This window comes from Xiphophorus couchianus, chromosome 4 (assembly GCF_001444195.1).
Source record: "Xiphophorus couchianus chromosome 4, X_couchianus-1.0, whole genome shotgun sequence".
Classification (NCBI taxonomy): Eukaryota; Metazoa; Chordata; class Actinopteri; order Cyprinodontiformes; family Poeciliidae; genus Xiphophorus; species Xiphophorus couchianus.
In genome coordinates this window covers 32212413-32356591 of record NC_040231.1, presented here as the reverse complement: position 1 = coordinate 32356591, position 144179 = coordinate 32212413, and the positions used below count along the sequence as shown (strand labels likewise).

The window sequence follows — 144179 nt, the reverse complement described above, 5'->3', positions numbered from 1 at the left end:
AAAGCCTCAGGCCTAAGAGGGTTTATTGATATCGATGTTGGGAGAATATCGCCTATTTTCGCTGGGGGATCAATCAGGCCGTCACCACTTGCTTTACGATCGGCAGACTCTCTGCTTGTGGGTTCATGGGGTGTGTGTGCGTGTGTGTGTGCGTGTGTGTGTGCGTGTGTGTGTGCGTGTGTGGCTTTGTGTGAATGACTGCTGGTCTTTATGTGTGCTTCCAAATCTGTACACGAGTTAGACACAGAAGGAGATGTAGTTTTCTAAATAAATTTAGGAGTTTGGATATTAATAAAGAATAGATATGATTTTCTATGGTCTATTCTACACAAAGTCTTACATTGTCAACATCAAGGATCAACAAATGTGAAGAAATTGGAGCAAAAATTAGGGTGGGGTTGTACTAAAAGAAGCTGAAGGGCACAGTTTCAGTAATCAGGGTTGGCCCTGCTGATGAAACCTTTCTTGAATTTTAAGAATGCATCTCCTCATAATTAGACTCAAACTGTAAGTGATGCACTTCTCAGTGCAAACACATTATGTTCAGATCAATTAAAAGCAAACATTCAGTATTTAGTCCATCTAAAGTATGCATTGACACATGCTAACATCATGGTACAAAGGATAAAAAGAGAGTTCAAAGAAGTTCTCAAATGCGAGGAGACAAGTAAAAACCAGATCAAAGTTGATGAGGTAGATGAGAACTTCACAGACCTGAGAGGTGAAATAGCAGGACCACCTGGTATCTGGTGACAAAATAAAGATAGGCCTTTATTTTGACCTAATGGCCTATCTCTCAGAGAGGTTTAATTAATTCACAGCAGAGCATTATGGGAGCGACACACAATGCCATCTTTAAAAGGCTGGAAATACGTGACAGAGGAAAAACAACACAGCCTTCAGTTACATTTGGCTTGAGTGCAACCTGTGGCCGTCTATTGGCAAATTGTGCCCACCTGTGTAAATCTCCACCCACAACAAGAAGTCAACAAGAACACCAACAATAAGATTCAACAGGGAGCAACCAGCAATAGAGAGAAGTCAATTTCCTGTGAGTGGACAACAAAAGTAGAACATTTTCAACTTGCTCATGTTGCTTAGGCCTCGTTTGCACTTTTATGTGTACAAGCTCAGAATTTCACATATACCAATTGTACCAGTTGCTTGGCTGGGTGAGGACAAATGATTGTCACCTCACAAGTTCCATAGGAAATGAATGGAAAAGGATATTTCCAATTTAATGATTAAAACAAAATAAATTCCTTTAAACCTTCCTGAATATAAAAACCGGGAAAACTGAAAATCTTCAGACATGTTTGGTTTGAGAAAAAAAAATGCATACAGTGGCAGTTTTTGATATGGGCTGTTGCCCAGGGCGGCAACAAAAAGGGTTTGAGGCACCCAAGAACTGCAAAATAAAATATATCTTATCTGTCAGTTCTCCCATAAACAAGCTTGCTGCTATATATATATATATATATATATATATATATATATATATATACGGAGTAGATAACATCTTTAGCAGGAAGGCAGACCTATTAAAATTTGTATGAGCGCATATATTCACAGAGCACTGCCCCCTGACACCAGTTAGAGCGACAATGACTGTTGGCTGTTGCTTTTCCTGCCAGCTGGAGGGTGCTGATGGAGTCTGATTGTGTGTGCATTTTGTGCGAGAGCGTCTGCGATAAAGAGAGAGAGTGAGAGTCTAAGGGAGTAGAGATGGGGGGAGGTCATTTCATAGGAGTAGACAAGGGAATGGAGGAGAGGATGGTTGCACACCTGGCATCTGCCACAGATGGGCATAATCATCCCCCTTGCTAACCACACCCAACGAGCCCCCTCAATAAACACACACACACACACACACACCCACACACCCATGCCTCTGTGTGTTTGGGATAATCATACACACACATATCCCCACTGTCAACTTATACACTCTGATTTGAACAGCAGTCATGCCACACTCTGAATTGGTCCAGCTGACAAAACCAATTACCATCCAGTAGAGTTAGAAATTGTCATGTTTGTTTGGAATCTAAATGAAATGAAATATTTTTTATAGATTGTAAAAGATTGTTTTTGTGTGACATGTTGTATGTCTTAAGTTAAGCTAATTATCTTAACAAGTCATGCAAGTATGGCTTTGAGACTTGGTGAAAAGCTTATAGCTTAATGTAAAAAGACAGTGACAGATTTGCACAGTTAAAATACAATTATTTTAGACAGATATCAGCAAATCAATTATCAGACATTTCTGGCAGCAGTAAACACAAATCAAAAAGCAAATGAACATGATTGACTCATGTTACTCTCTGTAACAATCTTCCCTTTGTGTAGATGCAAACACTGATATTACAACATTTCAAGTTTTTGCTTTTGTTGGAAAGATCTTAAACATTAGCATTTGCTAGTTTTGTGTTTTCAGTAATTGACAGACTTATGAGATGCTGGAGAGGCTGCAGCCATCTTGAAAATTTACTCTGACTATTTATTTGTTAAGCAAGACACTTTTTTGCAAAACAATATAAATAACAAAACAGAACCCATTAGAAATAGGCACTGTTAAGCCAGATAAGGGATTTTTATACATCAAGTAATACCCTGATTCTTGTCCATTTGAAAACTGACTCCATTGATTTAAAACCAACTGAAATGCATCCATTCATTCAGTTAGGAGGCTGGGCATTAGCTGAGTGTTCATTACAAATGTTTGCAAAACTTTGTCAATATTCTGCTAGTGCCAAAAATACAATTTTGCAATTATGTTGTTCCCATTAAGTAAGAACTTATATTTTGATCTTGTGATGAGTCATTAAAAATTATGCTCTGCCATGATCCTCCTACTGCTTCCTGTCTTCTTCTTCCTTGTTTTAACCAGCATTACAATCAGGTTGTCGATCACATGACTTGTGTGATGCAATAATAGTGTATATAGTTCTCTGTGGTACAATAAACAGTCAGATTGGTAACGGTATTGTCATAAGGCAATAGTCCAAAATCCATGAAGTTGTAATCAGAATCAGTTAACAGGAGACAGTAGAGAGACTTGTTGTAAGTCTTTGAGCATAGAGAAAAACAACATTGTTGTAAGCTAGTTGAGCTAAATGCAGCTACCCTGGATGCCAAGTCCAACATTTAGCTTTCTACGAAAGTACACTTAAACAGGGAATAACAGAGTGTAGGGTTGGTAATCCATTTTGCATAGGTGCAATGAATAAACTGATCAAGCATGTACTGTACTGGCTAGGATGAATGCGAGATAAAGCAAAAAGTTTATTTTTTTTCTTCCTTTGCACTCGTTAAGTCTGACAAAAATAACCTCAGAAATGAAAGCAAAAACATCAAAGGGCAATAAATAACTACAAACTGTTTAATGGTTTATTTATCAAAAGAGAAAAAAAGAGTGTTCTAGAGGAAGTTTGGCAGGCTTGAGAAGGAGCATATGTGATCTCACACCCGCCCCTTCCTATCCTCCTCTTTCCCTCTCCCCTCGACCACCCTGGAGAGCAGGAGCCCGCCCTTTCCAGGCAACAAAAGCGGGACATGGCCTGGAGGCTTTGATGTTTATTTTAGCAAGCCCCTCTCCTGCTGCTTGCCCCTCTTTTGTGTCTGTCCAGGTACAACAAGCTTCCCATCGCAACACACAATCCCCCCGCCTTGCTACTGAAAAACAGGCGGTGGCGGTGGTGGTAGAGGCGGGGTTAAATGTGAGTCTTTGAGCTTGACCGAGGTCAGGGAATGTCCTGTACTCAAACCCTTAACCCTTCCATACCTTAACCCCACCTTCTCCCATCTGGAGGAGCAAGCTCCTCTCCTGATCCTCTTCATCTCATAGCCTCCTCTCTCATGTGCGCAGCCTCATGTAGATATGATGTGTCTCTCCTTGCATTTGAGCCTTAAGGAAGTAGTACACAGGAGCGCATGGAAGGTGGGGAGTCTGGACATAGTTTTGAAAGACTCTAGGTTTGGAGGGGGTGGAGGAGGTTGTGGACGGGGAGCGGTGGAGGAAGGGGGGTAAGTTCCCTTTCACTGTCTGCCAATCCATCAAGGCTCAGCCTACTGCTGTGCGGTCCGACAAGCAGCGCAGAAAAGAACAAGGCCCGGCAACAGAGCCCCCTTTCTATGGCTATCACTCATCTCCCTGCAGACTCTGAACTCTGCACGACCTTTTCCACAATCTCTTCACCAACTTCCACTCCTTAGCACCTTAGCTTGTCTTAAAGCAGCATGCACACTATTGCTTTGGTTGTAAAGCCAACACATATGGGGATGAAGTAGAAGAATTGTTGTATGCACTGCTCCATCTCAGAAAATACATGTGCACACATGAATCCAACCTCTCCCCAGACATCAGATTGTCAGATAGCCACAAGGAAGCATCAAGTCTGAGGAGCTCCAAACACGGATCTGCACAGATGCAGTGAAAAGGTTCAGTTAGAGGACATCTTTATATCAGCAGGCCAGACACATTTTTTTGTCGTTCTCACAGATTTGACATGTCTGAATTTAGCTAAAAGCTGACTGACTCTTGCCGGGGGATTTTTCATGTATTCCCACAGTCTTTCTCTTGCTCAGTTGTTTAATTCAGAAGACAGATTTTGGTGGAGTTGTCAGGATTACACTTTGTGGTTGTGTAGGTGGTAATTAAAGAAGCAAATATCCAAACAGAAAGTGTCTTGTAGGTTCACAACTTTGTCAAAGAAGGATTTAAATGTCTTTACTTTTTGTCAACTTTTTTTCCCCTGTTTGTTGAAAGCCATGCTGATTTCTCACCCCTTTGTAACATTGCTTTCTGCCTGTGTGTCTGTGTCTCCGCTGGTGGTTTCCTATGTGTCTCTGTGCTTAGAAACAGAAGGTCAGTATTAACAGAGCTCTTCTGACCTGACTAGGATTCCTGGTTTGAGACTTTTTATCTAATGTCTTGAAGAGTGAAAGGAAGGTTCTAGTTTCAAACATCTGGGGTTCCTCTAACTCTCCATGACAGTAGGTTAGGATTCTACACTATTTGCTGATTGGTCAAAATTTACACATGAACATTCTACACTTATCTTTAAAATAATTATTTCGCTAAACAATTGTATTTTAGTTTTTGACTATTTAATTCAGCCATTAAAATCTGCTAAGGACTGATTTTTTATTGTTGTAAAAATTTATCAAATGCAATATTTACCTCATTAAAATATAGTCATCCATGAGCTAAGAAAAATGCAACCAAACCCGATAATAAAAAACCTCTCAATGTTGAATTTCTGAATGAATCACACACAGTGTTTTCTTTTTTTTTTTTTTTACTTTATAACAGCTACGTCACAGCCAAACGCTTGTGATCGGACAAAGTTTGAAATCTCAACCGAGTCCACGCCTCCAGGGAGCAGGGCTGGTTTTTTACCAAGTTTATAAAACCCTGAGAGCAAAAATGTCTACAAAATTAAATCACCCGCTGTCATTAACATTTATTTATTATATCTGAATCAAAGTGAATTAAATTATGAGTTTTATATACAAGACAAGGCATTTCAGATACTAAATTAACTATGTGTCACTTTCTACCATTCTTTTGATCTCCTACAAAAAATGGTTAATAGGAATGAATGGGAAAGGACACTAAGAAAGTTGATTACATACATGATTCTATATTAAAGACAACTCAATTACTGTGTTGATGATCAATGAACCAGCTATGGTAAGCAGAACATACATTGGGTTTGAATGAGACCAGTAGTAACCAGTAGGCAATCTGTGCTCAACTTGGAGATGTAAAAGAAAGGTTGCAGATTCGGCTACAGTAGAACTGTTCAATATGAATACAGCAGAAACATGTGATTAACCTGGGTTTTAAGGAAGCTAAAAGAAACTGACCAAGTGGTCAACTTGTTAGGAGGTGAGTAATTAAAGCAAGGGTAGATGACTAAGGAAATACTTGACAGAAAAGAACTGAAACTGGCAATGCAACTGACTGTGAACCCGGACAAATTACAATTCCTAAAAAAAATAAAATAAATGCAGGCATGGTACCAGCATCAGCCACAAATACAGTAAAGGGATGTAATACTGCTGTAAAACACAGCTTACATCTTTGTGTTAGTCCGCTGACTCTAAAAACATATTTAGTGCAGTTAAAGAACTGAAGAGTGGAATACCATTTAATGAATCATTCATGCATCAAGAAACACGTCCAGGCTGCACATTTACAAACCTCAGATTGTAACTGATGATGTTTGGTCAAAAAGTCACATCTGACCTAAAACAACTTTTTATGTGTATTTCAGCCAGAAGACAGATGTACCAGTCAGTGTGGCGACTGAAGAGATGGATAACTTAGTAACATCTGGGCCTGTGACAGTAAAAGAGGGATTTAGTGTTTGCTCCCCCAAGGCAGAGGGAAGCTGTGTGTCCATTAAACACTTTATTACAGAGCCAGCAGCCTCATGTTAACTCACTTAGGCCAGTGTGCAGGAACCACTGCTCAGTACTTTGACTGTCTGTCAGATTACCTGCCAAGCACTACACCATGCTGAATACAACGGCTATGCCTTACACACGCTGTTCAGCTTGCTCCGTCTTATTGAGTTCTTTTTCGTCATAATCATTAAAGTTGCCTGCACTAGGTTGTGCAGGACAAAAACAAACGTTCAACACTGGGTATTTTTCCGTAGTAGAACATAAAACACATACAGCTTTGTGTGTTTAACATTGTCTTGTATAATCACTCCTATTTGTAATAAACATCTTGTGTTAGTAGAAAGCATTTTTAATAACAGTATTGTAATTGGAACTGTTAGATGCTCCGATTCATCTTAAACTTGAACTTTAGGAGTATTTTTTCTTTTTTTTGTTACTAATTTACAGATAATATTATGTGTACCCACTGTACATCTGACTTGAGTGAATGCTGCAAGTCAATGTCTCGATGCAATGTGATGGGTTCTGTCAAAGCTCCTGTGTGTGTGTAATTTGTTTTCCTTAGACAGCAAACTTTTAAAACCAAATTCAGGGATCAGCAAAGCTTAAGATACTGTTTGACAACTAGGATTAATTGGAATACATTTGTGACTGAACTGAACTGAAATGATTTGTTTTTAAGAAGTGTCTTGAGAGGACATGTGTTTTGAAATTGTGGTATACAAATGAACAGAACTGAACATAATTGAATTTGGTGATTTTGGAATAGAGCCAGCTTTTCTGCACAAATATCAGAGCAAACTCCTAGATCTTTCCAATCAGAGGCTTAAATTTTGGTCAGCATAGTCTTTCAGCATTGAAGATCAAAAGTTATCAAAAGCTTTTCGCTGCATTAAAGAATGCAGACATTTTTTGCCATGTGGATATGTTAGTCTCTAATTCGCACATTTACGATCCCATTAGCTCTATACTGCATGTGAATGATCTTATTAGGATGTGATTAAGATCATGTTGGACATTGAATCAATGGCGTCGCCTAGAATATTGGAAACAGCAAAATCTCCTTGACGCATTATCAGATCCATACTAAATATTGTGAGTTTCCTCTTTGACAACTGTTTAACACATTGGTTAGTAAATTGAGGAGATCACTTTAGCCCCACCCACTGAGAAAAAGGTCTCAGTTTTCTGTGGTGAGTAAACTTTCTAACCTTTTGTCATAGTAAATCATTCCAACTGACATTTTCAAAATACTAAAAAGGTCTTCATTGATCCTTCATGAAGCTTCACCTAAGGTTGAATTTTCATCAAACTTGGAACGCTTTGACCAGAGGCGACATTACTCTGACTCAAAGTAATATCGAGCCTCACTCTTTGCACTGCCTTGTGGCAACATGCACAAATGATCGTAAGGCTTGTTGAAAACATTGAGGAATGTCCATGGTTGTGATACACTCTGGAGCGACACTGATCTGTGCGGATCGTTAGCTGCTATAATCATTTTTTATTATTTATTGGATTATTGTGTATTTAGCCCGCAAAATAAACTATTAGGTTACTTGAGATCCCTTTTGTTTGTGTATTGTTTATGGTTATTGAAGCTGCACGATCTTCATTACCATCCAATTACCAAAAGCAGACATGCAAACATTGAGAGGCCCAAAAAAAAATATGGAAAAATATTAGCCACTGACGTGGTTCCTGTGATAATATGTAACTCCAGCCAGAATCTGTTTTACATCGTATTTTTTTGTCCAACATGTGGATAGATCCTGTCTTTTAGAGCATGTTGTGGGTTTGTGAGCCATCCTTACTGTCAGTGTGGGCTGACGTGCTAGATACACTGAATATGGAATCTGCTTGTCTGCCGTGCGCTGAGGCTGTCTTTGACAGTGTAGCGCTGTCTGTGTCACACTCTAACAGACAGCCAAATAACCCCTTGGCAGTGTAAACAAAGAGAGATTACACCCTGGTGAGTGGAGGGAGTCTGCTTATGTGCTCCCACCATTGAGGGGATAAACTGACGATGGGTGGTTGCAGCAGAAAGTGAGAGAGATAAAGCAGAAAAATTGAGAGAAAGGCAGTGATGAGGGTAGACTGAGCATCAAAGATGGAGGACAATAGTTCAGAAGTACACACTGCACCAGTGGGTCTCATTGAGTCATTTTGAGGGATGATCAGGAATTACACATTGAACGTTATAGGAATATGGTGAATATTTATTCAATTGTGTCATAAATAACCGGTTAAGAATTCTAAGAATGTGACTTGATTTGTTACAACATAATATCTTATGTATAATATAATATATAATATGTATTTTTATATACTGTCATGTTTGGTATTGTAGCAATTATAATGACACATTTGAATGAAAGACAGGGTTTTCCCCAGTCTATTATTAGCCTGGTGGGCCTCCAGACTTCACCTGCCCACCCCTCCTGCCCCACCAGGCTAAACGTTGCTTGTGGTGTCGACTGTAACACACCAACCAGCTCTATAGGGCCAGGCTGACAGCAGTAAGCTTCGTCTAGCTCCATGAAGCCCAGGCAACAAAAACAAACAGCCGTTTATTAAAAGCTCAAAAGTCACAACAGGGAAAAGCTTAGTCCCTACCAGCACCACATTCATTATATTTCACTGTCTGTATTTCCCATGCAGCAGAGAGGTGCAGTACTGTGGTGCTAGCTTGTCATTCAAGGCCAGTCCAGTGTTGTATGGGGCCTTAGAAGAATTTGATTTTGGGGCCCCTCTTCCTGCTCAGAAGATCAGCACCAATAACAATGATTCAATACAGATTTAGTGGAATCTGGGAATACATCTTCAATTTTAATTTATCCCTGCTGACTTTAATTGTGACTAGAATGACACAGTGTTTTAGATCCACTGGCTGATTGCTTAATTGGGATTTAACAAAAGAACAAAAAAATGTATCTTTATTTTAACTGTCTGTTTTTGATTGTTGTTTTAAGACTCTATAATTATGTGTAAGTATTGTCAACAATGTCTTCCAGTAATTTATAATTATCCAGTAAGATTTTTACATTTCCTGCCAATTTAACATCTTTCAATCCAAAAAACACAGCGGGCCATTGTTTGGACCGCCCTGGTGCCCACATCATCGCCCTCAGCATGTTTTCTGGAGGAAACTCTGAAAAGAATATTTTTGTACATCCAATGCTTATAAAAAAGGAAATAAAATGTATGTTAAGGTAGAATATGGTAATTGGCCTGTACTTCTATAGTCCTTTATCAAGTCCATAGTATTAGTCCCAAAGCACTTTACACTACATTCACACGCCGATGTGGCAAGTTACTGGATAGTAGCCACAGCTGCCCTGGGCAGTCTGACTGAGGCGAGGTTTCCATGCACCGGGGTCACCAGCAGTTAAGGCAGGTAAAGTGTTTTTCCCAAGGACACAACAATACAGGTGGGCAGATCAGAAATTAAACTGGCAGCCCACCAATTACGCAGCAAATTCCTATCACATCACCAACAATCGTCCCAGTCGTTTGAAAAAAAAAAAAATTCTGTGATTTTTATTTATTTTTATTTTTTATAAAAATACCTGTACATTATCTATTTGTTGTTTGGTAGAGCTCTGCATATTGCTACATGAGAAACAACCAATCTGCTATCCAGGATGATCATAAGTAATTTTGGACTGAGGTATATGTATATGTTATCTGTGCTGCATATTGTTACCATAATGGTAGCAATTTCCACTAAAATGTCTCATTTTAGGCAAAGTAAGGATTGAACCTTAGGATGAAACTCCAGCACTTTGTATTCAATAACATATTGTAGTCTCATAAATGTATTCAATAATATATTGTTGTCTCATAAATGGATGACATTGATAGTTATCACTCCTCCCCCATGTGTGGGAACATTAAGAAATAAGAAAATAACCTAAATTAACGCAGCATTTCTTATTCTAGTCTACTAACCATATTTCTAGATTAGTCATAATTTCTCCTACTGTATCACTGTATCACTGTATCACGTTACCATGACTCCAGCTTACTTTTTTCAAAAAAATAATAATTAATATTTTTCACAACCAGCCGTGACGATGGAAACGGGAATCATGCAAAAGCCAACATACTAGTAGAACATTACTTACATGTTGACCCTGCCATCCTGTTCCTATCAGAAGCTTTCTGTATCAACAGAAAGTAGTTGCTCTACATCTCCCCTTGTCAGAGGCTATCAGTGTCAACACCCCCCATCTCAGTTAATAGCTCTGTCAGCTCAGTGACATCGCTGGGTTCAACCACATCATGACACTGGACGTCAGAGCTGTCGCCCATTAGTGAACATGGTTTGCTTTCGATGTCAGCAACCGTGACATGCCCGACTCGTTCCCTCGCACACCGACATGATATCATATTAATCAAGAGGTCAAGGAATTTTGTCGATGGAATCGCAGCCGTTTGAAATTTTCTTGTGAAATTTTCACATTACCTGCATTTAGCAGAGGCTCAGTGAGGTCAGAAGAAGCTCTAACAAATAGAGGAAGAGTCAGCAGCAGGATGATTAATTACCAAACAATTTATATTAATGTTCATTGGAAGACCTCCACTTAGTGTGTAATTAATTCCAATTAAAGGAGTTGCTATGGTTATGTAAGGGGAAAAACTAACAATGTAATCAAGCTAATTAAAGAGGGGTGGTCTGGAACCCTGCCGTTATCACAAACCGCTGATGCCTGAAAAGCGAGGCTGATCTGTGTACTTATGCACAAAAACATGATGTAAAACAGCTTCCTCAGCAACACATAGCAGCAACTTTTCCTTCTTATTCTGAGTTCATGAAATAACAGAACAGTTGAAGCAAACTTAATGCATTCTCAGGTGCAATGACTTTGTACATAATGTTAGACACAAACTTTAAAATGTAGTGAATTGATGACATTCTTTTCATCACTTGGGTTTATTTCTCTCCTTGTGTCAGTTTAAAATTCCTAGGGAAAATAAGCAAATTTAATAAACTGGACACACCATAAATCCTTCAAGGTTAACAGAAACACCATTTTACATGTTTTCATCTGATTGTCAAGCAGATTTTATTGTGAATTAGCCATTTTTCTATCTACAGGTTTGGAGCGAGTTAACCAGGCTATGTGTTGACATTTAATCAAATATTGACGCTACACATGGCCGTTATAAACAACATGTAGAATGGACCACATATCTCAGAAAAATGGAGAGTGTCTGTGCCTCCAAACTGGAGGTTTTGAAATTTCTCTGAGTTTTGTACCTCTGGTAAGGCACAGACAGACTCACCAGTGGACGGGAATGTTTGCTACATCAGAACGGATTTTGCAAATGTGTGTCCATCTCGCCTTTAGTGCATTGTCTTTTTCAGCAAAGCCAAAGACCACCTCAAGAGAGTGTAAGCATTTTTCTAGATCAGGGGTGGGCAATCCTGGTCCTCGAGGGCCGGTGTCCTGCAACTCTTGCAAGTCTCCCTGGTCCAACACACTTGAATCCAGCAGCTGAATCACCTCCCAAGTGCAGTCAGGTTCTCCAGAGTCCTGCTAATGACCTCATTATTTGACTCAGGTGTGTTGAAGTGGAGATGCATCTAAAAGTTGCAGGAGTCCGGCCCTCGAGGCCTGGAGTTGCCCACCCCTGTTCTAGATAGTAATTTAATTTTAAAAATGTTTTTTTATTTTTCAAATTTTGCCAGTCCCATTAACTGTTTCTAATGCAATACTTCAAGATATGCATAAAAACATTGATGTGAACATGGCTACAATGAGCTTAGCTGTTGCTGTGTGGATGTCTCCAAACCTAATGATCACCAATGTAATCCTCACAAACGGTGTTTCACAACAGAAATGACATACTCAGTCAAGAGGAGCCATGTTGTGTTGTTTCATCCAGCTGAGCATATTTGTAACTTCCCATGTGCGATGTGAGTGGTGCTAGCCAGGTGTCAAGAGGCATGTTCATGTTTCACCAGATGTGGGGTAAATATGTGGAGTATTGTTCTCTCTGTGTCACTTCAAAAAGGCCCTGAAATTAACACTCACAAGGTCGAACTACATAGAGTTGTATGAGAAATGTACTTCCGCTAGATTATTCTTCTGCTACAAAATGTTAAAGATCAGCAGATTGTCTCCAGATGCAAATGTTAACACACAGAGAGAAAAAAAAACAACAAATTCTTAGATAAGACTCCATGCGCCAATCAAGCTTCAGTCGATTTACTCACTGTGACAGGCCAGTGTCTGTCAAATGCCACGACTGTCGCATTGCTGTCACCTGACGTCTGATGGTGTTAAGTGTCACACAGCAGCTTTGACTTGTCACACTCCATCTGCAGCCTGTTACTCCACCATGGCCCACTTTCAATCAAGCCCGTCAGTCAAAGTTTGCCCACCACCAAGCTGTCTTTTTTTCTCCCCTGTTCATCAACCACCATTTTAATTTGTCCGTAATTCATCTTTTACCGGAGCCTTCTCAGGGGACCTTCTTCAACACAGTCTCACACTAACACTGAGGCAACGTGATGGTTTGCTACCAGGTAGATCCCAGTGATTGCTGACGTCCCATGACTGACACTGCTCAGTTGTGACATGTCCCAATAAACCTTGATCTCATTGATGGAATGATGAAAATGGATAGGAGGAAAACTCAACATCATTCTTTTTTTTTTTTCCTCTAGCTTTTGCTCTCTCCTAGCGTCTCATTTTTAATATAACTTTGCATGTCAAAACGTCAATTCACCACCAAGGGGATGTGACAAGCTCCGGGGCCTGGGGGAGAGGGCTCTGAATTGAGGGTCCTGGTTCAAATTGATTGTGATTTTACTCCAAATCAGTCAAAGTGTTTAGCTTTAATGTGAGCTGATCAGAAAGCCACTTGGAGCACGACAGAATGTGGAGAGAGAGACCATGACTGGGTTGTTAGTCCTGTCATTCTCCTATCACTGTCAATCAATAGTGGTCAGACATACAGAAATGGATATTTCTATTTCTTTTATGTTCAGAAATACATTCATTATAGAAAACAAAAATCCAAAATCTGCTGCTACACTGTAAAAAAATATGTCTCTAATTTATGGGAAAATACCATTAGGAGTGGTTGCCAGAACTTTACTGTATAAATGCGGTAAAATACACAGAACTAGGTTGTTGTTCAAGAAAAATCATGTTGCAGAACATTAACAGTTGGTTTACAATTGTCCATCCCAGGAAGCCAGTGGTAAAACACTTTGCTTGCCTGAATTAAAGTATGAATTTATTAAGCTAAGTTGCTGGGTTTTGCTTTAACATCTTCTCCATGTACAAATGTTTCTGTTTGTGATTCAACTATGCCTATGTTTCTGATTGGGGTTCCTGATCAAGGCATTTTGTTATCAACACATCCCACTCCTGTTCCTTATCGCTGGCATGCTGTCAGTAATTTTACATCAGTGATACAAAAACGCTGCAAGGTCACAACAGTGACATGCCAACCAGACTGTCTTCTAAAACGTTTTTTTATATATATTACAAAAAGGTGAGCAGCTCAGGAGGAACTGGCAACACTTATTATTCCGGTAACTATAATTCTATTCACAGCTACATTTGATACAATGAACTGAATTTAACATTTACGATTCAAAAAGTTCCCAAAATAGAACTTTTGTTCTTTTTTTGAAAGTATGTGTACCTAATGTGAAACAAAACAAGAAGCTAAAAATCAATATGAACATAGAGTTCCTTTACTGCATCTACTGAAGTTTGAAACATAGACATGGCATTGATGTTGATGAATTTCACACACTTTTATGTTGGCAGGTGGTGAGCAATATACATCAGTGATACATATACATACATAAAAACATCATTTTTAGAGTACTCAATCTTTAAACATTTGGATTTGGGAGTGGGGTGAAGTCTTCATCAGCATGTGGCAAAATAACACAAATTTCCTCCTCTCAAACACTTGCAGTAATGCACCAGTTAACACAATGTCAGTCAGTCATCTTTTATATGACTGTATGTCCAGGAAACATCCCTAATTTTGTTGTGAGAAAGTGGTCTGAAAATGCACTTTCATTGGTGCCTTTGGTTTGTGCAAAGAAACTAAAATTTCCCAATTTAGAAAAAAATGAATTTCCTCACCAGACCTTGATTTTACAATCCAACATAGCTGCCAAGAGTGCAAAGAAATAGCTTTGATAAGAAACACTTTGTTTATGCTTTTGTATCTCATTAAGCACACATTGTACTGTATAACGTCTGTTACTGAACATGTTGCTACAGTGTTTGAAAGTGTAGAATGCTGAGAAACAACTTTGTCACTGAACATAATAACTAGAAAATCCAGCTGATTCTGTAACTTGTAACTGGTACACAGTTAAGTTTGGTGTCCCACCATTCCAAGACCACTGGAGGATGGGCACAGTTGAGGTTAACATATCTTAAGTTACATATCAGTTTTTCCAACAGGACTTTGCAGGTACCAGAGGCTGGCTCATTGATCAGGCAGTTACTGTGTCAGATCGATGCAGCAAACCAACTTTAACTGAATCTCAGACAGATTCTGTGAAGTGTTGTCAAGAGGAAGATGAGGATAACCACACCTAGCAAAACAGATGACCTGAAGGCTGCTGGGCTTCCATTACACCCCAGCTGGCTCATCTCCTCCATACCACTCTGCATTGATGCAGTAAGTCATACACCAAATAAGTATTGAGTACATTGAAATGAAAATACTTTTCATAGTCTGACACTTTTATTTAAAATGTCGTTTTGTAATTGTAATATTGTAATTGTCTCAGGTGCTGGATTTTAGAATTTCATTATTTCTCAGACAGTTTTCCATTTATCTTTTCACTAAGTCTGCCACCATGCTAAGCCCTCGTCTGCATTTTAGTCCTTCTTCCAATTTGCAAAACTTCATAATCATCAAAGAAATCAACAAACACATAATAGCAGCTATCAACAAACAAGATGGTAGTAGAGTGATAACTTGGTTTTGCACTCAGAAGAACCTGGTCATTTAGCAATCAAAGAGTTGACCAACTCGAATTTAAGAGCTTCTGTCCAACTTCTGAAGACTGGCCTAAACTGGGTCAGAACAGTGATCCCACAGACCGCAGCCAAACTACAAGAGAGGTTGAAACAAAACCAAGAAAAAAATAAGAGAGAGAGAAAAGCATTGAGTCTTACAGCTAGGTGTGCTTTTTTATGACTGTGCTGTTTTATTCAATCAGAGTAAATTTGGTTATTTAATGAGATGCTATATGTAAACCTAATGCTATCATATGCTTTACTTTACTGTGCAGTTTTTGCGTTTCGAGCCTCTAAAACACGGCTTTCACTCCAGAAGTTGTTGTCTAACAAAGCTTAAGTGGGCTTTTAAGCACTCAGTTAATCTCCCTGTGCTGATGACTGCTCATTTGAAAGAACTTGATGGCCTTGATCTCTGTGAGTGGATGGGAAGTGACAGCATCAAAGCCATGAACAGAGCCAGTCAAACTTCACAGCTCCTCCTGTCAGAAAGAAAATCCCACTTGGAGGGTGGGAGGCAAAGAAAGGGAGAGGGAGAAAAGGAGAGCGAAAGATGGAGATAAAGAAGTTTGGAAGAACTCCACTCAGTTCAGGCCAACACTGTTCCATTACCATGGATCACGTCTTGTAATTTGTCAAAACGAAGTAGAAAACTGCATCTTGCATTGCTATCATGCCACATCACATATACATGCAGAGATACGGTCACATAATATGTTGTTCCTGATTCCAGTGCGAGCCCTGTTGTGATTTTATGGACTTTAAAAGGCTGGAGAGGGGATCAGAGACCTGTTTCCCATGAGGTCAGCGTTTTCCTGCATTGCCAGAGTGGCGTTTTAAGGCACCTTGTAATGTGTATGGAGACAGGACCTAATAGACTGATACACAGGTTTTGACATGCTATTTGAGCGTGCAGGCCTGCTGTAATTGGCCACGTCATCATGCATTAAATGAACAATATATAGAGTAGTGCCCTGAGACGAATGTCTTGGCCAGATCCGTCAGCCATCAGTGCAAAGTGCATGTGACAGTCCGCTCTGAGGGGGAGGAAGAGGGCGGTCAGGAGAGGTGGGGGGAAATACTTTAAAAAAGTATTACTGTGACGGACACTGCTCTCACTGTACGAAGCCATCCAGCTATCAGGGGCGAATTTACACAGTTACATAGTACCAGGTTACTGTGAGGAGTCCACAACTTCAGTCAGTTCAATATCTACATGTCTTTTCCCCCCCAGGTACTATAGTCAGTCAAGTGCAAGTTCAGATTTTAGAATTAGTCCTAAATTGATCACACACTTCAAGACTAGAACAAAATTAAATATTGAACTAATTTCCTTTCATTTTTCATCTTTTTTCTAAGGATTTTATCTGGCAGTAGTGGCCTTTATTGATCAGGAGTTAGGCAGGAAGTACAGAAGAGAGAGAAGGGAAGACATGCAGCAAATGGTGAATCTAACCCAGAACAACCACGTTGAGGACCACAGCCACAAGGTACACACTACTGAACCACCATGTACCCCATTCTTTATCTTTATGGTATTCCTCTACAACAAAGTGTTTTAAATTTGAAAGTTTTTAAATTTTCAAAGTAGTGCTGCCCATCGATTTTTTTTTTTTAATCAGATTAATCACACTCTAGCCCTGTAATTAATCACAATTAATCGCCATACTTAACTTTGTAAGCATTTTTTTGAAAATGCACATTCAAAAAAATGCTTGTCTCAAACCAAACATCTCAGTTTTCCAGGTTTTCAAATTCAAGAAATTTGAAAACCTGGAAGTTTAGAAATGTTAATTATAAAATGGTTTTGCTTGACTGAAAGTATAATAAGTAACTACATAGTACCTTGACTTCCATCGCTATGTTTTGGGTTTTTTTCTCTTAAGAATTTTTTGGCACTAGTGGATTTTATTTGACAGGAAAGGGGAAAAGACACGAGTAAGGGATTCGAACTCGGGACGGTCGCATCATGGTGTCCTGTCTATGGGGTGCTTGCTCTATTCAAGGTGTGTTTTTAAAGCAAAATTTGCCGCTGAGCACAGCAGTCTGTCTAACCAGGTGGTCATCAGCCCAGTTGCCCCACAGTGGACTGTACTCTCACTATTTCTCTTCACTTGTTCCACATCAGACTTCCAGCCCAATTCAGAGTCCCGTCATTTACAGAAATAGTCTGATGACTCTACAGTCATCGGATGTATCAGAAACGGACAAGAAGCTGAGGACAAAGATCAGCTGGATGCTTTTTGTGGCATGGTATGGAACCAGTCACATAGATTTGAAAGGAAACAGGAGTGAATGAGCTCTTTTCCATCTTGGGAAGTGGAAGTGTTTGAGGAATATAAATACCTGTGCAGTCCCAGGTTGATTGTGTCCTCTACCAACCGTTTTGCCTGGTAAGCAAATTGCAGGAGATTCTGCAAGAGGGCTGTGATTTTTTTAGAGGCTTCAACATCAGTTCCTGAAATGTCTTTATGGCCTGCAGATGGCAGGGAAAATCTGAAGCACCATGTTAAATATTAATATAGACAAAAGAAAATCTAAACTCTGATCAATGTATCTGACACCTTGTAAAACCTGTGGCATGAAGAATTTAACAAATATAAGGTCAAAGTAACAAGGTGTGTAATGTGAGTTTATGTTGTAAATAAATGTTACAAACTTCTTTTTAGCAATTATAATCACTCAAATCTGTAAGATTTCTGTTTCACAGAACAACTTTAATTCTATCCCCCTTATTGGTTCCTCAGAACCAACATTGCATTTTAAGTGAACCTTACATCCTACTTTCTAGTGCTGAAGTTTATTTATTCCATCAATAGAGAAAAAGTCCAATTTGCTTTAGGAATTAGATTTGAACTTGACCACAGATGTGCAAACTGTGCGTTGCAGTTATCAAAGTTGAAATAATTAAACCGATCTTACCTTGGGTGTTGTCACAGGGAGATAAGTTAAGTTTTGAGGGAATTCAAACTGACCCTGAACTATTGCAAAGATGTGATCATAGATACAACAAAATGACATACAATTAATTATTATTCATAGAAATAATAGATAATACAAACAAACAAGTGCATCCATGCTCATTCAAATGTGGGGGTGTGTGTGGACGTGTGCAGGAGTGTGTTAGTGTGATGGAAACACTGGCTCCTCTAATCTTTAAATTACCTCTGAAAAAGAGAGTGCTGACCTTTACACAGAAGTTATATAAAGTTCAATTTAACAAGCTTCTCCCCTCTATGATTTATTAACCTGAAATGTGAAGTGGAGCCCATTGCTTTACTTATCTTCTTGGAGTGCTGAAAAAAAAAGGAAACTAGTGAGGTATCACCAATATATTCACCCCCTCTACTCTGATTTACCTAAAGAAAAACCAATGTAGCCTTCTTTGGTTTGATTTAATCTCAGAATAGATCCTGTTTTGCACCTCAGAGAATAATACTCAACAAACTACATGAAAGACCAAGCAAAGCTGCAGACGAATGGGATAGAGATCTGAGGAAGTTTAAAGCAGGATTAGGTAATACAAAAAAAGGTTAGTAAACCAAATCCAGAGCGTTAACCATCATAGAGTTCTATTTAATCCATTAATAAAATATAAACCCTATACATCTACATTTACATGGATGCAAGTAATAAGAATTTGAGTAAAATTTGAGTAAAAAATGCACCAGGTAAAATTAGAATATTCTGGTTGGATTTTAGTTCAATGAGAATGAAATTTAAATCCAAATGAGACAGATTGGTAATCCAAATGGTGAGCATGTGTCATGCCAACATGTCAATGTGATGTCAGTGTCCTTCAGTGGCTAGACGCTGTCAAGGAAGACAAACTGCTCTAAGGCTGATCTTTAAATAAACTTTGAAGGTTTATTTTCTGCAACTTTCTCATGCAGTAGCACAGTGACACCTACAGCATATGTTGTTAGTCTGTAGCTTAATTAGGGAGTGCATTTGACTGCTAATAGAACATGACATGGGTCAATTCAGAAAACACAGAATAGACTCATTACTGTTTGTTTTTTACACTCAGCACAGATGCAAGCATAGTTTCTTCTTCTGTGTTTCTTTTTTTTAAGTGGACGGTATAATGTAAAATCAACTTTGTTGAGCTTGGTTCCATGATGTTATAATGTTATAATGTCCCTCACCAACCTTTGAGAAATCCTTGAGTCTCCCGTGTAGGCCTGTCGCGATAAACGGTAAATCAATTAATCGTACGATAAATTAAAACTATCGACGTCATTTTAATTATCGGCATTATCGTCTCTTCCGCCCTTTTTCTCTTTCTGTTAATGACACCCAATGAAAAAAGGCTCAACTCCGGTGCTCTCCACTGACTCCTCCCTTCCTCATTTTACTTAGTGTAAAGCCCAGCTCACACGAGCTGTGGCCGACTGTCCGCCCATTTTCAAAACCTGACAGACCACACATTAGCCGACAGAAATCCTAGGTATAACGGTTCGATCGGGTTCGGTCCTGCCGTGTGGTGTCCAACAATGGGCACAAAATAATGGCTACAAGTTCACTTAACTAATTTTAAAACCAGGCATTAATCAATGCTTTACTACAATCTACCTGCAATGCATGTAGCTAGTGTCAGCGTAAAGTCCTGACCAAATGAACATCATTATAACCTGTTTACGTCACGTTAACGAAGAACAGCTGAAAAGTTACCAGGTTTATCAACTGCAGTAGCAATTTCGCTCCAACTCCTCCTCTTGTCATTTCTGTATTCTTTGCACAAAATGTTGAATAAACATTAATGTTGTTTCCACATATCATCTCCAATGTCCGCTGGACTTCAGGTTGCGCCGTGTCAGCTGTTTGGGATTCCCCAACGTAATTTCCCCTCAGAAAACACAAGGAGAATCCGCGCTTTCTGATTGGCTACCTGTCACATTCAACAGGCTGCGTTAAGATCCCAGTCGGGGAAAACCCCTGATTTAGATCGGAGCGGCAACGACGATCTACCATAACACACCACACAATCTTAGAAAGACCAACGTGCTAAGATTGTTGTAAGGGGAAAAATAGGAGCAAAAAATCATGTAGCGTGAATTATTGCATCAGGTAGTCGTGGATGTGCTCATCTTCTCTATTTAAATCTAATTATTACTGAAAAATCATGGGCAACATAATATACAGACTTCATAATCTGCAGTCTTTTGGATGAATGTAGCATTTATTTCCACTTTAGCTTTATGTTGTTTAGTTTTTTTTTTCAAGTGAGTTTTTTGTTAATGGAGACTGAGAATCCATTTTATTTTTGTTTTTGGTTGTTTTGTTTATTTTGTTTATCAGTTCCAGTGTTTAGTGTTCTTTTGAAATTAAAGTGTATCTATCTTTGGCAGGAAATCACATGCATTATTACGTCATTTCCATTAAATCAGTGTAAAAAGGTCTTCAAACAATATTATTGTTTATCGCAATAATTTTTGAGACAATTAATCGTTGAGCAAAATTTGCTATCGTGACAGGCCTACTCCCGTGGCAACCATCCTTGTGTGCCTACATGCTAGCTCTCACAAAGCTCAACCTGTTTCCACAAAGCTCCTCCTACAGCACTCAACCCCTCCAGACTAGCAGCAGCAGCATTTAACTCCTGGTGGAATTGCAGGTCTGCTGAGTTCATCATACAAATTACTCCTCCGTCCAACACTCCTAGGATCGGTTGTAAGCAGCATAATGGAGAAACGTTGTTGTCATGCTGTGCTGTGTCAGAAAGAGCAGGAGCTCCTTAAGGAAATTTAGGCCAATTTCAAGTCATCAAATTGAGAAATCAAACTTCTTTTAAGCCATGTTCTACATATACAGCATTATTTCCATAATGACTTAAGGAAAAGTAGCTACTTAACTGAGTTATAAAATGCCTGGAAAATACATAACACCATAATAGATGGGATAGATCAGTCTGTGTCATTTCGGACAAAGTAAACTCCTCTGAGGTATCGGCGGGTTTAAGTGACTTTGAACTTCAGAATTTTCTGGTAACAAAATAAATAAAGTAGTCTGACGTAGTCTGACGCTGCTTCATTCTCTCGCTTTTCTGGCTCTTTTGCTGAGGGAAAGGAACGCCTATCACTCTTCTCCCCGAGTTCAAAAGAGGAGGTTTATTTTCATTCAGCGCGGAGATAGGAGGAGCACATGTAGAATCCGGTTAGAGGGATCCAGTCAGACCTAAAAGACAATAGGTAAACAATTGAGATGAGAGGCCGAACGACAGCGCAAGAGAGACAAAGATGGAGCAAGATGAGAAGGGAGGAGGGTGGATGTTCAGAGAGCAGCCAGGCTCTGTGTTTGAAGCAGGAAGCTGGCGAGACAACAGAGGCAGCATTATTCCACAGACAAAGAGTGAAGGCAACAATAGGAGTCATGCTGAGAACAGGCCCGCAGTACACCGAGCCTCACACACAGGATTAAAGCAAGCACACGCTTAAAGATCCACCTCATAAAAGGAACGGGAGGGAATGTGTCTGACTCACAGACACCAACAGAGAAAACACCAAATGCTGCTTGGTTCCAAAATTCAGGGTTTTTTTTATTGTTTTTGATGAAGATATTTTGTGAAAACCGTTGTGTTCGCTTCCCTTTCAGAGCAACTTCCTCCAAACGTCTTTGTTATTTCTGAAAGATTATCCCAGCGTTACAACACATGGACTGGGAGTTTGGCAGTGAGGAACTTCTGTTCTGAATCATCTGTTTTGTCATGAGGAGGTGATTTTTTAACATTTTTTTAATATTTACTTCTGTTTCCATCTTCGGCCCCCTCTGTGCGCCTGGGCTCTGGAATCTCTTCCCCAGCGCTCCACGTTCACCAGCGTCGGGGTAAATTTACACGGAGGAGCCGTTTGCATATCAAACAGCTGCGATGCAGGTCTCACATCATCTTTCATTGATTTACAGGGAGATGTAGGTTGCAGTGACAGGGCGCAGTGAGTGTCCCCTTTACCTCCATCTGCCCTCTGTGGGCATATCTTAAACCATCAGCTGAAAGCTGAATGACTGAATGATACGACGGTGCTTACTTGGCGCCATATTCTGTTTGTGCAGTAGGGATTGTGTGTGAACACGCCCAGCAGATCTAAACTACACACACAAACACACATATGACAATGCTGCTGGTCTGCCGTGATCCTGACATGGTGCAGGGTGGCTGGTAATAAGGGTATTTGTCACGCAGCATCTCCCCATGACAGCATGGTGTGACTGGGTTCCACACAACCATCCTACAAATATGAACTTATCATTTAATTACACGTTGAGGGAGGGGCTAGGCAGGGACGGGGTGAGCTGATTGCCTTGTCAAGATGCACGCTGGTTAAGAGAAGAGCGATCTTGGCGACGACCTCGGCGTCCTGACAAGGTTCAACCCCACATCTGGAATTATCTTGCTCTCATCAGCTTTGTGTTTCCAGAATCATTTTTGTTTAGTTTTCTTTAGTTGTAGTCTGTGTTTGTACACTCATAGTAGAAGGTTCTGTCCAGCATTCTGAAAAAACTATTATTTGGCTGAATTTTGTCCAGAACCATAAAATCCTGACTCAAACACGGTATCAGGAAGTGATGTGGATTCCTTTTCATCTCCTGTGCATGACCCAACAGTTCCTGGTGAAACGGGTTCTTTCAGTACAACGTCCAACCTGGCATGAGCTGAGCCTTCACAAATGGAGACATGATGTTTTGAAGAGCACAACTTCTTCTCACTTTCAACTTTGAATTTTCTCTAGAGGTATTACAGGAGTCTGTGAATAATTGGATATTCATTTTTTACGTCCTTTTTTCCCCTTTCGTCTATACAATTATCCAGTAGCACTGCCTTGCAGCAAGAAGGTCTTGGGTTTGAATCCCAACCTGGGATTTTTCTGCATGGAGTTTTCAGGATGTTTTTGTGAATGTTTGGGTTCTTTCCGAGTCCGGCTTCCTCCCACCGTTCAGAAACTTGACCGTTAGGTTAACTAGCGCCTCTATATTGCCCCTAGTGTGTTTGTGCATGGTTGTTTGTCCTTTGTGTTGCTCTGTGATGAACTGGTGATCTGTCGATGCTTTACCCCATCTTCTTACAATGACTGTAGACGACAGATGTAACTTATGTGTATATTATATCAGTTCTAAAGCAATGGGTACCTTAATTATGTTACCGGTGAACTCCTTGGACATTCCCTCAATGGCCACTTTATTAGGTACACTTTGAACACCTTGGAACTTAGTTGGATCATATTTTGCCTTCAGATTTGCCTTAGTTCTTCACATAGATTCAGTTAGGTGTTTGGAACATTCCTCAGAGGTTTTTTTTCTTCCATTTTTTGGTTAATTTTTGCCTTGATTGCATCACACAGTTTATGCATAATTGTCAGCTGCACATCCATGATATTAGTCTCCTGTTCCACCACATCCCAACTCTGCTCTTCTGGACTGAGATTGGATGACAAAAGAGGCCATTGAGGACCAAATAACTCATTGTCATGTCAGATTAACCTGCTGGAAGTGAGCGTCAAAATCTGGGAATGGATTTGTGAAGGCTGGTGTTTAAAAGATGCTCAAAGACCCAAAGTTTGTCAAAAGATATTCCCCACACTATCACAGCATGACCACTTTCAGCTGACAGCACAAAGCATGGAGTCTGTTATTTCAAGTTGTTTCTCCCAAATCCTAAACATCCAATCTGAATGTTGAAGCTTAAATCTAGACCTATTGGACCAGACAACATTCTCCCAATCTCTAATTGTTGTGATTTGGTGAAGGTTTGATGTGTTGTTTTTGAGTTCACAAATGAAGTTCCACATACCATGTTTGTACTGTAGCTAGTGATATTATGAAGCTCTAACCAGTCTCCAAATTCTACTTTTATGACAACAAGATATTACCAGTCACAGAGCTGCCTCTCAAAATTCTCAGTTTTTGACCATTTTTTCGTAATCTCATGGGCCACTTACCAAGTATTTTGAAAGACAAACTCACTATCACTTTTTTCTATCATTATTATTTCCAATAATCAAATCTCTTTTTTCCCCAACCTACCATGACTGTGATAAACCTTGCAATATGCTGCACGTACCATATGCACAATTCCACGCCGGCGTTGCATTCTGATGTGACAACCGTGGAGGAGTAATTGATTACATTAATAGCTAATTGCTGGTTCATAATTGGATCTGACTCAATTAAAACCTCTGGGTGATAGTAATGAAACAGGGCGCTGCAGCTGAGTGGGTAAAGGTGCAACCGCGCCTTCCGCTGTGCCACAGGCAGAGGAAAAATAGAGGGAGAAAGGAATAGCAGGCTCTTGATACACCTGCAATGCTAAATCATAAGTGGTTCACTAGATAGAGGCCAGCCAGGGAATGCTTTGTGCTGTTTTTGCAGTTCCTCAATGCAGATTTATATCTTTTGCATTGGGAAAGGTTGTAATATTTCACTGGGTGTGCGGCGGTGGGAGTGCACACGGGAGGATTCAGAGTGGGGGCAGTGGAAATATGGTATCAGCATATATTGTAATTTCATTTTGATAAGGCTATGCTTATGGGCTGGTATGGCTCATCTTGAGCAGAGTGGAGCGACTGTTATTTTACATATTCCCCGAGCCCAGGGACACTGAAGTGCCATCATTAGTAGGGCTGCGCTAAAAGTGGATAGGATCTGTAAATTAGGACAGGTGCTCCGGCTAGCATTGCTAACACAACACGCTGGAAGGCCGCGATAACATGAGCAGTCAGTTTACGTCCTGGAATGCAGATTGGACGTGCGCTGATGTTTGTCTCTGTAGGTGTGTTTGGTTGAGTCTGTATGCAAATAAGCACATATTAATATTCCTACTCAAGAACGTTTCCTATTCTGTGTGTGTGATTGTGTGTCCGAGCGTTTTGGTGTATTGCTGGTGTGTGTTGGGTTTTTTTTGTGTGTATCTTTGGCTCTGTCTGTAGGGTTGTGTGTATGTGGTTGTGTGTATGTGGGGTACGCTCCCTTTCGCCGCCACCACGTCAGAATTTCCACTCAAACCCGGCTGATCGGGTCGAGGCTCGTCAGCCTGTCACAGAGGCGGGCGTTTCATTAGGGCTGCTGCTCTGTGTCCGTCCGCCCCGCCGAGCACAAGAGCTCAAACACATGCACAAATTAAATCGACATCCAAACTCGCTCCCATACACAAAGTAATTTAAATGATATTCATTAGAGCGATGACAAGTCCTGATGAGCCTTTCAGTGCTACAGAAAGGCATGAGGAGAGAGACAGAGAGAAGAGATGGAGGAGTCTCCCTCAGCCCCGTCAGCCTTATGTCAACTTTGTTTTACAAAGAGGTAAATCGCCCATCAGCACACCTAAAAAACAACAACAAAAAACAACTTTGTAATATACAGGAATGTAAACAACTTTCTTTCACATCTTATAAAAAAAGAAATATCAAGCGTTCCGCATGGTCGAGCTGAACTGCAGTTCAAATCAGTTCTCATTAGCTGTGTTTCCATTAACTATAGAATTGCACAAATTGAAATTCTGAAAATAAATATTCTTAATGAAAACGGACCAATTTAAAAAGAAAACTCACATACTTCGATAGAAAGTTTTTGCAACGGGAATACAAAGATTACTATCAGCCTTTTTCACATAACAATAGAGACTTTTTTCAAAGGTGAAGCAGTACTTGCTCCACACTGACGGCTGATGTTGATGTAAGGAAACATCACCACTATTCTCTCATCTTCAAATACTTATTTTTATTTTAAGGCTCGAGATAATTAATGCAGGTCTCTTCTCTCAGCCTTTAATTAACCCCTTCAGGATTGAAATTATGCTTAAAACTTGCTATTGCTGCCAAGCCTAAAATTCCCTGTCCTGCTCTTTTATATTGACAAGATTCCTATCCTCAATTACCAACTGTTTTTTTATTTGTGTGTGTGTGTGTGAGAGAGAGAAAGAGAGTGTCTCTGCTTGGCTTGATTAACACAAAACTCCTTTTTTTATCTGCATGTGTTTATTTCCCCTCTCTTCTCATCAACACGTGCAATAAAGAGACATGTTCCTGATCTTAGATGCATGCAGCGGGAACACAACCTCAGATTGTGTGGCATATGTGATGTTTCTGCTGCCATTAGAGCCCCGCAGGCCCCACTGAGGGCCGATTGCCTTTTGTTGCTGCAGAGGCTGGCTACACACACACACACACACACACACACACACACACACACACACACACACACACACACACACACACACACACACACACACACACACACACACATGCACCCCGCACGCCTACGCTCACACACAAAACGTCTCTGATGTTGTAATCAATTTGTGTAGCCAGACATAGTCTGGACATGTGTGTTAATTAACTTTCTTGCGGGAGGAAATAATTTAAGTGTGATAATGAGTATGAAGAGAAGCAGTTAGAGGGGTGTGATCTCTGAAATATCTGCAAAGAGAAAGGGGAAAAAAATCCTCGTCCTCCTGCTGGAGACTTAAAATGATCCTAAAGGGGGAACAGAAGCATAAATGTGACGTTCCATAATAAAAAATACTTCTGAAAAGACTTAATATAATCATCAAATCAGAAGGGAAGACAAAGGATAGATTGTTTCAATATAGTTGAAGGGGCAGTGTTATGTATTTTCCAGTAACATAGTGACATTTTGTAGCACACGTTATGTTACCTACAGTTTTATAAAAATTATTTGTATATCAGATTTGACTTAAAAACAAAATTGACTTTGTAATTAAACGCCTGGAAATTGGGCATCTCTCTCTTTAAGAAACTCCTGCTCTTTCTGAAACGCCGCCTTCAGCGAGTCATCACAACATGGCTTCTCTATTATCCCTTTAACAACATTTTTGCCAGCGTTGCTCTGAGAAGCAGCTCCTATAATGAGCTCAACAGATGTGCATTTCCACAGGATGGTTGCTAATAGCTGCTGGCTAGTCTGTAGGAGATCAGCGGTGGAGTTGCTGGGAGAGTTGCTCTTTTGTAAGCGGAAGCTTGGAAACTGCAGCTGCAAGGAGCTGCACTCGATCCACCCAAGTGTTTCGCACAGCTGAATGGTTGCCATGGAGATGAAAAGATTTCTCAAACTTGCATGAAAGATTCAAGGCAAAAATCCAGGAAGCTTTTTGATGCGGGAGTAACATAACGCTGCCCCTCTGATAAAGTCTTTAAGTTTGTAGTGCCTTTGTGGCCAACCCCTGTTTCTTTACTACCCTTAAATAAAATCAACTTACCTTTAGAAATAACCTAAATTGTTAATAAAGCCCTCCTGTCTGTAATCTTTTGTCAGTGTAAATTGTGTTCGTGCAGGCGACAGATGTTTATTGGAGATAAACATCTCCAATAAACATTGGAGATGTTTATTGGATGTTTATTGGAGATAAACATCTGTCGCATACGCTCACACATACGCTCACACAGCTGGTCTTGAATTTTTTACTGAAATCTGATTTCAGTTCGTACTGCTGAATGATGTGACCAAAGTCAGACTCCTGAGTCGAGAGTTTACGACCCCAAAATGACTCGCATGGCAGAAGAACCTAGACGTCACACAGCAGAGCTCCGTTTATGGAGGTAATGATGAATGCCGTCGTCTATGGATCAATTTTAAAGTTAAAGGCGCCAACAGAATTGTCAAAAATCATAATAAGAAGAAAGAAGTTAATCAAAAGAAAGAACTAATAACAACAGCCTTATAGTGGCGCATTGACTGCAGCTTCTCTAGAGAAGTCTGTTTGGATGTGGAGTTGAACCAGAAGTAGTGGGATTGTGATATGATGCACTTCAGTGGAATAGACTCCATTCATAATTCCACAATTCTGGTTTTGTTTCAGCCATTGTTTATGTCCATTCTGGCATCTTCTGGTGCAGAATTATGGTGCAAATCTGACATCAATGACAGAAAAGTCGCATTAAAGGCGAGACTCTGATGGCAGATGCTTTAAAGACCTGATATGTATCTGATTTAGCTCCACATGCCAAACTGGATTTGACTAAACCAGATTTGGAATTTGATCCAATTTTGCATCCACCTGCTGTGTGAAAGTAACCCTAGTGAACAAACAGCATGTTGAAGATCAAGGGACACATGAAAGGTCATCAAGAAGAAACTGTGGTGAAGATGATAAAGTAGAGTTAGGTTATGTCTCAACCTTCTTCTTTTACATCTCTGTTCAGTGTATCCTCTGAAAATAGAAACCATAACTGCTCAATAATCAGGGCCATAGTAAGACAATCCTCAAGTAGCCTTTAAAAAGTAATAAATAAAAACCCCCATCGTCTAGAGGATTTTTTCTGCCATAATCAAAGCATACACATTTTCATTTTGAAAGCAGGACTTCATGTATTTCTTCTCAAAACGTGTAGTGCTTGTACTCAAAACTTCTCCTCGAGCTCAGACTTAGTCTCTGCTCGGACTCTCTGCTCACTTACGCAGCATGGAACTGCCTTTTCGCACAGTCACCTGGCAACCTCTCAGCCAATAGAATCAAAGTGTTGTACTGGGTGCGTCCGTTTCCTTCTAGCAGGTGTGCCTGTGTGGCTACTATTGCTTGCAGCTACCTGAATAGACGTGGACAGCAGACTTTCAGACTTTTGTACTGAAAACTTTCTGAAGCAACGTGAAGCAATAATTTTGTGCTAGTTAGTGTTGCTCTGTCACAAAGGTTATGAAGTTTTTCACACAAAGGTCTATGATTGTTTGTAATGTTAACAGTTATAATTCAATTCTGCAAAAAAATACAATTTCAAATACAATTTGAAAAATGTGACACAATATCTATCAAATGGACAATGAAGGCAGAGCAAAAATATATAAAGTTGTGCTTGCTTAAATATTTTTCATTTTTGTAAACATTTGCATATGTTTTCTGTTTTTTTCTGAAGGATTATTTAAGCTCATTTAATGCCATCAGATCCAGGAAATGATCTTAGAATACTTCCACTTAACCTTTAGACAGATGACAGTTTGAAAGTTCCCCAAAAATGTCCAACTTTTTTTTATTTTATTTTTTTTTTTTTTTAAGATTTGGCCATGAAGTGATATACCACATTCCTAAAAAACAGACATATGCCCAGGCTGCACAACCTCGACATCTTTGGGTGCAGTAACTGGAACCTACTTTCTAATTACATGAGTGAATGAGGATTCTGTGTTTATTCATATAAAAAATGTGTAAATATAAGCTGCCACTCAGGAAAAATGAGTTTATTTCTGCCTCTTGGTGATAATTACTAGCATGGCATATGGAAGTACTTACTTGTCCTACTTGGCATCTTGGCTTACAGAAGTTTGCAGTACTGTTGTGCAACCATTCTGCTACTTCTGGCAGTTTGTCTTTGCCAAAAGTGTAACTCTTAATTATATTTGCAGCTAATTGCTCACTGTTTGCATGAGGTTGATTTGAAAAGAGATTAATGTCATAGCTATTGTTAAAAAGAAAATGATCTTTTCTAGACCGACGAAATAATTTCATGGCACATGGATTAGAAATCAAATGGAATATTTTTGAATGAAAGGAAGAAAGAAACCTTTTATGGATCTAAAACATCATTTTATTACTTTCTGAAAGCCTCTTGCTTGTTTATCCCCCTGAGAAACTCTCCCAGATAGATTACCAGTCCTTTGATTTGTTAATATCTTGATGTGGAAAAAGTTATTCATTTGTACAACCACTCATGTCTCTGATCATGGGACTGACATATGGAAATTGTGTTTGGCTGGAGTTCTCAGGCTTCCTTCTGATGACGACTGGAAGTGTGCGTTGGACCGGGAACCTGCACATCAAAGTCTCACATCAGAAGCAACTGGAAGGTAGAATTATGACATTTATCTGCTTTTTAAATGAAATATTTAAAAGATGTCTCACAAGGCTTGACTTTTATATTCTAGTGCCACTCTGAAATTTCTTGCTGTGCATAAAATAGAAGAGCGCAGAACGGGCTGCTGCTCCTCTATTTAAATACACAGGAATCCACTTTTTATATTATCCACACATGTCCAGAATTTTCCCTCAAAATAGTTATTTGTATTTTAATAAGGTGTTTCCTGAGGTAAAATAGTGAGTTTTACACACAATTGTTATATTTCAAGAGTGTTACTCATGTTCTATGAGATTATAAGGCCTTTATTTGCAATTTAAAATAGAGTACAATCTACAACATACCCGTCATTCCAGGCGATAGTAAGTGTTGACTTGAACTAGTAGTGCAGTGTGTATGTTATAATAAACATTCAGAGTTCTCCTTGAAATACAAGACTGAATATTTAAGCTGGAATCATTTTTGCTTTCTTCTGTTTTGTGATGAAATTTCCATGGTGATATGTTTGGAAAAGATCCATCACTACAATTTTCAGAAGATATACTTTTATCTGCCACAAATTAATCACATTGTCAATTTACGACAAAGTTTAAAAACATGTTCAGTACATTATATCTAAAAACAGACTAAATACATAACAATGTGGTTGAATTACATCAGTTCTGCTTAAAAGACTGGGTCAAAACTTGCAAAGCTATAAAAAAAACTCACTCCAAGTTTTTACAAACATTTTGTTGCAGTTCCTGTTGCTAAGTAAAACCCAACCAGCTGTTAGTTTTTAGGGGCATGTAGGCCACCATGTAGGTTTAATTTTTTTTTTCTCTCTTTTTAAAAAAAAATCTGCATGTTGTCTTCGACTAAAGCTTAAATTGATTTGATGCACTGAAACACTGATGTGTGAAAAAAATGCAAAGAATGAAAGTTTGACCTTGTCAAATCTCTGAATTATTTCCTGTGCATTTTGTCCCTTTGTTGGGCTTTTGGATTATTTTCCTATTTATTGTCCTGGAGGAACTGAACTGATTTTTCATGCACTGAGTCAGGCTTTACTAAACTTTTCTCTGCTAGCACCTGAAATGAGATCACTTCCTCTTCCAGCAATCTGCAAAACAACAGGAAAACGTTATGACCTGAGGGTAACACTAGGGGCAGTATTGTATACAAATACTTTAAAATGAATCATGAGAGGCAGTAATATTATTATTTTTTTTATCTAAGAGAGTTTAAAATAACTTTAAATTTAGAAGTGAAAAGCATCCTAGAGAAACCTGCAACTTACTGCAGATCAGTAAACGATGTTTCCTGCCTGCAGGGCAGGATCCAGGTGTGTGCTGTGTGTTTATACTATGTCTCCATGTTACACACATCAGCACAGTGTATTGGTGTCTTGGTTCCTGCTAGTGCCAAGTTACGTCAAACTAAAATCTCAGGATAGGCCATCACAACAGAAACTATATGCCAAGCTGTACCTGAATGGCAGCACAAGATTGTTGTGAAATTTGCTTCTGCTCTCAATTTTTAAAGCAACAAAGCTCTTCTCAGTGGATACAGTAAATGAATACAGAATGTTGCATTTTAACTAATCAGAGGCAAAATACAAACACACTTGAATGCTCTGACAGCAGGTTAAACTGACAATTATTTGCTTTTAAGACCCAAACAGAGAATTAGATCAATTCTGCCCTTGATACAGGAGAAACAAACTGATGTGTAAAGAATAGACAAAAAGCAGAGTCCAGATACAATACAGTGATGTACAATACATTGTGATAAGTCGTAGTGCGTGACATTGAAACTAACACAAAGCCATGAAACATAGATAAGCAAACAAACTTATGTTCCAAGTAGGAATTACACTGAGAAACTGTAATGTTTGCCTATGAGATGAGGTTAAATTAATTGAGTTTGACTTGCTTACACTGAAATTTGAGCTCATTCTCAGTAAATGTGAAATTTCTCCAACACTCTAATGGGTAGTACTGAACACTGGAGGGATTTATCACTTTAGTACCAAACTATGTAGTCTTTTTGCATTTCTGATGTTTTGTCAAATAAATAATTTATTGTAGGAACTGCAATGACAATAGCTTATATAAGCGTCTTCTTTTGTACGTCTATTTAAAATCTGATGTCTCTGTGAGATTAGGTTTGTAAATACAGAGGAGATGAACATATATAATATTTGTATCTATCATATAACACCTTCAAATAAATAAAAGAAGCTGTTATTTAAGTTATTATTATTGCCAAAACTGGAAAAGGCCCTTAAACGCTTTGTAGGAAAATATTCTCAAGAGGGATATTAGCATATCAAGTTTTCTTATGCTAAACGGAGAAAGAAAATTTCAACTGTTAATACTAGCAATAGACTCTAAAATGTTTAGTAAATCAATGAACAATTGCCTTGTGTCAATAGGGAAACACTGTGTCTGTGACTGTGGTATTGTGTTCTCATATAAAGAACAGAATGGAAGGAAAGGGAACATGATTAAAAAAAGAAATCAAGAGGAACTCGGACAGACAGGGCATTCTTCCTGTGAGTGTTTGTGGAAGGAGTGTGTTTGCTTGTACCTTGGCTTTATTTGTGTTATGCTTCGTGATTCCATTGTGAGGAGTGGATCCACTGAGCTTGTATTCCCACCCTCCCACCAGTCCTGTTTTAGATGAAGCCATTTGAATCGGTAGCACACCTTCTGCAAATGTGTGTAAGCAGCTTACTGTGGCGGAGTCTCTCACCGTGTCCCTCGGAGATTCTGACGGTTGCATTGTGCGAACCACAATGAAGATGTGTTACATTAGCAGACCCAACCTTCTCCCAAACTCATGTTATATCACCAGTGTTCAATGGCAGAGCCGGCTTTAAGCAATTAAGTGTTATTGAATCTTTTAAAGCGCCTGAATTTTTCAGTTTTTCCTTCACCTGAAAATTCCACACAGCAACGTACTTTTGAATAAATATTTGGAGGCTGTTTCCAGTTCAGATTGAACTCTACCAGGGTTCCCTGTTGTCATTAATTCGGTTTCTTCTGTTTACAGAGTAGATCTCAAGCCACAGCCATGGAGAGGGGGAGGGAGATTTTCTCTGGGAACCTCAGGATCTTTGCTTTTTGTTGATGGGGTTATTTAGTGACCATGACCTTCTGTGTGCCCTATAACAGTTCACTACTGATGAATCAGTTTGATAAAGGCTGCATTCACACCAGCCCTGTTTAGCCCACATTAATCTGACTACAGTTTGTTTGACTTGAACAAACTAGAACCAACAAGACCTTTTCATTTGGGGAGGTGTGAATGCACCATCCAACTCTGATGGGGATATAAAAAAAACAACCAAGACCTAGGCTGACAAACCTAGGTCTCGGTTCAATTAAAGTGAACTCTAGTTTGGCTTGAATGAATATGGCAGACCAGATATCGCTCTGAAAGCACGAAGCGGACTATAGTGCAGGGCATTATGGGTAAATACAACCAAAACAAAAACGTGAGTCTAACGCTAGAGGGTGAAATGTCTCAGTGTCTTTAACCAATAACAAAGAGAAATCCTCCAACTGCAAAAAATCTGACACTGCTCTGTTTTAGTTTGCATTTCGTGAAGAAGGAAGTTGCTCTTGTGTCAAAGATAAATTTAACATTTTCTCAAAATCCAATATAAGTAAATTTATTTGGCAAACTTAAGATCACCTGTGCTGTGATCTGAGTATTGTTCATGTGCTAATCAAAGTGTTGATGCTAAGACAACGTAGCATTAGTAACCTTATTGTACATCTTTTATTCTAACATATAAGATATCAATGATTTGGGTTCATTTCTTTCTGCTTACTTGACAACAAGTTTTAGGGCACGTCATGAATATGATGCAAATATGATTTGTGGTTTGTTTAAGTGCTTAGCTGTAAGCTCAACCAGTGGTGTGTCGACTGCTTCATGCTTGCTTGTTTCTTACCTTAATAAGTCCTTGCTTTTGCTCAATGGGTGTGAGGACAGCAAGAGAGAAAATGGCTTTTTTACACTTCAGTCTTATGCATATTTTCTTTGAAGCTAATGAGAGCCTTAAATACGGTGCCAGACTTCAGGCAGCACTGTTGAAGGCTGACATTTTCACACACTGTGGCACCTTGTCACTGTGGATGAAGTCCCTGTACCTGGCTGTTGACAAATGTGTATGTGTGTGGATGTGCGTGTGTGTGTGTGTGCGTGTGTGTGTGTGTGTGTGTGTGTGTGTGTGTGTGTGTGTGAGTGCCTTCTTTGTGTCTTAAGTGTGTATATGTGGAGGTTTCCAGACCGGTAGATTGGGTGCTATTGATGCTGTTTGCATATGTAATTTGTGTAGTTGCCCATGCATTAGAATGTTTTTGTGTTAACCTGCAGAAAAGAGAGAGAGAAAAAAATGACTACAGAATTCACTTCTCATCTCCAGTCTCCAGTATTAATCTATCTTTTGGAAACCATTCTGGTCCTTATGAATTCATCTCTCATGTAATCCAGAGAAGTTATTAGTTGGTTTTCATTTGACAGTGAAGCAGAGAGGATACTTGATTTCTGTAATAAATGTTGTTTTTAATAGTCTCGTTTTTACTAAATATGTTGTGTTTTTATGAACTGTAAGTGGAACATTGTCATCACTAACACAAATAAAGGCTCTCAAAAATCAATCTCTGTGCAATAATCTATATAATGTATATCATTTAGTGATCAAGTTCCTGAAATGAATGTTTTTTCCAGTAATATTGTAATTTATTGAATGGATTCTGTATGTCAAACAAAATGTTTTGATTTTAGTTAAATTGAAAGTCTTGCAATACATTTATTTGCAAAATAAAAAAAAATGAAGTGTTGAAGTTATTTTGATCTTAAATTCATGCAAGAAATCCATATTTGAACAAAACCTTTTAGTGTTTAACTGAAAAAACAAACTGGTTAAACACAACAGATGGGCTTTCAGGACGCTGTGTGTATCATTACCCCCAACCATTTTTGAATTGATTTTTTTATATATATGATATTGTACACAGTGGTTTGTATATGATATGAAAACTTGCGATACCTGACCTAGTGTCTGTCTGCACAGCCTGTCATATTGTCTAACTCTCTAAGTCATCATTGTCAGTAACTGCAGTGTGACTGCATCATGGTGAACATGTGGAGCTGCCGGGTCCTGGCTTTGAATCACAGAGTACAAAAAGAATGCACTCATGTAAAAGTGCAGTTACTTTGATAATATTTTACTTAATTAAAAGTAAAGTTACCAGTGTAAAATGTTTCTCAAATAGAAGTAAAACAGAACCTCAACTCAAAGTTTACATTAAGTAAAAGTTACTTTGTTACTTTTCTATGAGCAGAAGAAAATGCTGCTCGTGGTTTTCACAAAGGAAAAGAGGAGATAATGCTCAAACTATTTTTAATTAAAGGAGCAACTTCATAAGTAAAACTGCAACACAACCAGAATGAAATATCTTAACATATGACATTATGAAGATTTGGGTGGCATTATGTGTAATGTTAATGGGAGATAAAATTCCAATATCCTGTGTCTGCTGCTGTCATTATGGTTCTCAGGATCCTTCACTACATCTAGAAGCTTCTCTCAGCTTCTCCTCTTCCTCTGTTTTAGCCAATGCAAGTTATAATCAGTAGTACCAGAGAAAACCGATATTATTTACATTTTTTTGTTGAAATATAATTCTGAATGTTTACGTCAACATAAATCAAACTAAGTTCACACTGTATGATAAAGCTGCTGACTTTCTTAGACTTATAAACCAGTCCCTTGAAGTCCAGCCTGGGTTTTCTTTCTTTTTCTCCGAGGTAAATCTGAACTAGAGTGTCTGTAGATCAGGAGGATTCCAGCAGAAGGATCACTGCCATTATTATGGTGCTTTTTTTTATTTTTATTTTATTGAATATTTGTTTTTACTCATTAAAACACATGATTTCAAACATAACTGAGTAAAAATATTTTAATCAACTCAAACTCCAGTAAAAGTTAAAATTCTTGCATCTATCTATCTATCTATGAAGGCATCTGTTGGCATCTCACAGACTAAGTCACTAAGACAATAGAGGAAGCTACAGGCAAGTCAAAAATCACAGTTTCTGTTTGCATGTTTAAATATAAGTGTGTGTGGCTGTGTGGGGGCGTGTGTGTGTGTGTGTTTGTGTCCCACACGGCCCCGCTGCTGCCACTCACTGTAAACTAGTCTGCAGCTCGTCACAGACAGACGCTGACACACTCCCAGTCTAATGTGCTCATTAGGGACTGCACAGCATACACCTAATTGATAGCCATGACACACAGAATGTACACACGCACATTATTGCAAAAAACAGTTTCTTTTTTAATGCTGCAGTAGAAAACAAGGTTATACGAAGTCATATAATGGGGATTCATTGTCAAGAACAACAACCTCAGAAAACCAAAGAATGAAATGGAAAAAAGAGAGAGAGAGAGAGAGACAAACGGCACAGAATGCATAACAGTGTCTGTGCTGTTTACATGCCGATATTTTACACATAAGTACTTTTTTTATATTATTATTTCTCTGGCAGATGTCAGTTACTTCAGCAAATGAACTGCCAAAAAATGTAGCAGAACTTGTCACTCAAGAGGTTAGTGTAACCATGGTTACCTTTCATATCGCAAAAAGATAAAGCTGCAGTGTGGAATCACTGCAGAGTAATTAGACAGAACAAGAAAAAAAAAGTAGGACCAATCAAATAGGCATTCAACAATATGAAACAACCAAGAGTGCTTTTAAATAACAGTTTATACAGGAAATATATTCATAAAGTAAGATTTTTTTGTACAACTTTTAATATTTTTAGTGTTCATACAGGGGGCTTGTGTAGAGCAGTTTCAGATCGGTTCTTTTTTTTCCTCAAAAAAAGAACATTTTAATTGAGCATGAGCTGGGAGTAAAAAGATTTGCACTTTTACCTCCATTTTTGCTGTATTTTCAGATACATAACACATTTATAAAACTATTGTGCAAAACAAGTTTGTCTTCATATAGTGTGCACCAGCAAATTGTCATAATCCTTTTAACTTAAAAAATATAGAAATGATGCATAATTTAAACAGGAATTAACTGAATGTTTTTTTTATTATTATTTACATATAGTACACAGACCTGAATTATATAGGTCCCTGATCAATCAAAGCAAAATATTAAATTTTATTTCTTCTCCATACAATGTTTGTATTAAGACCTGTTTTAATTTTCCAGTCAAAAAAATGAAGCTTAGGGTGAAATTCTTACACTTAAAGAAGAATCTTCTTTTTAATAAACTCATCACTGTGGATGTTTAGAAAACAAGCAATGTAAAAACAGTGTACAGTAATTCTTATATTTTTATGCTTTGAAGTACCCACAAGGTTTAATTTTAAATGTTGACTCATGGATTAAAAAAAATAAAAAATAAAATAAATCGCAGACAGGAGTTTAAAAACACAAAACATAGAAATTGCACCAGATGTAGGTATAAAATATTTAACAAAACTGTTTTATTGATATGCATGCAGCTAAGCCAAAAATATCAATAAACCTAATTTCTTTTAAATAGAGAAAAACTCATCTTGCCATTTTAGAATCTATTTTATACTTTCATTTAACTTTATCCTTTTAGTTAAAAATGCTTCAAGTATGAAACTACTTTAGTTAGAGAAGAGAGGTCAAATCAAGAGATTCTGACTGGAGTAGGTCTTCCTCACATGTAACTAAAACAAAAAGAAACAAAAAAAACCTCAAGTTTAAAAAAAAAAAAAACAACAATGTGCCAACACTCTTAGCAGTAGTTTAATGGCATCGTTGTGCAGTTTCATCAGTTTTAACTCAAAAGAGTGTCACAGCAGTAGGTTGAGCTGCACTGTAAAAGTCTTGCATCGTTCCAAGCCAGTGCTACTGTTTTTCCAGCTCACACACATACATCAGATGGTCCTCGGGGGATTTCCCATGTGTCTTGCTCAAGTGAAGTTTAACAGCGTGCTTACTCGCAAATGTCCGGTTGCAGAGCTTGCACTGGTAGACCGCGCCGCATTCATCATCATCAGGAGAGGACGATGGAGATTCAGTTGACGGCATAGACGTTGTTAAGGACGAGGAGAGCGAGATCGGTAGTGATACTGGTACAGAGGTCGGGAGGGAGGATGGGAGCGGGTGGCTGGATGGGTGGAGATTGGAGAAGAGTTTTTCAGAAAGTCCTTTGGTGTGGCGTTGATGTTGGTGATGGTGTTGCTGCGATAATTGACTGAGCAACTGCTCCCCAGAAAGTTTAGCCAGGTCGCGAAGACGAAAGCCTAAGTGGGATTCCAGGTGGCTGACGTAGGTGGACGGTGAGCGAATCTGGGATGCGCAGTCACTGCAGAAGAACACTGGGTGGCCTGAATCCAAGTTTTTTAAGAACTTGGTGCCACCAGTTCTTCTTAGCTGATACTTCACATTGGCCAGCCAGTGGGATATTGTAGTCATTGACAGACCTGTGAAACGGGAGATGTGCATCCTGTCCTGTGGGCTCAGGTCAGACATCATGTATTTGCCATCATTTGTTTGCCTCAAGCTGGAAGCAAACTGGGCTTGTAATATAAGGAGGTGTTGAGGGTTCCAGTTGGACTGGCGGCCTTTGCGCTTCTGAGCAGGTGAAACATCTTCGATTTCCTCTTGTGTGGCACCTTCGATGTCAGAGCGCTCAGACTGACTGGTTGGCGTGGAGGACTTGGACAGAGCTTGGCTTTCTGTGAGGTTTCTCAGCATGTCGGAGATGTCTGACAGGGCATTTTCTCTCAAAGGTGACGTGGACATGAAGGAAGCTATTGTAGCGGAGGCCTTTGTCATAGTGACAGCAGAAGAGGGAGAAATTGATGGGGTGGAGTTAGTAGAAGAAAGTGTAGTTGAACCCAAAGAACCACCATTACTTCCTTTATCAGCATGTTTTCCTTTAGTGAGATCTATAGGTTGGTCGTTGTTGAGATGTTGCTGGTAGAAGTAGCGATCTAAATGTCCATTACTGGTCTTTTTGGTGTGTGCTGGTGGGGTGGAGGAAGCCACTGCTGCTTTTTCTGCCAGACTGTTGCTCATCTTAAACAACATGCTCATGGGGTCAAGCGAGGGCATGGCCGGTTTAGCAGCCTTCCCCAGGTGGACGTTCATTACTGACTGCAGAGCGCTGAGAGGGTTGACAAACGGCTGTTCAGGAGGTGGATGGTCTGTGATAATAGCTGTGCTGCCACACAGAGAGGCAGGCAGTGGGGGTGTTACAGCAGTGGGCTCCACTCCATTCTCCCCAGACTCCTTTGTGGAAGCACTACTACTGGAATCTTTTTCATTCGTTCCCTTTCCATCTTGTACTACCTCCCCTACACTTGTATTTTCTGGGGTTTTACAGTCTCCTGCAGTGTGTCTTTTGGGCGACTCTCCTCGGATTAGATCTTCTGCCTCACTGACACAGGGTGAGGGCGTGGTTCGCCTCAGAGGTAAATCACTCGCAATCATACCGGGGTCTCTCATTTTCTCCTCTACCTTAGCTACTTTCTCTGTCACTTTTTTAACTAGCTCTTCCATTGCTTGAAAGTTGTTTTTAGGTAGTGGAGAGGTTTGGCAGCTGGGAGGAGAAATCAGTGGCTGACTTTTGCCAGTAGGGGAGAGAATCTCCCCTCCACTAAACATATATTTAAGGGGAGAGCTCTTTCCAGAATTGCCAAGAGAGAGCTTCATTATGTTTGGAAGCTGGTAGGCTGCATGGATGCTGGGGTACCCACCCCAACTGGGAGCGCCATTCTGGGCTTTGTTGATGGCTGAGGTCACTGTGTTCTCCAAGGACTTGAGAATGTCAAGGCCCCCCTTTGGACTTTCATCCAGATCCTCTTCAGTCAGATAGGTGTACTTTGAAGAAATATCAAACTTCACTTCAGATTCATCTTCCACTTCTGTCCTCTTATCTTTGTTGTGGTTATTGGCATTGATAATGTTGGACTCTTGGGTACATTCTTCTTCCTTCTCCTCTTTTTTAATTTCCACAACCATTGCCATCGGTGAGATGCTAGTTGGAGGAGGCACGGGGGCGGGTGGAGAGGAGAACGTTGTGGCAGCCAGGGGAACTGACTGGATCTTTTCTTCAACTGAAGAGTTGGATGTGGGGGCCTGGGACTCTAAAATTGGTTTGCCTTTCTTTATGGCAGAATTGGTAACCTTAATAAAGTGCCCTGTCACCATCATATGAGCAGTTAGTTCCTGCAGTGAGTCATGTGAGCTGCCACACTCCATGCATTTGAGGATTTGCGACTTCCTGGATTCAAACTGCCAGGCGTAGCTGGCACCATTTTGGTGTCCATAGCGATTGTTAGGTGTAATGTAGGGGTTGCTTATTTTCTGCAGAATGTCATTAGCATCACTGAACGAGGCTGGCTTCGGTGTGGTGCCTCCGTTAGAGTCGGGTGAACTAGGGAGGTCCAGGTCAACCGGGGCCCTTTTTCGAGCAGAGGAAATTATCTTGGCAGCTACGGGTGTAACAGGTTCTTTCAGAGGCACTTTCTGGTAGTGTTTTGTCTTGATCATGTGGACGCTGAGATCCTGAAGGGATTCAAAGGAGTGTCCACAGTACATACACTTAAGTACTTTTTGTGCATCTTCCTTCCCTTCCATCTCTAGTAGGGAGCGTTTCCTGGGTTTGGACCAGCGCTTAGCCCCCTCGCTGTCTGTCTCATGGTTATCATCACGATAGTGGCCCGTCTCGTTCATGTGCACCGTGAGCTCCACCAGAGTGTCGTACGCAGCACTGCAGTCCTTACAGCGAAATTTGCTGGCACCAGTGAATATGGAGCCGTAGAGCTTGGAGCTCTGCCGGTACAGCTGAACAGTGCTGAAGAGGTTAGGTTCTGTAGAAGCTGTTGTCACCGCCACTGTGGGATGTTGCACCAAGCTCAGTCTGTTGTGGTGGTTCTGGGAAGCCTGCTGGAGACTTTTAGCCACAGCAGACTGGTGCCAGTCATAGCCTCCGCTACCACAGCTGCTGCTGCTGCTGCTACTACTGCTGCTGCTGTGACTACGAGGGGGCTTTTCTGCTGGTGGCTGACTCAAGTTCAGATTCAGTGTCGACCAATAGGAATTGCTCAGGAAGGAAGTGTAAATTGCCTTCATTTTCTCGAGGCTGTCAGCCACAGAACTTGTTGCAGCCAATATGGCCTCGTCTCCGGTTACCGAGGCGGCAGCATTGGTTGCAGCCATGACTGCTGAAGAGGAGGAGGGGGACAGTTCGTTGGAAAGGTCTTTAGAAAGAAGGACGTCATCCTCATTTTTCAATGAGGAGCTTTCAAAATCAGACATTCTGTCTGAGGATTCACTCAGGTGAGACTCGCTGTCCAGGTCCTGACCAGAAAAGTCCGCCGCATTGGGGGAGTCGTGAATGCCAGCGGATTCTGGCCTGTCCTTGAAAAGGAAATCCTTGTCCTGACATAGGAGCTTGCTTGCAGGCTCCTCCCCTTCTTGAGCAGAGTCTTCTCCATCAAGGTCCTCGTCCAACAAGGCTACTTCCTTCTCATCGTCGGGGACATAAGCTGTTCAGACAAAGAGAGCAAAACAAATACAGAACTTTGTTAGGATCTTCTTGAAAACACATATTTCCTAAGTATTTATTTTGTCACACTTTTACACAAACATTATTTTCCAATCATTTAGAATGTCACTCCCCTGCCCTCCCATTCCCAACCCCTGAATTCTGTATTACATGAAATAAACTGGTGAGAAAGGAATAAAGACAGAGAAACTAAGGGATAGAAAAAGAATGATGAAATGTAGGAGAGGAAAAAAAATGTCTTCTCAAACATAACTTGCCACCTTATTCTTCTCAAGGGGCAACAGCTTGAAATTAAAACTAAATTTGAAATTAATGAAGCACATTCTGGCGGTGGCATTCGTTTCTGAAGTAATAAATTACTTGTATCAACCTCGGAGACAGCGGTTCCTGTCTGTCAATTAATATGTCTTACGCTTCTTCTGCAGACTCTAATGCATTCCCTAACAGACACACTCGCCATTTAAATTAAGCATGCATTTTCACTCATTACAGCGCTCAGCCTTCGCCTCCTCGTAAATAATAATATATAAAAAAAATGTATGTATGTTTGCCTAAGACAAATCTCTCCCTGTAAAACTCATTTGCTTCAATTACCAAAGATTAGAAAAAAGAAACTTTAGGTTATTATTTACAGTTTAGCTTCAGGGAGAGGGCTTGAAGCTTTCAATTTATATTCAAATCCCTCTAGTTTAAGAATATTACAATGGAAATCACACAGAAAAAAATATGTATCAAGACAAATCACAGTCTCACATGTTGGTAAATCTCTGGATGTTCACTTTTGTTGTTAGGGCTATAAAAGTCATAAACAGCATCAGATGAGAAATGATTTATGCTCATGCAATAAGCAAACAAACATAGTAACATGCATACCTAAAACTCTGTATGTTTTAGCACTTTGAAGAAGTGTTTCTTCTTCTTCTTAGCAAAAGGATGGGCATGTGGACCCAGTGGGTTTGTGACCACCACTGGGTCCTGTTACGGGTCATCATTTATCTAACCATATATGTAAACATGGAGGAGTGATTTCACAATGTTGTCTGTGGGTGTTAAATGTGTATGAACCAGAGTTTGTGCATGTTTCTGATTCTGAACAGAGGTGCAAAACCAGAACTCCGAGGATAACTTCAGAGCGCCAAGCGTCTCTATCTGTTGATGCAGTTTATCCACATTTACCTGTATGCATGGGCTTAGTGGGGAAAAACCTGCCTATATTTATTAATATTACTGTCAATTATAGCTAGAGCCAATTGCATGCCATTGTGGCAGACCAGAGATGCTTAGGTTATGCAGACTGAATGGGTCAAAAAAATCCATATGCTGAAAGCAGATAGAAATGTTCATGCAGGAAAATGGTGATAAAAAGACCAATCTAAAAATTATAATTCATACTCTGCTAATCTCGTCTCACATTTCTAAATTAATCAATTTAAAATGTACACATCATTCCACTATTTTACAATCTGCAGCATTACATTGGTTTTGAAATGCTGCTCTGATGAGTCCTCCAGTGAGATATGCTTAAAGTTTTGATAAAAGTGGGCAATTAAATAATAAAAATAGTACTCATGGAATATTTTTTAATCACTTCTTTGCATCTGTCATGTCTGTGGTGAAAAGACTGAAGAATAGGTGCATATTGCTTCCATATGCTACACTTGATGGACATGTTCTGCATTTACAAGCATTTCAATCATTCTGCTGTTATCGCAGCCTGGAAATAAAATAGTGGGAGATATACAATAATATAAAATTATTTTTTAAAAAACAACAGATATAGATTTTTCTTCTGCTAACGTTAAATGAACATTGCACATTATGGTTCTTCCACTCAGGATTTTCAAATGGTTCCAGTCTGATTCCAGATGTGTGAACACACAGTGCAGTGCTGCACTTCAGGTTGTGTGAGGTTGAACATGAGCTGATGCTGCATGAGCAACAAAACAGAGACGTGCCTTTGTCATTGTCAGGTCCTCCGTTGCCAACGGCGATAATACAACAGCGCCGTGAGATAAACAAATGCATACACAGACAGATATCCCAGAGTCCCTTACATGTCTCTCACACACACACCCACCCTGCGCGCCCGCACACGCACACACACACACACACACACACACACAAGTTGTACAATATGTGTTGTACTGTAGCAACTTTTTGCCTCCAGGCAAGCATTCGGTTTCTCTGTTGAACATGCAATCTGTTCCAGCATTCAGTCTCACAATGAGGATCCATCTGAGAGGCGTTAAACACGCCACTATGAACAGCTTCTAAAAAATTGTTGGGTCACATGACACATGATCGGCTGGATGCATTTATGTAAATTTTCTTTTATGGCATTGAAATACAGCTTACTCAAAACAGCAATGATCCATTTCTGCTGGATTTTCAACACTGGTGGAGACAATACACAGATTACCGTGTTTTCATGCTTCACCCTGTTCTCTCTTTCTCTCTCCATCTCTCCCTCTTTCTCTCTCTCTCTCTCTCTTTCTCCTTCTGTCTCAGAGACACATCCGCTGCCTGCACATACGTGCAGCGGAGGAGACCCTCATGTACACGCCATCTGTTCTGCATCAGCCAAAACGACAGCTGTTTAAGAGAATAACGCTGTGACTGAGGAAACAGTGGAACACAGTGGCTCGGCGCTCCAGCTGAGGACAAACATCACTGCGGAATCACCTTTAACGCTCACAGCGCAGCTCCAACGAGCAACGCTTGTGTGAAGAGAACAAAGCATGGGTTTATTTATGTTTGTGCAGCCATCTGCGTTCTTGCAAGTGTGTGATATTTAAAAGAAAGAAACAAGGAGGAAGACAAAAGTATGATAAACTTTGGCCTAGACGTAAAATTGTTTGTTAAGATAGATAAGCACGGATTACAAGTTATGTATTAAAATTCATAGTACAGTGGTGGCATTTGACTTATTCCTTCTGAAGCACTCTGGAATATTTTGTTATTTTATTAAGTATATAATTTTAATCCGCTGTGAAGGTAGAATATGTTTCAGTTAGAAGACTGATGGTTCCATTCCCAGTCGTCCACAGTTTAAATGTTGAAGGTGTTTGCAGATTCATGACGCTCACACTTTTTCCCTTATTTTTGAGTCCCTCTGTATCAAGCACTCAGCCCCACATTGCAACGTGTTATTTTAGTTTTATTAGTTTTACAGAGATAATGCAGGGTAACAGAACATAAACAAACTACTACATGACTTGCCTATAAGCACACATTTATGGAAATACAGAAGAAGTTTAAGTTTTGTTGTTGTTTTGATTTTGAGAGATAAAAATATACAATTCAGGTAAAATCTATTAGAAATAGTGACAGGTCTGACTTGAAATTTCCCATTGAGTTTACTTCAGTCTGTAATTAATCACAGTTTTTCGAAAAGGATATCATGACAAAATAAGGAACATTTTCAATTCAAAAAACCTTTTTGTTGCTAAAAGATAGAATAAGTAGGCATATTAAAAATATATTTATTGGTTCTAATCTGTTATTCTGGTTCAAAGTGTTATTCAAGACATACAGCTTTTTAGTGTTTCAGGAACTCCTGATCATTCATGGAACTTCTTCAGATATTTGAACTATAGACGCCGACGTTAGCATTGGGGACCTCTCTGCTGCGGCTACATATTTACCATTGAAATGCTACTTTAGCCTTGAATAGCTTCCCTGATAGGCTAACTCCTTTCAACACAACTTGAAAATATCAATAGTCTTTTCCAGCGTCCAATCAGATCGGTTTTTGAAGTAATAATTAACCTCCAATGGGCCAAGTAAAGTGGCTTTATCATCAATCACTGTGGTTTACAGATGTTGCTAGTGCGTCAGATTTAGAAGTGTACCGGAAACATATGAATGCAAAGGTTCCTATCTGGACATTTGCATTTAAAAAGAGAGAGAGAGGGAGAGATTATAGTGTTAAAAATTTTAATGTGTTAATATCTATGTGATTAATTAATCAAAATTAATGTGTTAAAATCCCAGCCCTATTTAAGAGAATTGGAAATTAAGTCTTATATCTGATAAGCGCTATGCAAATGAAGCTTGTGTAAACTTTAGTGTTTAATGTAAAAATAATTACAAAAACTTGTTTGAAAAAAACTGTTTGTATATTTGAAATAATGTTTCCTTTCCATATGAAAATAAATCAGATGTTCAACTATAACTAACTGAATTTACTGCAGGAGTATTTTTCAAGGCATGTGAGGATTTTGGGTCTTAGTGAACATCTCTGAACTGTTGCAATAATCTCTGTAATGACAGATAAAGGCCATGAAGGCCAGGCTTCAGCAATTAGTCATTTATGTAATTTGAAAAAGGACAAAATAAATTTATAGGAATTTTGTTTCCTTCACCTGTGCTTGTTTTTCTAGTGTTACGCCTTTTTATTATTCAGTTAGAAATCCAGTTTATAAAACATTTTAATTTCAAAACCAAAACAGAAACCAGGTTTGCAAATCAGCCGATGACTGGAAGTGAAGGCCCAACTGTATGCTGTTTCTGACCAAATGATCTGAGCAGCTTTAATAATTTCAATCATTTAATGTAATATCAAAGCAGTTAATCTTTTTTTTTTTTTTTTTTTACAAATCTCTGACATTTAACTAAGCATGCACTGATCACTCAGTCATAGATCAGTATCAGCCATCTTCAGCAGATACTGGCAGATAAAACTATGAAAACAATAGATGTATTTTCCCCTGTTCTTCTGTTCCTTGTTCAGTCATTCACACATTAACAAACTATTCACTAACTACAGATGATCATGAGTACATGCTGTTGACTGGTGTGTTTATGTCCAAGACAGATGCTTCAATAATGCTCTGTTGCTGCAGTTTTGTCAAAATTGAAATACATAACAATGATTTAAAAATATTGTAACGTGTGAAAAATTCTTCATTAATAACAATTATTTCAGATTTCCCTATCTTTCATCCATCTGACTGTTTTTCCAGGATTCCTATCCATGACAAATTTCTGAGACAGAATACATAGACAGACTAAAAGCACCTTTTGTAAATAACAAACCTTAGGCAAGTATTGTTACTAAGTTCACATTTTTGTATTAATGTTTTTTAATACTCTCAGAGCTCTCAGACACCTGAGCTCTCAGGAGCTGCATGTGGTTCTATAGATCCTCCACTGTGGCTGGTTAGAATTAGGTATTGTTTTAAACTACGAAGATAATTATAAAATGTTATTTTATCAGTTCTTCATATGTATATTCATGCAACATTCTGCAAAGAATGACATCAAAGTGTAAAGAACATTCTTTTTCATTAAGTATTTTTCATTAAAAAGTTTGCAAACTAACTGTGACACTATTTTCTTGAAACACTGACTGTCCCATTAGATTTAATATATAGTATAAAGCTTGAATGTAGAACTAAAGTTGTTCTTTAGTTTAAATACAGTGATGTAATGTTTTCCTGGTGTTTGCTGAATATTTTTATTTTTATTTTAAACTTTGTAGCAGGTGGATGATGTCTTTAAAATCCCTTGTCCTGGAGCAAAACTCAATACATTATAATAATTTAAAACAATTAAAGGAATACTAAGATAATATATTATGACAATTAGGTATTCAAATAAATAATTATAAAATTATTGATAAATTGTATTAAAAATATTTTTATATATTTTCCAACTCCATTGAAATTTGTCCCAAAGTTTTGTCAACACCGTCAGACATAAAAAGAATGTAAAAAAATCAGGCATTATTGAGGGACATCAAAACTTCTGAGGACCTCTTCCTTTCTCTTCCTTTGCTAAGAGGGCAAAGCAGCTCTGATTAGCTTATGTTATTATTTAGTTTTTTCTTCTGTTTTATTCCTAAGTTGTTGTCACAACCCTGATGTGTCAACACCATAACTGACAAGTTACAAAACTTTGATGAAATTTTGTGAACTAAATCCTCATTTTTAGTAAACTGTAAAGATTTCATGGACCTGATGAGCTACAATATGGCCTCCTTCAGAATAACCATCCATCCATTTTCTAACACCCTTGTCCCTAGTAGGGTCAGGAGGGTTGCCGGTGCCGATCTCCAGCTAACGCTCCGGGCAAGAGGCGGGGTCACCCTGGACAGGTCGCCAGTCTGTTGCAGTGCAACACAGAGACAGACAGGACAAACAACCATGCACACACCTAGGGAGAATTTAGATAAACCAATTAACCTAACTGTCATGTTTCTGGACTGTGGGAGGAAGCCAGAGTACCTGGAGAGAACCCACGCATGCACAGGGAGAACATACAAACTCCGAGCAGAAATACTTCGGGTTGGAAATCGAACTCAGGACCTTCTTGCTGCAAGGCAACAGTGCTACCAACTGCACCACTGTGCAGCCCCCCTTCAGAATAACATCATATAAATTGAGATGGTTTGGCATTTTGTCAACTTTGTCAGTTTTGAACTGACAATCTGACTCTCTCAGTGACCGTGTTGACAAATCTCACTTATTTAAGTGCAGTTAATTCATTTTAATGTATTTTACATAAATGGCATTACTTCACATGTATCAAGTATTTCAATCTGGAGAGACTCACACAGAGAAAAAATAGCAGTTAAAAAGATTTAATGGTACAATTTCTTTGGCGCTCGGACCCGGCAGAAGACCGTGAGCCGAGGATCGCCGTGAGCAGGCGGTGTGCTCGGCGAGCTCGGGATAGTCTTCCCCCCCGGGACCGAAACTGGTGGTGGAGCGGAGCTTGGAGAGGAAGAGCACAAGGGATCCTGGAGGACGACCCTCATGGCGAAGGTGGAGAAGGGGAGGAGGTGGGTCGAAGCACGGCTGACGAGCAGGAAGACCCCAGGGTAGCTTGGACTTTTGAAGGTGTCTTTGGACGACGATTGGCTGGAGCGGCGTGAAGCTCCGGTCCGGATTGGCTGCGGTCGGGCGTAGTGATTAGATGATGTGGTGAAGCTGGTCGAGTCTCCCAGTTTGAATTTTCGCCAAGGCTCCATTTCTTTTGACTCACTAGTTTGTCACCACCTTCAGCTCTGTGTCAACTCCGTCAGATGGACTTTTGTTGTTTTTTGTTTTAAATATTTCTTTCGTTTCTTGAGAAGCATTTGTCTGTAAAAATTAGTAAAAATATAACTAATAGGGTCATTAAAAATAATTTAATATTTATTTTTGTCAGATGGTGATGACAAAGTTCTAGGTCAGGTCCATTAAAAATGTAATTTTCAAAAAAATGTCGCAACTGAGAACCTGCACCTTGTCATCTTTACATTTCCAAAACATTATTTGTCATATTTGAATACATAAGCTTGAAGAGTAATAAAAAAAAATTGGGGGGGAAATTTAAACCCATTTTGTCCCACTTCTCAAGAATCACTGCTAAACATATCTCTAATAGTGCGTCTCATAAAAATAAGAGTTTGAATTTGTGACTCAAATAAATTTTTGGTCTGAAGGCAAAAGTGGTTCTTATGGTTTTAAAGGTTGCTGACCAAATGCTGGCCTAATATAATACTCGTATCTTAAATATCGGGTTTTCATCAGCTGCAAGCAGAAAATAACCACAACTAACAGATTTAAAGCTTTGAAAAAATAAACCTGTATGGAATTAAATAAGGCAACATCCACACTGAACCGTTTCATAAAAAATGTTTCCGATCACACAGCAGACATGTACGCAAAATTTTCACTCTGAAACTCATAAGTGGTTTCCATGTGGACACAGGGCACAGATGTTTAAAAACCTTCACATTTCAAATGAAAAATTAAAATAAAATGAATAAATAAATAATATTTCTCTGTGGACAGATCCATAGATAGCAAGTTCACCCATCTTTACGAGTGTGAGAGCCAAAACTAAGCCAGTCACAACAAGCAATTAATCGCATGATAAATTAAAGTTAGCTCCATAATTTACATTCTGAAGATTCATGTTTTTTGAAGCGCGATTTTGTTTGTAGTTTCGGTTGTAAGTGGATTTTACTTCCGTTTTTATTTACTGCTTTTGGTTGTCCTGTTTTATTTTGGACATTTCAAATATATTTCAGTTCTACTCTTGTGTGTTCTTTAGAAGATGAAAGTATATTGGGCTTTGAGAAGCCAAACTTGCACTATTCTGCAGTTATCATTACATTATTTGAAAATGGCCTCAAAACAACATTTTCTTTTAGCACAATAATGACTGTGAGTTTATCATCCAGCAAAATATGTTATTATGTCGAGCCTGGCCAAAACAGTTCTGATGCTCCACACTGGAAAATGCAACACGGATAAAGCTGCTCGTTTGTCACAAAGTAGTGAAGTGTTCGTTCAGAGATTTAAACCGAGAGAAGAAATCACAGGTGTGGATACATGTGAACACTGAAGGAGAAAGACTTGCAGAAATGATCCCCTGAAGGCCTCTGGCTTTGGCCCAGAATGAAAGGTTCACAACACCACGACCCAAAATCCTGAGCTAAACATGGAGAGGCACGCTGCACACAAGCAGCAGGAGAGCGAGCCGAACACACCAGGTATGCAGGTGCTCTTTTAATTAGTGCAAAGAGAGATGGAGTGAATTCTTGATGAACAGTCAGCAGGAGAGAGGATGAAGGTTGGAGCTCAAACTCAGGAGAATCAGGCTCAGCAGAGCAAAAGAGAAAGTTAAAAAAAGCAAACTCCTTTCAAGCTTCAAGGATTTTAGTTAGTTGTACTAAAGCTACAAAGTTGACATCTCTGCTAATTCTATAACACAGAATCCAACCTGGAACAGTTATGAGTTCCACTGATATCAAAAACCTTTGTAATTATGATGAAGCTGAGTATCTTTGTGTTCCTGTCTGCCCATAAAGGGAGGAAATCTTTTAGCATTCTGCAGATGTTATGATGTTAGGAAACCGTTTATCATGCTTATATAACCACTTAACAGCCCTATCAGACACACAGACACGTCAGCGCTGCCTGTTTACACTTCAGCTTAGATCGAGCTGTTTCTCTCAGAGAGTGTGTGTTCCACAGAAGGAGAAAAACCAGAGGTGAAGAAACATCACTCCTTTTTTGTGAAACAAAACCCACAACATTCCAGTCACCCCGAGACGAATTTTCTCACACCTTTCCCAGTGAATTTCTGTGTTCTACGCTTCAAGTTGTCCAACCCGCTGAGATCTTCTAATCTTCACCCTCGCTTCCCCCCCAGCCCTTTCTAATCACCAGTGCAACCCACGTTAATAAAGTTAATTGAATCTGAGATCAATAATGCTTAATTATGGTGATTTGACATGCGCAGACATATTAGTCGGGGGACTTAATGGGTGTGTGTGTGTGTGTGTGGGTGTGTGTGTGTGTGTGTGTGTGTGTGTGTGTGGCTTGGTGCAGCGGGAGCCTCAGGACTGATGAGGTGTACTGCAGGTTGTGAGAGGTGTTGCATCGACCCCGATGGCTGACGAATTGAATCGCTTCTTTAAACATGACTTTCTAAACTTGCAACGCAGTTTTAGCATCACTGTAGTCGAGCACAGTAAATCCTCGTCCACTGCTGGGTCGTGTTGCTGTAAGATTTAGGATTTGCTGTGTTTATTTTTCAAAGACGCACCAATCAGTCAGCTGAACAGGGTCAGTCATGTTTCCCTTTAATCAGCTCCCATCAGTATAAGCAGGTCAAAACAACCAAAATGTGGAATGAAACATGTTCAATAACCTCATCAAGACCATAAACTCCCATCTTTTATGGTCCATAAACGCACCAGCCAACAGTAGGTACACTGTCAAACATCTCAGCCACATTTAGTTGTGTCTACTAACTTCTATTCTTCAAGTCAAATACATTTTGCCTGCTTTAGATTTAAATGTGTGAGCTGATAAAATAAACTTACAGTGGTAAGCTGTTAAGTTTTTATTCATTTTGTTACAACTCCAAGAGTTAGGCAAACAAGGATTTTTAAAGGGGAAGTATTATGTATTTTCTAGGCACACAATGCATTCAGGTATAAAAAAATACTCTATATACTGTATCAAACATGACTTAAAAGAAATTTGAGTTTGATTAGTAACTCCGATTCTAACCATTTCAATCAATATTTGTGTAATGATCTTTTTTTATTTCTTACAGATAAAGGATCAATGACGACAACCTACTCATTTACTCATTTGTAAATGAGTAGGTTCAGTGGACATAAAAAATTTAAATTTTTTTATAAAAAAAAAACCTAGACACAAAAAAACCTATAATTTCCTTGAAATTGACTTTGGTAAATTTTTTTATATTACACTTTTTTTTTTTTCAATGGGTGATCTTTATAATTGAATTTGAGACACATACTGTTCTGGGTCAAACTGACCCACTGATTAAAATCAAGATAAATGAGTCATGCAGAGAGTATTTATGTTTCCCTCCATTTCTGCTGAGTTTCCACTCAGAGTGGGTGGAGTTTGTCCACGTGAACAGAAAAGATTCCCGTCAAAAGTTGTATGAACACCTGCTTTCTCGCAGTTTCCTAGTGAAATAAAGAGAATAGTGAGAAAGTGGGCTTGTGTGTCTGTGGTGTGTTGTGTTTGTGTGTGTTGGTGAAATATGGTTCATATCTGCAAGGAAACATTGGACATTTTTAAAAATCTTTTTCTGCACTTCAACTTGACTGCCGGGTCAAATTGACCCGAACAGTATCTATGTAAAACGTAGACCTAGGGGTTGGTACAAATGTGTAAAATGAATAAATTTTCAATTTCTATGTAGAGTGCGCCTATTAAGGCAAATAGAAAAAGTCCCATGCAAAAAAATACTTCCAACTATATTTTTAAAAAATGTTAAACTTTAAAACGGGTCAATTTGACCCGCAACATAACAGGAGGTTTAATTCAAGTGTTAGGTCTAAATTTGGTCTTTATCTCACATAGTGAGGGGAAAAAATTGCATGTTTTTATTCAGCGTATGTAAACCTCTGGCTGTCAGTATGCAAACAAAAATAAAACTGAATATTAAAATGTCATTTAAACTTCTATCTTACAAAGAGAAGTACTCTTATTTCTTCCATAACAGAAATAAAAAAACTTCTCAGGTGCAAGTGTTGCTATAAACCTGTAGCTTTGCTCCGGATTTGTCTCTGCGGTTTATTGTGGATGTTCTGTTTCTAAGGTGGTAAATAGTAGCCATGCTAGCAGCATGTGCAGCAGCTCAGACGCAGAATGGCAGCAGAAAGCGCGTCTGTCTCTGGTTCTGATTATTCAGAAACACAGATGTAGCTTGTTGCCCACAAATGTATGTGTATGTGAGAGGGTTCAGGGGGGGAGGGGGCACATGTTAGCCTGGCTAATCATCTCCCCATGCCACTCAGCTGGGGGTTCCTGACAACATATTCACATGCTGTCCCTACATTGCCTACACAAGAGTGCATGTCTGGGTTAGAGAGCTCCTGACATACTGGTGTGTGTGTGTGTGTGTGTGTGTGTGCCTGTGTGTTCATACAAGAGCAGCGTTTATTTTTAGTACAGTTGCTATTTTGTAAAAATGCCACATGCAGAGTAAGAAGCATGCTGCTCTATATAAGAATGCTAGAGTGCAACACTAGCATGCTGCCTCTTTAATGGATCTGTAGTTTTTAATTCTGTCATTTTTACACCCAGTAGTAATGAGCCTGTGTGAGTTTATTTGGGACTAAGAGAGAGAGAAAGAAAAGAATATAAGTTATAGTTTAGCAAATAAAAAAGAAAATATATACATTTTTACTCACACAAACACAGAAAGGTCATTAAACAATTTTATTGAAGCAATACGGCCATATCTTTTATATTTATTTACTTAATCACTAATGTGATTTATTACAGTTCAAACTTAAAGTGAAATATTTCAGTGAGATTTGAGTAATTGTACAGCTCATTTGATAAATTAGATCTAAATGTTTTTCTGCAGACCTGTCACTCTGACTCTGGTTCTGCTGGAGGTTTCTTCCTGTTAAAGGGAAGTCATTTGTTTTGTTTTTTTTAATAAACTCTACAGATGTTTGTTCCATAAATGTTTCAGGGACAATGGCCAATACACATTCACGAAGTGCTGTACATGCTACAGAACGTAGCAATTGAAAAAAATGTCTTCTTTTTTTTACATTTTTTGTTGACTTTTCACAGACACCCGTAAACAGGCTTTCTAGATCTGCTAACGTAGGTGGCAGAATATGAGACAATGGAACAGTGAATGTGTTGGTTTTCTGTCTCAGTTTCCCTGTGAGATAAAATGACGCCCAGCCTTTGTTATCACTAGCGGCTGCATCAGAAGAGGAGGCCGAGGTAAGTAGAGCTTTGAGAAGGCAGCAGCCGCAGCAGCGGATCTTCTGCTTTACTTTGACAGCGTGGGAAATGTTAAACATGGACTACGATTTTGACTATTTGTCAATATCATATTTTTTCCACTGATACATATGTGGTGCGTTGACATAAGCAGGTTATATCAGTGAAGCATGTTATTTTTCAAAACCAATTACATACACGCAGAATATCAATGATGTGTTGAAGACATTTCCAGTTCCAAAGGTGCCTGAACGCATCAGCTGGGACAGTGTTTCCAGCTTTTGTAGTGAGTCATGTTTCCACGCCCCCTGCCCCCATGCCAAAACAGGATCAAAAGTTTGAAACTGCGAAGACAAAAAAAATAAAGAAAAAAAATCTTAAACTGAGGGGGAAAAAACTTGAATTTGAAAAGTAATTTTTGAAAATTTCTTCAGTTTATTTTTTTTCAGTTTCAAGACATTTTTTCTTCAGTTTCAAATCTGTATTTTCAGTTTCATTTTTTACTTTCTTTTGAACAAACTTTACGGCCTCAATATAGCTCCATACACGGTACATTCTTGCTGCCGGACAAGAACAACTGGACCAGCAGTTCAGAGAATGTTACACAAATAGACATATTTTCAGGCACAGCTAGAGAACGGTCAGCTAGAAACAAGGTCAATATTTTTCACAAACCATCTGAGATTGGAACAACTTCATTCACTTCTTTTGAGATCACAATCAGTCTGTTAGTATGTGAGCACATAGACGGTATGTTGCCTAAGATACATAAATATTATTAGGGAGTGAATGATAGTAAATTACCCTCTGGATCTTCTTTGTTATTCAGACAGCTCGCTCTCAAAGCAGTGTCTGTCTGAAAGGGTTTGGGGCAACCTGGGGTCACGAGCATTTGTCACTGGAGACAGACAGACGGACGGCTGGATTTGAGTATGTGGCTGTGTTTGTACTTTGGCAAGACGAAATGGACAGTAGTGATGTGCAGAGTTAGCCAAGCAGGGCAGAGGAGCATTTATCATTTCCATCATCTCTCATTTGGTTATTTTAAAGCCCTGCTCTGGCGCTTTTCTGCCTGGTTCTCTTTAATTCATTCTCCCACTGCCTTTACCATCTCAGGTCTGCTTCAAACACACACACATGCATTTATTTGACCACGCAGTCTTTCTATTCATTAATTTCTTGATCTTTCTCACATTTCCTCCTCAGTCTCATTGACAGTAAGCATGATTGGCCAAAAGAGAAAGGAAGAACACATAACAATTTGCACTTTATTCTTTCAGACATGTAAAAAAAAAAAATGCTATAAAGTAAGAAAAAAAAAGCTGAAAGGAAATTTCTGTTTTTCTGCTACACGTATCCATGTGTGCACCTTTTTGAAAGCACACACACTCTTTGCAGAGCAGTCTGGTTAGTTGCTGGGTATCTATTGCCTGCCAGTCTGCTCTGATCTCTTTGGACAGCTCTGATCAAAAGATGTCATCCAACCCAGCAGACCGGGCTCACTGGGAAAGTCAGGAATGGTGGGAGTGTCTGCGTACGTGTGAGCATGCGTGCGCGTCTGGGAGTAAATCGTACAGTGGTCTGGGTGTAAATAAAATGACAGGATCAGTTTAAGGTCCTGTCAAGTAGGCAGCAGGCGATTATGATAACGCCCGGTCTGTTCCAACACAAACGGACACCCTTAAATTTACCGGCCGGAGGATAATATACATGATATAGCTCTTTTTCCCCGTGTTTTTCCTGCCGCCTGCCTCTGCGCTTCGTCTGTCATTGCTTTATTTTGCTCCACATATCCTTGTGCAACATGACCTTTATTTTTTTCCTTTTTTTTCTGAGAGTAAACAGAGTACTACTGGCTTCAGATAGAGCTGCGGAAAACTAAAGCTAATTTAGGTTATTCACATCAGATTAATGTAAAGTGCTAAATTATACCTAATGTTTCAGGAACCCCTGATCATTCATGAAGCTTCTTTCAAAAACTCCTCCTTTAGGAATGTGGACATTGATATTAGCATTGGTGACATCTGTGCTGCCGCAACATGATTAGCATTGAGATGCTATATTAGGCTAGAATCAATCAATCGAGTTTGTCCTTGTCCCGAGGGCAGTTAAGAGTTTTTTACATAATAAAAACACAAAAATACAAAGTCATAAAACTCAACATACAGTCAACAACTGAGAAAATAAGCAATAATTATTATATTTTGATGAGTCTGCTCTGCATCAACAGAACCAGAAGACCTGAGAGGTTCTGGAAGGTTGATACAATAACAGCAGATCTTTAATGTGTTGTGGTGCTAAACCGTTCAGACATTAATAAACTAACAACAGTATTTTATGTCTTAAGTAAGTCTATTCTCTACGCTGACAGACTAGCTCCTTTTAGGACAACTTGAACACAACAATGGTCATTTCCAGAGTCTCATTAGATTGTTTTTCTTTTTTAAGAAAAAAATAACCTCCAGTATGCCAAGAGAAGTGGCTTCGTCATCTATCTCTGTTGTTTGAAGGTGTGCCAGGTTTTCAGGCGTACCAGAAACGCGTAATGGCCGGAACCAGTGTATGTAAAACAACGAAAAATTCCACAAAGCTTTTTAACGCATTAAAATCTATGTTGTTATTTAATCAGAAGTATTGCATTAAAGTCCCAGCACTGACTAAAAGAAAACCATCTGCACCGACAAAGAAAAAGGAAACAAAATTAACCCGATCTAAAAGCTTGTTTGTTTTAAGAAGAGCAAAAGAGAAATTTGTAAAACAGAACAGGCCGGGCTATAAAAAGGTGTAAAATGTGAGTGCTTTTGGAGGAAAGAAAAACGGCTCCCAATAAAGTGGGAAAACAGGGCTGCTCTGAGGCAATTTAGACTGCAAAACACAAACCATTAAGTTTGTGCATTATCTTTTAATTTAATCTTGAATGATTTATAATCCATCACACAAGGCTTCAACCATATCCAATTATTCTCTGCTGCTTGATTGACAACAAAGGTGATTTATTAATCTAATAAAAACTGATGTGCTCTCCACTTGCTCTGAAAATAACCAGCCGGATGGAGAGCTTTAAAACACACTCATGCGCGAACGCACCTACACACTGCCTTTCTAAGAGCTATGAAATCAATACGTTGTGTATTTATTTTGAAGTGTATCGTTTTGTGCGCAAGGTTAAAGTATGTGTTTAAACCCTTTGAGAAAATCACTTAAGAATCTCTTTGCTTAAAAGAGGAATCAGTCTCCGTCCAGCCTGCGTGCCGTGCCAGAGATCGGAAATCAAAATGTCGGGCACGGTGACGAGTGATTTTTATATATTTTTTTCCCCCTATGCAAGGCCGAATGACTATATTAGGCTTTAATTCCTCCATCTATGGTGTATATGTCATCTTAGTCTCAGCTTTATCGGCTAATGTTACTTTCAATCTGGGGTATTAATGGAAAAACAGAGAGCCGATACCCTGCAGTGGTGGCGACCATTTGTTGATGAGCAGCAGGATGGGACTTCGGGGGTTAACGGTCTACAGTTCATATGCATATAAATGTAGGAGAATGTCATTAAGAATTATTAGCATGTTTACAGCACCAAGCCATGTATGAGCCTCATTTAATGAGGCTTATAGTTACAGGCGCACATTTTTTTTTTCTTTCTGGCTTTGATGTGCAAACACACACACACACACTAAAGAACCTGTTTTTGTTGGGTTTCAGTTAAAAAAATGTGTTGCCATCATTTAAGCTGTCACACAGTTATGAGCTTTGTAAAGTTGACTGGACACTTACACCTGTAACAGTAAACATGTTTAAGGACTGAAGATGATTAACGTTACAAAGATTTTAAATTTTAAATTAATGGACAGATGGACGGATGGACCATCCATCCATCCATCCATGGATGGATGGATGGATGGATGGATGGACGGATGGATGGATGGATGGATGGACGGACGGACATTAAAGTATTAAATGACCTTGAAGCGGAGAACCACCAAGTGGTTAGATAATTGTAAATTGAATTATTCATACGGTATGTGATCATGTTCAATCTTATTTTCAAGGCTCTAGCATCCAGAGGTGAGTAAAGTGGAAAGTGTAGTCTTAAGTGCTGTACTATTTAATTAATAATTTTACTTTTGGGTCATTAAATACGTTTTAAGCAAACTTTTGAAATGTCTCAAAAACAAATGAATAAATAAAATGCAGATTAGGTGAATTTTGAGAACATTTTCAAAATATTGCAAAAAAAAAAAAAAAAAAGCAGATTAGGCGTGTTTCCATCTGCTGGTTTGCAGCAAAATAACCAGGCTACATAAAGCATGATTTTGTCAGATGATGACGTTATGACTTTAATAAACAAGATATAGAGGTGGCATACTAGCACGGACCACACTTCTCAGAGTAATGGAGAAAATTCTAAGTCCAAACCTTCAGCAAGGAAATGAGGATTTTGTCAGAGTTTTGTGCCCATGGTAAGGCACAGACCCAGCAGTGGAGCCCAGCCTGCAGTGTCTCTCACCAGCCACTCTTGGCTATCCTTCTCCCCTCTTGAAGGGTTGGACTTTAAGAGTTTCATGTGTCTTGATCGGTGTTACCACTCATCAACCAGCAGAGGATGGAATAAAATGTTATAATAATATGCTTCTTAAAGACGATCAACGATACAACAACAAACACAATACATCACATTACATCGAACTAGACATTCCTGTTTTCTTTTGATGCTTCGCTAATTGATAAACCACTTTGTAACTACGCGTTACCATGTCATCAGCTCCTGTTTTTGTTGTTTTCCAATAAACAAACCACTATGTACCCATGTACTTAAACATTGTAAACAGTTCCTTTGTCTTGGTAGTAAGGTATTTTAACTAATTTTCTGAACAAGTTGTGTACAAAATGACCAAAGCTGCTAAAGTACAAAGTAACTCTCCGCTGCTTCAGGTGTATACACAGACACAAACCATTTCCTTGTGTAATAGCTTGAATGATGTGACAAAGAATAGGAGTAAACCTGGGTTTCAGTGTATGGATAACTCCAGGGAATCTCACTATAATTTATGTTACAAGGTGCAATTAAAATGAAGCTATTGAGTAACAACGTTTCTGTGTAGTTTTACCATGTGGCTAGTGTCAAGGTACCGTTCAGTATAGCAGCAGACATGATAGATTTCTGGTCCTTGTGAGGCACCAGAACCTTTCATCTTAGCCACAGGGTGCCATGTGTGTTTTAGTATGGTGGGTATTCAGTTTCAAAGAGCTGACTATTGGTGTCTTAGACTAGCAGCGGGATAAACATATAAAAGCAGTAATGACTTAAGTCATTAAGGAGTGTGCCAATTTTAATCAGCTAATTAAGCCAAAAGATCATGTTAAAATATGAAAAAAAAAACTAGTTTATGTTAAGCAAATATTGTCAGAAGTACATCAGTAAAGTGTGGGAATGGGTGTGTTTCTTCACCAGTATGTCTCAAAATCTACCAACTCATGCAGAACCTAAAATTAACCAGGCAATTCATGCTCTGATTCATTCCGGGAAGATTTTCCATGTGAAAACCCGAAAGTTTTATTCACCATCAAAACCGACAGTATCTGGTGTTTTAGACACACCACTGGGAGCCGCAGCAGCTGTGTGAAAGACGTCACGTGACAGCAATACACACATATGCACGAACACACCAGAACCCCGACCAAATGGAAAACAGACAGGTCTGGCATGCCTGGACACAGGCCACAATTGATTAGTGCGATTTACAACATACAGTACACCCAAACACACGCACACATGCAAACATACATAGAGCACACTTACTTTCAGAAGTCTGGTGGGGGTGTGTGTGCGTGTGCATGGGTGTGTGTGTATTGTGTTGGTGCTGGTTTCTTATATGTCTGTGGAATCCATAAACACTTTCCCTTGTCAGGATTTTGTCTAACATTGTTTCTCCTCTGACAGCAAGACACGAGCTTTCACTGTCTGGTTAACTCTGTCTCTCTCTTTCTCTCTCTCACACACCCACACATACGCACGCATACACCAAAGTACAACTGCCAAGCAATTTTACAAGAATAAATAAATAACAAATTACGACATTATTTATTTTGTGGTAGGAAAACATATTAAACTGACGAAATTGTGTTTCATATAAATATATTTATACCCAACTTAAAAGTTTGAAGGTGTGAAGATTTGACAGAGCGACAGCTGGAAGTATTTTCAATTTTATGCTTTGTGCACTACCAAACAAAACTATCTCAGGAAAAATGCTCATTAATTTTAATATACTAATATTTACATCCACAATGATGTTACAAGGCCTTAAAGCCTTGAGATGCTCCATCATTTCAAGGAAATGGGAACATAATTTTTCATTTTTGTTCATTTTTGCTATTCCAGAATGACGCAGCCTGGCCATCCATCAACCCTAGCAGCATAAAAGTCATGATTGTGATACATAAGATTGTCACAATATGAATGGAAATAAAACAGCTTCACATAGTCATGGTATTTAGCACAAAACCTAAAACTATAATGTCTAAGATAATGTAACTGTTATTAGTTTAAACTCACTACTACAATTAAATATCACTACAAATTACCAGAAATTCTCCCAACTGCTAAGCCACTATAAAAAACTAGCTATAGCATTCAATCATGCTTATTTTGATACGCAAGTAAAATAAATACCTGCTTATATACACAGACAGGACAACAAGCTTGTATTTACGGTATTTGGGTTGATACTTATTATTAAAACTCATTGTGTTTCTGGATTTTGCACCAGTAGCTGTTATGGGTTGATAATGGTCATGTCTTCCATTGTGGCGTTTTGTATCAGCTTTAACAACCAATCATTGCAGAGGTTTTTTTTGTAATCTGCTCTGTCTGATGTAAGGATATGTGCCTATTAGTGGGGGAACTTGATTAAATTGTTTTAATATAGTTAATGCCAAGGTCTGTAATTAATTAATCATATTTAATTGAAATCTACATATGGGCAAAATGAGCAACATTTTCAGTTCAAGAACCCCTTTTGCAGGTAAACTATAAAATATATAGACATATGATCTCAACAACAAATATATTTACTGTTTTTAACTTGTTAATCAAAAGCACAACACTTTTGATTAAAAGTGCTATGATCCTCATTCAGCATTCAAGTGTTTCCCTGATCATTCATGGAACTTTGAAAAAAAATACTTCTTTAGAACTGTGGATGCTGACACTAGCTTTGAGATGCTAGGCTTGAATAGCTTTGATGACAGGCTAACTCCTTTTAGCACAATTTGAACACAACAAAAGTATTTTTGAGTGCCAGGAAGTAGAGTGGAAAGAGAAGGGAAAGACATGCAGCAAATAGCCTGAGACCAGGATTCGAACCCAGGAGAACCGTGTCTAAGTATACAACCTCTGCACAATGTGTGCGCTCTACAAACTGACCCACCCAGTGCTCCCCGAAATTTCAGAAATTTTAAGAAAACTCTTGTCACGTCAGTACTTTTTCTGGAATCTTATTAAAGGACTCTAGCGTTAAATCTAAGTAACAATTTAGTAGTTTTGAAAGTGTAACTTATATGAAAACTCAACTTGATTACGGTAATGCCAAGCGCAGACCTTGTGATGGGAGGACAGTGAAACCAAGTGAAATTAAGCCCATATGACAAGAGAATACATACTTAGCACACTATTGATTTGTCTTTTTTCTTCTTTCAATTATTGACAAAAGTTCCTGAAAGCTCAGAAAATGTAGAGTAAGGTCATATTTCATTTGGGGTTTGACCTCTGGTGACAGACATTTCAGAGAAACGAGAGAAAAGGAAACATTACTGTAAGCTGCTCTGTTTTCAGACATTCAGATGTAAGTGGAAGCTAATTCGATATAGATTTCACAGTGATCGTTGTAGCTGTGTACAGGGAGGACTTCTTAGCATTCTGGCTTATATTGGTCAATGAATCGATAGCTACATGTTGACCAATCAAGTTTGTATTGACTGGGTTATAAGTGATAATGAAAGGCTGCGGCGCATACACACTAACACACACCGGCTCCCTCTGTCTGTTCGGATGTTTTCAGGGTGATTGCAATCACATCTGTTTTTTTTTTGTTTTTTTCTACAAAGTAATAAAATTTCTCCACTCTGTGTCTGTGCATTGCATAATGGCTACAACATTAAAAAATGAATGCGCGCTTCCCTCTGCGTGTGTGTGAGTGTTGGGTGGTGGGAATCGTTCAGTGAGACTGAATATAACCCGGGGCAAAGCTCGAGGCTGAATCACTCCTGGAAGAGTGACAGAAAATGTAGAAAGCAAAATGTTAAATGCTTACTGATACTCTGTCTGCTGCATCCGTTTCCACGGCTCCAATGCCTGCTCCCTTCTCCCTCTGTCCAAACCTCCCCCCACTTCTTTCTGTGTTTCTATAGTTCTGCTGGTTCATACTTCCTCAGGAGGTATCTGTCAGGTTCCTGTGAAGCCCTCTTTCTTTTCTGCCTTTATGTCTTTATATGGAACTTTCGATCTGTGTCTTTGCTGTGAGATTTTGGGTGGGTGCTTTGCATGAAATAATTTAGCCTTCTTACTTATTAGTTCCACTTTTGTTGTTCCTGTTTGAATAAACTAAGAAAAATTATTTTCATTGAAGACCTTGTTTATGCCCAAAGCAAGATTATTCTTCTAAAAAACCAAAACAGATAATAGTTATGTATTACAAATCTAATATTACGCTCACACTGCTGAGCATCTGCCTCTCTATTCTGTGGTGTAGGAAGATATACCGCCTTGGGTAAGAGCCTCTGCTCTGCCTTCCTCAGCATCTGATTCTTCATCATACACAGTTTGAGAACCCAACTGGTGATAAATAGTCTCTTACCCAAGATGGACACAAAAAAGTTAGCTAGCTAGCTGGCAAGGATATAGTAGTTGGTAATATACCCTTGCTAGTTAGCTAGCTAACTTTTTGTCTCCATTGTGGGTAAGTGAAAATGTATCATCAGTTAGCTAAAAGTTAGCTGGCTAGCTGGCATGGATGTATTAGTTGCTAATATTGAATACCCTTGCCAGTTAGCTAGCTAACTTTTTTGTTGCCCTCAAATGGTATTACAGAATTCTTTTGGCATTAAACTGAACCTCTGATTGGCTAGTAACACTGTACTTGGTGTAATGACAAACAACCCACCAAAAAATACAACCATCCATTTTATTAATGCAGTTCTATTCAGTGGTCAGACGGTGAAAGTCTAAGTACATGTGAAGCAAATCTTCTAAGGTCTAGAATATCTGTTCACTCTAACACATCATGTTTCTAAGCTGTTTGCGCAAAAGGAGCACAAGCCAAATTCAAACTGAGAAAAGTACAGGTCAAGTTACAGATGTTCTAGTTGTAATCTATCATTCAGTACATCCAAATACCTGTATGACCCATAAGACATCTGACTCAGATGACCTCACCGTAGACTGAAACCTAAGGTTAAGATGCTAAAAGAAAAATAATAAAGAAACCTGAAATCTCTGATATCATTAATTGATTCTCATACATGAGCTAAAATAATCAATTTAAATATCAATTTAACTGTAAATATTTCCTTTTGTTCCTGACAAAAGGAATGCTCCGTAATGCTCCACTTGTGAAAGCAAATCTTCTTGGCCCTCAATTTACAACAAAAAAGTGAAAGGATGGAACATGTCTGTAGAAGTCAAAATCTGGTTAAAATGTCTTTGTGGTTTGTGAAATTAGCCAACCAACTCTGACATTTGTGCAAAATTTGGACAGGACATATGTGCTAAAAGAAAGTCAGTGTTGTCTTTCTGAGCTAAATAAAGACATGAATGAGCAAATTCAAATTACTCAGTTCATTTAGCAATTCAAACAAATCTTGTCAGTCACTTTGACAAGATTTCTATATGTTTGGAGAGAGTACTGCATATCTCCCTCCCTTCTAAATAGCACAGAAAGACATAATTCCAAAAAAAATAATGTTCCAAAATTACTCTCAAGAAATGTCTGCTATATGACCAATACAGATTTCACAAGTACCAAATATATGTACAAAAGGTATTGCAACTTAAATATTGCATTAGCAGCCTAATAATCTTTATTATTTAACAAAATGCTACACTTTATGCTTTATGCAACATGTGAAACTGATTACATCATGTACATTCTGATTAATGTACCTAATAATTATCTGACCACTTGGGGGCTCTTAGAGTATTGACAATTAATTCACAGATTGTCAGTGGATTCTGAAAGAAAGATAAATAAAACATCATGGGAGTAAAAGTAACCCACCCTGTCTTGATGCATCTTAACACTGTGAACACACACACACACACACACGCACACACACATTCAGAACTGAAGTCTATCAAAACTGATACATGGATACAGATGCTTTAATGTTTTATCTAGATGAGACACACAGCTTTTGTCATGTGTCCACATTTCATCTACTGAGGAGTAAAATGATAAAGTAACACTTAACTCCCCAGAAATAAAACAAGGCAGGTGATTTTCTCTGTCCGTTTTTTGCATTGTGCTGTTTAAGTGCAATCGGGGATGACAGATAAATTCACATCACTTCGAGGAGCTCTTTTATTCCCTCTGCCAGACCTTCTTTTTAATCCTTCCTCTCATTTTTTCCTTCCCATCTTCTCCTAATTAATTAAATGTGTGCCACTTTTAACAGCACTCACTTATTCCACTCCATCACGAGGGAAAGAAGAGGTCAAATACAAGATTGTGTGAAGAAGGGGAGTTTTGCATAGCTCTTAAAGAAACTAGAACAAATTTGAACATAATATTGCAAAGCAGTGACAATGTTAAAGTCCTCCACCCCTCACCACCCTCTGCCCCAAACTTCCCCTCTTCTCCTGGGCAAACCAACGACCAAGTCAGCGAGGGTCGTATCTTTTTAATTATCTTTCCCGCCCTTGATTAATTATTCGGCGTGACAACGTCGTGTTGGTAATGCTTTTCACCTGCCGCCTCTGACTGACGGCCCCTCCGTCGAACTCAAAAGCAAACAGCTGCTGCCATGATTGCCTAGCAACCGGCCGGTGATGGATGAGTGGAAGAGATGGATGGCCACAATAAATCACCACGTCTGCCTGGGCGCTATAGAAATCTGGGAAGCGGGAAGAGGATGGAGGGACGAAGCCGTGGACAGGAAAGAGGGAGAAAATCTGGGAATCCAAAATGTTTGAATTTCAAAACAGCTTCATGCTGTTTCTGTTGGTGACAAAAGCTCTTCGTTCCTTCCGTTTGACGTGATCATACGCCGTCTTTATTCAGGAATTGATTAGGTTTTAGGTGAAAGCATGAATCAGAATTGCAAAGGCTTTATGAAGGGGATAATTCAGTGGCACTGTCAAACACCAACAGCACTTGATAATCAACAAAATATATTATTATATAAAATACCCAAAATGGAGAAAACAATATGTGCATAATTAAATTGAGCAGAAAATAACTTGTTTAAAATATAAAACAAATATTTTCTGTTCAATATATAGATCAATAATAATTCAAAATTAGTAAAATAGTAGTAAAATCTTCTTTTGGTCTTTAAATACTTTGAATGTCAACTTAGCATTACAAACTTACTGTGAATGTGTACCAAAGTACAATTAATATAATTTAAAAATAATAATAACACAATCATTGTGATTAATCAATTACTTTTATTCTAAAGCACTAAAAATTTTCATTATTTTTCCAGGCAGAACATTTTTATTCATATGTTTCTGATAAGGTCGTAAATCTGATGCAAAAACACAAACTACAGAGATGGACAACAAAGCTGCTTCTCTTGGTCCACTGGGGTTTAATTTCCACTTAATAAACCAATCGGCGACGCTGGAAAAGACTACTGTTGTGTTCAAGTTGTGCTAAAAGGAGTTAGCCTGTCAGCACAGCTATTCAAGCCTAAGGTAGCATCTCAGTGCTAAACATGTAGCAGCAGCACAGGCATCCCCAACGCTAACGTCAGTGTTCACATTTCAAAAGAATGAATGATCAGGCCTTTCTGAAATGATTGGAAGCTGAATGGGTAGAATAACATCCATCCATCCATCCATCCATCCATCCATCCATTCATCCATCCATTTTCTTCCGCTTTATCCAGGGTCAGGTCGCTGGGGTAGCAACTTAAGAAGGGAGGCCCAGACTTCCTTCTCCCCAGCCATGGGCTCCTCCGAGGAAAATGAGTATGAAAATAGTATGAAAGTTGCATTGCTAAAGCAAATAAACATACAAACTGAAGGTTTTAGACACATGATTTTACATTAACAAATTCTACAGACAGAAAACTGTACACATATTGCACTGGAGTGGAAATAAATGTGTATATTTCTTGTAATCACTCACCATGCTTTAAAGATTAAGATGAAGAAAGTTCCACAGAAAAATCCATGAATAGGTGAATCAGTGAATACAGAACCGGATCTAGGTACGGTGAGGTGAGATTACACTGATGTGGATTTGGTCTGTATGACTGGATCGAAATGATTGCTATTGAAAGCCTATCTTCCCAGTAAGAGCCTATTATTATGCAGTGATGAACTTGATTTATTGTTACGTCTTCAGATCCACCTCTGGCCTACTGTGACCTGCACGCCCCTCAATGCTGACCGACTGGGAACAATCCAGGCTCATGGGACTCTCTAACTCCCTGGTTGTTGTGTCCAGTGAACCTACAAGGTGAATTTATCCACTGACTCTGTTGACTCGCTGCTGGATACTCGGACTCACACTGCTCCACTCCTGATGGAGGAGTGTGCATGTTATAGATATACAAACATTTACATACCCCTCACCGGCACAAATGTGAACCGATTTTTCTACAAATCGGTTCACATTTGATTCTTCCCATCTGCTTAACCAGAATATGGTTAAGCATGTTTTATTTTTTTTTTCTGCACGTTCTTTGATCTCTCTCTGTTAGTTCAGACCCCAACAGTCTCCCTGTCACATCTCCTGCCTCTTCCACACACACGTAACACACGCACTACACACATGTTCATCGCGGTGGCTCAGGTTACAGTTGTGGCGCTACCCGATCTAAATAACACAGCTGTGATGAATGGTGGGCCATACTTATATCCATCAACAGGCTCTTTTTTAAGGAGCATCCATCTTCTGTAAGGCTTCCCTTTGAATCATGGAGAAGTGAAGAGAGCGAGAAACCGACCGACCGCAGGACCTGAACCCATACGGGAGACTTGTACAAGCAGTTGGAGGGGTGTGTGTGTGTTACATAAGACATGACGGACACATGCCTGCAAACACCCATTAGGTCACAAAAACATGAATGTGTATGCATTTGAATCAAAGAGATTATCGGAGCCACAATCAGGAATCTATATTCATTTGTCCTCTGAAATATGAGTGTGAATGTTTAAAGTTGCTGTACTCCAATCGCACACACATGTACAGTACTCTGTAAACATGGGCCAGTATAAGATTCCCACTGTAAGTTCACGTTGAGTAAAATGCCACAACGTAATGGTATTCATTTTAGTTTAAAACATTTAAAACAAGAAGCAAGAAAAGGGAATATTAATATTGTTAAAAATGTTACAACACAAATAAGCATTATAACTGTAAAATGTATCTTGAGCATGTATTTCTTACAGTATAAAGCAAAGATATTGATCAAACCCTTAAACTTACTGCAAATATACCAATAGATAGATAGACAGACAGACAGATTTTTTTTTCCGAGTATCTTTTTAAAAGAACTTTCAAATATTGGAACAGCAAACTGTATCTTTCTAATACTGGATGATATGGCTGAACAGCATATCACAATACAGGCATTTCATATCAGTCGATATAAATAAAGTATTTGACATACAGCCAAACTGCTGGTGCAACCTGTTCTGTTTTATCCACAGTTTTCACTCCACTCCATTGTTGTTGTTTTTTTTTAAGTCAGGTTGGTGAAACCTCAAACTGCTGCTGCGTAAATTACACAATGGGTTGTTGCTAGGTAACCAAACAGTGAGTGAGTTAGTTGATGCCACCCAGTTAGCTTAGCTGGCTGTGAGAGGTTTACTGGCCAAAGCCTTTTCCTCTGCCTACATCCCCCAGAATGCTGTGGGGATGTAGGAACGTGTTCTGGATCAGAGTTCAGTGAATATTCTATATACTGAACAATAAAAGTTCTACCAAACATATTATTTATTGAAACTGATCACGTCAATCACAATGTATATTGTTATTGATTTATTGTCACGCTGTTCCTCCTTGATAGCAATATTTAAACATGTAAAATCTTTTCTTTTTTTCATTCTCCTCCCAGATCTCGCACAGGCGATAAAGGAAATCAGTTCTGGGAAAAACGTGTGACGGATTCTTTCCTCTCCTCCATCCCTTCTCATTCTGTTACTCACGCATTCAACCAATAATCACCCTCTTCCTCTCCATTTCTCTCCCTCCTCCTCACTTTTCATTCCTCACTCCTCCCTTGGAGGACCTCAGAGGCAAGAAGGGAAGACCGCTAAGGCACACATATGTGCTAATGTGCGCACACACCAACACACCCCTCCCACCTTACCCACACACACGCACACATGTGAGGCCCTGGCAAGGCCCTGTTTGATAAATGACACACGTCAGCGTGTCAGAAGAGAAGGGTGGGTCTATGATGTATGGTGCCGACGATGAGAGGGGGAAATCAACTGTTTGGCAGAGTCGCCGCTTGTCCGCGGCCTGCCCTCCTCTTCTGGTTTTCTGGAAAAGTCCAAACACACGCAACAAACAGCCACATCCAGGAACACACGCCGCACCAGAGAGGAGTCTAAAGCTGTGCTCCAGTCCACACCAGACACACACCCAGGGAGATCTTTTTTTTTTTTTTTTTTATTTTTCGGTCTCCGAAACTTCCACGGCAAGTTTCGGTCTCTCAACACGGATTCTCTCTCCAACGCCACACGCCTCTGCTCTCCGTTTATGTGGCGACCTTTGCACTCGCTGGCTGAGCTGGACAGGAGTTGGTGAGGGGAGAAAAAAAAAAGAAAAATAGAAAAGGAGGGGATGTGAAAAGTACAGCTCACAGGCCCATTTTGAAACAAGGTTACTAGTATTTCAAATAAAACAGACAAATAGCCTCAGTTAAAGGCTGTAACCTGAACCTCCCCCCCTCCCAAACGCCAGCCCACCCCAACCTCAAACTTCTCATAAAGTGGAGAAACAGGGCGCCCCCTCCACCCATTTACTCACACACATTTACTCACTGACTATCTCTCTCCTGACTCTTTTTCTCTCTTTGTCGCTACCAGGCGAGGTGGCTGACATCTGCAGAGTGCATTTACAGAGAAAAAAATGTGTCAGAGGAGTGTGATGCACTCTTTTTCAGGCATGCACACACACATAAACACCCCCACAAGGACACGCACGCACACACGCAGACAGTCCCCCCATCCCCCCCTCCCGCTCGGTTTCATTAGCTCACTGGCAGGGTGGCACTTCTCAAGCTCATTACTGAGGAAGGATTTATGGCGCGGCAGCCAGTGGCGGAGAAAAGGCATCTGTCAATAATTGCAGGGAGCAGCAACTCCCATCTCCACCAGCTTTGAAATCTCATTAGGTATGCAGTTATCAGGCATAAAGATCAAAAACATTACTCAGCTCCGACAGAAACCGACCAAGAAACATTAATTAGCAACAGGCCCTCACAGTATAAAATAAAACAGCCTTCTACCCCTCTTCTCTCATCTCTCACACTTTCTTTTTTCTTTTTTTTTTCAGCCGGTCGACTCTCTTCCTCTCTCTATCACCTGCCTCCCAAAGAACGCAGAAATCCACCTGCAGAAGTAAGCAAGCCACTTTCCTTACGCTCACATTTCATAGCACAGCCTTGTGGGGGCCAAAAGATTTCCAACACAACCAGGTCTGAAACACACACACACATGCACCCACGCACATGGCCATGGAGACACACAGGGCGAGAAGATTCCCAACATTTGAAACAAGAAGGAAGAAAAGGATCTCTGGCCTACGGCAGAGACTAAAAGGTGGCATTTATATAAAGAGCCGTGTGTGTGTGCGTGCGTGCGGGTGTGCGTCCATGTGTGCGTGTGTGTGGATGCAGAGAGAGGAGGAAGGAGCTGTCAGTCTGAGAAGGATGTCAGCTCCGGCTGGCCCTGATTACCAGAGCCTCATATGGGTTCTCGTTGGCTCCCCTGCCTTTCATCACAAGCACTGTTACACACACACACATGCACGCACGCACACAAACAAGACTGATGGCTGCCAGTCTTGTCTGGGTTCCACCAAATCCTCCGTGGGAAAGCGAGGTAAAGCCTTCTGATTGTCTGCAGAGCGTGCGCTGATACACACACACGCTCTGCAGACATAAAGGCGACCCCCACCGAGGGGAAGAAGAAGAAAAACCCAGACCTGGAGTCAGGCCCAGATGACACTCAAAAGATGCACACACACACACCCCCGCACGCACACACACTTTAGGAAAACTCATGCTCCAAGCAGCACTGCTGATTCTTAAGAGTTCATGAGTCCCTCTGTGTGTAACTCCCTCTCTGCTGAACATGACAGGAAGTACATGGAACAGACCCGAGTTAACCACAAGCAGAGGCCGTTTGTCTTCTTAAGAGTTAGGAGCTGCTACTTGATGGACCACCAAAAAGATGCCTCTGTTTTTAGAAGTGATTAAAGCCAAAATGTTCCCAGTATTTTATACAGTAAGAGCGCAGAAATATCTGGTACGTCTGATTCTGCCGTGCGCCTGTCATCAGAGATTCACAGTCCAACTGGCCGGTGATTAGAATACCTGGAGGACATTAGCCGTGTTTCCACCAATGTTTTTTTATATGCACATTTTTCAATATCACATTAGAAAAGGTTGATGGAAATGACAAATTCAAAACAACTTCCTCAATTTTACAACAAAAGCTTTTAATCTCACTTGAGGTGGTTTTTGGATTTTCTTAAATATTTAATGCACAAAAGTAGAGAAGGAAACTCATTTGCCAAATAAGTTCTGATGCAGCAAACTGTCCCATCCACTGGTGGCATGAAACATTTCAAAGTCCAAATGCTTGGCTCAGAGAGGACAGCTCTCTCCATTTTTCTGAGATGTTTGGTCCATGCAAGTTTTCAACCTCTATATCTTGTTTATTACAGCCATAAACAGATGGAAATGTACCTACTTCTTTTTTTCAAAATTTTGCTCAAAATTCACCTGATAATTGGATGCAAACACAGGGTGTGACAGCTCAAACATAGAAATACTGAAGCAAGAATGAATAGACATATGTTAGGTGAAAAGAAACATGGTGACAATTTAAAACAGAATTCAGAAAATTAAAAATAGAAAGTAAACGATCTCTGGAAAGAACATGATGGATTTAGTTGTGTGCTATAACTTATAGATTTAACATTGAATAATCAAAAAATAATAAATTATTATCAATTTGTTTAAAACTTCCTTAACTTTGTACAGTAATGCTCTGCTTACAAATCCTTCTATTGTTTTTAACATCTACATCTCTGTCTTTTTAATTTCATTCTCCTTTAAAAAAAAAAAGCTTTATCTATAAATGTACAATTGATGTCACTTTTACTTTCAAAGCTTAAAAAAATAAGGTAAACTGTTTCAATATAACTAATATTAGAAATGACACTTCCACATGCATGCTTTTATTTTCATTATTCTAGTTATTACATGTAAAAATGAAATGTTTGTCGATAGCATAAGAAATCACAGACATGAAAAGACTCCTTATAACTTTTTTTAAAGTCTTACTTTACATTTTTCTGCAGCTATAAATGTTTAGCTTTAATGCAGTGTTACTGATTAAATACAACATGTTTTACCATACATGGCTTCACACATTTTGACACATTTAGTTCTCCGTAGCTTGAGAAATGTTGTGGGTTTGCTGTTATTTTAGCACTGATGATTATGGGAGATAATGACCTACCGAGTTTTCCAGGAGGACAAGAGAAGCGACTTCTCAGTAGATCTCCAAGAGATAACAGGTGATGATGTCCACCTTAAGATGAGTGAATCCTAACACAGATCTCTTGCCTTCATTTTAAAGGTCAAAATTATTTTCTTTTCTTTATGGCAGCGGATCATAATAGGCATTATTGAAGATGACCTTTTAGCCTTATGTAATATATCTTATTTACACAATGGCATGTCATTTCTGCCTTTCATTGGTTCCACACTTACAATTCTCCTCTGTTCTCTGCATTGCTCTAGAGGGCCAGGTCCCATGTCGCAATTTTAAAAACTTCTGTGTTAAAAAACATCAAAAATGTTCAGCATACCATACTCACAGATTAAAGTTGCTTTAATAAAGAAAAAGAGAACGTTCTAGAGCAGGGGTCTGCAGCAAAGAGCCATTTCTCTCCTCAGTCCAGCTAAACAAAATGGGTCTAGAGCAACAAATATTATCAAGCCTATTGAAAAAGACATCTTATAATTTCTGGTATATACTATCTACTGCATTAAATATGTTGCAATTATTTAAAGAGCAACCATTTTATTCCTATTTTTAGTTGTTTTGTAGGGTGAAAACCATAACACTTTTTCCAAAAAGATGATGGCTACATTTTCTAATATGGGATGTTGATATGTGTACATAGTTTGCAGTTCAATAACAAGAAAAATTGATATAAATAGTGACAATCTGATGTAGAAATTAAATGCAATTATTCCCTGAAAAACACCAATTATGTCTATTTTCAAAACTTTTATTGCATCTTCATTGTTTTTAGTCAAAGTCTGTAAGAGCCATTGTGGAAGGCCCAAAGAGCCGGAGCAGGTAGCAGACCCCTGCTCCAGAGGGACTGTACCAGCAGTCAGCATGTGTTACACAGTACAATGTAGGCTAGCATGTAGCCTGCTAATATTATCAAATTAGAAATAATATTCTTCACAATAACCGTTGTACGTTCGCCTAATGTTTTATCCGACTCTGAAGAATACCAGTTTTCTCTCTGCCAAATGCTGTTATAGCCAAGTGCTGTAAAAGCATTTGGCAAGGGTAAGTTTTATGAAAGTTTTATAAACACAGTTAACCCTTCAATTATTCATATCCATGGGAGATTAAGGTTTTATTATTTTTTTGTAATATTTTTCTTCTGACTGGAAATAACATAACTGCTTTAGTGTGACCCTGTTGAATTCCAGAACTAAAAATGATAAAGAATCTGTGGAGGGAGCTAAAGTTTAGGAGGCTAGGAGGACTTCCAAACTCAAAGACGTGGAGTGTTTGTGTTTTTATGATGTAAAGCACCTGCCTTGCTGCCGAAATGCATTATACAAATTAACTTGACTGACTGATGAATCTACAGTAGGTGAGGCTGTTAATGAGGCTGAGCAGAAAGAGAAAAGCCGAGTTTAGTGTGTCCTACATATTGTCTCGTTCTGCGCAGGCGTTTAGCTCGACATTAGACCATAAAAGGCATGAGATGAGATGTGAGACTTTAAAAAATGACAACTGAATAAAAAAAAAAAGTTTCATAGTGTCAGTAATATATAGCGTATAGTATTTAACAAAAATAAATTATTACCTAATTGGTCTTAAACACAACAAAAAAAAACACAAGCAGTCCCACTTCAACTCATAATAATTATTATAATCATACTTTTCTTACTCATGAAATTGATGTAATGCTATTTTCGTATACAGTACTATTTGGTAATGATATTCAAAAAATGACATACTAAACTTTGTAGTTTTCAAGAGCTTGTCACAAAACCATTGTAACACTTTTCTGTTCTGTTTCTGAAATATTACAAACTGATAAATAACACATAATTAACAATGGCACTAGTAGATTTTCAATCTTTTTTCAAATCCAGCTTTAACTAATATGAAAGTGAGCGATGGTGTTTCTTTAGTTTCCAAACCATAACAGTTTGTGATTTTCACGACAGGTATTTGCAAAGAGCCAACTTACGGCTCTCCCATACTTCATCTAATCTGTCGAAATCGTTCCTCATGCATGTAGTTATGTTGCAGGAACATAGTTGAAGCCGATATTTTGCTTTAACTAGTCCACTTCCATTATCCGGTTGGTCTGGGTCCTTGTATGAAAGGTGCGTGTGAATACAAATGGTCTACAACCATGTGACTACTTCAGATGAAGTATAAGAGAGCTTTTAGTCATCCTAGTGAGAAAGTGCAGTAGTTTCAACCAGCTGACCTGCAGTGCACTACAACCAAAGGTGAAAGGTCAAAGCTTACTAAGTAAAAATAAAAAAGAACACTGGTATTTTCTCCGGCATCTCATTCAGAGGACAACAGAGACGAGGAACAATATGACAGAAAAGCCTGGCTGTCACAGCGTGACTTTTCAGAATTTTGATGTTGGGAAGTTGAAAATGCCTAGACAGGAAGTTGACGTTTGTTTCTTTCCAGCTTTTAAACCCGAGAGATTTACTACAGACTTTAAGTATCGTTGGACCACAGTGAAAGCTAACACAAGTTTATTTCTTCTTTTTTTTTTTTTTTTGTTTTCAAAAGAATATGGAGTTATGACACTTTTCACCAAACTTAATTCCACCAATTTAAACAGAAATTCATAATTCACAAAAAAAAAAAAGAAAAAAAAGTGTAATTGGAGGTTAGCGGTCTCTTTGTGATGACAAAAACAGAATTATTTGCTCTTACCCGGATGCAGCCACAATCCATAGCTCTCTCCTCAAAAATAATGTTTGGGGAAGAAAAGGAGAACAGGGAGGAGGCAGACAGAGCAGAGAGGGAAAAGAACTGGGGGTGAATGGGCGGGGAGGCGGAGGGGGTGGGGGTTTGAGAAAAGGATGCAGCCTTGTGAGCCAATTTAAGAAATAACTGCTGATGCATCAGCTATTGACTGTTTGAGCACTCGTGATAACGCTCAAGGCGAAACTGGGAGCGAAATGACAGCATCAACTGCCTGCAATAAAGTGCAGTGCGCCAGACCAAGGGAGCTCTAATTGACAGCTGTCAACCTAATGGGAGCCATGACGGAAGATTCTGGGAGAGGGAGGAAAAGAAACACTGTTTATAAACCATCAGCCACTTATCCTCAAGAAATGGAGGGGAAGGGGGAAGATATGAGGGAGCTCTAGAGCCTCTCCCTCTCCCTCTCTTTCTCTCTCTCTCAATGATTGTCGTTTGTCTGCTTTTTCATTCACTTCTACCTTCACTTGCCCATGCCCATAATCTTTTTTACAATCTCATTCCCATTCTGTCTTTTGCGATGATAGAATATTCAACCATGCTAGAGTTCTCCCACTTCATATCTCCTCTCCCTGTCTTTTGGTTCAGAGTGGCAGAGTGGGGCAGGAGCGCTTAAAAAAGCAGAAGAGGGGCATAACAAATCACCATGTCAGTTTGCTGCCTGGGAAAAAACTCACTCTGCACAAAGTAAGGCTGAGAGAAGGATTCTGGCACATCGAGGCGGAATGAATAGAGCGTGTTTTTAGCTAAAGATCTCTATGTAAAGCTATCATTAAATACAATAAGTTTCAGTAAGCGACAGATGAAAACCAGAGATGGAGTTGTTTAATTTTTACAATCTGTCTCTAACGATGTTTATTTTAAGTTTGTCACTAGAACAAGCAAAGGTCCAGCTGTTAGCATTAGGTAAACCTCGGGGGGTTAAAAGTTACCGTTACTAAGCTGCTAAAAATGTCTGTCATATTGCTGACAGAATCATATTTCTTTTCGTCAGAAGTTGTCTGCGAGCTGTAAGCTGCACTGCCGCTAACTCCACTTGTTGATTCCTGTTATCTAACTGAAGAAAGGCTGCTACATTTCCTGCTGGTTTAAATAAATCAGAAAGTTCACTGGAAATATGTGTAGTAACACAAAAAAGAGATTTCTTTGATACTAGAGACAGACATCTCAGCCCTCTTATGAAGGCTACACTGTTTACAGTTATCGTGCGGGGCTGGAGGGGGGGGCAGGGGGAATGCTCAGCACAGTCCTGGCCAGAGATGAATAATTACCTAGCCTAGCTAATGCTAACTTGTTAAACTCAGTGTTTACTACACATAAACTTCCAATTCATAGGTCAGAAAAGACATCACACTCTGAGCAATACGCATGTTATTACTAAACTAATCAACTTTCAATTCATTTCATTATTTTGGTGTAGGGAAGATCTGGAACTGTGGCGTATTAGCCTGGTGTTCTCTATTTCCGGCTCCATGAGATTTTTAACCTTGATATTCCAAATATCTAGAGCTGAAAATTATATAAAAAGAACTTTTTTTTTGAGAAGTTGGACACAAGTTGAACATTCATTTAAAAGTGAACGTCAACCTTCATACTGTAAGCTTGTTAACTCTGTCTGTATGGTTTAAAATAATTCTAATAATACAGTAGATAAAGTGCTGGACTGCCCAGAGAGTTCTCCTGCCATTTGTAGCCCCCCCCTCCACTTGTTGTTGGGCGCCGTCTGTCAACAGGCTGAAGAAAGTTTAAAAAAAATGTCTGCTGAAAGTATTTCAGGTCATAAAAACAAATCAATCATTTATCTCTCCTTTTAAGGTGACAATGTTGGATGCATGTTTCCAACAAGCTACGCACAGAAGGACTGAAGCTACAAGTTACTGAAGCTCATAAAATGGTTGGTCATTTAGCTAACGTTAGTTTGTTAGACACAGAGTGTTTACTTAAAAAAGGTAGAGTGACCGAGCAGAGATAAGTAATAAACATTAAGCATATTTAGCAAAAATTGTTACTAAATTGGTCAGGTTTTTCTTTTCTTTCCTTGGCTCTGTTGTTTCAGCTGAACATTGTCTTTAGATTGAATCTAATTAATTTAAACTTAGAACTTTGTAAAAAGAAAATATAGATCTTATGATGATAGTGAGCCTGAATGTAGTATATTTATGTTCCATTTAATTCAAAAGTAAAAGCTCAGTAACTAAGGATAATGTGATTGTAGTGTTAATAATAAATGATAAAGAGATTGGTGTTATTTTAGCAGCTGTTCTTTCTGATATTTAGTTTCAAACAAAACCAAGTAGGTCATGTTTTACATTTTGATTTTCATTTTTTCAGGCTATAAAATAATATTTTTCTTTATGGTTATCATAATATTTGATTGCTAAGGAAGTTCCTGTCTACTTTAGACTCACTATTCTTCATAATATTCTTTTCTACATATTTAAATACTGAAAAGAACAAATATATGAAGGATTTGATCTCAAGATATTTTAATGAAATGAAAACAAATGTAAACATTTAAAAATACATCACAACTGTTAATTTAATATCGTAACGCAAAATCTTGTCATCACTTGATATCTATCAAAGTTTTTTCATCAGAATTCAATTACATCATTAAGTCAAAAATCAATGCATTTTATCTTTGTTTAATCAGTATGATAAGAAAGCCTGCAAAAGTCCAAATTATATAATGATGTGTAAAAAGTGTTCTATAAATGCGCACACACAAAAATAATATCTATTTTCCAGTCCATTTTCCAATAAATAACAGCATGGCTTTGTGGATTTTAAATCAAATTTTGAAGAATTTGTCATTTGAACCTAGACATAAGAGATAACAAACACTGTCTCTAAATTTACATCTCAGAATCATCCCACAGTTAATGTCAAAAATGTAACAATGGAGATGGACTTTTTGACTTATTTATTTTTACACTTTGGAGCAGCTTTGCTTTTAGCAGTCTCCTGGAACACGTCCACTTCGTTAGATACTGCAGCACACGACTTTCTTTTCAGGGATGAGTAACCTCTGAATTTCATTACTCCACGGCGGACTTCTACTGCTGTGCTTTAAAGGTCATTTCTTTGAAATGTAGAGGAGCGTTAGGGAAACCATGAAAGAAACAAATCACAGCTTGCAACATTTTTTGCCTGATTGAAAACTGTATCCTGAAAAGGCTAACTTGTGTTCCAGTTCCAGAGACCGAGTCGTTTATATTTAGAATTTCTTCTTCTTTTTTTTTTTCCAGCCGGAAAGGGAGATATGAAAGGCTAAACTCGAAAGGTACGTTTTTGAGGCAAACGTGTAGGCTGCATCTATTTTACAGGAAGCAGATTCAGGTGCCAGTACTGCATATTTGCTCAATACAACTGCTTCAAATAACAGAAGATTTCAAATTCTGATGTGTTTGAAATTCAAAGCTTCATTTGAATTCATGTTCAACTCTGAAGCAAAGCTTGAATGAGAGCAGTGTTATTCAGCATTTTTCCGGAGAGCCAAAAGGATTCCCTGTCCTGTCTCCCTGTTAGGAATGTGTTCCGGTTCCTGCCGAACCGGGAGAAGATCCGCCGGTCTCCATGTGTGCCAGCGTTCCCGCTCTCCCTCTGGTGAATCTGCATGAGGGAATGTATTTAAATGGGCCACTGCATCTCGACTTAGATCCACCGTGAGTGCAACGTTAACACATCAAGCATGATTAATCTCCCGCTCTCATCTACAATCAATCAAACACACTTGTAAATGTACACACACACACGCACACACACATGTGCACCCACTCAGAGGCAGAAAAATCACAGAAATCAGCTGCTTTCCCCCCTTAGCTGCCATCTATCTCCTGTTGGACAGAAGCAAATCTGTCTCGATGTTAATATTTACATAAATCATGCTTAGCCCTTCTGGACACCATGCTGATGATAGGTGTTTCTGGGAAATCAACCTGGGTGAAAAATCTTCTACATGGGGGGAAGTGTCATTGAGCAGCTAATAATGACCCATGTCAACGTCATCAATCTATGGTGGGTCTGTGTGAGGACGGAAGGCGATGGGGACGTGCGGAGACAATCTATTGCTAAAACATTCTTCATTTGAAAGATCTGTGAAGCCTCAGACTCACATGGACAGATGAAAGCGGAGCAGGATTCCTGAAACAGACTGTTCTAGATATTTGATGTTGGAACTTCCTCCACAGTAACAATGATCTGTTTGGTCTCGCTTGGCTTTGAAGCCCAAGGACAGAAGTCCATGGGTGCCTGAGCTGTTTTTTTTTTTTTTCTCCTGTTCTGTCAGGAGCACTGAAACAATAAATACCCCTCCTCATGAAACAGCATGTGTGGGAGAACATAATGCGTTTCTGTAAGAACCACCGTGACACAACACAGAACACGGTCTAAACAGAACCGTACCGGCTCCATGCAACCAGCACCACTCTTCCTGGGACTGAGGTTAACTTGCTTTGTACACTTTATGGAAACTGTATATTTGGAACATCTATGTCAAAAGTTGAATACTGCTCCAAAATAAAATTTCAAGATTTTTTCAATATTGATGTTTTTTTTGTTTCTTTGTTTGTTTTGGTTTTATCATGAAGGACTGACCACAGTACTACTATAGAGGTGTTCCTCAGATCATGACACAACACAATGCTGCCAAACTCATCACTGTGGTAAAGCTAAATTTTATTTGTTTTTATCTGGAATAATTAAATCAGTTGTATTAAAATATCTAACACTTATCACTGTATTAAAACTCTGTTAATCTATATAGAGATGAAAATATCTCAGTAACTCTAAAAACAAAACTATTACTTAGTTGTGTGATGTAAATCAAAGCAATATTTAAAATTAATCAACATAAAGATATTATTTCACGGAAATTAAAATGTATATGGTCTAGGTCTTGGAATAAGAATGTAGCCTAAAATTCAAATCTTCCAGGCATCCAAACTTAAGCTTCTAGATCACTAAACTCTACAGCAGGCGAGGACGTCAAGTCCAAGCAAAGGCTACCAAACTGGCTCGATGGAGCAGCAGTGAGTTCTGCTTGAATTACAACAACCTAAAATGTATCAAACAGGACATCTCAAGCAGTGACGATATATTGTACAGCTTAAGGTGTTCTGAGCAGAGCTGCATTGTGTCAGTGTTGATAACAGCTGGATGGATTCTAATTTACCTTAAAGACCAAACTTAACTCAGTGGCTCCTAGAGCTCATGGAAAGCTGCGTAAAGACACTATCATTGTACAGGGCCAGTTTCCACTCATTTTTCCATTCAAGATTCCAAACCTTTTCCAACTCAGATTTCTAGATTTTTTTAATTTTTATTACTATTATTTGTATTTGGTTTTGTAGATTTGAATACAAAACATTTGGCTTGAAAATGTTCAAACGGTTGTTAGCTTTGATGGCTCTGAATTTGGCACAACTTCTGCATTACAGCACCGGTTATGATCGTTTCTCATGAATTCTGTTCAACCGGTTAGAAACAACAAAATTTATTTTAAATACTCTGGCACTTTTCTGGCATCTTAAATCAAAATTACCTTAAGATCATGAGGAAACTAGAGGTCAAAAATTGTGACATTTGTTATTTCTCTTGAAGAACCCACAGATAAAATATACTCACTTCAAAATTTGACAACCAAAATAAATGAAGTTGCACAGTGCCACATGAAAGCTGAACAATCATATTTGTCTATAAATCCAGATTTCTTGTTTAAAAAATGTAACAATTGATAAAGTATAGAATTTATAAAAACATGATTCATTATTATTTTTACCTTATTCAAATTCAATTCTTTTTCAGACTTCTCAAGCCCCAACCTTCACCTTTGTCGGAGGGAGCAGAGTAAGGGCCCAGATGAGGGCGACAGAAAGATTCAGTAGATTTCATGGAGACATGGAGTACACTTAATTGGTGAGCGTGACAAGTGTGCTGAGCCTGTCATCTCCAATCATTAGGCCTGTCGGAGAACCATCAGACGCTCGGCTAATTAGGAGAACGCTAATAAAGCTGGCAAAACAACTTCTCTGTTTAGCTGGCTGGACGCGCTGCGACACCTGGGCAGGAAGTGTGTGTGTGTGTGTGTGTGTGTGTGTGTGTGTGTGTGTGTGTGTGTGTGTGTGTGTGTGTGTGTCTGTGGTGGTGAGGAGGTCCAGCACACCACATGTGGCCAAATCTAAAAATCCGAGCAGCTCTCACATGAACGAGCAGGACAGTGAAAAATCTAAACAAACAAGAAAAAAAAAATCCTAATCAAGACCTATCATTTGCATTCCTTTTCTAACTGTTGCCATTACTGAAGCGCAATCAGTTTGTCATCACTTCTTTGTGCGGCACAAGCCTACAGCTTGCAGCTGGGGTGAGGGAGAGGAGAGAGAGAAAAAGAAAGAGAGAGAGAGATGAGGAGTAGAGATGAAAGGAAGGCTTGGAATGAAACTCCTCCTTTTGCCTCATGTTTCCCTTATTTCCCTTAAAGAAATCCTCTCATTTTCTGCCACTACATTGCAGCACTCCTGCTGGACATCCATCCATCCATCCATCCATCCATCCATCCATCCTTTCAGTCATTTCTTCATCCCCACCCACTGTGTCCATTAGGACTAAAACATTTTGATCAAGCAAGTCTCCAGACTGACAATACATAAAACTCCCTCAGTGTGTGTGTGTCCGCGCGTGCGCGTGTGTGTGTGTGTGTGTCTCCGTGCCAACGTCTGATTGACCATTAGGGCCGTTGATGAATGTGGCTGTCAGAGGGCAGACAATTAAATCAAATATGAAACAAAGTCTCTGTGACGGCTTCTCTGATGGAGCAAAAGCAGTCCTGCTCTTTCCACTGACGCTAATAGTTGGGTTTTAGTAGCAGTCTGAGTGCTCATCAGCGTGTAGCGGCCTACATAGCACAGGACTGTGGGACACATAAAGTAGAGAAAAATAAAACAAAATAATAATAAAAAAAAGATGTGCTGTGTTGGAAGCGACTGACTGGACCCGAGAAGGCCCCGTTTGTCCTGCCGGGGGGAGTTCACCAAGGGACAGGGAGGAGCGAAGGCTGATTTATTAACACTTATTGGGCAGGAATAGATCAAAGGCACAGACAGATGACAGGCGATCAATCAGACATCAAGGCAAAGGTGGCAATTGGTCCATTAAAGGCCTCCACCTCCCCCCAACCTCCACCCTGTTTACTCTCCCACCCCTCAGGGCAGGAAATAATCTTTACTGGATCAAAAATTTTAAAAAAAAGTACTTCGAAAGAGAGAAACACAAAGATGCTGAAATATCAGTGTGATTTTGGATTAAATTAGCAATAAAGAAAATAAAATATGGTAAAATATTTCTAATGGATTTTATGACCTTAAAATATAGTAAAAGATTTCTGTTTAAAAGAATGAATAAAAAAGTTAATTTTCATTGAAAGAAAGCAAAAAATAGATACAATTTGGAACAATAACTATCTTCTTAAAAGAAATCCAAGCATCAAAGAAGTGTGTTTAGGTTGAGCTGAGGGATCCAGCGAACCTCTACTGTAGATCCTTCATCACTAAGTCAATATCTACAAGCAGAAAAACCCAAAACTGTAAATGATTCCAACTTTCTGGAAAAGAGAGAAAGGTGGAGGAAAAAAAAGAAAACTGCTCTGAAAAAAAAACTTCCATCACACTGGGACTTTGGAAAGGACACATGCTCCCAGGTGACCTGTGACCTTTTAGGAGAAGCAGTGGGGCGGTTGCTCTATAATTAACAGTTCTCTAAACAAGCCATGATTTCTAAATGGGAAAATGGGAAAAAAAAATCTAGCATCTGTTTGTTCAAACTGTTTCCTTAAAACATAATGAACGATATAAATAAATAAATAAATAAATAAAAATGTGAAGAAAAAACCCCCAAAAACGTTCCAATGCAGCATCAGGTAACATCCGGAGCCTCACCTCGTCCAATTAAGAGTTTCTCACCAAAAAGACCGGAAATGCGTATTGTTTCATACTTTTTCATTTCGGCGTAGTTTTAGAAAGTCTGACCAGTGTTTCCACAAAATACTAAAAGAGAATTGTGTTTTTTGTTGTTGTTTTTTTTTTTTTTTTTTTTGCCGTTATAGAGTCTTGCTAAGCTACTCACAGTTGAAAAAATAAATAAATACATGAAAAGAAAGTGAACCCCAGAGCTGTGGAGGGGGGGGCGGGGGGGGGGGGGGGGGGGGTAGAAGAGGTGAGTGTGTGTGTGTGTGTGGGGGGGGGGGGTGTCAGTGGGGGGTAATAGTTGTAAAACATGCGAAGCAAAAGCCAGCACGTACCTGCGGCGCGCCGGGGCGCCTGCTGCTTCCTCCGCGGCATGTCGGCTTCTGGGGCCCGGCAGGGAAGTCGTCTCTGGCCACGATGAAACGGGGCTGCGGGGAGGTGGTGGCGTGTGTGCGTGTGTGTGTGTTGGGGCGGTGGGGGTCGGGGGGTTATCCGAGGGAGCTTTGATCCAGTTTCTCCCCCCGCTTGGCTGCGCTCTCACGGCTCCCACATAGATCGAGGTGGGAGTGTGTCTGAAGGTAGAGGAACAGGCGCAGTTTTCAAGAAATAAAGAAAAAAAAAAAACAGGATGAGGAAAGAGCGCCCCAGCAGCGGCAGCAGGAGCTCCGCGTGGCGGTCGCTCGGTCGCTGCCTTCCCCCCGCCGCCGCCTCGCTCTGCTCCGGCTCCGATGGACCTGACGGAGCGGCGGATCCTCCGGCGGTAGGAAGAGGGGAAAACGGCGCTTTGTGTCTCCCTGCGATCCTCCGGGTTTACTCTGTGTCGGAGGCGGCAACAGGCGAGCTGGAGGGGATAAAAAAAACAACAGATGATTGCGTCAGTCAAGAGTCCGCAAACAAGAGAAGCTCCACACATCAAGCGCTGACACAACTGAAACCCTGCGCCGCTCCGCCGCTGATAGGCAGTTCTCCGTCTCTCACTCCCCTCTGCCTCCACCTAGTAGGCTCTACCCCTCTCACTCTCTTTCTGACATCTCCTGTCTTATTCTAGCCTCCGATTTATCCCTGAAGCCCCCCGGCCCCCTCCCTTCCTCGGACATGCACACCGGACACAATAATACAGTTTTATTCACCAAAAACACACCGACGGCTGAGCAGCCTGAGCCGGGATTCTGTTGAAGAAGACATTTTTAATCTCACTGGGAAAATAAAAGTTAAATAAATCTTTTTTTTTTTTTTTTTTTTTTTTTTTTTTTTAAAGAAAAGATAACGGAGATCCACACTTACTTCACAGGTTGATCCTCTGATTCACCGTCCATAGGTTTCCTCAGGTACAGTCAGAGTCAACAGCTGGAACATGAGAGCAGCTCGTACACATCCATTCATTCAGAAAAAATAATAATAATAATAATAAAAGGAGCCACGTGAAGCTTTTTTTTTTTTCCTGTTTCAGAGGACAGAGGAGGTGGCGGTGGCGGCAGCTCCGCGATTTTGTCCGAAAGCTCTTTGAAACATCTGCCGAGGGGCAAGTCATTCAGTCAGCATGGGCGCGCGCGCCCTTCACAACAACGTGTGTCTGTGTGCGCGCGTGCGCGTGCGTGAATGCGCGAATCGATGAGATACGCGCTTGATTGGGTCTCCCTTGTTTGTAATAATGTACATGAGGAGGAGGCGGCGGCGGAGGAGGACCAGCCTGCTTCCAGGCAGCGCACGGATCAGCCGAGCGCCGGCGCCGCGCTGTCAGGCACTTCCCCGGCTGCCGGTGATGATTTCCTTTCCTTTTCTTTCTTTTCTTTAATTTTCTCTCCGTCTCTGCTTTTTTTCCCCTTCTTCTTCCTCTACGTAGAGATGAGCTATTTAGATCAGAATCAGACGCGTCTCCCGCAGCGGCGCGCTGATCTCTCAAAAGGCGCAAAACCTTTTCCGACTTAAGTGGAACTTAGTAAACTTACTTCCTTTTTCATTTGTCATTATAGATATTTACAAAAAAGTTCAAAACTTTTGTCAGTTCAGTTTTATACAGTGCTTTTTTTATTTTCTTATTGAGGAAGTTTTTTTTTCTTTTTGGAGTGAGGCAGAAATCTTCTCCTGTGTTTTTAGGCGGCGGTCTCCGGATCAGTGGATGTAAGGTTTTTGTGGAGAAAACAGAAGATCAAGGAAGGTAAGGGTGAGTTGCCAGAGGCTGTCTCTCCCCCCCTCCTCACTCCTTCACTCTTTTTTGGCCCTCACCCTCTTCTCTTCCCGTCTTCCTCTGAGTCAGATGTGCTGCTGCACCTTCTCACTTTTTGGTCAATAGAAGGAAAGAAAAGAAAAAGCGCTTTTCGTAAAATCCTCCAATTTGCGCGCATCAAACCGAAGCAGTCCCTCCGCTGCGATCGTCAGCCTCCGTCAGCAGAACGACGTTGTTTCCGCTCGCGATCTCTCCGCGACTGTGCGCGCCGCTCCGCCGCCGCCTGCCGTTAGATCCGCCCAAGCATCTGTCCGTCTTTCCATTGGTGCATCCATCAGTGTCACACACACAGAGAGAGAGGGAAACACACACACACGCACGCACACCCCCACATGCACACACACAAGGTACTAAAGTACCCCTCCCAGAGGATAACGTGCCATTCATGGACACCTCGCACGCGCTCTCATCCGCTCCTTCAGCCCGAGTCCGCTTTGTGTTTATGATGTGAGATGATCGTTTGAATCATTTTGCACAACTAAAAGCAGGATGAAAACAACAAACGACGAGGCATCATTAATAATTTATTAAAGTTATTTCAATAATGTCAAAATAAGAGGAAGGAATGACCAAAAAAAAAAAAAAATGGTGTTCAGGCGCATAGAAACTGCTCTTTTTCATCAACTATCCTCCCAAAATTGTCTTGCTGCGCTTGAAAAGATTTAAAATGATTCAAAAATGAACAATATTTATTCCCAGTTAATACAAAAAAAGTAGTTGTGAAATATTTGTTCAACTCCCCAAAACGGTGAAAGAGTTAAATATGTAGAGCAGGCATTTAAAACATGTTGTGTTGTTTATTTGATCTTTTATGTGAGACGTTTGGAGAGATTTATTGTAATTGCCTGAGTGTGTTTTGCTTGTTGGGAACGTGAAGAGCTGACCACAGGGGGGGAGAGGGGCGGGGGCAGGAACATCCCAAATAATCACCTCGCATTTCTTGACAGTGGAATTGGTAGAATCGACTCCATATTTGGGGTTTCTCTCCACAGGTCGCCAAAAAAGTAAATAAAAATAAAGAAAAAGAAAAATAAAAACTTATTGTCAAAACCAGTATGCTAGAACTCCTGAAGCCACAGCGGTGTAGAGGAAATGTACAGATGTTTCGCTCAAGTCAAACTTTTTGTTGAACAGCTGTAGAAAATGCGTCGAAATCCGTCTTTCGTCGAAAACAACGTTAAATTGTGTCTGAAATGTTCTCTTGGTCAACTTTGGACAGGAAAAATCAACTTAGAAGTCATGTTCAACATATTTGTGAGGGGGAAAATTAAGAAAAGTCAAATAGTCATAAAAAGGCGTTTTGGCAGTTGAGGTATTTGGAGAGGTTCTCCTTAACTGTCTGTTCGTTCTCGCTTCAGTTATTTTGATTATATTAGAAATAAGGATATAAAAATATATATTTAAACTTAAGCTATTAAGGCAGCAGTTTGTGTGAGTCGTGGGGACGTTACCTGGAAATGGGCCTACTTAAAGCACGCAGTTGACCTGTGAAGCCCAACAAGCGCCGTAAGGATGGATTCCACAGAGGAAAGGCAACTGGACCGCCTCATAAAAAAAACTTCCTTAACACACTCTGATGTCTTGCGCGCGCCCGGATCCAACGTGAACTCTTCAGCTGTGATTCCAGCCCTTATTGCAACTTTTCCTCCACCAGTCATCCTCAGTATCACCGTCCTGACCGGGATTACCTTTATTGCTGCCAAATAAGCTGAATTGTACTATTCCTCCCCTCCCGCTCCTCAGATTCGAGGTGAAACTATTTCAAAGAAGCCCAGCCCTAGGAGTTTCACTGCAGGATTTGGTGCTGCTGTCTTTCTCTCCCTCTCTCTCTTTTATTTTATGGTTATTTGTAATAAATGCGAGCAGCACAAACTGTAACCATTTAACGGGTGTCTGCTTGTTATGCGCTCTGAGGAAACTCCTGCGCCGCAGAGCGAGTAATGATTCCAGGAGGCCTGTGCGTAAAGTGTCGCTGTGAATCTCCAATGTCCTCCAAGAAACTCTTGATTTTTTAAAATTATTATTATTTATATTTTTAATCTAATATTCTCTGAACGTCTCTAAGTGAGCAGATTTTCCTCACGGCACGTGCTGCAAAACAAGCCTGCAAAAAGATCAAGACAGAAAGAGACATATGTATGCGCGCGAGCGCGTGTTTGAGCCACGGAATGAGCGCGCATGTAATTCATTTGATCACTGATTCCATCCGCAACTAACGAACAAAACGGAGCTTCAAGCGCGCAAACTTTTAGTGCCCCCCCCCCGCTCCCCCTAACCGAAACCTCAGCGGTGTTTGCACTCACTCGCCCTGGTGTGTGTGCGTGTGTGTTCAGAGGAGGCTGCAGGGAAAGAATCGGAAGCCCACGGATTCCTGTCTCGCGCGCAGTAGGTGCCCCAAATGGCTCTCCACGGACGCGCGTCGAGACAGAGCGTGAAAAATGCCCGATGCGCGCAGATGTGGTTCTAAGGTGTCTATGTGTCAATGTCGCCGCAGTTTTATTTTATAAAACACAATATTTGAATTTTCCAAAACTTTTGTTTTTCTTCGTTTTTTCATCGTTCATAACGCAACAAAACAATCTCCTAGACGCGGAGAGGCGACAGAAATGAAAACTCAAAAATCTGTTCAGGAAACAGAACAGGAGAAGAGTGGTTTGGAATCGACTTTGGATTTGGCAACGTTTTATTTCAGCAGGGTTTATGTTTTTATTTTATCGGAAACTTTCATTTTCACGTATTTGCAGTAAAAGTAAAGATTTATTTACATGAAAGACCTTAAGGTCAGAATTTCTCCAGAATCCCCCTAACGCCTTTATTTGTGTGGACGGGACCCTCCTTTCAGCAGCTTGTAAATCTACCTAAATGTATTTAAAATGCTTTTAGATTTTTTATTATAATGTGTTGTCCATATTATAGCAGAAAGCTTGTTACATTTTATACAGCTGCTCCAAAACAGCAGATTTACTGATTTGACTTTCAGACAGTTGAAAGATACAGATCAACTGCAAATGATCTTAAATATGTCAGACTTTTATATATCATGTGCATAGATTTTTTTTTTAAATAGAATAATGCATTATTCTTGTCACTTTTTAAATAATTACTCTCTTAGTTTTGCTTGTTAAGAAGAACTGAAAAAAATATCATACAAAAGGGAATGAATTTGGAATCAAACTTTGTATTCCAGTGGCTGTTTTGATAAACCACTTCAACTGAGAAATATTTTTTCAGTACTTGACTAAAAGTATGACATTGGAACAGTTTAAACTAGACTTTTGAGCTGTTTCTCTGCTCCTCAAACATATCAAATGAGAGAAGACTGAAACGTGTGAGAGAGATTAAACGCCTTCAGTTCCAGGTTTGGCCTTTAGAAGTTCTATGCAGCCTTTTCCTTTATTCCAATTTCTACTCTGTAGAAACACTTAAAAACTTGGTACCTTCCAGAGCAACTATTTGAATTAAAACGTTGAAAGAAGGGAGGAGAACAAATAAAAAATAAGCTGCCGTTTTGGGGTCTGACTCTCCTCAAATAACCTCAAAAGTTACAGACTTGCAGCAAAAAGCAGACGATGCGAGGGAGAAGAGATCCGGTGCGCCTCCCTTTCTCTCTCTCTCTCTCCTTCCGCCCTCTGCAGCGGAGCAAGCAGGGTTGAGAGGGCAAGTGCTGACCAGCCCTCTTTCTCCCTCTGTCTGCTCTTAGTAGGTCACGACACACACACACTCACACACACACACCTTTCCTTGTGGTCAGTGTTGCCACCAGGGAGAGGGGTAATTTAAGCCCTCCTTGATGCAGCCTATTCATCACTGTCCTGTGATCCGGCCTTCAAAATTAAGGTCTGATCTACAAAGTTGGACTGAAATGAGATAAAAATTGGCAGAGGTCACCAAGGCAAAACAGCAGCCACCAGGGAGAACAGAAGGAAGTTTATGTAAATGCTCCATTTTCTTTGTTTCGCACAGTATTGGGGATCATGTTTAATTTCAGAAGAAAGAAAGTTGAATTAGTTGAGCAAACTTTAACCTGAAAATCTTGCTTAGCTATTCTATTCTGATTTTGCTTTATATATATGTGTGATTGTTAAAACTGAGCAGAGCTGGCCCAAGTTTGAGCGGGATCTGAATCGCAAACTGACTGTCAGTTGAGCTCATAATAAATGTTGTTTTTTTTTAAAGCATTTTACAATCACAGTAGAAAGGTGGTGCACAATTTATTTTTAGCTGCTGAGCATTCATGTATTTTCCATACTAAGAAAACCACAAAAACAGTTTTTTTTTCTGAGTGTTTTCACAAATAGAATAAAAGTTCAATGAATCTCAATTTATGTTTTAAGAATCTTTGTAAAGCACAGATTACATCCAGATGGGTATTACCAGTCCAGACTCGTTAAGAAACAGAGACAGGTCTTTAATTTAGCAGCAAAGCATTAGCTCAGATTAGGTATCAGGCACTAGCTTCAGCATCAATAGCTGCCAGAGGTGTGCAGCAATATTTTCTTCCAGAGTGCAAAGCACTGAGGACCCCACTCCCAAATGAACCACACACGCAAATAAGCAAGAGGAAACTGGTTCATAGTTCATAGTGCATGGAGCTTCTGTAGTTTGTTTTGTTTTTGGCATCAAATAGATAGAGGGTATTACATCAAGGGGACATGAGCATCAAATAGAAAGCAGTATGACATAGCAGTGGCGCCAGAGAGGGCACTGACCATATATATATATATATATATATATATATATATATATAGTACAGACCAAAAGTTTGGACACACTTTCTTATTGAATTCAATGAGAAAGTGTGTCCAAACTTTTGGTCTGTACTTTATATACAGTATATACTGTATATATAAAAATAATAGACCACTTAAATGTATCAGTTTCTCTGATTTTACTCTTTATAGGTATATGTCTGAGTAAAATGAGCATTGTTATTTTATGAACTACTGACAAGATGTCTCTGAAATTCCAAGCAAACATTTAGCATTTATTTGCAGAAAATGAAAGATGGTCAAAATAATGAAAAACATGCAGTGCTTCTAGACCTCAAATAATATAAAGAAAACAAGTTGATATTCATTTAGAAACGACAATACTAATGTTTTTACTCAGGAATAGTTCAGTAATCAATATTTGGTGGAATAACCATGAGGTTTTCAGTGGAGTTCAGTGCAGTGGGCTCTTCATTTTGTCGTGTCCCGGGCAGCATTAGAGAGGCAAGTGCAAGTAATAGATGAAAAGCAAGAACATATAGCTAATCCAACAAGTTTTCTATTGCTTTAATGCATGTTCAGTCAACAGGGATGAGAAAATGGGGACCAGTTTCCTTGCTTTGTCTTGTACTGCATTGCATTTGATCTCAGACCGCAGTCTCAGATGAGTTCCTGCAGTTTGATTGGTTGGGTGGACGGCCGAAGTTGAGGGCTCAGCCCGGATGTGATTTGTGCAGGAACCACCAAACTGCTGTTTCCCATAAAGCCATTAAATTTGTCTTTTGTGTTTTTTACATAATGCTGCCTTTGTTTACATGTAAAGTAAATTTGAAATTAGAAATAATTTTATATCTGTGAATATGCGCAAAGACAAAACATAAAAATTGGACACATTCTAGATAAAGAAAAGTAAGGAAAAGAGAAGTTTTCAGATCTATATTTTTTCCATGTCCTTTCTTAGCGGCCTTAAGTAGGATCAAATGCACTCAGACATAGTGGTTTATAACTTATGACGTTATTCCATGAGGCCTTGACACACCAACACCAATACCAGACATGGAGCATGTGAAAGTGTCTCATATTTAACCTGATTTTACAGTCGGATGCTCCAGATCCAAACAAAAGAGATGCGTGTTTCAGACATCCTGCAGCACATAATCAGTTCAAGCTTGCTCTCTGCGCCCAGAGCATCTGCACCACCAAGAACAGAGAATTAGCATTCAGTAAAATACAAACTGGGCCTCTTTCGACTGTAAAAAAAAAAGAAAAGAAAAAGGGATTTCTGAGGGCAACAAAGAAATAAGCAAACACCGACAGTATCGCAAACGTTGCTCTGCAAGCTTCCAAGCTGTAAAACAACATAAAACCACAAACTACAAAGTAAATTTGCAGACAGATCTTTTAAGCAGTGGAGACTTTTTTTTTAGATCTCACATCTGATGAGCAGTCTGATGAGCTGCCCTGTTTACCGGCGTACAGTATGACGGCACACTGCTGGGTGACTCACTGCTTCCTCCTTGCAGCAAGTGTGTATGCGTGCGAGCGCGCGTGTGTGTGCTTTTTTATGTGAATGTGTGTGTGAGGAAGCCACGCTGACAGCTGCAGCTCATTACAGGCACTATTACTGATGGGGACTGCTGGGGGAAATTCCTTCTTCCACAGAGCAAAGCAGCCTGTTTACCACACATACACATACACACACGCACACCCCTACACACCCCAACACACAGACCCAACGTGGAGCTGCAACATCTGTACCTGAAACTAAAATGATTTAGTAAAAAAAAAAGAATGAAAAAAATGAGGGAAAACGGAAGCTTCTGTAATGAGGAGGGGAAACGCATTACGTCTATAAAGTCGCCCGGCGACTTCCTTTAGATTCAACATCCAGAACACATACATCCTAGAGGTGTGTGTGTGTGTGGGTGTGTGTGTGCATGTGGTCTTGTATTTGATACATCATAAGCCCAATACGTCCAACAAATACCATCTTGTGGGGACCGACTGCTTCATCTGGGGCCCGAAGCGCCAGAAGAAGAAGTTCTGTTTTTGGGTTTGGGGTTAGATTTAGAACTAAAGTATGAATGAAGCTTAGATTAGGCTTAGCCATACACTGGTAACGGTTAGGTTTAAGGTTAGGGTTTGAGTTGGGCTCTAGAAATTAATGAAAAACAAATGGAAGTCAGTGCAAAGTCCTTGTGAAGATAGAAAGACACGTGTGTGTGTGTGTGTGTGTGGGTGTGTGTGTGTGTGTGTGTAAAAATACACACCCTTTCACAGCCACAGGGGGAGCACTTTTAAGGGCAGATGAGATCACTGGAGTGCCCTAAGCTTTGCCGTCCTGGCACATACACCCCCACATGCACACGCACACACACCCATTCAGGCACAAAGTATACAGTGTCCAGTGACGTTAAGGAGAGGGCTTAAAGCCAGACGCACATGTGCTAGAGTCATTAGAGAAGACTTCATAGCTACACTTCAGGCCACTACACTCCATTACTGCACTTCATTGGTTACACTATCGGAAAACAGTGGTAAAGTCAAGTTCAGAGACCACCAGAGCTACTGACACACAAACACATGCACCCCCACCCCCCCCCCCCCCCCCCCACATATATATATAATATATATATATATATATATATATATATATATATATATATATATATATAATTTCCCTAGATTTATGAGAGAAATTAAATAATTATTTTGGACTAGAGAAAGCCAGATGAAAACAAACAGCAGCAACAATAATAACATATCCAACAAACTATTGACAATTATCACCAAATACATCACAACCTGTAAAGATATAGACCTCACAGGTAACGTGGATTTCTCATCAGAAATAAAACAGTGAGAATTAGGTTCATTAGAAGAAATTAAAATACCGTGACAAAATAAAATATTGGAAAACTCATGGTGTCACACCCTAACCAGCTAATTAAGTCCTAATGGTTTCCTGAGACATGATTGCTTTTGAATTGATTGCTTTTATTTATGCCAACACATTGGCATAACCAATACTTATAACCAATCTGAGGTATATAAAATTTGTTACAAATGTCAGATGTGTTGAAATAATTTCTACATAAAAAATGCACTAGTCCCAAATAAAGACGTTATGCTTGGTATGTATCATTCTTAGTTATTGATGGACCCTAATGATGCCTAAAATTATGCTTTAGGTCCAACCAAGAGGAACTGTTGCATTTGATTGCATAATGTTCTCATTCAGGACTATATTCTAAGAATAACAGACAGAGGGGAGCCTTTGTGACCTAGCTCCTCCTCAGAGCTGCAGCTTTACGGCATTAAATTATGAAGTCACAATGGTTAAGTCAAATTTGATACATATAACATTTTTACAAAACTGAAGGTAACAGTTTCTAGATTGTGCTTTAAAAATGGCACTATCAGTTCAAACTTTGATAATGAATGTGCTAAGCCTGAGATTATTATTTTAACTTTACCTTCATAGTATTTAGTATAATTTAAGCATAACATATCTACAAGTCAATTGTGTCATGTTTGAATGGATTGACTCCATAGCAGGCAACAATTACAAATGCAGTTAGAAGAAGTTAATTGAACAGAGAAATTGATTCTCGAGATGATTTTCTACAGAGTGTGGTCTGGATCCGCGCTGTAGGTTGTTAGTGACTGCAAGTGCATGTAGCATGTAATGTAATTATGTAGCAGAATTAATTTTATCTATTTATTTTATTTTTCTTTATGAACCTTCTCAAAACTAATTTTCTTTGAATTGACATGTCTGTAATATATTATTTCTGTTTTATCTTGCTTTCATTTTTGGTCCCTAGTGTGTAAAAGGCCATCCTCATCTATGAATATTGGTTTTCCTTTGTTTTTTAATTGTATTTTGTTTTGGTGGGGAAGCTTTTATTTTCTTACTTCCTGTTTGTGCGCTACATCCTGTGTGTTCCCGCTGCCCTCCTCAGTTCCGCCAAGCTGCGCTGGGGAGAGGGTGTTTGGAGAATCCGAAGCCCAGGAGCTGCTGTGCTTAGAATGTTCTTGTTTTGAACAGGAATAAAATTATCCTGAAATCTGGTTCCGAGGTGGTCCTGACTCCCTGTTCCACAACCGTTACATGCACACTGAATTAGTTCTTGGCAGAAGAAGGAGTCTAGGATGTTCTTACAGTTAGAGAAGATGAAGATGATCCAGGAAGGGCGGTAAATGCATCCACAGATGTTGAGGTTGGCTGATTGTGGTTTGCTGTTGATTGGGTTTGTTCTGCTGTTTCTCCACTGACAGAGTTCGAACGTCGGAGGGCAGAGAGGTGGTCGAGTGCTGGACGAGCCACTGGTAGGTGCTCTTTCTAAAGAAGCAACAAGGAGACATTACTGTTCCACCACTGAAAGGGAAGGTCAGCATTGCAGCAAACTCGAAGAAAATCCTACGGAGAAGAACAGTCTGGTCTGCAAGGAAGGAACATAACCAAGGCGTGAGTGTGACAAATATTTATCTTCAAACAACTGCTGAAGAACTCGGCAGTTACCATGAGTAGTAAGTTTACCATCTGGTGTCTGTCTCAGGAAACCCACTCCTCTAACTACTGCTCCTTAACGAGGGCTGGTGAAAACCAATCACATCCTGAAGAGGAAGAAGGTGAGAGATCAAACATCTAACAGCAAACAAGTCTGTGCATGGCAAAAATGAATTAATTCATTCAGTTGTTTCTGTCAGCGCTTTAGATCAAATTAGTTAGGCTGAGGCAACATGGTGCTGTGATAAGTAGTGGATATGGTTTCTTTATAACTGACATCAGATTTGGTTTGAGAATCCATCAAAGAAGAGCATACCACCAACCCAAATCCTGCATATCTATCATAGATATTCTACCGCTTCCTTCGCTTATTTTTTAACACTCAGATACAGCTATTAAGCATTCATCCATCCATTCATCCATGTTGAGTATAAGCTATGGTTGTGGCATGGTGCCAAGGTCAGGCTGGTCTCATGGGGTGGTTGTCACCTGCAGATTAGCGAAGTGTGCCTGTTTTCACCAGAAAAAGAGCCTTTTTCTACTGGAATTAGCTGAAACATGGTACTAGTTCTTCAGTACTCAGCTTCACAAGCTTCGTGTGTAGCAATGTTACTCATAAGCCTCATTTTGAAATGTCTCCACCTTTTCTTTATTCAGCTTATTTTCGCATATACCTACATGGGTGTGAGTTGATGCAGACATAATGGAGTAAAACAAACATTTTAAATCATACCATACACACTTCAAGCCAGGGATGGAGGGCTTGAGGCTCTATAATTTTTGTCCAAATTATGAAAACATAAGTCCCTTTTATATTCACTTGCCGAAGCACAACAAGCTGTATGTGAAATAAAAGCACAGCTGCATCCCACCATATCAGAAAAAAATACAGTGTTATTATTGCTAATGACTGCAAAATCATGTTGCACGTGAAAGTTTACACCATTTGGTCCTTTTAAAACAGCATGTCTGTGTGCTCACATGCAATGTGATCTAGCTTTTGCTGAGCTAACACCTGCAGTCTAACCGCAGACAATTGTTAAATTTACTTTACAAAATCACAAAAGAACTGAAGAAAGAAAAGAGGAAAGAAAAAATGCAGAGAAACCTGTGAATTCACCACTGGGGTTAACGATATGTAAAGTGAGCAAGGCACATCCAGTTTTACAAGTCATCTACAGCAACACAAGGAAAAATAAGCAGAGATGTAATAACTGATACTCTGATGAATTGTTTTTAGTCAGATCATATAAAATATGTATTTTTTTTTTATTTGACAAATGTTCATTAGCCTAATCTGTCACTATTTGTTTTGCTTATCTTGCAATTATTGTGCAATGTAAGAACATTAATTCTGTTTAGAGAATGTGTATCAACATATGGTTGAATTTAATGAAATAAGTATTACTTTATTTTGTGGTGTACAAAAAGCACCACAAAATATTGTCTTGAACATTCTGCCTCAACCTTTGTCTTGGTTCTTGGTCTCAGAAGGTCTGGTACTGACTCCATCCCTGCTTCAAGTCTGACAAAATGTTATTTCTTCAGACTTATCCATTTTGCTCACCATCAAAAGCTTTCCCAGTAACAGATTTATACATACATACATTTATTTGCTTTATTAGGATAAACTTTGAATATTAGGCTAACAGTCCTCTCTGACGGCTGCATTGGAAACATGAGCCGATTCGCTGTCACACCTACTCCAAGACACTTCAGCTGCACCTGATGTTTCCTTTATGATTTTACTATCAACCCTCTTTGTTTCTCCCTCTACATAAGGTTGATATATGAAGAACTGAAAGAGAGGCCTGATAGTAAGAAAGCAAGAAAGTGGAAAGAGAAAATGTCATATTTGACATGTGAGATGATGTCCACGCCTGGCTTTTGAGAGGCTCCTGTTATAGCTAATGAGCACACTTTATTTATTTGTAGAGTGAAACATACAGTATATAGTTGCTTACTGACGTCAATGTGCAACTGTATCTTATTGTCTGAGTTTCAAAATCACACAAGATTTTTTTTAAAATTAAAATTAACCCAACAATAATAGTGGTTTCTCCTCTCCACTATTTGTTTGTTTGTTTCTTGTTTTCCTTTGGTTAAATTGCTGCAGTTCCCCTCCTGAAGCATTGACAGGAGGGGACAGGAGGGGACCTGGTGACAACACCAGGTGTTGTCACTGACAAAATAATGGATTATGCTCCCTATCAATGGGTCTGGAAGAAGAGCCTTTCGGAATGTTGCAGATCATATTTCAGTGATGTAAACAGTTAAAAAATGATGCATTATGATTTTATCTGCATCTTACTGTATCACAGTAAGAATCAGTATCAGAATCAGTAAATTTGAACATTCCTATTTAACTTTAGTATTTCTGACAGAGTAATAATACAAGGCTAAGAAAAAACTTCATAATATTATGATTTTATTGTCAGAATATTATAACTTTTTTGTCTTAGTTTAAAAAATAAATCTTAGTCTGGCTGTAATACTCCATTGTATTTAAGAGTAAATATTCTAATAAGAATAATTTTTAATACTTCAGACATTAAAAATACTTGAATGAGGAGTTCAGTGGATCAATTTGACCAAAGACCATTTGCCAAAATATTGCTAATTTAAAAAAACTGAATTTTCATTTTGTATAATTACTAGAAAACAGAACAAATTAGCAGTTCCCATGCAGACAAATGTACAATGATGCAATAAAGCAAGTTAAAAAACCCACAGAGAAAACAGAAGGGTTTCATGATCAGAGCAGTGTGTGTGTAGGGGTGCTCTTTTAGCAACACACCCTAGCAGGAACTCATGTGGACACCACACTGAGCCGGTATCCATGGACTTGTCCAGACCTCTGCCCACACAATAGATAGGAGAGTGTGTTAAATGCAGATGCAGAAGCTACAGTTCCCCCAGACCCCAATACTCACTGGCAGCTCCTTGCCCTTGAGCCTCGCAAAGACGTCCAGCGAGTTGACATCCACGTTAGAATCATGTCTGCTTCACGCCTGTCTGAATTAGCGCTGCGCTGTGGGGGCTAAAGCGGCCAGCGCGGCGCCCTTCCTCCAGGGAGGCAGGAAGAGGAGGTCAATATGCTCAAATGATTTTCCACTTCTCCAAAAAGTGAGTAGTCGTGGCTTAAGGACATTTGGCGACACAGATGATTTTTTCAATATGTCTGCTGCTTCTCAAACACCGAGATGTGAGGTTTCATCTAAGTTGTAGGTGACGGATGGTCAAAGAAATGCAAAGTGCTTTGCCTGACAGTAAACAGATGCTAACCAGCAGATCACCATCATCAGGCCTCCGAGCGTTTGGGGCTCTTGCAGGGATGCTGTGTGTTTCATCAGAGGTTTATAGTGTGTGTGTGCGTGTGTGTGTTTGCAGTCCGAAAGACTTTGGAAAGGCTTTCTCTCTGAAGTGTCAACCTCCCAGAGCGAGGATCAAGTGCTAAGCTCAGGAATCAGGAGCTCAGTGTCTCAGTGTGTGTGGATGTGTGTGTGTGTGTAACCCATCCTTGTGGTTTTAGGGACTGAGGCAGTGATATATCCTCTCTATCTCTTACTGAGCCTGACCACAAGCTGGACCAAAGACTACCCGCAAAGCTAAATCCACACACTCAAAGGTTAGCGCATTGGGTGTACATCTGTGTGAGAGCTACATCAGAGGAGCTGGACCTATTCCCCTGTGGGGCAAAGCGCAAGGTTTAAAGGTCAAACACACATGCAGAGGGTCAGTGAGCAGCCAGGCAACTGGAACCCATGACTTCCTACACGTTTTCTCCAAATATTAGCATGTATGAGAGGAAGACAGACAGAGGGGCACATTACAGTAGTATTTGTACGGACCAGCTGTATGAGGTCATTTCACAGAGGAGCCCTTCCTCCTGTGTTACTATTACATTTTTATGGGTCTAATAACTCTTGTTTTATTTTGTTGTAGTTTACTATGGTTGTTCTGACTTGACCTACTTGCCAAGAGTCATCCGTACTAAAACCTGGAAGACTGCAGTAGCTATAATTAGGGGTGTAGCGTTACACATAAATCATAGCCCAGTGGTTGTAGCATCATTGTTCTGTACACATCCAGAATAACAGCAAAGAGAAACAAATGCCTTCAGGTGTCTTTGTATTCTTTTAAAGAGTGGAGGAACAGAAAACAATTCAGTCACCTGTTATGGATCAATTCTTCTATGATGGCAGCGATGGTGCTAGGAGTTTGAATGAGTTGGTCCTGCAGTCAGAGGGTTGCCAGTTCATTCTCCATTCAATCTGTGTCTGTTGCTGTATCTTCACTTGCCTCACCCACAGGTGGCACCTGTGCATGGCAGCCTCACCTCTGTCAGACAGTAGCTTGCCACCAGTGGGGTGTGAATGAATGAATGACTTAATGTGGTGTGAAGTTCTTTAATGTCGCCTGGACTTGATAAAGCCACCAGTACAGAATGTGGTGCCTGCCTGGCTTTAGAGCATTTTGGTCAAAGCAGTTGAAAAGTTTGACATGTGAGCCACCTCACATTGCATCAACAGCAGCAAGTTTTCTGAACATTCTCCTGTATTCAGTTCCATCCATTGGACTAACATACTGCCACCATCTTGTTTTACAATGGCAGGGGTAAAAGGTCAACGTAATTTGGTGTGATTCTTATGTTGGCCAAAAGTCTGTGTTCATCTCTTTTCATTAGATGTTTAAACAATGGGATGTTGATTTATAATGACACCCTTCCGACCTGCTGGTTGTGCTCCTTGCTCTTCGTGATGCTTTGTTCACTAATGTTCACAGAAGAGCTTCACTAATACTGAGATTAAATTACACAGGTGAATCAGTTAGATGAAAGTCATGCCAGCTTCACGCGGCAATATTTTAACATTGTTGGCTGATTTTTGAAACTTGAGAGACCCACATAGATGACAGTAAAAAAATGTGGGTGTAACAGTTGTACTTTGTGAGGTGTACACCATACACAAACCGAATTCACTCAACAACATTCAGATGTCAGGTGGGAAATATTGCAAAACCTCTTGAGGCCAAACATGAGTTCGGAGTGAACAAACATGGCTGACATGGAAGAAGCCATGGTGATAGCTGGGGAACTCTATATAATAGACGTCTACAACATCCACCAGACTTTCTGTTCCACCATGACAGTTCTTTGTCTTCTATGTATTTTGAATTTCCCTCTTTGTTTCTGTCACCTCTCTTTCTGTTTGGCTGCACGTCACATTCAACGGGCTTCGGTTTCTTTTGTTCTCGGGCAACACCACAAACACTGCTATATCGGGCCAAAACAATCTAACATGTTGAATATATACCCCCCCCCCCCTCCATTTTCAGATTGTAGGGGTCCTGACGTCAGTCTGAGCAGACCAGATTGCTCTTAACACACAGCAGGAATATCTCCTAAAAGTAATTTTAAAGCCATCCTGATACTTAGATAATCAGATGGGGAAAATCAGAACAAAAACTTGTAAAAGTCTGTGAATAGGAATAAAGGGGACTGCAGACGACCTGCAGAAGAAGCTAATTTCAGCTGCTTGTACCTTGTTGCTTCACATATCTGCTGACCACAGCCGAGGGATGGAAGGTAATTGGATGCATTTGGAGTTTATTTAGGAGAAAGTGGCATGCCAATTTCCATCGGTCTGTCACATAAAACTCACAGACAATTAATTAACATTAATTAGGACAATGAATTAACATGACAAAATGTGGAAAAGCCAAAGCCATAACCAAGTTCACAATTTTTAGACGTCAATGGTGGGCTTTTGTATGACAGACTAAATTTAAAATTCTTTTACTGATTCATAAATCGTGCAAAGTTCAGCTAATCAACATGCCGTAGCAACAGAAACTTGGAATGAGGCGATTCTCTCTGCAGGAACATACAGATGCAGGCTTGATGTGATTTTACAGCTCTAGAAGTATTTCACTGTAGTTTGCGGTGTTGTGACATGAGGCAGTACACGTTTTGGGGTTGGAGCTACATGACAATGCGGGACGAAATGTGTTAAAAGCCAAATGTTGTTTGTCACCATGTTTTCCCAGCCACAGTCCAAACTACAACAAGATGCCGTGTTTTTCATGCGACTGAGTGACTGAGTGTGCTCTCAACCTGGTCTCATGCCTTATTTTTTCCCTGTCTTGTGTTTTTCAGCCTCATGAAGCTGTTGAAGCTGTTCATCGGACATGAGATGAAATCAACATGCTGACGAAGTTTGAGACACACACGGGTACAGCTCACCTTTTCAGCAGATCAGACACGACACATCTGCATGTTAAGTGAAAGCTTTACTCCTCCGCTTCCACAGAACACTCCGGTCTGTCTCTCTCTCACAGTCTACGTCAGCCATCACTTTGTCTTCACATTCATGTGGAGGCCAACTTTCATGCATCTCACATCAGATTACCTCAGATTCACACACATTGAAAACATCGGCTTTATCTTTTAGGCGACGGGAGAGAAGGTGCTGTTGGGAACAGGAGGACTTGACAGGGGCAGAGAGGAAGTACACAGGAAGTACATTAGTTATCACTCCATTGTCTTCTCCACCTTTTCAGTTCTCATCACCACCTGACATCTCAGACTTCCCGACCCCGTCCTTTTCTCTCTCCGTGTCTCGATTTCTCACACACATGCCTTTAAAAGTGACTGCCGTGCTCCATTTAAATGTCGGGCCTTGAAATGTAGGTGACACAAAGCAAGCTGCGGGAGCTGCAAGACAGTCAAATGAAATATTTAAATGAAACATTGTGAGGTAAAATAGAGGGGAAGTGGAAAGAGAATAAACAAATGGAAAATATTCCATTTGAAAATTGAAATTGCAGTAGATTAGAATGTGACTGAACAAGATTAAAGCCTTTTAAAATGGGAAACTGAAATACTAATTATTACACAAGATCTTTTTTTTTTTTTTCATTTAAGATTTTTAATTATGGTTTACTCCAAATGAGGAACCCAACTTCATTTTCACAAAAAATGATTACTGTCAAGAAAACTGGTATGGGGTTTGAGATCTATCCAGGTACACGCAGAAAAAGGTGCATGAAGGCCTGAAGGAAATAAAGCAATCTTGTGTTTTGATTTATAATGATTGAGTGTTTTGATAATGATTAAGTTGGACATGTATGAATACAATAGGTAAAATGACTGTATGTAAGTAATCACTGAATGATTCCGAAGTGTACGAATCATGATCTGTAATAACATGACAACAATGAAATGATTAAGGTTTGATGATTTATAATAAGTGAAAGAGGTGATTAATGCTTATGATTAATGCTTAATGGAAATCAGCACATAGTTTTTAATATTTGACTGTGTTTAAAAGTTAATCAGAGAAAAGCACATAGTTTTTAATGTTAAAAGGAAAAGGGGAAAAAGGAGAAGGGGAACTTGTGAGTTCCTGCTGTCGCAAGCAGTTCTGAACAGATGGCCAGACGCACAGGATGGGTGGAGCGGTATGGTTGGCTAAGATCAACACGCTGAGGAAAGGACGGGACTTTCCATCCCAGCCAGCAGACAGGAGGGGCCGACGGGGGTTTCCGTGAAATCAGCAGATGTTCAGGAAACCATGTAAACTAACACTCCCCATACACATACATGGCGGAGAACTGTATAAAAGCAGACGGAAAAGGAGAAGTTCTTGTTCTTTGTCTGCGGCACCGAAGTAGAGCTAACACGAAGAAGCAGATCAAGGAAACAACAGCAGACCACACCCTGGAGCCACGGGGAAAGCTGAAGCTTCGTGCCGCCAAAGGGAGACAAGTTCCAATCGTCCAACCCGGGTTCCTGATTCGATCGTTGGTCTTACCTCAACCCAAACATTGCAACAGACTTGGAGAAAAGACAAAAGGTCCCGGAGGGATAAAAGAGTTGGGTTTTCAAAAGCAATTGAGCCCTCTCTACTTTGCTTCTATTCTAAAGAGGATTTTTCCACACAAAGGATAAAGACTCAGACCAAGGTTTTCGGACGTTCCTGTTGCTAAAAGATCCACCACCAACTGGGTATGAGTTGAACTCGCTTCCTAAAAAGCTATCTCAGAATCTGCGACATAGGTTAGGGAAAGAGACAGGAGGGTATGATTGTACAGGTTGATCTTATTACACTGCTCTTGACTTATATACAATTGATTATTGATTTGTATGTCACATATCCCTGCTTAAGCTTGCTTAATAAATTCTTACTCTAAAATTCTAATGAGGTTGGTGGACATTGGAATTAATTGAGTCATTTAATCATTTTTCAGTTCTTTTAATAAAGGTAAAACTAAGGTACATGGTTCTAGTGAAAAGGAGGCTTCATAATTTCCTTTGGCGAGAGTAAAATAATGACCCAGGGACTTACATCCAAGTCACTAAATTTAATCTAGCCGGTTCCAAGAGCAAGTTATATTTTAGAAAGCGAGCTACCGTTAACAGGAGTGGTTATTGGAATTATGCAGCTGTGAGGGCTACTCAGCTGACTGTTTCTTAACTGAAAAGGGTCGTAACTTCTGGATTGGAGGTAGTTAGAGCTAGACGAATCGCTTTCGATACCAGTTTGAATAGATTATCTCTTATAGATCTCATTTTGGGTAATACCCAGGTCTTAGAGATTTTCCGGACCTGTTAGACAGAGAACTGGTCAGTAGTCAGTCCCGGAGGGTTGTGATGAAGTGGGCGGGGCTAGCTATTGCAGGATAACGGACATGGCGCCCAACGTGGGGCGGTGCCAAGTAGGCGGGCCCTAATACACCAAGTCAGTAAAAACAGATGTGTGATTCTGAATAGCTCACTTGGTTCGTTAACTCTTAGGGAGTAGAGTTAACAGTGACTGATAAGGCCGTCGGTCACAACCCTTGCAGTAACTGTATAGCATGCAGGTGAGGGAAAGCTTCTACTGAGGATAAGTGATAGTATCCAGACAGTGAAGCCAGTAGCCAACACAGCCTGGACCCATCCCTACTCAAGAGCGCAAAGAGAGGCTTTGGGGGATAGGCAACTCGAAGACAAAGACAACTATGAATGAAGAAGAAAGAAGGGAACTGGATCCCCTGCCAGAGCCAGCAAAGGGACAAGGGGCAAGCAACATCAGCCAAGACGGGGAAGATCATCAAACCCGTCTTTCCCAAACTGCTATATCACAACTTCCTGTAATGTTGATATTACTCGGTGATGGATTGGATTCCTGGACTGGACCACTGAAAAGGACTTTTTTCGAATCTCATTATAGTACCCAAGAGAACAAGGTTCGGGATATAATGAACTACATGATACGGACCCAGATATACTACTGCTCCCGACTTAACGATGGCCACCGACTGGGGGTCGTCAAATGCCCAGTGAAAGTTGCTAAGAAGTTGGAGATTAAAGAGTGGCTAGAATGGTTCGCCGAGCTCCTTGAGGGATGGACCGCTGGTGAGCTGCGGATTGTCTACAGCCCCTCTGGAAAGTATGACGGAGTAGTGAAGACAGCCACAAAGGCAGCGGGCATCGACGGGATCCTGACAGAACAGCTAGCTAGAGGGGTAAGCCAGTACAAAGAGTGTAAAGAAGCCCTGCAGAGACTGTCAACCTACAAAGGCATCAAAAGAAAGGAGCAAGCCCCGGAGAAGGCGGAATCGGAGGTGGCTGAGGCCCCCTCTCGACTGCCCAGCAGAGCCACGACACTGACTAACCAGCCGAAGCAAGATCAGCAGGACCTGATAGACCTGACGGACGGCGATGACGACATCCCAGCTCGACCGGGAGCATCGCAGAACGACGAGATCCCCTCTGAGCAGTCAGAAGAGGAAAATCACGAGGGATCGCTCATCGACGGTTTCACTGAGGAGCAGTTGGAGCAAGCGGCCAGGGATTGGTCCCCTCGACGGGGTCAGGAGTTCGGGTTTCATCCCCGAGTCCACAGCACGGAAAGGAGGCAGCCACTGCCACCTACGGAGACTCCAGCGGGCAGCAGCTCCGACGAGGACGGGGAGGAATCGGATGAGGAGCTATGGGACCCCGGCCGCCCTAAAAAGAAGACCCAGAAGTCGGATGTTTGGAGGAGCACCCGAGAGTTGGCCAAAATACCATCAGAGACCATCAGCTTAAGGCTGCAATCCGGGCTCATGATTTACCAGTTTATTGGAGGAATATGGGACCTTGAAGGTGACGGGCTGATTGTGTTCACCAATGATAAATACAAGATCCACAATCGAAAGTTTCAACACAGCCTTGAAAACCAAGCTGGGAAATATTACCAAAAAGATTCAAAGGTGTTGGAGGCTTCCTGTAGTGAAAAAACTAGAGGAGACGTAGTGATGATGAAGGGCTACAGTCTTCCTTATGGTGCCATAATCCTGGTCCCAATTGATGTTTACAAGAAAGGAGAGAGTCTGGAGGAGTATCGGAAGAAGATGTGGCACGGACTCGAAAGGGGCCTGGTGACTGCCAGCAACGAAAGCATGAGAAGGGTGATGGTGAGCGTGCAGGGACTAAGATCGGCAGATTTGCCAAAGGACACCGCCAGATCGGTCACAGAGAATGGAGTGGTGAACATAGCCAAGACCAACAGTCATTTCTTTGTGTTCAAAGAGGTGGTGGTGGTGGTTGACCCCCGTATGCATCGACTCCGTACGGAGCAAGGTGTACGAATGGCAACTGAAATGGAGGAACAATGCCGCATCAGCCACCCAGCAAAGGAGATCAAGAAATATCCCTTAAAAATACCCCAGAGTGGAGTTTCAAACACCACCCAGACCGGCAAGGCTAAGGTTATGGAGCCACTCAGGATAAAGTTAAGAGAAGCACCAGTCGGGCCAGAGTCCCATGCCGCAAGATACGTCAAAGAATTCTCATTCGAGGGAAGCAGCAGTGAACTGAGGCAACCCAACACGGACAGAGTCAAGAATGAGCAGCTGACGGTCCAGAGAGAAGTAGGACCGATGAAACCAGCCAAGATTCAACCGCTGAACTCCCCCAGGAGGGAACCTCTTCGACAACAACAGTATGAGGACATCAGCGATTCGGAGGACGGAGAAGAACAACAGGAGATCGAACATTCAGAAGAAGAAGAAGAGAGTGATCACGGCAGCATCTTCTCCGACCCAAAGCAACCACCGACAGGACATAAGACGCTCCGAACAGGACAGCATCGAGGAAAGAAGAAAGAAATAGAAACCTTTGACATCGAGGGTTCTTCTGAGAGACTGGCGAGAGACGTGACCTGGGGCCCCGTACAGGCTAAAGACGGACGGCGTACGTATGTACCAGAGGTCGGTCAGACCGAGTACCAGATTCCAGCAGGATGGGCCAGCAGGCTGGGAGACAAGGTGCTGCTCGAGGTAGAAGCGACAGTCGGGGAGTGGGCTAACATCCTGATGACGCCATCCTGCTCTACCCTGACAGCCCACTATTCCCTGACCGCCAACTTCAGGAACGCATACATGGGAATTATGTATGATGTGATGCTGCGACGACTGAAGAAAGCGGCCTACAAGTACTCCAAGGAGACTCGACAGAAGCTGGACGAGGTGTCGGCTGATGAAGAGGAGCCGCAGGCGACGTCTTCAGAGCCAGGACCACAGATCCCGCGGGGACCACAAGGAGTGTCAGCCCAGCCACGGGCCACTACTACCGGACAAGATGCATACGCAGAACTAAAGAATCTAAGGCTGGTGATTCGGAGTAAAAACGCAGACGAAAATAATGAGGAGTATTTGAAAGATGTCTGGCCAACTGTGCTATCTACCACCAACCACGAAGGGGCCAAAAAGTTGTGGCCGACCAGCGTGACTGCGGACCCGATGGTTGGAACAGAGTCAGCACAGAGCAACTATGAGAGATTAGTGTTGGAGGACATGGACGACGAAGAGTCCCAGGTGAAGAGGGCTAGAGGACGGCTGGACAAAGGAAGCCGGTTGGAACCGCTTTGGCACACACTAAAGCAAACCGTTTCTCCCGCGAGGTATGTGAAGGTACTGCGTGAGGTGACAAAGGGACGAAGAGGAGAGATTGTGTTTGTGAAACTACCAGTGAGAAGCACAACCGTGGCCCAGATGGATGTGGCAGTGCAGGGATTCGACCTGGAGCAGCAGTACTACGAGGACAAGAGGAAGAAGGAGGCTAGCCAACCAGCAAAGCCACCTGGAAGGGTCAACGTCAGACAGCCATCCAACTTCCAGAGCAGGCCGTTCCCGCCAGGCACACACCCATCCAATTTCCAGGGCCGGCCGTTTCAACAGGGAGCACCACCATCCAATTTCCAGAACCGGCCATTCCAGCAGAAACCACCAGGACCACAAGGGAGACCGACCAACCCGCCGGCTTCACAAAATCAGCCAGGGAAAGGTCAGTTCCTGACGGATGAGGAATATAGTTAATTGAGCCCAGAACAAAGGACCACCAGTAAGAAGAAACCGCCAGAGACACCTGACAAGCCAGGACAACCAGAATGGACAATCTACACCGATGGATCCAGAAAGGGGTCCGACCAGTCGGCATACTGGGGATTTATTCTGAAGCAAGACGGCAAGGAAAAATGCCGTCAGAAAGGAAAAGCTCCCGGTAGTGCTCAAGCCGGAGAAGTAACGGCCGTACTGGAAGGATTGCTGGAGCTGGTGAAAAGGAAAATCAAGAATGCCAGGTTAGTAACCGACAGTTACTACTGCGCTCAAGCCCTTAGAGAAGACTTGGCCATTTGGGAAGAAAATGGTTTCGAGACAGCGAAGGGCAAGCCAGTGGCACACAGAGACTTGTGGAAAAAGATTGCTGAGCTAAAACTACAATTGGAAATAGATGTTGAGCATCAAAAAGCACACACGCACGAGGGAGCTCATTGGCGTGGGAATGATGAAGTGGACTGTTATGTCCAGCAAAGAAAGATCGTCTTTGTCGGTACCGAGAAGTGGGACAGCACTCCCAGAGGACGGGAGGTCCCAGAAGAGTACGTGGTCGAGGTCGTGCGGAGCGTGCATGAGGCCCTTGGACATACAGGCGTACGACCTACCCGTAAGGAACTGGAGGAGCAGGATCTTTGGATCCCAGTGAAACAAGTCCAACGCGTGCTAAGGGACTGTGAGGTATGTGGACAATACAACGCAGGTCGCCGAGGGCAGCGGATGGAGGGGTTATCCATCAAAAGCACGGTCCCCTGGGGTTCAGTCTGCATGGATGTTGCAGGCCCCATGGGGATAACAGGAAGAAGAGGTGAGAAGTACCTCTTAGTGCTGGTGGATTCTATGTCGGGGTTTGTGACTACAAAAGCAGCCAGGAAAGCGAACGGCAATAGTGTTGTCGGCATGCTGGAACAAGTATGCAGTGCCCTGGGAATCCCGAAAGAGCTGCGCACGGATAATGGGACTCATTTCCGTAATTCACAGGTTGACCAATGGTGTCAGAAGTTTGGAGTGATGCGCGTTTACTCGCCACCCTATACCCCACAAGCTAACGGAGTGGTGGAACGAGCCATAGGGTTAGTGAAAGGCTGGATAGCTAAAAATGCTAACACCAACAGTTGGAGCACACAGGCGGTGGAAATAGGGCAGGCCCTGAACGACAGAAGCAGAGCCGAGAGGCCCGCCCCTGCAATGGAGCTCAACCAACGGCCGTTCACCACGAAGGACGTGGGGCGGAGCTCCAGCGACAAAAAGGAGAAGCTGACGCCCAGAGTGCCATTCCGAGAGGGACAGCGCGTGTGGGTCAAAGCTAGAGAGCAACCTGTAAGTGCAGCAGTAAAACCCAAGTTTGAGACCACTGACATCGTCAAGCAAGTACTGGATAGGAACACAGTATTGCTGAAAAGAAAAGGGATTCAAGGAGTAGAGCAGCTCAAGCCAGTTCCTGACTAAAGTGAAACAGAAGCCGGTGAAATGGCCAGTGAATCATGTACCATTCCACCCTATATCGGACTGGCCACCGTGAAAGGGGTGGTTATAATTAGAAGAACACATTCAGGGATTTGGGCAGGACGAGCCCTGAAGAAATTGGATTGGGCTAAAAAGGGAGTCCTGTCGGAGGAGCGAGAGATGCTGATATGGGCAAGAGCTAAAAGTCGCTGTCCAGTTTGTTTAGTAAACAACCCACTCCCCATCACCTGGGAGGGACCAGGCCGTGAGAAACCCAGGCAACAAGGAGCCACCGCAGAGATGCTACAACATCTCCGCGTCTCTCCGGTTACGGTTTTGAACAACACCATCTGTGGGAACTGCCGGGTAGGTTACCTGCCCCGACTTCAGTTGGAGACCCAATGGAGCTGGCAGAATGAAGAACCAAAAAGCTGTTATTGCGTCTGGGATGGGGACGATCTCCATCACTGTTCTACTTGCGAAGACCAGCTGGGGAGAGGAGAACTGACTTTGACAGGTCAGGCTGAGGGATGGCAGGTGACGAGGTTTTACAGCTCGCTGCGATATTACAGAACATATGGACAAGTACAACCAAATCACGGGAGCCCCATACCGATAATATTACCGGGACCTTCAGCTCCCCCAAACACCCCGGAAGAAGCGGATCCATGGGTGTGGAGGAGGGAAGAAGGGCCCCATGATGTCCTGTGGGATTCTGTTCATGCTGCCTGGCCATATGAAGTTGCTGGAGCATCCCTGTCATTTCCACCATTGAATACCAGCCACTCCCCTGTGATCTTCCGGGTGCATCGGCCTCACGCGTACCAACCATCAGCTGAGGGGCTAAGTACACTCCCAGATGACACCAGAGACCAAGCCGTTAATGGGGGTTGGACAGGCCCCTGGGAGCTGACCACCTGGGCACATCTGATTTTGGAAGTCATCAATGACTGCACAATTCCTGTGGTGGATTTACCGGACGTGCCAAGGGAAGATGGGGTACGTTGCTCGGATATGTATTACTACACCACTGAGGTGGACGGGTGGGGCAGCAATGCGGTAAGACCTAAGGAAAAGTCTTGCCTGTACTGGATAACAGCGGAGTCTCAGTTTCGGGATGGAGTATTGCAACACCCGGGAGGCGTGGCCCACAGAGCGGGTACGCCCTCCGATCCTAGCACCTCCTGCCAAATTCAGCTGTCAGTGCGCATGATCACCGTCCCCTTTAAAGGAATCTACTCCGTCGGAGCAGCCATCAAAGTGGTGCCAGACGAGCAGAATTACGCCACCGTGTCCTACACCGAACCGGAGCCTCCTAAGAAGAAACCCAAGACCCACGCCTGGCAGAAGCTCGCTTCAGCATTTCCATGGAGGAAGAAGAACCAAGACTAACGGATAAACCGGAAGGGGGAAAACGAGTCGCCAAGTCCCAACGTCAGTCGAAACTCACAAGACGGAAAGGTACAAGGGTTTTTGTAACTAAAATGTTCAAAGTAGGAGCTGGAGTCTCGTCGGGACTATCAGATAAAGGTCCGTTCCTAAGGCTCCCTACTACCTCTATACTACTTGATATACCAAGAGAAGATTTCACTCCTTCCAATCCGCTCACCGAAGCATATTTTCTCAAGTACCTCATATATCTTCGACCCACTGATTTCCAGAACACAAAACAGGTGGGGGAAAGTGAAGAGTACACGTCACCCCCTCCAACGAAGCCACATTTATTCATCCCTACCGCACCGCCTGCTTGGCAAGGACGAGGGTCCAGTAACACGGTCCATTATGCATCAATTTCACCTATGAGCCCAAGATCTCTGCCATGGACTTTTAATACAGTGTATCACAGGGTACAGGGGATCGAACTACGGATAAGGTGGGGTCCCCATTGCTGGATACGGGTTCTACAGCGCAAAGAACGACGGACCGTACGGTGCAACTGGATTCATCCGGATCGAGGATTTCCAGAATGGCATTGCAACATGGCTTGTCGGTCGCTACTACTGTTGCCGCACCAAGGGTACTGGGATGCCGAAGTAGTATACCCGGCCCCGCACAGGTCCTCAGGCTGTCGGGCCTGGCTCTCACGAGGGGAGTTTTGGGGTGACTATCACCTAAATTGCAGAGAGGATGCCAACATTACAGAGCGACCGTAGGTACACGCAGAAAAAGGTGCATGAAGGCCTGAAGGAAATAAAGCAATCTTGTGTTTTGATTTATAATGATTGAGTGTTTTGATAATGATTAAGTTGGACATGTATGAATACAATAGGTAAAATGACTGTATGTAAGTAATCACTGAATGATTCCGAAGTGTACGAATCATGATCTGTAATAACATGACAACAATGAAATGATTAAGGTTTGATGATTTATAATAAGTGAAAGAGGTGATTAATGCTTATGATTAATGCTTAATGGAAATCAGCACATAGTTTTTAATATTTGACTGTGTTTAAAAGTTAATCAGAGAAAAGCACATAGTTTTTAATGTTAAAAGGAAAAGGGGAAAAAGGAGAAGGGGAACTTGTGAGTTCCTGCTGTCGCAAGCAGTTCTGAACAGATGGCCAGACGCACAGGATGGGTGGAGCGGTATGGTTGGCTAAGATCAACACGCTGAGGAAAGGACGGGACTTTCCATCCCAGCCAGCAGACAGGAGGGGCCGACGGGGGTTTCCGTGAAATCAGCAGATGTTCAGGAAACCACGTAAACTAACACTCCCCATACACATACATGGCGGAGAACTGTATAAAAGCAGACGAAAAAGGAGAAGTTCTTGTTCTTTGTCTGCGGCACCGAAGTAGAGCTAACACGAAGAAGCAGATCAAGGAAACAACAGCAGACCACACCCTGGAGCCACGGGGAAAGCTGAAGCTTCGTGCCGCCAAAGGGAGACAAGTTCCAATCGTCCAACCCGGGTTCCTGATTCGATCGTCGATCGTTTGAGCCATCATGTTATAATGTTATTCCCTCATCATACCTGGAGTGTTGCCTTGATTCTTTCATGCATGCTTGAGAAATCCCTTCATTTCCATGGCAACCATCCAGCTGTCCAAAATGCCTTAGTAGACCTAGCCCCGCCTTGGAGACACATGTAGCACCGGTATCACACCACTAACTGCGCCACTGGACCAGTTCTAGGCTCTACGGAGTGGGGAGCAAGAATAATAACACCAGAGACTGCTGCTTTAAGTGAAAAAGGCCGGCAATTTATGTATGCAAAACACACATATAAAATACAATACATGAAACCAAAAATACCCTGCAGATTCTTAATAATGATGTAAATATAAATGGGGAGGAAAAGGGAAAAAATAAAATAAATTTTAAAAAGTATATCACTCTTTCTTTTTGCTCTTTAGTTAGGTTATTTTAATCAGACTAATTTGAGTTAATTAGACCGGTCTCTTTTTCCTAGGTTGCACCTATTTTAAGATTTCTATTTTTCTCCTGAGTTAACTAATTTTTCTTTCTTTTACAGGTAGGGGAATACCTTCAAACACAATGAAATCAAAGTGGACCACAATTACTCAAATCACATTCAGAGACATAACATATGAAAATCAAAGTATGGCACTTTAAATTCAAGTTCAGGTCTAAATGTAAATCCAGGTACTCAGTTCAATGAAAAGTCTCAGTTTGATTCAGTCCAAAAAGATAATAATTCAATCAGTTTTCAGTTCTGTTCAGTTCGGTTCGAACTAGTCCCTGATATTCCTACCGCTCCGGCAGCGGATTACCACACGCGGGAGAGTCCCTCCCTGATGCGATGGAGAAGATGAATTGAAGGTCTAGGTCTGGCTCGCCATCTTGAATCCCGTCTGTGAATGTGCATGTCGCACATGGCAGACCAATCCTCTCTCAGACCGAGCTTCCAACCGGACAAAAAACCTGACCTGTGTAACAGGCCACAAACACAATAAAACTCTTTTTAAATCCTCAAATTATACAAATAAATTCTTCTTCATAAACCCAATATATTAACCGGATAACAGTTTATGACGGAGCATTTCTTTGTAATCAGCTACGTTTTTAGCGTTGCTCCGCCAAAAGAAAAAGTACAACACGATGAAAATGCAGAAAAATAAACACAAAACTCACCAAAACCGATGTAACTTGGTTCTCATAAAATCCCCGTCAGTTCCCAACCAGGTAAATTGTGTTTTTCTTTTTCTATAATATTAACTTTTCCTGTTAATTAATCACTGCTCTTTCCCTCCGATTCCTCCTCTGCTCTCTCCCTCAGGTCTGCGCACTGCAGCGTCACCCAGGCGCCGCGTCTGTAACGCTGGTTCCTTAAAGGAACAGCGACGTTATTTTCTGTCTACAGACTTTTAATCAACTATTTATTCCTAAATATGTCCGATTTTAACATGGGTTACACACAGCTCCTCTTCTGGGCTGCAGTTTCTAACCTTCAGAGTTTCCACCTCACAGAGCAGCCCTTTCCTACAAATCCCTCACTCAGCTCCTCCAGACTAGTCAGCAGTAATTAGCAAACACCTGGTGGAACTGCACATCTGCTGAGCTCATTATAGGAACTACTGCTAAGTGCAACACTGGTAAAAATGTTAAAGGGTTAGTAGAGGAGCCGTGTTGTGATGATTTCTTGAAGGCAGTTTCAGAAAGAGGGGGAGTTTTTAAAGAGACAGAGACCCAAATTCAAGGGGTTACATCAGAAATTAAAATTGCTTTCAAGTCATTGATTAAGTCAGTGATTATATTGAACCACAATTCAAAAATAATGTCTAATTTTATTGGTTAATTTTCAGAACGTTTTTATTTATTATGACTTTTGTCAGTTTCATAGTATTTCAGTCATCATTGTGGGTTTTGTCCACATTTATAAATAAAATAAAAAGATCTGAGACATTCATTTTAGAAGTGTATAATTTTGACATTAATTAAGTTGGTTTAATTAATGTCAGTGAGATGACATTTTAAGCACAATGTACTGGACTTCTAAAAATGCACGATACAGAAGATTCTGTCAAATAAGTGCTTCTGCTGTCAGCAATCTCCATTTTAAAAAATCTCAAAATATCAAAGTTTTCCATGTCGAGTTGAATTCTAACTACAAGTAGCAGTGACTGAGCGCAAAAATACCAGAACACTAAAATAGATGGAAGTGTTTGATTTAAGAGTTCTTTTGCACCTTTGCATATCAATAGTCTGACAAGGTTCAGATTTTTCTCTCATTACTGTAATCTTTGGATAATATGATTTTCAGAAGCATGTCTTTATAATTAATTCTGCTTAGTTTTTGCTGAGCCACTTAACTCTTGAGCTAGAATAATTCACCTAGCTTGATGAACCAGTTTTCTGACTGGACATAATCCACTTCAAGAACCTTTCAATTATATTTATCTGTGGGAAAAAAAAAAATCCTCAATTTCTTTAACTGAATCTCAGCAAAATTCCAATGACAACACAAGAAACAGGATAGTAGTACCAACAAGGCAAGCCAAAAACTGAACAATTATGGTGATGCAGCAGATGATATAGCAAAAAAATGATGCTGTATCATATAAATAGAACCCTAGGTCAGAAATCTGATCATTTCTATGATTGCTTGAGGTAGGCAGATCGATACCAAGTCACTACCAATGTTGGTACTAAAAGTGATGCAGGCTTCAGATTCCTTTATTAAATTTTATTTTATTTTTGTGTTGTCATTTCTCTACTTTCTGGATCATTTCATTTATTTCAAAAGCTTTTCATCCAACACAGATTGCTGCTAACTCATTTATAAATTATTTTCTTGCCCAGTTCCCTTATATTTACATACATCGCGGTCAGTTGCAATGTGGAGAATTATTAGTCAATGTCTCTGAGAAACCTCTGAGGGAAATAAAAGGAAAATGGGAAACTGCGGCTTGCCTGAAACTTTTGCACATAATTGAATCCGCAAAACTCGAAACAATGCATATCTACACCAAAGGCCTGAATGCACTAATCCTGCCATCCAGTAGTGGGGAGAGAGGTATCACTTCAAATAAACAGCCAGTTTCCCAGTCGCAGCTTTGTGAATAAATGCAGCAGAGGAGGAACAGAGAGAGGCTCTGCTGTGATTGGGAGCAGATGTGAGCTCCAGGTCTGGGTTTGGTTAAAGTCCCGCTGCCAGGAATATTTGCTCCACTTCAATAAATAGAGCTGTTAGGAGTGAGGTATTTCCTCGTCACCATGTCAAGGTTTCCGAGCGGAAGCTTCACATGCACAGATTTCACTTCTAAGCCAGCAACTGGAAACAAAACACTTTTTTTTTCCTACTGTACTTCACTGTAAAAAAAAATCTGTAGTTTGATGTTCTAAATACTTTTCAATTGCGATTTTTAAATAGAATCTTAGGTCAGAAATCTAATTATTTACATGTCTCCTGAAGATTGGTGAATTGATACCAAATCACTGTTAGTATCGATACAAAGACTGATGGAGGCTTCAGATTCCTTTATGAAATTTTATTTTATTTTTGTGTTGTCGTTTCTCAACTCTATCTCACAAAATATTTTATTTTGGTTTTATGTCAAATAATTTTTCTAATTTGCTTATTTAGGGGGAAAAAAAATCCACATTTGTTTAGGATTTCTATTGTTTCTGTTTATCTTGTAAAATCTTAAAGTAATTTATGGACACATGCACACCATGTTCAAGCTAAGATTCTAATAAAATAATTCAGAGAAAAAAAAACACAAAATGCCAAAATGTCAGATGCTTGATATACCAAAGTTAAATAATAACTTTGGTATAGCAATACTGGCCCTGTATTTATTAAGTATCGGACTGATACCAAAATATGCAGTATCTCACTTCTCTAGTGTTTGAATGAGCTGTAATGCATCTAGTTATCTTTTCTCTGCACCCTCCCCCACCCCACATCCACCACACACACACCAGTTTGTATTACTACCCATGTCAGGATTTGGTATTGTTCATTTTATTTACTAGATTTTTGCCTAATCCAGACATTTTTTCCTAACTTTAACCAGTACCAGTCTATCCCTAACCTTAGCTAAAACTTAATTCACAACACACCTCTAACTCTACCTGGCAGAACTGGGAAAAAAGTGAGGACCAGGAAAATGACCTCTATTTGTTGGCAAGAATGATGAAAGTAGTCCTCTATATGTAGCAAGTATAAACACACACACACATACTTGTGCATGTACACTTAAGCCATGAAATTATTCACACTCTTGGCAGATTTACATTGAAAATAATTTCCATGCAACAAAGAAATGTATTTCTGAAAGGAAACGGGGCAGGCATCCCTACAAAGACAACATATGACATTACATGAGGGTCAATTCTATAAAAATGTTACATGTTATCAAAACATTTTTACACCCTCTTCAATAATCAGTGGAAAAAATCTTTATTGGCAACAACAACAACCAAGCCTCTCTGAAAGTTGCTGACCAACTTTCACCGTCTTTCCACTGCTAGGATTCTTTGATGATGAAATCCAAGTCTATAAAACTGGAGGGCCTCCTGGCCATCACCCTAATCTTGAGCCCCCTCCAGAGATTATCTTACAGACTCAACTTGGAACTCTTAAAATGTAAATTTACAACTGGCACTTTGGAGTTCCCAGCCGCCAAAAAAAAGAAGAAAACCTCTCTTAGAGGCCTGCAAACACACTCTCTTTAAACGGCAGAAGCTTTCCCAAAATTAGATTTGCGCAGGTATTTGCTTTACAAACATTGATCACATAATAAATCCATAACTTTTCTTTCTCTCTCTCTCTTTTTATCCAAGGTTATCAGATGCTTTCCCTCCATTTTGTGCCGTATTACCAGACTTTTCTTTCTCCCCCTCGGCCCGTCTACGATCAAAACATCGTGCAGAGAAATCGTGGCGATCCAAGAGGCTCTGAGCAGAAAGGTCACAGAGAGAGTCTGTAAAATGGATGAAGCCTAATGATTAGCTCAACCTTTGCCTAATCAATAATCATTTATCCAACAATATCACCGGCAGCCACAGCCCCATTTGCCATTAACCTCAGCAGCGAGGCGAGAGGCAGTATTGTTTCCTCTGGCAGCTTTATGGCACTCCGATGAGTGGTAGGGCCGGGAGGAAGCTTAAGGTTGGATCTTGATGGCTCGGATCCTATTAAGAGACTGCAGGTATTTTACTGGAGAAGTGTCACATAATTACACTTTTAAATGATTGACGGTAATGTTCAGCATGCTGGTAAAACTGTACAACGGGAGAGGGAGATGATCATTTAGCTCCAGGACAGAATATTAAAAATGTTTATGTGCACTTAAGTGAAAACAAAGGCCTTAAAAATTTGTTAAATTGGAAAATGTTGAATTTTGTTTTGTTTCATAACAAAAAAAGAGAAACATTTTAAAAGGTCTAGAATGTCAGCATTGTCTTTCCATGTTCTGGAGCATTTTGAAGAAGGGAAATCAATAAACGTGTTTAGGTCCGACTTAGCTCATATCTCCTTCCCCAGCAAAAAACACACTGCAAATTATCACGACATAAAAACACTAATCTGTCCCTCCGCTTCTTATTCCTGTCCCACACTCAGCCGCAAAGCATTAGCTGCGCCCGTCTCCTCTGTGTCTCTCCATGATGCCATCTTCATCATAACCTCTCCCGTTTTATTGCTTTTAATGACTCCTTCTCCCTTTTCATTAATTCTTTATCGATTCCTCTTGACGTCGCCTGAATTATTTTTCAATTACAGAAAATAAAAGAAAAAGAAGAGCCACGGAATATGCACGGCTGCCTGCATTTGCTATGGTTGTGTTGCGGCCGCCGATTTGTGCTCTTTATTTCTTCCCCTACATCTTTCTGGTAAAAACACACACTTTCACACCCCTTCCTACACACAATACACACGGAATATGACTACGGCTGCAGAAGAAGAGCGAAAAGGTCACCGCTGGCTTCCAGAGGCTGAGCTGGGGTTCTCTGCAGTGTGTTTCCCAGAGAGGAGCGGAACTTGGACACGGTCCACTGGGGCAAGCAAACACACACACGCCAACACACAGAGAAAACGTCTTCCAACTGACGAATTGGGATCTTTTAATATGCTGATTTGAGAATATGAACGATGGTCTCAAAAGCAGATAGATGCGGTCGCAAAATGAGCCTCTGAAGGCGCCGGTTTAATACCCACAGGTCGTTAATTATAATAATTATTCAAGCCCATATCACAGACACATATTGACTGTTTTTTTTTCTTCTTTTTGGTCTCTACTTGGGTTGTCTGGTGACGCACCCCAAAAGGCTCAATTAAAGAATAAAGTGAGTGTATTAAGTGTGTGTATGTGTAGGAGTGTGTGTGTGATTGTACAGGAAATGGAAATAGATTTTCACCTGCACTGTTTATTATGGGGCGCACAATGCTTTTTTGTCCCTCTGTTGTCCAATTACATCATATTATGTTGAAGTCGTGTCAGACAGAATTATGTTTTATGACCCGGATGGGTGCGATGCACACACACACACACACACACACACATATATATATTTGGACATGTGATGGAAATCAAATAAACTTGTTCCATCCACTCACCTGTGTGGTCATCTGAGTGCATGCGCAGCACCGTATGTCCCTTAAGTGTCGTATTTAAGCTACCTTCGCCATGTTGCATGGCTGTCCTACGATGTGTGTGTTCCTCAGTGCGTGTGTGTGCGTGAGTGTGTGTTTGACCTCCACTGCCCGTCTCCCTGCCATCCCTCCTTTGAGAGCCAGTGTGATATACGGAGCTCTAATTGTCAGGTCTGGCCCCCACATTCCTCGCCTCCAACAGCCGACCAACAGTGTGTCACTTTAACAACCGCAAATTATCACCGCGATGGAGATCTCGGCTTCACCGCGCCTCTATGAGAATATAGATACATTTCCTTCAATAAATTACTTCCCACCAACCACCGACACTCCACACACACACACACACACACCTATAATCTCACACAGTCGACTCATTACCTGTCTGCCGCTGTCCTCTCTCACACTCGCCGGTCTCTGACTGACGTTTTTACCACAACATTATTGTGTGTGCCTCAGGATCTGCCTAAAAGGGAATGAGATGAAGCTAACCCTTTGTGTCACTTTGACCAGGGTGTTTGATTCTTAAATATGTGAGCTGGAACCGAACAGGGAGGGGCCGGGGAGTCTAGACACAGACAGAAAAATACTGTGTAATTTGCTGTGTTCAGTTTTTATTGACCGTAATTTTTTTTTTTTTTTTAATCACTTGAAATGAAATGTAGAAAGTGCTTTTGAAGAATCTTTTGCACAATGGGTGTCCAGGCTTTTTGTCATGTGGGCCAAAATTGTCGAGTCAAAAGTGTTGGTGGGCCGAGAAAATGAAAAGAAAAATGAAATCAAGTAAATAAAGTAGTCAGATTTTTGGGGGGTTTGTTATTTGTAGGAAACGGATATTATTCAATATGTTTTATTAAAAGAGAGGCATCTTGTTTTCAAATTCTTTTGGGCTCCATTTGAAGAATTTTATTATAAGTTTTAAAAACAGGATTTGGGACACTTCCTTTGAAAATGTTTGCTATATTTAGCTGAGTTTAATAGTTGGCTTTCCAGTAAAAGTCTCTAAATAGACGTGGTTCTACTTATTATAAAGATTTAATTGTAAAAAGATGAATACTTTATGTTGTGCTTTACAAACTTTACATTTAAGAAATTTACGTCAATAAAACCTTTACCCTGATTAAAAAAAAAAAGTCTCTAAATGCATCAACCACCCAGATGGACGGGTCAAATATGCAGCTTTCTTCAACTGCAGTTGGGGGCCACAAAAAGTCAGCCTAAGGGCCACAAATGGCCTTTGAACGCTCCTGGTTCAGAGTATCCTTTAGCATCTTCTGTAGCAAATTACATCTGGTTATCTCTTCTGAAAAACAGAAGTGGAAAAAAAAACTAAAGGATGGAACAGAAAAAAATAAATAAATAAAAAGAGTAATGTCATTATCAGACTGAACCATTAGAGCCCATCCTGCCATGTGGTTCATTTTTATATCAGCACTAAACAAAATAATTCCAACCACCCAATCGGATGCAGCCTAAGTAGTTCAACATGGTCGTGAGAAGCGGAGCAGTCATCTTCTCCGGCGGACGGGATGCCACGTAAGTGTTTCAGGCTGTCTCCATAGAAGTCCCGGCCAGCTCCGCTGCGGGCTCGGCCAGAACCGGGGCTTCTCTCTAATGAAAGGCAGGCTGAAAAAGCCTCTTTGATTGATTTCCTACATCTTGATTTGATATCCTGAATTAATTATTTGAACTTGAATAATATATAAAGGGAAAAATAAATGTAAAACACTCAGGGGAAATAAGTGGAGCACTTCAGTGCTGTTGCCGCAGCTGCGTTTGATACACTGGTTCTCTATCTGCTTGTCAATCTTTCCCTGGAATACTATGGAGTTTATCTCCAACGGAGGAAACCTCGTGTGGAGTCGTGGCAGATGGAGGTTTTTATGCGACTGTGGAAGACAGTAAAAGTACAGAACCTTAAAAAGTTTTCATCCCCCTTGACCTTTTACACATTTTGCCACAGCACAGATTTCATTGTGGTTTGTTTTTCACTGTATCATCCAGAAGACCAACACAAAGCGGTGCACAGTGGTGAAGTAGGAGAAGCAGGAGACGTGGGGCTCAGAGGGTTTTCAAAATAAAAATCTGAAAAAGCTGGGATGCATTCAACTCCATTCATTCTAACTCACCTAAAGACAACGGAACTAATTTCCTTCAAATGTCAAAATAACAAAGCGCTGCTTTGAGAAGACTAATTGCTGACTGTAGGCTGACCATCAGAACCTGCAGTTACGGGGCCACAAGTGGCTCTCTAAGCCTTTTAATGGCTATTAGTAAGGGGGGCAAATCAGGCCAAAGTAAGTATTACCAAGCAAGTATTGGTGTTCTAATCAATACTAATACTAGTATTATAATACTAGTAAGATAGATCCTGTAGTTTCAGATTTCCTTATGAAATGTTATTTTTTTATTTTTGTGTTGCAGTTTCTCAACTATTCAAAAGAAAAAGATTTTGTTTTCATTTCCTCTCAGATGATAATTTCTTTACACATTTTTTTTGTTCTGTTGTTTCTGTCCATCTTGTTAATTTCTTATTAAAGTATTTTGTAGACTCCTGCACACTTTGTTAACATTTTTTCAAATGTTTTAAGAACATAATCAAAATGAATGAAAACAAAGACACCTAAATGAAGGAAGTTTGATATATCAAACTTAAGTAATGAAAAGTATCGGTATCAGTATTGGCAATACCCCCATTTTTAATTGGTTTTAGATCAACACCAAAATATGCAGTATCACACACTTTTATTCTTATTAACTTTGGCTAAAGATGATAAAGAACCAACTGATATTTTGAAATATAAATATAATACCATGCTGTTTTAGCAGTGGTTCAAGGAATAGTTAAATTAAATTTACACAAAATAATGACACTAAAATTACCAGGAGTAATTTACCTGCAACCTTTGAATGTCCGGTGGACATTGGAGATGTCTTTGTACACTTTCTTCTTGTTAAACATTGTCCACAATCTGTAGCTTTTGCTTCTTCCCAGTCGACCATGGTCGTTTACTCTGAACTCATGTTTGCTCTCAAAAAGATTTTGTGAGACCTTCCATCTGACATCTTAGTGTTTACCACACACTCTCTGACCAAACCTGCTGTACATCAGATTTCTTTTTATTGTTGTGTGTGGTCTCCATTTTAAAAACTCGCCACTTGAACCAGGCTTTAAAACAAAGCATGCGGATGTGCTAAAATGTCACGGTATAATTTAAAACTACGTCGAAATGCGATTTTATTTGCAAGGCTTGAAAACAGTTGTTCAAAAATATTCTCTATTTGACTGAGCTAAGCTGGTAGAGACATACCTTAAAAATCTAAAAAAAAAGAAACAAAAAACCCTGACATGATCACACAAAAAGACGATTCTATAAACAAATGCTCCTCAGAGATAAAATCCCTAAAAAGAGAAAAGGTTTTGAGAGAGATTGAAGAACATGTGTAACATGTTGATCAACATTTGAGCCTTAAAGGTTTTGGAGAATCCTACTGAAACTGCAAGGGCTCAGGTTAAAAAGAACTGCCATTCTCCAGTTTCTAGTCAACATATTAAAAACATATGAAAACATGTTTGTGTCTGAGAGATTGGATACTGGATTAAGGAGATGATTTGGTAGATGAAATAAATTCCCAGTCATGTTCAAAATGGTCAAAACAGCTGATAAATTAAACATTTATAAGCTATAACTCTTCTTGAAAGGCCATTTCCTGTCAGACTTTACATGTAAACTTCTCTGTAAATCATTCCACAGACATTCTCTCATCTCATCTTCTCATCTTACTCAGGACAAGAAGGATGATTGAAGTTAAGAGATGTCAGAAGTGCGGCTTTGCAGGCCATCAGGAGAGATTCGATCTGGATAATCTGATAAATTATTCTGATTTGAGATCGGTCTCAAAAGCTGAGGTTCTATGTCGTCTCTGCGCCTCTGGTTGGATGTTTAGGGTCAGTGCTGGATGGTAACGTCTTGAGTCTTTTATGGTCTCTAACAGGTTTTCTCCCAGGATTTCCTTGTATCTAACTCCATGTTTCTGTCTGCTCTGATCAGCAGCATCCCCACAGCATGACACTGCCACCACCATTGTGTGACGGTGTTCTTTGGTTTTCTTTTGGTTCCTAAATGTTTCACATTTATTTTTTATTCATTTATTTTCTTTAAAGAGGCTGCAGCCTAAACTCAATTCAGTCAAATCATTTACTCTAATGATGGCTGCTGTGGCCGAATGCCTGCTGGCAAAAGAAGGTGAGTCACTACAAGTGCAGAGGAAGCCTGTTTGAATGTGGGCATAAACATACACTTATGGACGCAACATGTCGTTTATCATAAAACGGAGACAGTAAATCCTGAAGAACAGTGTCTGCCCATCTGTTCTTCACTCCAAGCTCAGGCACAGAGAGCTACAGCAGGACAAACACTGAATGAAAGGTTTGAAGTTGCTCAAAATCCAGACTTTCATGATTCTTTCATGCATGTTTGAGAAATACTTTAATCTTCATGGCAACAATTCAGCTGTGCAAAACTCCTGGGAGGACCGAACACTTTGGTATTGCAGTTTCCAAGCTTCCAAGCTTGCGCCTCATAGAGCAACTCTTCCCTGCAACTCCTCCAATGGGTTCCTTCAGACTAGCCAGCAGAAATTAGCAAACACCTGGTAGAACTGTGCATCTGCTGAGCTCGTTGTAGGAGCTACTTCTCAGTGGTAAAAACTTAGTTAAAAGGTTAAAAGAGGGGCCTTGTTATGATGACTTCCTGAGTTGATTGATTATGCTATAAAATGACACTATCTACGTGTAAAACACATAATATTGCCTGTTTAATAACTGAAATTATTTGTTGTAAAGCACATTTTCTGTTTAAATTTGTTAGACTATATGAAACATTTAACCATGACAATAAAGCCAAAATGAAGGAAACAGGCACATACTTTTCCACAGAGTTGCACCCTAAACTGTCATTAACTTATTGTTTTTAATCTTATTTTCACAGCCAATAATTCAAGCTTTGCAGAGTGTAAGTTGTTGATGTGTGTGTCTGTTTGCCAGCAAAGGCCGCGAACTGCCGAGGCTACTGGTAATGTATTTTTCTCCAACAAGAAAGATTGCTGAATCCCTGCCTCCTTGGGTACGGCAGCCCGGGGGGCGGGGAGTGGTGTAGGGGTGGTGCATAGTGATGCTGAGAATTCAGGTATATGGATGGCCTAAGGAGGTTTCCATCATTCATAAAGCACGGCCGCCGTACGCGCCCTGACGCCGAATTGATTTTGCAAAAGAAGCAGGGTGGCAGAGCGACCACTTCATTAGTCTCCCAGTGCTACAAATCAGCTGCTACCACTGCAGCACTCAGAGGGGCCGGTGTTACCCGCCGCTATATTACCACACTAAAGTGACCATCCATTCATGCAGCCATTATGAGTGAGTTATATAGCGATGCAAAAGTGCTCGCTATACATCCAGTATTACTGTTAGTACGAGCCAACAGTCTTCCATGAGCTGTAAGTGCAACATCATACAGAAGACATCATGGACGGCCACTGTGGTTATTCAGGTTAGGTTTCTGTTGCTGCTATGAAGATTTTTGTGTGTGTAAGTGGTTAATATCATTATAATGATATTGCAATGATTTATTTAGGAATGATAAAGATACTAAAAGCAGATAGCACACTATACAAAATGTACAAAATGTCAGATATGTTTTAATGCACATGGTCCGAAGCAGAAAGGAAAAACATAAAGTAGGTGCAGGTTATGGAAGGTCCACATCACATGTTGAGGAAAAGCTCACTTGTGATGCAAAATAAAGTACAGGAATTTCCAAAAATAAATGTTGATAGTGTAAGCAAACACAATTTTTCTGGAGAGATTAAAGTCCATGTAGTCGGACACTACATGGACATTTACCTTTACTAGATTCAATTCAGTTTATCTGCATAGAAACAATTCTTAACAAAAGTCAACTTGAAACAGTTTGAGGGGCCATTTGGTCCAGTTTATGCGTAGAGTAGGAATGAGTGATACTGCCAGAAAAGGGCTACTGTCTGGGCAGAGAAAATGATCTAAGGATAAAACTATTTCAATTGTGTATTTTGTTTGTGCTGCTAAACTACGTTCAGTGCAAACATGCCACTGAGCCTGAGGTAAAAACATTGTTTTGTAAGGTTAATATGTAGTTAAGAGTCTCTTTACTCCTGTAAAGTGAGCTTACTCTGTTTCCTCAGTGTTTCCTTCCATCTCCTCTCACTACCCTGAACAAAAAAAACTTTAAAAACATGCTGACTGTCCATCATCTCTGCTACTTAACCGTAAAACAAAAGGCTCTGCTAATGCTAAAGGTAACCAGTCTTGAGTCTGCTGTGCTTACAACGCAAGAAATGCTTACATTTCTTGCCATGATCAGCTGTAGCAGACCACTGGTTCTCATTAAAAAATAACATTTGAATTAATGGCACTTAGAAGTACTTGTCAGCCATCTTTGTAGTCCATCAACCAATCAGTCAGTCGCTGTGGTGGCTAGGTAATAGAACATTAATATATAAACAGTTATTTACCTCTAATTCAGTAAATTATTTAATAAAACGTTACCTTATTAAAATAATGTTTTTATCTTCACTTCTGCTTGCAGTGTGAACTTGTTGTTTGAACACATACCAACTTTTTAAGTTAAATGTTTAAAGTTCATACTGAACTGTAAGATCACTTAAATGATTTGGTTGGTTTTATTCTGATTTGGTCGTTTATTCTGTTTGATTTTTTTGACTTCCTGAACATGGATTTTCAGAACGAGCAGGAGTTTTTAAAGGTCAAACTTCAAGGCATCAAATACTACGTTGAATTTCTTTTAAATTTCATATTTAATGCATATAAAGCCTTTCTACAACAACTAAAGGTAACATAGCCACTTGATTGTGCTATAAAATGAAACATTAAGGCTGAAAAATACACAATACTGCCCCTTAAAGATGCTTCAATATGTTTCAAGACATTGGTTCCATTATGGACGATGTGTCATCCGCCTCTCTGCTTTAGTGAGTGTGGCTCAGAATAGCCTGTTCTGTTGTCAAATTACTCTGTCTTAAAACCCAATGCAAATTCTGACTGTGGTCTATTTCTGTTCCTGTCTTTCCAGCTTTTTGATTTAGATAGTATCCAAAATATGACATATAAACTCTTTAAAATTTGTCAAAACAATTTCATTTCATTTCCTCAACCTGATCGTGCTTCCTGGGGCCCAAAAATGTTAAAGTCCTGCTGTATTTCGAATCCCATCAACCGAGCGCAGTTGGTTCTGTGTTCTCTTTATTCTTGCAGGCTGAGAGTAACAATGCCAGGCAGTCACAGAAAGATGGAGTACTCACTAAGGACTTGGTTTGTGATCTCTGTGAGGAGGCAACTTTACAGAGCCAGGCCAGAGCGAAACAAAGTGCAAAAGCCTTCCATGTACACAAATCTTGTCAGGGGTAATTGATTGCTGTTGGTCACTCGCAGAGGACCTGGGACGAAATCAAGTGGCTTCTCCATAAAACAATGTCAAATATTGATGATATTTCTCTTTCCTGCCACTAGAATGAATAGCCTCATCCTATCTGTAGTTTTGATGAATGTTTGTTATTGCCTTCTCTTCTTGTTGTCATTTTCCCCCAGCTTCTTGGAGGGGATGCAGCGAGCCACTGAGATCACAATTAATATCACATAATCTCAAACACAATGCAGACTACTGAGATGCATGCTAGTTTTAATGAAAAGTCTTTTTTTTTATTATTTCATTGAAGTGTTTGACTTGAGGGCAAACCCACATTTTTTAAGAACTTGCTGGCATGTCTTAGTTTTGCTCTTTTTTAGAAAAAAAAAATCCTGATATATATCTGTGAGCTATGACAGCGCTCTCTATAAAAGAAGAAACAGAAGACATGGTGCCATGCTACAAACACAGTTTTACCACCACAGAGGCAAACAGTCAAGACATTTGACTTGGAAATACACAAAGTGAACTCCAGGCTTCTTCAGCTCTCCTCTGCCTTTATTCTCCCCATTTCATCTGTCAACACATCTCTCCCTCTCTTTCAAAAAACCCTTCTCTCCTTATTGTATGTTTAAACTTGCATGCACCCCACTACCTCACCCCCCACTAACTACAACAACCACATACATCTACAGCCTTATTCCCTTAACTGTCAGTGCTAGAGGTCTAAAAGCTTCTTTGGTCACAGTTTCACATCAGAAGCAGTTTGTGTGTTTGTCAGTTTTGTGTCTCAGAGAGAGTGAACGGAGAGACGGTAAGAGCGAGAGAGAAAAGGGCGAAGGACAACATGTGGCATTCGTGATGGATGTCAGAGACAGTCCATGTTTTCGGGGATGATAGAAGAGAAAGGGTTGGGGGCAGGATTTTGGAAGACATACTCAGAATGACACATACACGCGCGCAGACCGGTCGGGCCGCACAATCCTGTCAGTCCTTGTCTGACTTGTGAAGTTTAACAAATGCATCAAAAGGCTGAGCATCAATTATTTAACCTCCTTGCTTTGGAAACGTCTGTATCTGTATGTGTTTGTGCACAGTGGCAAACATTAGGAGTGGCTGGTGTTTGGAGGGTGGGACTGTTGAGGGTGTGGGGTGAGGTCCCTCTAGGTTAGGCCGTTTTGGAAAAGTGAGACTTGGTTAAACACCAGTTAGCAGCAGAACCAGCTTATAACTGGTCCAATGGGAATTTCAACTCAGAGAATTAAGCCATTTTGGTCTGTCTGTCTGTCTAGGATTTGGCACTATCTATTATGACGGAAAAACTCTTATTTATGAATCAAGAGTATTTTAAGGCACTTTTCCACTAGATCGCCTCTAAACGGTACGGTAATGTTGGCAGATCTGCCCGGCCAGCTGTTCTCAAATTTTTATACCTAGTAGCTGGACCAAGCCAAGTATGGTATCAAAGCGATTTGATTGGCTTGTGGTTACCAAAACAACATTATAGCTTAGCTGTGGACCATGGACATGCTGTCTGCTATAAGAGCTGCTCAGTACAGAGGAGCAATTATGAGTTTAATCACCAGCAGCGCCAGGAACACTGGTAAGTTTTGCAGTGGAATGACTGTGATTTAGCAATGTTTTCCCACTCTGCAAAAGTTATGCAAATCTATCAGATTGTGACAATGTCTCATGTCCACAGGCCTCTTCAGGTAACTAATAGATTTTTCCATCAGATTTGTTCTGGACTCTGTCTCAAACATTACAAAACAAATTTTTCTCTGGTGAAGTCTTTTTTTTTTTTTTGTTGAGTTGATGTATGTTTGGAAAGTGTTGGTGAAAATTAAATTCCTCTCCTCTTCACATTTTTGTCAGGCAGCTGATTTTAGTCAAAACTAACTGATACTGACACTTCCACTAATAGCAGAGCTAATTTAGTCATTTCTGATTTATTGTTTTTGCTAACTTTGAAAGCTTTTGGCTTCCCTTAAGTTTTTATCCCAGATAAATTCTACAGTGCTAATTAACTCTGCTGTTTTGTAAACTTCCATGTTGAATAAAGTTCAACATCTGTTTTGGTTATTGACTGCTAAGAATTCTTCAAGTAGTTGGATGTTTATATTCATGCTCTTATTTTGAAGTGGGAGAAGGCTGTTTACATTTCCTCTCTTCGAGTTCTCCACCAATAATGCAGCAAATGAAGTTTATTCTGTACTCAGAACACACCAGTAAACAGTTTAAAATCTATGTCACAAGTGCTTTCTGACCCTGCTGTAGTCCGTTTGGAAAAATCAGCAGCCATGAAATTGAAACTATGAGAGAAGCTCTGTCCAAAGAATCACTTCCTGAAGCACAAACCATGCAGGTAGGCATACAATGAAAAAATTCACCCTGTTGAGGGTGATGTACTATGTTGTAGCACATAGTGGTTTACAATGTGGTGGTTAAAGAAGCACTTTAGCATTAGCTTCTTCTAAATACCGTATTGGTATAGCATGCTAGTGGAGCTAATGTCTATGACTAGTACTTTAAGGTCAGTGAAGCTAACTTTTTAGTGAGCAGTGTTAACCACTGGTACTTCTGAATGTCATTCCACTTAATAAAGAATTTTGTTCCATTATAAGAAAAGTCAAGAAGAAGAAAAATGAATAAAGGAGATTATTGTTATGTTCTGCTCAGCCTCCCTAACCGGCTTTTAGCTTCAGCTAAAGAGAAACGTTGAGTGTAAACAACGCTGTTGACCCATATTTGCTCCAGTTATTGACAGTTGTCTCTTTTTGTGCAGCTTCACTGTTGAAATGGGGATCTGAAGTCTTACTGAGAACTGTAAGCATCCCTCTTTCTTTGAAACTTAATTGTATCAAGCACAATTGCCTTTTTACTTTTTATTTCTTTACTAAAATATGCAGTGCAGTTGTTTTACTAATTATTTCCCAGATATCACAGCTGTTGGTGTCTGCGTCTGTGTTTGCTATCACACATTATTACACATATCTGCAAAGGCACAAAGACAAACCAGCCTGAGACGCATTCCGTTAGAACATGAGAAGTCCAAGCTGTCTTGTTAGCGCTCTGCACATCTGCAAGAATGTTTAAGTAAATGCATGGATTTGTGAATATGTAAGCATGTTTGTATTAAAGTGATAGCATGCCAAGGAGAGTGAAAAGAGGCAGCTAATGGACTCCAAGTGCAGAGTGCTTGTCACACAAACATTTCTGCTGTCACAGCACCTTATCACACATAACACAATGAGACATCATTCGAACAAAACACACACACACACACACACACACGCCCACCCCCGCACGCACGCAAGCACACGCACACTGTCCCAAAGCAGCCATTTGTCCCTGCTTGCTTAGAGTGGATGAGAGGGAAGCCAAAGAGGGAACAAAAGGAAAGACACAGTTAGGGAGAACTGGTGCGTTTTCACAGTTGTTTTAGCAGATCTAATGTGACAAAGTGAAGTAAAGGCTTCTTGGCACCATACTGCAGCTGACTGAACACAATTGACATCATCCTTGGACTTGGGTATGTGCACATAGACTGCTTAATAAAAACTAATCAGTTTCAGGCTTTTATGTAAAAGTATAGTAACAGTGCTGTTCATAGAAGCTTGGATTGTAAGAATGTAAACTGTATTTGCCTCTACTATTAATTTTAGTTTGTTTCAGCTCAGTTCACTTCCTGTTTGGGACAAGCCTTAATTAATCACCAAGCAGCATTCAAAATTATAATCTACAATTTATGATGTGTAACAATTTTTTGTTTTTTTCAAGTTGAATCTCTTGCGGGTTGAATTAATGACTTTGTTTGCATTGCTGTCAATCTAAATGCATTCATCATTTTTCTTTTCATATGTGGAGTTATGCTTCTGCACATATTCCTGAGTGTAAGAATTCCTGGAGGCCAGAAAAAACTAAAACCTCCAAAGTTTGAAGACAAAAACAACGTTGATGCTGGTGTAACACAACTCAAGAAGCAAAACAGGCCTAAAAACGGAAGAAAAAAAAATGTTGTGCAACGGGCTGACATTTTCATTCAAACAGGAAGTTTGATTCTGACTGGAATATTTTAGTCATATTTGATATAGGAAGCATTTTTATAACAATTTAAGATAACATAGTTCCTTGATTATGCTATAAAATGACACCGTGTGTAGAAGATACACAAAACGGCCCTTTTAATATTTCCTAATAACTTCACTTGCTCCTGCATTTCACAACAATGGTGACCTATTTTGTTATATTGGTGCCAAGACACAGAACCAGGTGGCGCACCCTCAAAGTTTGTAAATCCGTCCTGCGAGGTTTTGACACCGTCACCAATAAACAAAACGATCCAATTCAAAGTTGATTAATGTCCAGATAAAAAGTTGCTTTAATTTTCTGAAACATTTCGGTTTTCTTTTGCTGTTTTTATTCAGTTTCATTAAGCGCCTCCCGCTGACCCTTCATCTATTCGTCCTCTCAACTCACACACAGATGCTTTCCCTTGCCTTTTTTTGCATGGCTGGGCTAATTGAGTAACTAAACAAACTAATTAATCATGAGCGTCCAGCAAAGACGGACAGGTCCAGAGAGGTGATGTTCACCACCCTCCACCCCCAAATGCACTCAGCCTATTTTGTATCCTTAATCCTCACTTAGTGTAGTTGCTGATTGTGCACATTCCCTCCCCACCTTCCCTCCTACATCCCACCCACCTTCCCCTCAAATCTTGCTGCCACGGCCAAGGTTATACCCATCCACATGCTCATTCACTATTTATGATTTTGCATAGATGATAACTACACACCCCCTCCTCACCCACACTGCCCCACCAAACACTCATGTGCTCTCACATACTCTTTTTTTTTTCCTGCTTTTCCTCTTTTCTTCGAGTCAGGGTATCTGGGTACATTAATCAAAAATAATGAATAAAATGATCAGCCTGACAACACAGTGAAGCCTCCTTTGGTTTCAGGAGAATATCCGACTAACTTTATTAATCAACATTTCCTGATTAATTGTTCCAAAGTGTCATCCATAAATTTTCCTTCATTTTAATAGTACTTTGGCCAACACTAACAATATCCCTGGTGACCACAGATTTATTGAGGTCTGGGCTGAATTGAGAGAGGGGCAAAAAAAAGGAGAAGGTGAGAGAGGATTGGATAAAAGTAAGGAAACGGCGTCTAACAGTGTTTTTCAGAGCAGGAGTGATGCTGCGGTTCATATTTGCCAACTCCTTAGCGCTCCGTTTTCCGAACCGGCCCAAAGGCTACAGAACGGCCCCATGGAGGTTCTTCTCTCTCTCGCCTTCTCCTGCTAAGGTAAGGTGGAGGAGTAAACCATTACAGGTGACAGTTTCACTTTTCTCCACCTAATTACTTGTCCCTGCCCATGTGGCATTTCTTAGAAAAATTTGTTGAATAATGACCAGCATTAAAATGGAGGCTCTTAAGAATTTATATGCACCAGCTTAATTCATCATGTACTTTCTTTATCTCCAGTGTAGATTTATATCCTGCCGTGTCGCAGGGCCCTCTGCCTTGTGACAGGGGCCGTCATCTCTTTAAGGGCACGGCGTGTATATCAGCGGCTGCACCCCGCTCCCCCACCTCCCCGCTGCTCCTTTCTATCAATGCTGCTGGCTAGGCAGGTGGATGAGACACTGTGTAAAGCAAATGTTTCTTTGTTATCTAGCTTGGAGAGGAACAGAGGTAAAGCTTTCTGTTATGTAGACTTATTTTTTTTTATCTGCATTCCAAACCTCTCCTTAAAGGGACAGTTTAGAAATGTTTAAATGGAGTTTTAAGAATCTCCAATAATCAAAATCTCACCTGCAGTTGGTAGGTATTATACAGTGAGAGGACTTCATTTGGTATCCGGTGGATGTGAAACATGATCACGCCTCGTTTTTCACGTAAATACCATCAACCTATCAGCCCATTATTTGAAGTAAAAATGAATCCTCCGGTAGTCGTGAGAGGCGGTTTTGTCATCCATCGCTTTGGTTTGCAAAGTCTCTTATGCGTCAGATTTACAGGCGTCCAGAAATGTGAATGCAAAGGTTCTGGCTTGGGACTGTTGGATGTAACAAAAAAGCAATTTGTTGTGTTAAATGTTTTACATGGTAAAAACTATGTAATTAATTACTTAAAATTTCAATGCAATTACATTTTTTTCCGTATTTCTGGTAACAGAGGTCACAGAAATGCCTCCGTTACCATTTGCAGATTGACTGATATTAACATCTTTCCGTTTTTATCTGCTCTTGAATTTCTTTTGATTGATTCTACTGTGCAGCATTTTGAGATCTTTTAGCCTTATTCATGTGTTCAAACAGGCAGTTTGAAATAACTTATTTCAAACACTTATTTCCTGATTTAACAAGGAGAGTGGTATTCTTTTTTTTTTTACTCAGGACCAGGTTGATCCCTTAATGAAGAAATAACTATTTGAAAGCCACTTTCTGTACTCAGCAAAGTCGTCAATGATATTAAAATGATCTTGTTAATCGGAAACTATCCAAAAACAGAAAAAAGAGAAGAAACCTCTGCGAAGCAAAGTCTTTAATGTCGCTGCATCACTCGCTGAACAGTGAAGAGATTGAAACGCCTACGATTCTGTGCAAACATTCTCTAGGCTTTGAGTGTCTTTTTGATAGATAAATTATTGTGATTCCTCCCACTATAATAATAACAAGTTTTTCTAAAGCTACTTTTGTATAAGAACATGGTTTTCGAATAAAAAAGACTCTTGATATAAATTGGTTACAGAAAGCTTTGTGAGTAACTTTGGCAGCCGCCTCTCATCTGAACAACATATAAATTACGACATAAACAAAGCTTCCAGCAGGTCACATTGAGATAAAATGGAAACGTCGTTATGAGAGGTAAGCTCTGTCGAAATGCCAGTGAAGCTTATTACCAGTACAAACAAACAGAGGAGGTGTGAAGCTGCTCGTTCTGACGCCAGCAGAAGTGTTTTGACTGAGCTGAATATATCAAAGTGAGCCGTTCCCAAAGTACCGATCCTCATGAATCTGAATCTCTCAAGGGCCACCATTTATGTTTCACCCATTATTTGCTTCTCCATGTATATTACACTGCTCCCTTTTTAATAATATGCAGAAATTTAAAGTCAGGCATTAGGGTGATTTATGTACAAAATCAAATAAAGTGTTCAGAGAGCTGCTCACAAGCCCACCTAGAACATTGTTGTTGGGTTTTTTTTTGCATTTTCTTTGGATAAATTACTAAGTGCTCTCTGAAGCTGACCTACCTAGGATGAATGTTTTCAAGGACATAATGGTGGATTTTTATCATAACATACACAACGTTCTAAATGCACTGTTTTCATTTTATGGACTAATTGCATGTGTGTAGTTTTTAAATGTTTTTGTTGTTAGGTAATACAACTTCTAAGGTTACATGTTCAGCAGTCATGACTGGATAATCTGACATCCTCTCTCAATTATTTATGGTCTGTGTGCTTTTTTTGTGTGTTTTGTTTTGTTGTTGTTTTTTTTTTACCACTTTTTCCTGAAGTCTGACACTGATGTTGGGAGAAAAGGCCTGACTTGTAATTTCTTCATTAATTCAATGAATTGTTGAATTAATGAAGGTTAATGAAGGTGCTCTATCAAAAAGAAGTTTTTGCCATCAAGTTCTTTCACACCAAACTTGTTCATCCATGTCTTTTAGCAATATTGCTTTGTGCACACTGATGTTTCCAGTGTTCTCAGCAACAAAGTACCAACAGTCAGCATTGCTGAATAGCGGTTATACGGTTTGCTGCAAACCTATACAATATAGATATGTTCTTCTGTGAAATCCATACTAAATGTCAGTTGTCTTTAGAAATTATAAGTTCAATCAAATCAGATTCATTGTTCAGGAGATTAGACTCAGAACAGAGCAAAGAGTAGAACTACATGCGGTGCAACATGCAAACAACACGACAAAGACGGAGATGGTTCGACTAAACAACATTTACAACAACAGAAATAGAGACTTCGTCCCATTATTTACATCTTGAGAATATTTAAATAGGGAGAAAAAAGCCTACTTTGATGCTGGATGCAGTCTGAATCAATAAGAATCCCATTTCAAAATATTGTTTTAGCAGAATAAATCTTACCTGGTACATGTAGATGACCATCCACTCAATATTTCAAACACCAATACAGTTCCAGTGTTTCTGGTCGGTGTAATTGACTCATTTCTAAATAAAAAGAGCAAATGGTGGAAATAAAAACTGAACAGAAAGTCCGGTTTATTTAGGTGCTTCCTGAAGTCATCTGCTTGAACTGTTTTTATTTTGAGATGATAGTGTAAAAGAATCCAAATGCACGCCACACGTTTCACACTGTGAGTTTAAAAAGTTGAAAATCAAATTTTATTTTCCAGCTAAAATCAAAACAATATGCTGCTTTGTGTTTATTATCACACAATGTCATAAATATGTCTGTTTTTCGAAGGTGTCAAAATATGAAACAGTTCAAGGCGTTTCAGCACTGGAACATTCAGGTTACTTTACAAACATATACTTTAACAGGAAGTTACAGTTAACTGTGATATTAAAATGTTCATATTTTCACCAAAAGATGGAGGCTTAAGGGTTTATCCTGCCAAATACAAAAAACAGATATTCAAATGTAGGTGAGTCACCTTTATATCTAACTACCTTCTGTCCTTCTCTGTTTTTACTCAGGAAATCCAGGTAAAGAACAAATGAGAGTATAAGGAAATGAAATATAACTTCCCCAGGTACAAAGTGTCCTGTCCAATTAAAGAATCTCTCCAGTGAATAGATTCTTCTGAATGCTGAATGAGTGCTGTGATCCGCTCAGTGGCTTTTTTCATGCCGGCTGACCTCAGGCCCCGAGGGCATCTCCGAGCTAATTCCATGCAAATTACATAATAGCTGACACACTTCTGAAGGGAGCAGTCAGTGAGTGACAATACAGCAGAATATCAGCATTTAAGGACCTCCTGAGTTGCAATCAGAGCAGCTTTACAGTCCAACGTTAAGAGTGAATAAAATATCCAAAATGATATGTTATATTTTCCCTCCAACTGCAGGTTATGTCTGTAAATTCCCAGGAAGTGTTTCAGGTTTCCGTCCGTTGCTGTGACCTTCTATGAATTGATTCTGGAACTGATGAGTGTGTTTGTAGGGTCTGACAGTCTGCCCCCAGGAAGGCAGTCAACAATTAAATGCAACACCAGACAAAAATGCACATGTGCTTGATATATTTTGTCAAAGCTTACAAACGTGTGTGTGTTGTGAGCACACGCATACACACGCCCACGCGTGCGCACACACAGACACACACACATGCTTAAAGACGACAGAGCTGCATGTATCAATCAGGTATGACAGCGTTTAAGTGTGAGGATGTGACATGACAGTCGCCTCCCGCCAGGAGGCTTGTCTTTCTAATGATGGCTACTGCTCAGGAACGGCGACAATCTGACCGGCGCACACACACACACACTCACACACACCCCTTCAGCCTTTGCCTGGATCTCTCTCTTTGATAACTATCACTGTCAAGGGGAGACAGAGCCCAATGTATGACAATTTGTTCATTATCATAGTGAATAGATTTTCACAGGTTCCCTCGCCGGTCTGCCACTGGCGGATAGATGAATATCAAACAGGCCTTTTCTTTTTCCTAGGGGCCAAATTTAGGAAATAACATGTCGTCCTATTCTCTGTCCTTCCTTTATCCCCTCTGCCCCTCCCCACCCAGCCTCTACAGGACCAGTGACACCTCTAGTGCATATTCCTTTGTGTGCGTTGTACATGGTTTGTATTATATGCATAACAAAATGATTGTTTTCAGAAGGGAAGAGTGGAAATATTATAAAGGCAGTAAATTGTGACAAAGACGTACTCTTTACTTCCTCCTGTTAGGTTTCCCTCCTGCTTACACTGACGCTAAACAGAAAGCTCACCTTCCTTCAGGTCTGGGGTTTCGAGAATCAGGAAATGTTGGAAACATTCTGGTTCTTTTAAAGTGTTTATGCTGTTTCAATTAGACCTCAAATGTAGAAAAGACACACAGCAGTTTCCAGAATGGTCTTATGTATGAGGAAACAAAAAGTCAAATAAAAAAGGCTATATTTGGTAAAACTGTAAGCAGTGATGATGTTTAGCTTTTAACACCTTCAAAGTAAAACAGAAACACAGTTTTTTGTCATAAATTTGCATCGTTCTTATCAACCAGTCAATAACATTTAATATAAATCCACTTTCCATACACTGCTATGAACGCATCTAAACATTGTGCTGTAAAACTTTGGACTCTTTGGTTCATTAGGATCTTGCACATTCATATTTTTGTGACAATGTCATTTTTTTAATTACACATGAACAAACTTAGATGCTATTTTAATTGTGTTTCTTATTTAATGGAAACACAGAAATTGTGAAATTGTGTTTTATTTTTGCAACATTAGATAATTACATTTATAATGGAAACACAGCTATTGATAAGATTACCAAATTGTCAAGCAACTGATCAGGCAACATGATTATTTACTGAGTTTATAAATAATATAATGAGTGCAGCTTCTACACAAGCAACAAGGAGAATAAACTACAATCTTTTTCTATTTACATCTGTCTGTTTTTAGACGTTCTCCTTCCTGTTGCCATGTGTACATCATGTTCCTGTGGTCATACTAAGCTCATACAAAAGCCGACCAACAATCAGTTTTAGCTACCAAGTTTTTTTTAGTACAAGATAATTTATGAAAATGACTTTTTGCTCATTTTGTTTAATGTATGCATTTTAACAATTAATAAACCAAGCACTGGGAGATCTTCAACTAAAGGCCATTAATTTGTATAAATCTGCCAGGCCCTGACAGCACGAGATTTTTAAAACTGATTTGAGGGAAAGTGAAATTATTCTCTAGCCTCGGGTAAAATTGAACTTTTCTCCAGGATCTTCTCTGGTCCGCTGGCTCTCTGCTCATTTCTGACCTTGTCACTGATCTTAGTCCTTCCTTGTTTTTTTTTCACTATCTCCTTATCTGTGACTGCGTTATCTGTTTGCATTATTTTTTTTTTGCTCATTACTTTTGTTATAGGAGAAGGTTGTTTATGTCTGAGTTGCCTCAAGGCCTCCTGAAATAGCTCTGTCTGCATTAAAATTAGTTTTTTTCGCCATGACTGAACCGGACCGGCTCAGAGTGCTGGTGCACTGCTTGACACAGAGGTCGCATGTCTGCAGTGCGTTTTGTAAGAGAGGGACAGGTGAACACAGATAGCATTTAAACTTTTAGGGGGTAATATGTGATAAAATAACCTGGCTTAAAAATTTAAATTTTGGTTTGTAAATGTTTTTTAGAGGCTCTAATGCCAGAGGAACTGGAGAGAGAAAGAGAAAGCAAGTGTAGGAAAAAATAAAATGAATCAATGCAGAATATTTGATTTAAGTCATCAGCTGGTGGTTGAAATGTATTATGAAGCATAAAACTGTGAACACAAGTTGACAAGAAGCTGATGGTTTAAAGGGAACCCAGGTTTGAGCAAAAACTGAATTGCCAATATTTACATTTTACGTAAGTTAAAAAGCTGGCAGAGAAACAACTTCCTGTTACAGGTAAATTTTTTTTTTTTGCTGTCTTCAGTGGCCATGCTAACTAGCATTAACATTTGCAGAAGACTATGTTGTGGTGAACCAGCTGGAGTATTGCAGAGAGCAAGAGAAAGAGGAGGAGTGAACACAAGAGTGATTGACAGCGCTAAAACCCTCCTCCTGAAGCTGATTGGTTGTTTCTGACTGAGTGGTGTGTGGTCCTGCAGTTAGTACTGGGAGAACTGGGAAAAGATGGTGGAGGAATTAAATTGTTTTCACAAATTATCTGCCTCATACTGTCATGCCATAATGATTTTTTTTAGTATGTAAAAAACATATATATATATATATATATATATATATATATATATATATTATAGAAGTTAGGTAATATCACTTTAATGCTTGACTTGTAATTGTACATAATAAAGATCTACACATTTAATACCAACAAGAAAAAAAAAGTGACAAAGACAAACCAAATGAAAGTCGCTCCTTCTGGCTACTGGATCCGTTATCTGGATCACGTTTAAAGCCCATCATTCATCATGTACAGCAGATTTGAAGCAAGGCAAGCAGAGGCAAATGTAACCCTGTACATTCACACCTACAGTTCTAGGTCAAGGTCTTGGATTTATCATTGTCTCCACTACTGAGGAACATTCACACAAAGGAAGAAAGAAAGACCAAAACAAAGAAGTCAAAAGCATTTTTGTTGAGCAGAAAAATGTTTTTCATGCTGCTTATTTAAATAGAAAATAAATGTCAGGAATTTGTCACACTCCAGTCTTTTATTTACATGCCCCAATTTCTGTCCATCTCCCTCCGTCCTCCATTCCTCTCTCGTCTCCTTTCGCCCTCTCCTCCTGTTGGAAGTTTTTTAAGTTCAGACTCTGAGAGCATGTCTTCATTAGCTGCATTAACATTCACAGGCTGTAGTAAATTCTGACAGTGAAAAGGTCCCCGTAACCTTTAGTTGTGCAGAAATTTACTTCCCCAGAAAATTACAGCTGGCACTGTCTTAATTAATGCCGGCTTTCTTCACTTGAAAAACCCAGAGCCTGTCAGCTGGGGGAGGAGAGGAAGAAGAGGAGGAAATTAGAAAAACATCGACTGGAGAAGAGAGAGAGGGGGAAAAAAGACAGAGGTGGAATTAAGAAAATCTGAATAAGAAAGGAAAATATAGAAGAAATTTGAGCTGGCCAAATGTTTTTACTTACAGATATGAAGACAAAGCCGCGCAAAATGAGATGGCCAGAAGAGAAAATAGCAAAATTAAAAAGGATTTTTGAAATGGTGTTAAGCATGTGTGCACTAGCTGTTACTTAAACACTTGCTGTTCCTGATAGTACATTGATCCAAAGATTCAAATCTATACTATCTCTTCCAACACTCATTTTATTTTCCATCTCAGCCCGTTCCTTTTTGTCATCCAAAGTGGTATGAAAGAGATAGGCTTGTGGGGTTTTGGAGAAAACTAATACATATTTTACTCCATGTAATCTGCTGGTTGCAAATTCTCATTTGTTGAAGGCCTTTACAGTGGAAGCGATATCTGGAAAGGCAAGACATCTTTGGTCACACTAGACAGCTCTTTTTATTTTACACATTTGGACATGTATAAATTTGTGTCATTAATTTCTAATTATATGGGCATCCTTTAATTCCTTTTTTGTCTAAATGAACCCAAATTTTCACAGTTTGAGCTCTAAAATCCAACATGAAATCTCACTTTTCTACAGTTACAGTGTTGGAAATCAGATTTTCTGATGAACTTTAGATCCCCTCACTATCTTCTGCAGGACTGTCTTCCTATTGCAGCTAATCTTCATATTATATTTGAATGAGATGTAAGAAAATCAAACGAAAACCTACATTAGAACATAATAAACTAAATAATCAGTAACATTAAAGACAAAATATGGTAAAGCTAAAAATGTATTTACATAATAGATAAAATACAAAAAAGCACATTTATATTTTTATAGAAGCTCCACAAATAGCCTCAAAATGTAACAGGGTCTCCTGAACAGACTCAACAAAATGGCAGAAACAAAATCTTTGACAACCATTTTTAATATTGCCATATCTTATATTGTATTTATGACTATAGATGTAACAAAACATTTGAAGCAGACTAAAGACCAAAAGTGTTGCTTTGTAAATAATGCAAATTCACTTCATTTTAATTCACTTTATTTCTGTCGTTCTGATTCAAAACAAACTCATATGTATAAATGTAGTCGATTCAGTCACATCATATAGTGATGTCAAAGTCAAATTCAGGTTTATCCCAGTTATATAACTTTGCAGTGAAGTTCAGTTTGTCATTTTTCTGTTTTACTGGCTTATAAACATGAATGTAACAAAAGTGTTTGGGTGATGAAAACATTCTGGAGGATGTAGGCAGAGAAAAATGCTTTAGCTGCTCAACTTGTAACGGCTAGCTAAGACAGGTTGATGGGATCAACTAACTCACTCACGCTTTGGTTACCTAGCAACAACTTGTTGTATAGCAGTGTCATTTGGAGTGACACCTGTCCACCCCCAAGATTTCACTGGCTGTAGGTACTCTGATGTGGACTCATCCTATCAAAGGTATGCTTTATGACTGCAGATGTGTGGTTGGTGATGCACTGACTGGCACAGGAAATCATGTTCACATCAAATCGTTTCGATGCAACACTGAGCTGGTAATGTTGAGAGTCAGTGCAGCCTGTCACAAGAATGCACAGCGTGTCTGACAGCTGCTCTGACAGGTGTGCATTTGGCCACCCTGTGGAGAAGAAATGGGGCGAGGCGTCCAACTAACTCATCAAGCCTGCTAGTGTCCAAACTGATTGTGGGAAATTAAGGCAATCAGTTCACTTGGCTATAAACTCTCAAACGTCGGCACACAGTGCACGCCTGAGTATGTGGGAGGAGCTTCATGTTTTATCACAGCGGTACATAACTACCTAAAAATATTAAAAAAGATTGGGGTGGAGTGAAAGGAGCTGATGAGAAATTGTGCATAAAAGAGGAAAGGACACATAAGCATTTTGGTAGTATTTTGGATATTTTAAACAACAGTCTAATCAATGATTATCAATATTGACTGATATGAAATGCTAATAATGTTAAATGGTGTTCTGCTATATCGTCCGGCTCTTTGAGGAACCAACAGGACATACACAGAGCTGAGCCAGAACCAACAGCCACTAAAGCACTAAAGAGATAAAACTGCTGTAGGAGCAGAAAGGACAACTATACCTGGAGTCAAGAGAGAAGAAGCTGGAGGATCCTGGTGGATCCTGTAAGAATTAACAACCATTCTCACAATCAGGATCTCTTTCCAGTTTAATCTGTGCTGGTTCACATCCCTCCCTCCTTCTTTTCCTCTTTCCCTTTCAGAATAAGAAACATCAAAATTGGGGTGAAGCGTGGCTTTCCTTAAACTTCTAAGAGACAGATAAACACTTGATAAAAGTTAGATTATTTGATTTGATTTGACTAATTCATTCCAGACATGTCCCACTCATTGTGTCGAGCAAATACGGTCAACATTAACATTAGGATGAATCTATGCATTCATATATGTAAACATACATACAAACATGCACACTCACACAATTGATCATATATGAAAAGAAACTCTTGTAAATAAATTTATACCAATCAATACATTTACTTTAATGGATTGCACACAAGAATAAATCTATAAAATAAATATATTCCCAGTATGAACACATCTCCTCCATAAGGTGCTGCAAGGTCACCACAGAAAATATTTGTATCATCTACCAACAAAACAAAACGTAGAACTTTTGAGACATTACTTGTGTCATTTATATTGACCCCTGGGGGACACAAACACAATGTCCAGACTTAATGAGTTAAAATCACATATTTTCTCATATTGTTGCCTGTTACTTAAATAACTTCTCATTCATTTCATCACTCATCCCCTGACACCATAACGCTCCAGTTTGTTGACTAATAAGTTGCTGGTATTTGTTGAGTGACTTTTGCACATTTGCTGCTGGTTTATACATTTGTCTGTGTGTTCCAGATGATAATAGTAGACATTGGCTTGATTAATAGTATATTAAATGTTGAATATGTTGCCAGCTTCCATTGATTATGTATTTATCTTGGGTTGATTTTAAAAGGAGTTAGTCCAGAGAAACATTCTGTAATATTCTAACCCTGCTTTAAATGAGGGATAAGAAAATAAAGGAGTCTTTCCTTCAGACTGATTTCAGAGACTGATTGGTATTTAACACAATTTAATCAACATGCAGCCTGCGCCATTTTTCTTCTTCCACATTCCCTCTCTTCTGCAGAGGGAGGAAATAATACATTACAGAAGGCTCCCATTTTCCTCAACAAATGAGTTACACTATGAAGAAAACTTTATCATAGCACACTGAGCTCATTTGACAAAGCATATGAGCCTAACACTCTGCAAGCTTCAGGTCATTATTTTGTAACATATCATGAAATTTGGGGGCGTCTAACATCAAGTAGTTAGGACTCTATTTTTGAACAAATGGGCAGCAAGCTTCAGGCTACTTGTTTAGCAGTCCACATGTGACACCTCCATTAGAAGAGTGCCACGGCTACGCCGCAATAAATTCTCATGTCTCCTAATTAGAAAGGTTTGACTCTGGCCTTAGTTAGAACCACCAGAGACTCCAAATAACAGCTCAAGCCATGCCATGAAGTATCTTCATCTCATTATGAACGAGCTGTTTCTGTGTCTCACATCTTCTTTGGTTCACGTTCGCCCTCCCCTCCGTATGTGTAATTTGTCGACTTTATTCTGCATCTCTACGGCAGCACAGTTAGGTCCAAATCAGACTGGCTGATCAAAACGATTTCGAATCTGATTGGGTTTCAGAGAAGCAGTGGGCGATATGAACTTAAAGTTTTACCACAATATTTTGTGGTACTATTGTGATTGTGATAAAAGAGATGAGGAGAATTATTTATTACTTTTTTTTTTTTTTTTTAGAAAACTGTGGTTGTGGCAGCATGGCCCAGCGTCATATAGCCCCACAAAAACAAATAATGCTCTTGCAAAAGATACAAATGTGATATCTGCTTCCTTGGGACAGCAGTCACATGAAGAAGTGTGATTTGTAAACCTAAAATGCACACAGTAACTGTATTAATTTCCCAATTTATTGATTTATTAATCCTCATTATAGAAAGAATTGTAGGAAAAAATAATATAAGTGTGTTATGTAAAACTAAAACACACACAGTAACTGTGTTTTATATTTTCAAATTTATTGACATTTAACACTCTCGTAGAACAAAGAGTGGAGAGAAATAGCAAAGAGTAAGAAAAATACCAATAGTTAGGGGTTTTGAAGCAGCAACGCTAATTCACAATCCTATTGTGATAAGAAATGTATCGTGATAAATGATACACGATGTGATAAATGCCCATCCATATTTCAGAGTCGTACATCAGGTAAGGAGCTGGGCTTCTACAATATCTGGCACATTGGGACAGTTGGGAAACTTTCAGGTGAAGCGGATTGTTTGCCAAAGCTTGTGATCGCGCAACGAACATATGAAGCGGTTCTGGTGTTAGTAGAGGGATCGGCAGAGGCCAGCTGTGCGGTTCTTCATAAGTCCTGGCAGTGGTACAAACTCAGATTATACCGTGAAACTGAAATTTCTCAGAGAGCACTCCCAGGCCAGACTCGCCCTGCTTCCTGCGCTACCTGTGATGATAAACGGCTCTAGATTTTAAGATTCCCATTTCTAATTTTCCAAGTGTAGAGGCAGAGCCGCGACGATTGATCAAACGGGGCAGCGAGTTTCGCTCAGCCCCCACCATCTGCCCCCATCCTCCACCCAACCCCTCTGTCTCTGCTCTACTACCTCTTTTTACTCTCTTTTTTTCAGCCAAAGGATCCTGTTAAAATATTAATTTAGATTTATGAACGGTCACTATAACCTTCTCTATTAATACCCCCTAAATTGGCAGAAAATTATGCATTTGTATCAGCGCAGAAGAGAATTAAACATTTTCCAATGAGGTTTGATGGAGGCAAGTCAGTGGCTTCTCCTGTGTGACTTCATTCCTTTGACACTGATTTATCTATAAAGTGTCTGAACTCACACTCATATTTTATGCCTTTAAGTACAGAGTCTGTGAAAAGAAAACTATTTTCACACCTTTTGGCTTTGTGAACAATATTAACTTCTGACATTTATAAAATTCTTCTCTCAGGCAACATGACATTTACATCTGGCCCGGATAATACAGAATTTAATGCAACGCAACTTTTTCAAATGATCTTAGTGGTTTATGTGAAGGACATTGCAGAACAACTACAACAGCTGCAATGTTGATCATTTAATGACTTCAACGTCTACACATTGTCTATTCATATATAATAGGGTCACTCTTGTGCAGCTAGTGGTCATCTGGTGCAGCTGGATTTTCTAAGCAGCATTGAAGATTTTTTTTTACACATACAGTATAATGTCAGATTTTATCGAATAGCAGAGAAAAGGAAACTTACAGTATATTTGGACCTTAGCTTTTTGGCTTGCAAGAATCCTCAAACCCACCTTTCATTTTCAGAGGTAAAATAAGTATTATTTCATTTCACAAATAAAATACACATAAATTTCAAAAGCAACAAACTACAATGTATGTTTAGTGAATATCTGTCAAAATGCTTTTTTTGACTGAAATATCTGAAAAAGAATGTTCATTATTATTTATATACGTATATTATAATCTCGGCATGAATACAACACAATGGACTGCTGTTTACTGTCCTACAATGGACTGATTTTGGCAAAACTGCAATTATACTCCAAGAGGAGCCTGGATACTTTGGAGGAGTAGCAGAGATTTACACCTCAGGTGGAAGGAGGCCATTTTTGAATGAAAATAATAGAAAACTTCCTTTTCAAGTTTGCCATTTGCCATGTAGGCACAGTGAAGATGTTAAAGAAGAATTCTTAGTTATTTTAACAAGTTTTAAATAAATGGAAATCATTTAGACAAATAAGTCTAAGCGATTTGTGTCATAAACTATATTTAATATTTTATAGTTGTTCTGGTTGAAAGTTAGAATTTATCTTTCTCTCATACTTTGTGTGAAGTGTTGAGATCTGGTCATTTGGTCACAACGTCATTTGTTGTCAGGGAGACGTCTGCTAACGGGTCAAACTATTTCACACACGGCTCCGATCGGTGTGATGTGTGACCGGCTAGAAGTTTGTAGGTGTCCTTCATGTAGGGATGCACTCGGACAGTAATGTTAATGTTTCGCTTCAACAAGTCTGTGACCGTCTGGAACAACAAATGCCAGGCTATATTCAGGTTAAATACTTTTATTTGTCATTATTTTTGTAGAAATCAGTTTTCATTTTGACATTAATAGGCTTTGTGCAATTTTATTTTGTCAAAAATGCCAATCTTTGTTGATCATGACATGATTTGTAAAAGCAATACATGGTGATTTTTAGTGGCACTGTACATTCATTCATAAGAGGACAATATATAATCCATCATATTTTCCAAAGTATACAATATGGAAAGGTTTTAGTTGCTCCTTCCTCTCACTCACTGTTTCAGGTTCCTTCTGTTGATTGAGTCTGACAATGTTCTTCACAGTTTACAGTATAACTTTGCTTTTACAATCAGAAAT

General features: G+C 39.9%; 1 protein-coding gene and 2 long non-coding RNA genes across 3 annotated transcripts; 1 reads left to right on the top strand and 2 right to left on the bottom strand.

The window, feature by feature from the left end:
• Positions 1-36531: 36531 nt before the first annotated feature.
• Positions 36532-84051, bottom strand: tshz3b (teashirt zinc finger homeobox 3b). The gene is made up of 3 exons (XM_028014843.1): positions 83938-84051; positions 82989-83494; positions 36532-41762 (listed from the first exon to the last, which is right to left on the bottom strand). Exons 2-3 carry the CDS (start codon positions 83026-83028, stop codon positions 38113-38115), a joined length of 3690 nt encoding a protein of 1229 aa, XP_027870644.1. The 5' UTR covers positions 83029-83494; positions 83938-84051; the 3' UTR covers positions 36532-38112.
• Positions 84052-84167: 116 nt separating this feature from the next.
• Positions 84168-100974, top strand: LOC114143087 (uncharacterized). Its single transcript, XR_003595159.1, has 5 exons — positions 84168-84412; positions 84751-84811; positions 93871-94060; positions 94152-94224; positions 100260-100974. It is a non-coding gene; the product is annotated as an uncharacterized LOC114143087 (long non-coding RNA).
• A 10404-nt stretch (positions 100975-111378) lies between these two features.
• On the bottom strand, positions 111379-114638 carry LOC114143088 (uncharacterized). The gene is made up of 2 exons (XR_003595160.1): positions 112011-114638; positions 111379-111805 (listed from the first exon to the last, which is right to left on the bottom strand). It is a non-coding gene; the product is annotated as an uncharacterized LOC114143088 (long non-coding RNA).
• Between the last annotated feature and the right edge of the window lie 29541 nt (positions 114639-144179).

Coding starts and splice junctions, on each gene's coding strand:
- tshz3b (XM_028014843.1), bottom strand. CDS start 83,028: ATGCCGCGGAGGAAGCAGCAGGCGCCCCGGCGCGCCGCAG. Junction 41,763..82,988: donor GGCGCCCCGGCGCGCCGCAG/GTACGTGCTGGC, acceptor TTGTCTGAACAG/CTTATGTCCCCGACGATGAG.